Below are 144179 nucleotides of genomic sequence, written 5' to 3' on the forward strand. Positions count from 1 at the left end.
AGAGGGAAAGAAAGGGAGACACAAGATGAAACCCTGTCAAAAAATTGAAGAAAAACCAGAAAATGAGAATGAACCAAAACTTGAAGAAGTACCAAAGCCTGAGGAAAAGCAAGAGGAGGAGGAAAAAACAGAAGAAACTTTTAGAGAAAGACTGATTCAGTCTCTCCAGGAATTTAAAGAAGATATACACAACAGGCATTTAAGCAAGGAAGATATGTTTAGAAATGTGAATGAAATTGATGAGATAAGAAGAGTCAGAAACAAACTTACAGTGATACGTTGGAAGGTTAATCGAAACCATCCTTACCCCTATTTAATGTAGTTTACCTTGATTTCTATTTTTTCTGATGTTGACATTACTTTCTTTTTTGTTGTCCTGTATATCTCTGTCCATCTGTCTGCTTTTAACTTGTTGCTATTAGTGGTTTTAGATGCATCTCATTGTTTATTTCAAACCAGTCTACAAGTCTTTGCCTTTTAATAGGACAGCTTTACTCATTTGTACAAAAAGAGATTCCTGACAGGATATAAAATGTAAAAAAGTTACTAAGCAATATGTGAATATCATATTTTTGAAAGGGAAAGGTACATTTGTATATTCCATATATACACAGAAGAATATGTGAAGGATGAAAGACAAAAAATATAGTCAGTGGTAGGATTATGAGTGATTTTTTTAATTCAGCTTATTTGTATTTTTCCTTATGCCTAGAATGTACACACATTATTGTTAAAAATAATAAAAGTTTTATAACAAAAAAAGGAGTAACCAACAGTAGTTAGTATATTTCTAAAGGCATTAGACATAATATTTATTAGCAGAATTTTAGAAGTAAATGTGAACTCCAAATTACCACCAGACCTCTTAGCTAGAAAAATAAATTTTATATCTTTTCTCATTTGCAGTATAGAGATAATAATGATCTTTCTGGGATCTCATGAGGACCAAATAAGGTACTAACTGTGAGCTATATTTGACAAGCTATTATTCCCATATGCCCATGTAGGATGCCAAATCCTAAGAGATTTGTTTTAGGTATTTTGGAGGGAGAAGATTAGTCCTCACCTGTGCTGAAGAAAAAATCCAGACAGCTGTTAGTTGGGTACCACCTTTGTTTTTCTCTCCTCCTGTGCCTGCCCAACCTTCTATGCCCCTCCCCTTGATACTACCACATGTACTGGATATTTCTGCCCCTTCATTCAGATTCTGTACCTCTCAGCCCCCTAACACTGCTAATGTGCTAGAAATCTCAAATAGTGAAGCCCAATATATTTCTTTGGAATCCGCTTGATTCTCCAGTCTGAGCTCTACAGAAGTGGGGAAAATGCCCATCTCTTCAGTTTAGATAGATGTTTATGCAGGGCCACTTGGGCTGTGATATCTTACTGATACCTTGGCAACTTAGGGATTTTAATCAAAGAACCCCTCTTCCCTATAAGACTCAGACACAATGGGTCTGCTTAGGGGTGGGACCAGAAAATAAGTCTGAATAAGAGACATTATGCTTTAGTCAGGGTTGCTTCTGAGTCTAAAGATTGGTTTATCTTCCTGAGTTTCATTTCCTTAGGGTGAGTGATCTCTCCCAAAAAACTGGTGGCAGGCCTCCTCACCAACTCAAAAGATACCCTTAGACTTGTGTAAGTTTTAAAGGGAGGCTCAAGTCAGATTTTGCTATATTCCCATTCTTTATTGGAAATGTATGAAAGTGCTGGGTAAGACTTACTGTGTATTTATATCTGCATCCAGATTTTCATAACTATATGTGTATCTGTGGATCACACTTGTACCAACAGTGTATTATTTTTCCTCTGTGATGCTCATTTTGGGGGCAGTTAATCACTTCAGACCATTCTTCAAGGTTACAGCAGCTTGATGGATGAAGGTGAAGGTCCAGGAACTCACTTGCCAGCATTATAAGACTGGTTGAATCCAGCCCCTTGGTACTGAGGAGTGGCACTGTGGCAGGACATGGAAGGACTCCCCCAAGGCACACCCCTCTCCAAGATGATCTGACATTGGTTTCTCTGCTCCAGCCTGCAGCAGGCACCAACTCTCCAGGCTGTCCTGGACATGCATACCTGGAAGACAACTGTCCCATTGCAGGTCAGAGCACTAGACTTCCTTTATTCCTTTTTTTTCCCTCACAAAAGGGCTTGATGGGAACTTTTTAAAGGAAAAATTTTTAATTTCAAAAGTCACTAACTAAAAACATTGGTTGTGATAGTCTTTGTCCCAGCAATGACTACTCTGGAGGTAATCAGATAACTTGGGATTAAGGTAGAAGGGCCTATTGGAGATGATTTCAGATAATAACACAATTATTTTAAGTTGTAATATCCATGTATTTGGGGCTTCCCAGGTGGCACTAGTGGTAAAGAACCTGCTTGCCAATGCAGGAGACATAAGAGATGTGGGTTCAATTCCTGGGTTGGGAAGATCCTGGAGAAGGGAATGGCAACCCAGTCCAGTATTCTTGCCTGGAAAATGCCATGGACAGAGGAGCCTGGTGGGCTACAGTCCATGGAGTCACAAAGAGTCAGACACTACTGAAGCAACTTAGCATGCACACACATATTCATGTATTTATTTGAGTGTATATTAATAAATCTTTAAGGCAAGTGATGATAGTTTAGATTAAGGCAGTGCTATAAAGTTTCCTTTTCAAAAAAGTACCCAAATTTCCTTTGCAAAAAATATTCAAATTAAATAAGTGAGTCAGCTTGAAGACAAACATGAAGTAGAATACTATGTTAATAGCAAAGATGGTACATAGATATGGCAAAAGTTATCCTAGTGGGAAATGTTGTTGTCACTCTTTTGCAACCCCATGGACTGTAGCCTGCCAGGCTCCTCTGTCCATGGAATTCTCCAGGCAAGAATACTGGAGTGGGTAGCCATTCCCTTCTCCAGGAGATCTTCCCAACCCAGGGATTGAACCCAGGTCTCCTGCATTGGCAGGTGGATTCTTTACCACTGAGCCACCTGAGAAGACTGGAAATATTGCCCCAGTATAATTGATTTAGAGAATAATATTTGGAAACACCTGTCAAGAGGGGTGCAATCTGAGATTTTACATTATCTACAAATTAACAAGTTAATATTAACCTGCTACTGTTTAACCTGCTTTTGCTATGGCAAATGGCACTAGAATCCCAGTCCTAAGGACATTATTACCCATGGTAAAAGCAGTAGCCTTGGCTTCATTTTGGTTTGTATTAGTTCCCCATGATCCTCAAGTCCCACGAGCTGACACAGCCCATCATGGATGATGGCACATGCAATGCACAGTGTTCTAGGAAAGATGCCCACAGTTTGGAGAATTCACTGCTTTCATAGTAAGCAAAAGCAAGCCTTCTGTGTCCACAGAAAGGGAAACACATTACTTCATGCCTCAAATTGCTTGCTGCAAATAAACTCTGAGAAATGACCTGCCTGCATAAAGAGTGGTCAGGGCCTTAAGAACATACAAGGATGCTCAGGACTCAAGGCAGATTGCCTCTCCTAGTAACACTTTTCTCTGTACAACAAATCTTAATGTGAATGGCAAGCCTTTCCTAACATCACAAATTTTGATTTATAATTCCAAGTTAAAGCAGATAATGCATTATAATACTATATACTATAAACAGGAAATTTGTAATTCTAATTTTTACTTAAATACATAGGACTTTGAATGAATCCTAATTAACTGAATGAAAAGAACATCACCTAAGAAACCACAAGTAAATAATCTATGAGGAACTTTAAAGTTACAGTAAGACATAACTACTGTGACACACAAAATTAAAGAAATAGAGGAGCAAAAACCATGGATTTATCAAGATGCTAATGACAGGAAAAATATTCTGCAAAACTTTTCACTGAGAAATTGACAGGAGTGTGTGCGTGTGTGTTTGTAAGTCAGCCCCAGATCCTTTACATATATAATTGTTACTGTCTCTATAAAAGGAAAAGCCAAAAGTTAGGAGAAAAGCTGGTCTGTTCCCTCTATAGGGAAAGTTTTGAGGGAGAGGGAAACTTTTGCACATAATGGTATCCCAAATCAATCATTTGATATTTTGACACCAGTGTTTTGCAAGAGCTTCAGAAAAAAACAGCTGCATCATTTGCTAGATAATTTACTTGAGTATGGAACATCTTTTCATGTACTATTGGTCATTTAAACATCCTACTTTGAGAAATGTCCATTCAAATATTTTGCTTAAATGCCCCCTTAATATTTTCAGCACACTATAGTTTAAGAATCCATTTGCAAGGATGAGGTAGCTCCATATGTACTACATGTTCACCATGCATTATTTTTTTTTTTTTTTTTGCTTTTTTTTTTTTATTAGTTGGAGGCTAATTACTTTACATCATTACAGTAGTTTTTGTTATACATTGAAATGAATTAGCCATGGATTTACATGTATTCCCCATCCCAGTCCCCCCTCCCACCTCCCTCTCCACCCGATCCCTCTGGGTCTTCCCAGTGCACCAGGCCCGAGCACTTGTCTCATGTACCCAACCTGAGCTGGTTATCTGTTTCACCCTAGATAATATACATGTTTCAATGCTGTTCTTTTGAAACATCCCACCCTCGCCTTCTCCCAGAGTCCACAAGTCTGTTCTATACATCTGAGTCTCTTTTTCTGTTTTGCATATAGCGTTATCGTTATTATCTTTCTAAAGTCCATATATATGTGTTAGTATACTGTAATGGTCTTTATCTTTCTGGCTTACTTCGCTCTGTATAATGGGTTCCAGTTTCATCCATCTCATTAGAACTGATTCAAATGAATTCTTTTTAATGGCTGAGTAATATTCCATGGTGTATATGTACCACAGCTTCCTCATCCATTCGTCTGCTGATGGGCATCTGGGTTGCTTCCATGTCCTGGCTATTATAAACAGTGCTGCGATGAACATTGGGCTGCACGTGTCTCTTTCAGATCTGGTTTCCTTGGTGTGTATGCCCAGAAGTGGGATTGCTGGGTCATATGGCAGTTCTATTTCCAGCTTTTTAAGAAATCTCCACACTGTTTTCCATAGTGGCCGTACTAATTTGCATTCCCACCAACAGTGTAAGAGGGTCCCCTTTTCTCCACACCCTCTCCAGCATTTATTGCTTGTAGACTTTTGGATAGCAGCCATCCTGACTGGCGTATAATGGTACCTCATTGTGGTTTTGATTTGCATTTCTCTGATAATGAGTGATGTTGAGCATCTTTTCATGTGTTTGTTAGCCATCTGTATGTCTTCCTTGGAGAAATGTCTGTTGAGTTCTTTGGCCCATTTTTTGATTGGGTCATTTATTTTTCTGGAGTTGAGCTGGAGGAGTTGCTTGTATATTTTTGAGATTAATCCTTTGTCTGTTGCTTCGTTTGCTATTATTTTCTCCCTATCTGAGGGCTGTCTTTTCACCTTGCTTATAGTTTCCTTTGTTGTGCAAAAGCTTTTAAGTTTCATTAGGTCCCATTTGTTTATTTTTGCTTTTATTTCTGAAATTCTGGGAGGTGGGTCATAGAGGATCTTGCTGTGATTTATGTCGGAGAGTATTTTGCCTATGTTCTCCTCTAGGAGTTTGATAGTTTCTGGTCTTACATTTAGATCTTTAATCCATTTTGAGTTTATTTTTGTGTATGGTGTTAGAAAGTGTTCTAGTTTCATTCTTTTACAGGTGGTTGACCAGTTTTCCCAGCACCACTTGTTAAAGAGGTTATCTTTTTTCCATTGTATATCCTTGCCTCCTTTGTCGAAGATAAGGTGACCATAGGTTCGTGGATTTATCTCTGGGCTTTCTATTCTGTTCCATTGATCTATATTTCTGCCTTTGTGCCAGTACCATACTGTCTTGATGACTGTGGCTTTGTAGTAGAGTCTGAAGTCAGGCAGATTGATTCCTCCAGTTCCATTCTTCTTTCTCAGGATTACTTTGGCTATTCGAGGTTTTTTGTATTTCCATACAAATTGTGAAATTATTTGTTCTAGTTCTGTGAAAAATACTGTTGGTAGTTTGATAGGGATTGCATTGAATCTATAGATTACTTTGGGTAGTATAGCCATTTTGACAATATTGATTCTTCCAATCCATGAACACGATATATTTCTCCATCTGCTTGTGTCCTCTTTGATTTCTTTCATCAGTGTTTTATAGTTTTCTATGTATAGGTCTTTTGTTTCTTTAGGTAGATATACTCCTAAGTATTTTATTCTTTTTGTTGCAATGGTGAATGGTATTGTTTCCTTAATTTCTCTTTCTGTTTTCTCATTGTTAGTGTAGAGGAATGCAAGAGATTTCTGTGTGTTAATTTTATATCCTGCAACTTGACTGTATTCGTTGATTAGCTCTAGTAATTTTCTGGTAGAGTCTTTAGGGTTTTCTATGTAGAGGATCATGTCATCTGCAAACAGCGAGAGTTTCACTTCTTTTCCTATCTGGATTCCTTTTACTTCTTTTTCTGCCCTGATTGCTATGGCCAAAACTTCCAAAACTATGTTGAATAGTAGTGGTGAGAGTGGGCACCCTTGTCTTGTTCCTGATTTCAGGGGAAATGCTTTCAATTTTTCACCATTGAGGGTGATGCTTGCTGTGGGTTTGTCATATATAGCTTTTATTATGTTGAGGTATGTTCCTTCTATTCCTGCTTTCTGGAGAGTTTTAATCATAAATGGATGTTGAATTTTGTCAAAGGCTTTCTCTGCATCTATTGAGATAATCATATGGTTTTTATTTTTCAATTTGTTAATGTGGTGTATTTACATTGATTGATTTGCGGATATTGAAGAATCCTTGCATCCCTGGGATAAAGCCCACTTGGTCATGATGTATGATCTTTTTAATATGTTGTTGGATTCTGTTTGCTAGAATTTTGTTAAGGATTTTTGCATCTATGTTCATCAGTGATATTGACCTGTGGTTTTCTTTTTTTGTGGCATCTTTGCAGGTTTTTGGTATTAGGGTGATGGTGGCCTCATAGAATGAGTTTGGAAGTTTACCTTCCTCTGCAATTTTCTGGAAGAGTTTGAGTAGGATAGGTGTTAGTTCTCTAAATTTTTGGTAGAATTCAGCTGTGAAGCCATCTGGTCCTGGGCTTTTGTTTGTTGGAAGATTTCTGATTACAGTTTCAATTTCCCTGCTTGTGATGGGTCTGTTAAGATTTTCTATTTCTTCCTGGTTCATTTTTGGAAAGTTGTACTTATCTAAGAATTTATCCATTTCTTCCAAGTTGTCCATTTTATTTGCATATCGTGCTATATATATATATATATATATATATATATATATATATATATGATAGTTTCTTATGATCCTTTGTATTTCTGTGTTGTCTGTTGTGATCTCTCCATTTTCATTTCTAATTTTGTTGATTTGATTTTTCTCCCTTTATTTCTTGGTGAGTCTGGCTGTAAGAGTTTTTATATACTCTGAATAGAAATCCCATGGATACATGATTTGTACATATTTTTCCCATTCTGTGGGTTATCTTTTTACTTTCCTGATGGTATACTTTTAGAAAATTATTTATTTTATGTATTTAGTTTTGGCTGAGCTGGGTCTTTGTTGCTTTGGGTGGACTTTATCTAGTTGTAGTGAGTGGGGGCCACTCTCGGTTGCAGTGCACAGGCTTCTCACTGCAGTGGTTTCTTTTATTATGGAGCACAGGCTCTATGTGCACAGGCTTCAGTAGTTGCAGGAAGCAGGCTCAAAACTTGTAGCTTGCAGGCTCTAGAGCATGGGCTCAGTAGTCCTGGTGCCAGGCCTAGTTTCTCTGTGGCATGTAGAATCTTCCCAGAGGAGGGATTGAACCTGTGTCCTCTGATTGGCAGGCAGATTTTTATCCACTGTGCCACCAGGGAAGTCCTCATGGTATACTTTGATGCCCTCCAAATTTTAGTTTAGATTAAGTTTAATATATATTTTTTGTTTTTCTGCTCATTCTATTGGTGTCAAGATCGTAAAGATTTGTCCCTATATATTTTTCCCCTAAGAGTTGTATCATTTTAAATCTTACATTTAGGTCTCTAATCTATTTCTAGTTAATTTTTTTGTGTATGGTATGAGATAAGGGTCTCATTTCATTAGTTTGCAAATGGCTGTCTAGTTGGTCCAGGACTATTTGTGAAAGGACTATTTTTTCCCATTGAATGGTCTTGGCATCCTTGTCAAAAATCAGCTGAAACATAATTTTGTTTCTGGACTCTCAATTCAGTCCTATTGACCTATATGTCTATCATGTGACAGGATGACACTGCTTTGATTACCATTGCTTTGAAGCAATTCTGCAACCAGGAAACATGAGTCCTCCTATTTTATTCATTTCCAAGGTTGTTTTGGCTATTTAGGGTCCCTTGCAATGCATATGAATTTTAGAATAAGCTTGTCAATTTCTACAAAGAAATCAGCTGGGATTATGAAAGGGATTGCATTGAATCTATAGATCAATTTGGGAAGCTTTACCATTTTAACACTATTAAAATTTTCAATTCATGAACATGGGATTTTTTTCCCATTTAATTGCATCTTCTTTAATTTCTTAATGGCATCATTTAATTTTCTTCTTTAATTTAAATAATAGTTTGCAGTTTTCAGAGTATTGATTTTGTTCTTCCCTTATTAAATGTATTTCTAAATATCTCAGTCTTTTTGATACTTTCATAAGTAGAATTGTTTTCTTAATTTTCTTGTTCTGATTGCTCATTATAAGTGTATAGAAATATGGTTGTATTGAAATATCTTTGTATATTCATCTTACATCTTGCAACCTTGCTGAAGTTGTTTGTTTTGTTAGTTTATCAGTGGATTCCATAAGACTTTCTATACATCAGATTATGTCATCTGGAAATATAGTTCTAATTCTTATTTTTCGATCTGGATGCCTTTTATTTCTTTTTCTTGCCTAACTGTCTTGGCTAGAACCTCCAGTTGTAATGTTGGATAGAAATGGTGACAGCACATATCTTTGTTTTTGCTCCTAATAATAGGAAAAGATATTCATTGTTTTAGCATTAAGTGTAATGTCAGTGGGGGGCTTCCCTGGTAGCTCAGCTGGTAAAGAATCCACCTGCAATGCAGGAGACCCTGGTTCGATTCCTGGGTCAGGAAGATCCCCTGGAGAAGGGATAGGCTGCCCACTCCAGTATTCTTGGACTTCCCTGGTGGCTCAGATGGTAAAGAATCTGCCTGCAGTGTGGGAGACCTGAGTTCGATCCCTGGGTTGGGAAGATCCCCTGGAGGAAGGCATGACAACCTACTCCAGTATTCTTGCCTGGAGAATCCCCATGGACAGAGGAGCCTGGCAGGCTACAGTCCATGCAGTTGCAAAGAGTCAGACATGACTGAGAAGCTAAGCACAGCACAGCACATAATGTCCATGGAGGGTTCTTGTAATAACTTTCATTGTGCTTAGGGAATTCCTGGTTTGGGGATGTTAAATCATGCTTGCATTTTGGGATAAATCTCTTTTGGTCATAATGTATAATTGTTTTCATATGTTTCTAGATTTGTTTTCCTAGTATCTTGTTGGAGGATTTTTGCATCCATATTCATAAGCAATACTGGTTTGTAGTTTTTTCTTGTCATATCTTTGTCTGGATTTTGTATCAGGATAATACTGGTCTCACAAAATAAGAGGAGAAGTGTTTCCTTTTCTGTTTTGTTTGTTTGTTTATTTTGAAGAATTTGTGAAGGATTCTTCCTTAAATATTTGATAGAATTCAACAGTGAAGCCATGTGGCCTAGAATTTTATTCGTGGGTAGTTTTTAAAAATGTATTACTAATTCAATCTCTTCACTTGTTATAGGTCTATTCAGATGGTTTTTTTATTCTTGAGATAGTTTTGGTACTTTGTGTTTTTCTAGGAATTTGTCCATTTCTTCTGTTATCTAATATAAGAGCATGTAATATTTCATATTATTCATTTATAATCTTTTTTAATATCTATAAGGTCAGTAATACCAACCCCTTTTTCATTTCCAATTCTAGTAACTTGACACACATTTCTCTCTTTCCCTCTCACCCTCTGTCTCATCAGTCTAACTGAAGATTTGTCAACATTGTTGATCTTTTCAAGGAATCTGCTTTGGTTTCATTAGTTTTCTCTATTCTCTATTTTCCATTACATTAATTTCTGCTCTAATTTTATTATTTCCTTCCTTCTGCTTGCTTTGGGCTTAGTTTGCTCTTCTTTCCCAGTATCTTAAGGTGGAAAGTTAGGATGGTGATTTGACATCTTTCTTCTTTTTTAAATACAGGCATTTAAAGCTATATACATTTAAAGCTATATATTTCCCTTTATACAAGTTTAGCTTTATCCCATCATTTTGAGTACATTGTGTTTCTAAATACCAAAGTTCCACACCATAAGTTCTGGTATACTGTATTCTATGTTTCATTTTTCTTTAATTTCAAAGCATTTTCTGATATCCAAAGAACAAATGTTCTTTGATGCATTGGCTATTTAGGAGTGTTTTGCTTAATTTCCAGATATTTGTGAATTTCCTGAATTTTTTTCTGTTGTTGATATGAAATTTTATTTCAGTGTGGTCAGAGAACATATCTTCTATAACTAACTTCTAATCATTTAAATTTATTGAGGGTTGTTTTATGGCCTATTACATGGTCTACCATGAAGAATGTTCAATGTGCACTTGAGAAAAATATGTATTTTGCTGTTGTTGGGTGGCATATTCTATATGTCTATTAGGTCTAGTTGGTGCATGGTGTTCTCACATCTTCTATTTCCTGGTTGATCTTCTGCCCAGTTGATCTATTTATTATGAAAAGTGGGTTATTACAGTCTCCAACTATTACTATTGAATTATCTATTTCTCCCTTTTTTATTGTCAGTTTCTGCTTCATTCATTTTGGTCCTCTGTTATTAGGGGCATATATATATTTATAATTGTCATATATTACTTATATGTTAACTCTTTTATCATTAAATTCCCTCTTGCTTCCAGTTTTTGGTTTGGCATGGAAAAAACTTAGAAGTAGTTACTCTATTGTAACAATAAGTAAAAAGTTGAATAAACTGAAAATCAAGAACTCTTCTTAGATCCATTAAATGATTGAAGTCACAAAGCAAATCCCTGCTCCAGACAGGTGACAGACAGGCAGATACAGAGAATCACAATTTGCTAGAGTAAAATCTATAAACAGAAACTTCCCCAGGGACCAGTACTGATATAGGAAAACCTAAACTATAGTTTACGGATTGCTAGAAGCTCAATGTGGACAAATCTGAGATTTAAAACTCCAGAGAGGCCAAATTTAAGGGGTGCGCTCACACTTTTAGAGACCTATGAGGTTTTCACAGTGAATATTAGAGAAAACCTCTTTGTCTTTCTGGAAGGGGAAGGGAAAAGTAGGCATTTTTAAGTGTACCCAGAGTGTTCTATTCTTCTTAATAGTCAAGAAGAACTATTTTTTACCAGGACCTAATTAGAATTTTCTCCTTTGCCTTTCACTTCTTTTCTTTTCACAGCTATTTGTAAGGCCTCCTCAGACAACCATTTTGCCTTTTTGCATTTCTTTTCCATGGGGATGGTCTTGATCCCTTGTCTCCTGTACAATGTCACGAACCTCCGTTCATAGTTCATCAGGCACTCTGCCTATCAGATCTAGTCCCTTAAATCTATTTCTCACTTCCACTGTATAGTCATAAGGGATTTGATTTAGGTCATACCTGAATGGTCTAGTGGTTTTCCCCACTTTCTTCAATTTAAGTCTGAATTTGGCAATAAGGAGTTCATGATCTGAGCCACAGTCAGTTCCCAGTCAAAATTCTCCAAGCCAGGCTTCAGCAATACATGAACCGTGAACTTCCAGATGTTCAAGCTGGTTTTAGAAAAGGCAGAGGAACCAGAGATCAAATTGCCAACATCTGCTGGATCATCAAAAAAGCAAGAAAGTTCCAGAAAAACATCTATTTCTGCTTTATTGACTATGTCAAAGCCTTTGACTGTGTGGATCACAATAAGCTGTGGAAAATTCTGAAAGAGATGGGAATACCAGACCACCTGACCTGCCTCTTGAGAAACATATATGCAGGTCAGGAAGCAACAGTTAGAACTGGACATGGAAAAACAGACTAGTTCCAAATAGGAAAAGGAGTATGTCAAGGCTGTATATTGCCACCCTGCTTGTTTAACTTATATGCAGAGTACATCATGAGAAACGCTGGGCTGGAAGAAGCACAAGCTGGAATCAAGATTGTGGGGAGAAATATCAATAACTTCAGATATGCAGATGACACCATCCCCTTATGGCAGAAAGTGAAGAAGAACTAAAGAGCCTCTTGATGAAAGTGAAAGAGGAGAGTGAAAAAGTTGGCTTAAAGCTCAACATCCAGAAAACTGAGTTAGGTCCTCTTACTCAGTGCTGTAATCTCCCCTTCAGTACTTATCACACTCTCCTTGTTTCCTCTCACTAAACTATGTGCTACATAGCAATATGAAGGTTGTATCTGTCTTATTGCTTTTTATATCTCCAGGGCCTGGAACATAGTAGATGCTTAATAAATTATGATTGAATGAAAAGTATATTTCTGATATTTTAATTAAATGGAAAGAACTGTGCCCTAGAAATCAGAAATGTAAATACAGTACTGAGATTGAGATGTGAAATGGGCAGGCATTGCCTGCCACAGAAAAGGGCTCAAATAATAGATGGATAAAAGAAAGAATGAGAAATAGATTTGGGACTTTTAAAAAATATTTATTTAATTTATTATGTTTTGGCTGCATTGGGTCTTTGTTGCTGCACGTGGGCTTTCTCTAGCTGCAGTGAGCAGGGGCTACTCTTCATTGTGGTGCATGAGCTTCTAATTACAGTGGCTTCTCTTACTGCAGAGCACAAGCTCTAGGTGCATGAGCCTCAATAGTTGCAGCATGCAGGTTCAGTAGTTGTGGTACATGGGCTTAACTGCTTCATGGTGTGTGAGATCTTCCTGGATCAGGGATCAAACCTCTGTCCCTGGCACTGGCTGGCAGATTCTCAACTACTAGACCACCAGGGAAGTCTGGGACTTATTAATAAATGAAACTGAGTAGAGGGCAAGAGCATGGAGTTAAGAACTAAACTGTATGTGTTTGAATTCCTGCTCTACCACTTCTTATCTGTTGCATAGCCTTGCTGTCCTACAATACTATTATTTGTAAAATAGGGGATGATATTAGCACCTACCTCATAGAATTTAGGGGAGAATAAAATGCAATAATGAATATACATATACAACACTTTTTGATATATACCAGCATTTATGTAAGTGCTGTTTTATTTCATTTTCATCACTATGTATTTTTAAGGAAACTAGGATAATTCTGTATATACTATTTCATAGCCTGAATTTAAAAGAAAAATAATTAATGATTTTTCCCTTCTACTTACAAAAAGAATACCTTGTCCTCTGAGATAATTTAGAAGATAGAGGTAATCACCACTTGATGTCCAGCATTAGAAAAACATTTTTAATCTCAAATATGAGGACAAGTACAATAAATGGGAAGGGATGAGGGAGGAGTGGGAGTGCATCAAGTCACCAGACATAAGTCTCTAAGTGTAAAATATGGCTCAAGATACTGTCATGCTACAATGCCTAAGTCTTAGATTCATGGTGGGAAAAGTAGCCCCTGACTCAGGAACTGGGGCAGTGGTGTAACACGGAGAGGAGGAACGGAGGAAGGGAGGAGTGTGTGAGTGTGTGTGTGTGAGAGAGACAGAGTATGTGTTAGCTTACTGTTTAGTTATAGATAAACTTGGGATTTCCCTCATGGTTCAGTGGTAAAGAATCCACTTGCCAAGCAGGAGATGTGGGTTTGATCCCTGGATCAGGGAGATGCCCTCGGAGAAGGAGATAGCAACCCACTCTAGTATTCTTGACTGGGAAATCCCATGGATCTCTAATAGATAGTGAGGTCCTGAATATTTGTTGATTTCACACTCAGATGTCTTAGCCTTATGGCTTTGTAATTATTTAATACAAGATCTCTTGAATGAAATATTGACTACATTATCTTTCAAATGTTCCAAATTCTTAAAGTAACATCTTTAAAATTTTATCACGTCTATTCTCAGTTCTTCAAAGTTCTTGGCATCAAAATTATAATGGCCATAGCTTATTCCAAAGCTAAAGTAGGCATAATTTCCTAGATTTTTAATATCTGGCTTCAATTTGTTAATATGTGCTTACATTTAGGAAAAAAGAGAGAAGCACAATAAGACTGCAGCACTGAAGCATTGGAATGACCCATAGAGAACCATTCTAGGCTGGAACAGAGATATCCACACCCACAGAGCCCACCATGTGCCAGACTATCTGCTTTCAATTCTTGCACTCACCCATTAGAGTATAATGAGAGGAAAACAGGTCAATAACTACAATCCAACTGGGTACCTTTCCAACCAAATACATGTGAGCTATATATCATGGCAATATGCAAAAAGATCTCAGCAAAATGAGTTGCCTCTGATAGAACATTAACCTGATATCACCACAGTTTGATTGAAGGGTACCTAGTTGAGGTAAAATCACAGAAGAGTCTTATTTTTCCAATAGCTCCTCAACAGTGCTCTATCATCCCCACCCTCCACCTTCTACTGGATAATAAGCTTCTTTAGTTGTATCTCAGTCCTGTTCCCCAACTTTTCAGTTACTTCTGCTTATTAAAATAATTCAGTTAAACTGTTAAAGGTTTGGTTCTATGTCTTTCTAAAGTTTATTTTTTATTGAAATATAGTTGAATTACAATGTTGTGTTAATGTATATATACATTCTTTTTCATATTCTTTTCCATTGTGGTTTATCACAGGATATTGAATATAGCTCCCTGTGCTATACAGCAGGGCCTTATTGCTCATCCATTTTATATATACCAATTTGCATCTTGGTTCTATGTATTTTAAAACACTGATCTCACTTTTAATTCAGAATCCTCCTCATCCCTCTAGGAGATCTATCTTTCTATCTAGAGTCTATCTATCTATCACTTACCGATTATAAGGTCTATAGACTGACTGTAAGTCTATAAGCTTACATGATTATGTAGCCTGGGAAGTTCCATGATGTGCGGTCTACAAGCTGGAGAGCCAAGAAAGCCAGTGGTGTACTTTAAAAGCCTGAGTGTTGGAGAGCTAACATGTAGGTGCCAGTCTGAATTAGAAGTCCTGAGAACAAGAAACACCAAAGGCAGGAGAAGATCAAAGTACCAGCTCAAGCAATCAGACAGAGAATGAATTCGACCTTCTGCTTTTCTGTTTTATTTAGGCCCTCAGTGGTATTATATGATGTATACCTGCATTGGGTAAGGCCATCTGCTTTACTCAGTTTACCAATTCAAATGCTAAACTTTTCTAGAAACATCCTCACAGACACACTCAGAAATACTATTCAGTCAGATATATGGGCATCCGATGGCCTGTTGGATACATAAAATTAACAATCACACCCTTTTCCCTGGTTTACACAAATGACTTGACAGTTTGAAGAAGAGGGATATAAAGACAACTCTTTATGTGAATACCGAGGGTAAGATTGCTATCCCACATGATTAATCATCATTGAAGCTCAAGCTTGATTTCTAGAGAACTTGCTGCTAAGGACTCACATCCAAGCATCTCCCTTTCAAGTGTTTCCTTGGAAGACTGGGCCATATCTTGTATGTGACTCCTACCTCATAACCCTCACATAGAATTCCTATAATTCATAGGTCTCTTTGTCCTAGTCTGTAATCAGTTTCTGGTAAATCTGTATCTCAATAACTCCCCTCTTCCCAACTCTAGAACTTGTAAGCATGGTAGGATTTATTTTTCATGCTTATCCAGAATTGGGAAATTTGGTAGGGGATTAATCTTAGCCCTTTCTCTATCTGGCCACACCACAACATCATCTTTCAAAAATGTCCTTTCCAGGCTCCCATAGCATCTAGGTAGCTCAAAATCCCAATGGTAATGCAGATATCTGGCAGAGGAATAAGTGAACCTTAACAAGTGATGTGAAGAATTGACTCATTGGAAAAGACCCTGATGCTAGGAAAGATTGAAGGCAGGAGAAGGGGACAACAGAAGATGAGATGGTTGGATGGCATCATTGACTCAATGGACATGAGTTTGAGCAAGCTCTGGGAACTGGTGATGGACAGGGAAGCCTGGTGTGCTACAGTCCATGGAGTTGCAAAGAGTTGGACATGACTGAGGGACTGAACTGAACTGAACATCTTGTAGATATCCCTAAACTTTATGTACTATTCTTTTGGGGTCCCATCTCCTTGGCTTTCGTGAAGAAAACCGATCAAGTGGCTGGTTCCACTATAATTATAGGAGATAAGGAAAGGAAATAGGTTCTTTTCACAAATACTGCACTTTCCCAAACATGAACACAGGTTCCTCCTTCCCAGTACTACACTACTTTTCACTCTCTCTGTCCTTCAGGGCACATGAGTCCCAAACTAAGACTCTTACATCCTTACAACTCAGCCTTAGAAATTTAAAAAATTTTGTTCTCAACAGGTTGTAATCTACTTTCAACTCCTCAGAAAACACCAAGGACAAGAAAAGATCTCAATCAACACCTCAACACTTAAGTGAAGACATCATTACAAGGACAAATTTCACCTATCTTTATTATTTTTAATTAATTTATTTTTTAATTGAAGGATAATTGTTTTACAGAATTTTGTTGTTTTCTGTCAAACATCAACATGAATCAGCCATAGTTCACCTATCTGTAAAACATCACTTCATTACAACCAACTTCCCATGTAGCATAACCTCTAATCTTGAAAAATACACAAAAGCATGTTTTCATACAAGAAAATTTGGTGGTTTCAAGCAAAAGACTAACCCAAGATGGATCAAAAAGATAATAGCAAAGAATTGAGCCACTGAGAGAACCAAAAATCTACTTTTCAAATTTTGTATTCAATGGTTGCATGTGTGCTCAGTCTCTCAGTCATGTCTGACTCTTTGCGACCCCATAAACTGCAGCCCACCAGGATCCTCTGTCCATGGGATTCTCCAGGCAAGGATACTGGGTTGGGTTGCCATGCCCTCCTCCAGGGATCTTCCAACCCAGGGGTTGAACCTGCATCTCTTATATCTCCTGCATTGGCAGGCAGGTTCTTTACCACAAGCATCATCTGGGGAGGCCATTCAATGGTTATGTTATAGCAATTTGCCTACTTTCAGGGGATTCTCTCTAGGTAATTTCTAATTTTCATAAAAGTTTTTCTATATTGCTCTAAATATCATCCCCTGAATGAAAAGCAACCTATTAGCCTCAGTATGCATGCTGCACGCTAAGTTGCTTCAGTTGTGTTGAACTCCTTGTGACCCTTATGGACTGTAACCCGCCAAGCTCCTCAGTCCATGGGATTCCTCTGTCCATGGGAGTGGGTTGCCATTTCCTTCTCCAGGGGATCTTCCTGACCCAGGGACCTGTCTCATGTTTCCTGCACTGGCAGGCGGATTCTTTACCACTAGTGCCACCTGGGAAGCCCCATTAACTCAATAGTGGATATATCAGTCAACAAATATTCACCAATCACCTACTTGGTACAAAGAATTCTGTAAGTCACTGACTTTGCAAAGTAGAAGACAGCAGATGTGTTTGGGACCCTCACAGATTTTAAAGACAAGTGTATCTAGCTAAGAACAGAACTATGCTTTGCCCACTCTTTAAACCTTCTTAGAAACCATCTAATAATAGTAAAAAAAAAAAAGTAAGAATATATATGTGTGTATATATATATATATATATATATATATATATAAAACACACATATATGTCAGATAGATAGATAGGTAGATAGATACATGGGCTTCCCCAGTGGTTCAGCAGTAAAGAATCCACCTGCAATGCAGGAGATATGGGTTCTATCCCTAGGTCAAGAAGATCCCCTGGAGGAAGGAGGGCAAGGCAACCCACTCCAGTATTCTTGCCTGGAAAATCCCATGGACTGAGGAGCCTGGCAGGCTCCATCAGGAGTCCATGAGGTTGTCATGGTTTTGACATGTCCATGAGGTCAAAAAGAGTCAGACATGCATGCATGCATGCATATATACATAATTTTATATATTTCAAACTACATATGCAGTAGGCATATACTCTTCCTTTATTCAGTGTCCCAGCTAGTTTAACAGGGTGGGAGATTACATAGGCTTTTGGAGCCAAAGGGCTTCCCAGATGGCATAGTGGTAAAGAATCCACTTGCCAATGTAGGTGACACAAGAGAGACAGGTTCAGTCCCTGGGTTGAGAAGATTCCCTGGAGGAGGAAATAGCAACACACTCCAGTATTCTTGCCTGGAGAATCCCATGGACAGAGGAGTCTGGCAGGCTACAGTTCAGGAGGTCTCGAAGAGTCAGACACAACTGAAGCCCCTGAGCAAAACTAGAGGCAGTTAGCATTTGCCTGGCCTGTCTGGCCTCAGTACATATAACTCTTTTGGTTCCTTGGACACAACCAACCCTTACTATTTTTGAATAATAATGCCATTTTCCTAAAGGCATCTCTATTTTGTAACCATGATTTTTAAAAGTAGTTTTCAGTTATTTCAAGTTGAAAAAATGAACAGTTATATTCAAAATGAGTTTCAAGTTTAATTGCTTCACATACCCCATGCCTATTTCTAATATTTTTTGGAAACATTCACATTACAAAAAACATGTCTTTGGAACTAACTTTTACCAGTTGTATACTTAATTTCTCAGATCACTCTAAGGAAGTATGTGTAGGAGTGCCTTCCCAAGTTTGGAAAGGAAAGCAGAAAATAAACAGGCTCCTTTTTTTTTAAAGGCTCCTTTCCTCCAAAGACTATGGTATCAAAAACATCACATAAATTTACATAAAATGGTCAAGGTCTGACAACTGGACTTCAACCTCAAGATTTATGTTACAGATCATTTTGAAAACACCAACTGTATTCAGGAAGATACTTGTATTTTTTCAAAAGAAGATTTCAAAGTAAAATGTTTCCAAAATGTTGTTGATGTTGTGTGGTAGAGTCCAAAGAAAATATTTTCTGAGTGGTACCAGTGAACAAACAAAATCAAACAATTAGGCTTTTTCTTTCCGCAGGATGGAGCATTTCTTTAAAAAATGAAACCTTGCAATTTTTAATTTTTTGATGGTATGCTGACTTTTTTAAAAAAAGAAATAAAGAGAAATTATTAGGAAGGATATATACAACCCACTCTACCTTCTCGCCTCTCTGTCTGACAAGTTTCTTGCTCCCTCCCCACCCTAACCTTCAACCTAAATGTCCTAGAAGAGTATGAATTCAGGGCACTTGGTGGGCAATGGTGGGGCGGGGTGGGGAAAGACTTTGGTTAATGAGAAGAGGAAAGAGAGCAAAAAAACCAACGCCAAGGCCTAGGGGCGGAGAGCGGGTAGAGGGTGTTGTAGACCCTCCCTTATAACCAGAGAAGTGCAAACTCCAACAGCAGGGAAGTGATGCCACTCGTGGGCAGTCAGATTGGAGAAGAACGAGATGATTGATTGACAGGGAGGTGCGCGCTGTGACCCAGTGCACAAACAGGCGGAGGTGGTTGTCCGTGCCTGTGCAAGAAGCGGAAGTGGGGCGCTCCTGCTGCACTGGCCGCCAGAGTTGGGGGTGAGCTCGGCGGTGACGTGGGGTGCTCACGTGATCTCGAGCTGCAGGGCGACGCAGCCTTCGGTGCAGTCGTCACTTCTGTCTGGGTACCAGCTTCCCGCTCCCCCGCGCACGGCGGGTTGGCATTGGGCCCGCGGCAAGCGGAGCAGGTAAGGGCCCCTGGGCCGCGCGCTGACGCCAGGGAGGCAGCTGCCAGCCAACCCCAGAGGCCAGCACAGGGGTTCAGCGTGACGAGTCCAGGCAAGCCTTCTCCACACCCCGGCTTTCCTGGGAACAGAAATAGTGGCCCCCTGGGGTGGGGGGTGCAGGGGGGCAGGGTTCCAGGGAAGGCAGGAAAGCAACTCAGAGCGATGGGAAATCATCCCTGAGTTCCTGCAAGGCAATAGTGAACCTGGGAGCGGGGCGGGGATGGGGGCACCTGAGGGTGGGGGCGGGGGGTCGAGGCGGCCAGGCGCGGAAAGGGGGGTTGGTGGGAGTGGGGGACGCGGGGTCGGGAAGGCGCCAAGCGCCCGGCTGCAGCAGCCTCCTGCCCCAACCCTGGCCCTTTGCAGGTCTGCCGAACTAAGTGTGGCGGCTGCGCACTCGTGGCCAGGATCGGAAGGAGCAGGAGACAGCGAGGATAGGCCCAGGTCAGTGCCGGGAACTGTGCAGGGGAGGAAGGGGACTGGTGCATAGCCCAGCCTGAGATCCCTTGCTAACTCCCCCAGACCCCATGCCCCGTCCTCCATTTTGGTGCCTGCTACGCTCTGGGAAAGAGTCCTGGGAAAAGAAAAATGGTGGGCTTTGGGTGTGAGGGAGGGAGGAAAAAGGAGAGAGCTGGGAAAGAGGTCAAAGTGAAGGCTCCCCAGAAGGCGCACGAAGCGCCTGTGGTGGGAAAAAAAATTTTTTTTTAAATCTTTGCTATCAGGACTGAATCCTGCTGGTCAGTGCACCAAGCATTCAGTCTCTCACCTTGCCTTTGTCTTACTTGTTCAAAGAAAAATAACCGGGGGAAAAAAAATCTCATCATGGCTAATATCCACCAGGAAAACGAAGAAATGGAGCAACCCGTGCAGAACGGAGAGGAAGACCGCCCTTTGGGAGGGGGCGAAGGCCACCAGCCAGAAAGAAATCATAGACAGGGACAGGCTCGCCGACTTGCCCCTAATTTCCGATGGGTCATACCCAATAGGCAGGTCAATGATGGGATGGGTGGAGAGGGAGACGATATGGAAATATTCATGGAGGAGATGAGAGAAATCAGGAGAAAACTTAGGGAGCTGCAGTTGAGGAATTGTCTGCATATCCTTATGGGGGAGCTCTCTAATCACCATGACCATCATGACGAATTTTGCCTTATGCCTTGACTCCTGCCATTTCCTTGAGACTAATACTGTGATTTCCACTGTTGTTCTGTTTTTCCTTGCATTTTCCTGATAATGCCTTTACTGATCCGTTTGCTGTGAACCTTATGTAATTTCAATGCGTCAGGTGGGTTCTGTGTTACCAGCTTCTAATTGCAGATTGCCTTGGCACCCAGTCTAAGTTTCTGTCAACAGTGAAGTTTCACCCATTTGCATGGAAAAATGTAAAGTTAATAAAGTAATTAAAAAGCAATTTACACATTTATCATTGTCTCATTAAAGAAAAAAAAATACATGAACCCTTCAAAAATCTGAAATCACATATCCCAGGATGGTAATTGGAGCACATTTCTCTGGGTTGGATAATACGTGACTTCTTTTCATTTATTATCTGGGATTTTTAGAAGAATTGAGAACAGTTTTTCAATGAATCTGTGAATGAACATAATTACTGGTTCAGCAAACTTAAAGAAAAGTAAACTTTAAGTATCTTCCAGTCTTAACTGAAAGTAAACCCTCCCTTTATTACAGATACATTCCTGTAAAGAGTCAGTCTTCTCTTCTGTGAAATGGGATAAATAATGTCTGCCTTAGAGGGCTGCCAAATGAAATACATGAGGTGTGGAACTGTTGGCCTGCCTCCTATGCAACTCCTCAGCATTTAACAGGACTCTGACTCTCATCAGATCCTTGGGCAGTACTAAGGGGAGTTTTCACCCAGGCTCACAAGAGGAAAAGTAGGTGGGTTCCACTCTGTCATTCCAGTCATATTTGCAGTACCCCTACCTCCCTGATTACTGGCATGTCAGTTGGGCATTTTTCCCCTTCTGCTGGCTCCTATTTCAGTTCATGTTGCTGATGTGCTGGAGTCCACAAGCTAACAAAAGCCCACTGATCTCTCTGTAGTCCCTGGTGAGATAAATCCCCCCTTTGACTTCTATAAAAGTTGTGGGAGAAGGCCTTCATCACTTTGGAGTTACATTTACCAGTGAGTACCATTCCCATGGTTCTTGTTCTTAACGTTGGTTCTGAACAAGACCCATTTGGTTTTACTCTGTCCATGGGTTTCTCCAGGCAAGAATACTGGAGTGGGTTGCCATGCCCTTCTTCAGGGAATCTTCCTGACCCAGGGATCGAACCCACATCTCTTATGTCTTTTGCATTGGCAGGCAGGTTCTTTACCACTAGCGCCACATGGAAAGCTCCAACAGATATTTAATTATTTTAACTGATACATTAATAGAGTTCAGAAACTGGCTCAACACTGTTCCTAAGTGACTGTCCTTAATTAAGTGGCCCAGTGAAAAGTGAAAGTGGCTCAGTCATGTCCAACTCTCTGTGACCCCATGGACTACACAGTCCATGGAATTCTCCAGGCCAGAATACTGGAGTGGGTAGCCTTTCCCTTCAGGGGATCTCCCAACCCAGGGATCAAACCCAAGTCTCCCACATTGCAGGCAGATTCTTTACCAGCTGAGCCACAAGGGAAGCCCAAGAATACTGGAGTGGGTAGCCTATCCCTTCTCCAGCAGATCTTCCCAACCCAGGAATCGAACCAGGGTCTCCTGCATTGCAGGCGGATTCTTTACCAACTGAGCTATCAGGGAAGCTCAATCACCTGAAGGAAATGTGAAAAAATGCTTTCACTTGGGTGCCTTCCCACTCCCAACCCCTTGTCATTCCTTGAATCACCTGATCATTAACTACTATTTTGACAGTTCCTCAGGTGATTCTGCTTCCCTGGTGGCTCAATATAAAAGAACCCACCTGCTAATGGAGGAGCTGTGGGATTGATCCCTGGGTTGGGAAGATTCCCTGGAGAAGGAAATAGCAACCCACTCCAGTATTCTTGCCTGGAGAATTCCATGGACAGAGGATCCTGGTGGGCTATAGTCCATGGGGTCGCAAAGAGTTGGACACGACTGAGCACACATGCAGGTGATTCTGATGCATCTGAGTTTTGCCAGCATAGGCATGGAGAAACACTGACAGTGATGACACCATTTTACAAACATTGTGATCTGATTTGCTTATTTAATTTCACAAGGAATGTACCTTTCCAAATTTTAATCTTTCCAAAATTGGAATTGCATCAAATAATGTATGTCTGTATTTAAACCCGTACTTTTTTTACATTCTTTTTTCATATTCTTTTCCATTATGGTTTATCACAGGATATTGAATATAGTTCCCTGTGCTGTACAGTAGGACCTTGTTGCTAAACCAGTATTGTTTTTTCACCTTTCCAAATATCCTGTTAAGTTAATGGACTATTATAGTTTATTATTAATAATAATTATATAACTATTAAATAAATTAGGCATTATCTTTTCTGTGCAAGCCTGTGCCCTTTTGTAACAATGCTTTTGTCTTAATTACCCTGGACCTCAATTTCCAGCAGTGTCTGATGTAGATATTTAATAACATAATAATGCACTTAATTATTATTAAAGCTTTTAGCAATTTTTTTATAACAGCAATTAACATTGGGTCTTTGCGAGTTGTTTATTTCTTTACACTCATTTTAAAAGTTTCTATGAGAAACATTTGAAGATGAAATACTTTTTATAATTATTTGTGTAATACAAGGTGATTATACATATTTGGATTATGCAGAAATATAAAGAAAAATATAAACAAAGCCATAATCCAACTATCCAAAGAAAGTACAATTTACAAAAATTGTAAAATTTTTTATTATCATCCTATACTGGTCGATTAAACCAGGTTTAGTCATGATTAAACCACTCATGATTAAACTTAGTCACGATTAGATCTCTTAAGAGAAATATTGCCTCTTTCACAGCCCCTGCCAAGGAGACACGTTTAACTTGTTATGTTTATTTTTTATGTCTTCTCACCACTCTTCAAATCTAATTGGATCATATTTGACCTACTTTCAGTTGTTGTTCAGTCACTCAGTCATGTCTGACTCTGCAAAACCATGGACTACAGCACTCCAGCATGCTAGGCTTCCCTGTCCTTCACTATCTCCCAGAGTTTGCTCAAACTCATGTCCATAAATTGATGATGCCATCCAACCACCTCATGCCTGTCACTCCCTTTTCCTCCTGCCTTCAATCTTTCCCAGCATCAGGGTCTTTTCCAATGAGTTGGCTCTTTGCATCAGGTGGCCAAAGTATTGGAGCTTCAGCATCAGTCCTTCCAATGAATATTCAGGTTGATTTCCTTTAGGATTGACTGGTTTGATCTCCTTGCTGTCCAAGGGACTCTCAAGAGTCTTCTTCAGCACCACAGTTTGAAAGCATCAATTCTTTGGTGCTCAGCCTTCTTTATGGTCCAACTCTCACATCTGTACATGACTACTGGAAAAATCATGCCTTTGATTATATGGACCTTTGCCAGCAAAGTGATATCTCCACTTTTTAATACACTGTCTAGGTTTATCATAGTTTTCTTCCAAGGAGCAAGCATCTTTTAATTTCATGGCTGCAGTCACCATCTGCAGTGATTTTGGAGCCCAAGAAAATAAAAACTTTCAATTAGCTCCTGTTTTTCAAAACTGAAAATAACAGTCATGTTTCAGCAGGTCCACTCTCAGTGGGCAAATTTGGAAACATTACATGAATACATTTATTTAATAGAACAAATTTATTTCTATATGAAATTTAAAAGTTGTGAGTAGAAGAAGGACTGATTACAGGAATGAAATGGACAAAATCCTGTGTCTATTCCTGTCTCCTTCCCTAATATCACGTATTTCATATAATAAATGTGCTGATTTTGTTTAGAATGATCTCATTTTAAAATTTTCATGCACATAGCATGAAATGTAGCTGCTGTCTTGTGTAACCAGTCAAAATGCTTTCTAAGTAATATAAACATACATAACCAAATAAATAAGGTATCTCTATAAATTTGAAAATCTTAACATTTATTTGTATTTTTAAATTTTTGCTCATTGTTTTAAAAGTTATGATTAGCCTGTTTAGAAATTTACTCTTTCCCATGTAGCCAATGGAAAATATTTTCCATTTAGTTCCCACAAATGGAATGAGTATTATTGTGTTTCTGATTGTAAAATATGCCTCCTAAAGTGGTTTTGTTGTTGTTGCTTTGGAACAGAAAATAAACTATATTAAGAAGACAAATTTTAAATCTTGCTTTCAACACCATGTTTCCTTTACTGAAGTTACATGCGTAAAGCTTTTATCTAGTTTTCCTAAATTAGCAAGTATTATTTAATCTCTCATTAAAGTTTGATTTTTAAAAGAGAAAGCAGGAATTCCTGGGTTGCCTAATGGTTAAGATTCTGCACTTCCACCACAGAGGTCACAGGTTTGATCTCTGATCAGGGAACTAAGATCTCACATGCTGCATGGCCAAAAAAAGAAAAAACAAGAGGAAGCAAACTAAATGTATCAGTCAACTTAAAGACAGTGAAAAACTTGATGAAAACTTATTGAAAAAGCATCAACAAACAAGAATAATGAATTTCAAAATACTTTTGAATCATTTAGCTAGCAATATGTTGTTTAGTCACTAAGTTGTGTCCAGCTCTTTTGGGACCCCATGGACTGTAGCATACCAGGCTCCTCTGTCCATGGGATTCCCCAGGCAAGAAATCTGGAGTGGGTTGCCATTTCCTTCTCAAGGGATTTTCCTGAGCCAGGGATTGAACCTGTGTATCCTGTGCAAGAGGCACCTCCTGCACTGCAAGCAGATTCTTTACCCCTGAGCCACGTGGGAAGAAGCTAGCAATATAAACAGTGGTTTTTACTATGACAATGCCTCAGTTATTTCACGCTATTTATTAGTAAAATGGAGATAACAATTTCCATGGCTGCTGTCAGAACCAAAATGGGTAAAGAGCATGTGAGCTGGCACAGGCAGAATCCAAGTCCCTCAGATTCCGCTCCATTGCTGGAAGTAGCATCCAAACTGAGTGTCACAAGCCCACTCCATTCCTCTGCTGTGGTGAGCCACCTCCACCCTCCATCATTACAGATTTCTCTGGACACCTCAGTGTCCCAGTTTGTCTCTTACAGAGTTGTGCATAAAGATCCTCTACCTGACTTAGAATTGTACTAGCTTAAGTAAGTACTATCTTAATGATGCTTGGACCATGGTATGTTGTATATTTTTAGAAAAAAAAAGTTCTTTTTCTCAGTATGTGTCTATGGTTTGCTGTGTGTGCAACAAGCCCTCTCTTCTCCATAACATTCAGATATTAAAGGTTCAGTCTTGCTTTTTATTCACTCTGACGATCTCTATCATGTCATTAGAGAGCTTAGACAATTTTCATTTAAAGTGATTATCAATATAGTTGTCCCACAACTCAGTAATGCTTGTTCATTTCTTAAATTGAAGTACAATTTGTGCCTCAGCTGGTAAAGAATCTGCCTGCAATGCAGGGGACCTGGGTTTGATCCCTGGGTTGGGAAGATCCCCTGGAGAAGGGAACAGCTACCCACTCCAGTATTCTGGCCCAGAGAATTCCATGGACTGTATAGTCCATGGGGTTGCAAAGAGTCAGACACAACTGAGCGACTTTCATTTCACAACTGATTTATAATATTATGTTAGCTTCAGGTGCACAGCATAGTGATTCAGTAATTTTACAGGTTATATTCCATTCAAAGTTATTATAAGGTAATGGCTATAATTCTTTGTGCTGTAAAAATAGGGGTATGGAATTGAGATCTATTCATTTTTAAAGTCTTTTCTCTCTGCATTTCATTTTGAATTGTTTTTATTCCTATGTCTTCAAACTCACTAATCTTTTCTTCTGTAACATCTAATCTGCCATTAACCCCATCTAACATATTTTTCATTTCAGACATTGTTTTTATCTCTAGAGGTCCAATTTGGGTCTTTTCCTTTTTAACATTTTTTGTATTCCATGTCTCTACTAAACACCTTCAGTCTTTCCTCCAGCTTCTTGAACATAGATAGTGCAGTTATATCTATTTTAATGTCTTTGTCTGCTGTAACATCTTTATCTTTTCTTGGTCAGTTTTGATCGATTGATTTCTTTTCTCCTCATGATAGGTTAGATTTTCCTGACTCTTTGCTGACCTGGCAATTGTTGACTGGATACCAGGTATTGTGAGTTTTACCTCTTGAGTGCTACATAGTTTTGTATCCCTGTAAATATGACGGTTTTTATTCTGGAACACAGCTAAGTTACTTGTGAACAGTTTGATCTTCTTAGGTTTTTATTTTAACTTTTGTAAGATGAGAACGAAGTAGTGTTTAGTTTAGGATTAATTGTACCCCATTAATGAGGAAAAACTCTTCCAAACACTCTTTCTGATGTCCTGTGAATTATGAGATCTTCAAATCTGACTGGTAGGCGCAGGCATTATGTCCAAACTTGTGTGTGCTTAAGAAATTATTCTCTTTAATCCTTTTGGGTGATTCTTTTCCTGATCTGGGATCATTTGCTCACAGGTGTGTAATCAGTACTCAAGGGCTTCTGCTGCTTCTAAGTTGCTTCAGTTGTGTCTGACTCTGTGCTACCCCATAGATGGCAGCCCACCAGGCTCCCCTGTCCCTGGGATTCTCCAGGCAAGAACAGTAGTGTGGGTTGCCATTTCCTTCTCCAATGCACCAAAGTGAAAAGTGAAAGTGAAGTCACTCAGCTGTGTCCAACTCTTAGCGACCCCATGGATTGCAGCCCACCAGGCTCCTCCTTCCACGGGATTTTTCCCGGCAAGAGTACTGGAGTGGGGTGCCATTGCCTTCTCTGTAGTCAAGGGAGACCCTCTGTAAATCTCCAAAACTTTTTCTCTGTGGGCTCTTTCCTTTTTGGTACTCTGTCTTGCAATCTCTAGCCGCCTTGGCCTCCCCAGATTCCCTTCTTATCCTAATCTATAGGATACCACCAGGCTCTCCATGGATTCTCACTTTCTACACTGTGGCCTGAAAACTCTCTTCAGGACGTAGGCTGGGGCAATCATAAGAATAATCTCATTTGTTCCCAGTATTTTAGGGATCACTTACTTCTGTTGCTTAAAGTCCTGTGTCTTGAACAGGACAGTTCTTAGAATGTCTTGAACAGTTCGTTCATAGAATGAAAGGCAATTTGTTTGTTTCAGAATGAAACACTCTAAGTTACTTTATCCTGGTCAGGAGCAGAAATTCTGATATATCTTGAATAAATGTTTAAAGCAGCCATTATGACTGTGTGGGTTCTTAAGTCCTTAGCCTAATTCTACCCATGACTAAAGAATAACAGGCAAGTCACTTCATTTCTCTAGAGTCAAAGACTTGACTTTCCCAAGGAGCCTAGCAGGGGTAGTATGACACAGCAAATTAAAACATGAACAAAAATTTTATGTTATATTGTAAAAGAAAACTTCCTTTTACCTATTAAAAACAGCAAGAAATACTTTACTCAAGATTATTGCAATAAGGATCAAAACTATTGCAATAGGGGAGAGAAATTAAAATCAACTGTAAATACGACAGGGACAGGTAGGGATTTATGGTCAATGGGAAAGGTTCAGGAAAGGATGAAAAATTATGAAAAGGAACTTGGTTATGTATCAAGCTTGATTAGATATCAAGGTTGGGAGAATTCTTGATAAATTGCCTAACCAGAATTTCTTGCTAAAACTGGACTTAGCAGGCCAAAACCAGAACCAAGGACAAGGCCTCATTGAAAACAAAGCCAGAGAAGCCCGAGTAAAATTTTGGTCCAAGAGGGAGTCCTTGTCAGTGTGTATCAGTGATTTTTTGAAGCATTTCTCAAAGACTACTTGCTTCAGAATCTTGCTAATAATACAGACTTTGATACTCCTCTCCAGATTTCATGAGTCAAATCCACTTCCAACTGGGCCCCAAAACATATATTTTTATCATGCTCCCCTGAGAGATTTTAATGCACACTAACACATGAGAACCACCAGAAGTATGGTGGAAATACAATTATATTGAATACAAACGTGCCTGAAGAAAGGCTACAAGGAAATACATCAAAATGCCAGAGATCCTAACTGCATATATCATATGACCTAAATTGTCTTATTCTATGTTAGGATCAATTTTTTTTTAATTTCAACATTTCTCACATTGGGATACATCATAAAATATATGCTATGTGATCAGTTTATTTTTCTCAAAAAAGTATTTCTGAATAAATGGTGTATGTTGCAGATACTCTAATAATAAAAAAAACTAAGGTATAAAATATATATGGGAATGTGCATATAAAAGTAGAAAAAGTCATAAAGGAATTCATCACTAATGACATATGGAAATGGATGTGTGATAAAATGTAATTTTTCTGATATTTATTTCAGTGTCAGGCTTTTAGATTTTAATTTTCTTGTACAGTTATGATATTATTGCCATTAAAGCAATTCTGAATAGGTCATCATGTTAATTTGGACTACACAGAAAATTATGATACTAATCCAATATTCATAACATAGCACTACTTTTAGTGTGTACCATATTTGAGACAGTGTCTTCAGCTATTTACAGATACTAATCAATCCATTCCTCAGAAGAAATCTGTGAGGGCTGTACTATCAATGTAGCTATTTTACATAGGAAGAAGTTGAGACACATAGTGATTAAGCAAATTACCTAAAATTGTACAACTAGTCAGTTGTAAAGCCAAGATATAGCTCAAAATGTTGGGTCCAGAACCAGTGCTCTCAGCGTCTCATAAAAGAAATAATAAATCCATTAAAGCAGTGATTGAAATGGCCAGCTATTTTCTTAAATATAATTTAAAAACAATGTCATTTTTAAAGATATTTTAATAGTGGTGAATTCCAATCCTATTGTTTCTTCTAAAGAGAGACATGTTTTCCCTCACACTGAATGAAATTGGGTATGAGGTGAAGTGAAGTGAAGCTGAAAGTGGTTCAGTCGTGTCTGACTCTTTGCAACCCCATGGGCTATACAGTCCATGGAATTCTCCAGATCAGAATACTGGAGTGGGTAGCCTTTCCCTTCTTCAGGAGATTTTCCCAACCCAGGTCTCCCACATTGCAGGCGGATTCTTTACCAGCTGAGCCACAAGGGAAGCCCAAGAGTACTGGAGTGGGTAGCCTATCCCTTCTCTAGAGGATCTTCCTGACCCAGGAATGGAACCTGGGTCTCCTGTATTGCAGGTGGATTCTTTACCAACTGAGCTATTAGGGAAGCCCAAGGGTAGGTATAGTGGAGATAATCAGGCTATTGATGTTGGGAACCAAAAAGGGAAATAAGCAAAAGGGAAAAATCAAAGTCCTTAATGTTGAAGACTTGAGAGGTAATCATGGTGAGTCCAACTTGTGAGGAAGATCATATTAGGGGGAACAGAAACTATGCAGAAGTAAAAACTCTCCAGAAAGCAGGAATAGAAGGAACATACCTCAACATAATAAAAGCTATATATGACAAACCCAGAGCAAGCATTACCCTCAATGGTGAGAAATAGAAAGCATTTGTGCCCACACTCACCACTACTATTCAACATAGTTTTGGAAGTTTTGGCTACAGCAATCAGACCAGAAAAAGAAGTAAAAGGAATCCAGATAGGAAAAGAAGAAGTGAAACTCTCACTGTTTGCAGATGACATGATCCTCTATATAGAAAACCCTAAATACTCTACCAGAAAATTACTAGAGATAATCAATGAATATAGTAAAGTTGCAGGATACAAAATTAACACACAGAAATCCCTTGCATTCCTATACACTAACAATGAGAAAAGAGAAAGAGAAATTAAGGAAACAATACCATTCACCATTGCAACAAAAAGAATAAAATACTTAGGAGTATATCTACCTAAAGAAACAAAAGACCTATACATAGAAAACTATAAATCACTGATGAAAGAAATCAAAGAGGACACAGATGGAGAAATATACCATGTTCATGGATTGGAAGAATCAATATTGTCAAAATGGCTATACTACCCAAAGCAATCTATAGATTCAATGCAATCCCTATCAAGCTACCAACGGTATTTTTCACAGATCTAGAACAAATAGTTTTAAAATTTGTATGGAAATACAAAAAACCTTGAATAGCCAAAGTAATCTTGAGAAAGAAGAATGGAATTGGAGGAATCAATCTGCCTGACTTCAGACTATACTACAAAGCCACAGTCATCAAGACAGTATGGTACTGGCACAAAGACAGAAATATAGATCAATGGAACAGAATAGAAAGCCCAGAGATAAATCCATGAACCTATGGACACCTTATCTTCGACAAAGGAGGCAAGGATATACAATGGAAAAAAGACAACCTCTTTAACAAGTGGTGCTGGGAAACTGGTCAACCACCTGTAAAAGAATGAAACTAGAACACTTTCTAACACCATACACAAAAATAAACTCAAAATGGATTAAAGATCTAAACGTAAGACCAGAAACTATAAAACTCCTAGAGGAGAACATAGGCAAAACACTCTCTGACATAAATCACAGGCAAGATCCCCTATGACCCACCTCCCAGAATATTGGAAATAAAAGCAAAAATAAACAAATGGGACCTAATGAAACTTAAAAGCTTTTGCACAACAAAGGAAACTATAAGCAAGGTGAAAAGACAGCCCTCAGATTGGGAGAAAATAATAGCAAAGGAAACAACAGACAAAGGATTAATCTCAAAAATATACAAGCAACTCCTCCAGCTCAACTCCAGAAAAATAAATGACCGAATCAAAAAATGGGCCAAAGAACTAAACAGGCATTTCTCCAAAGAAGACATACAGATGGTTAACAAACCCATGAAAAGATGCTCAACATCACTTACTATCAGAGAAATGCAAATCAAAACCACAATGAGGTATCATTACATGCCAGTCAGGATGGCTGCTATCTAAAAGTCTACAAGCAATAAATGCTGGAGAGGGTGTGGAGAAAAGGGAACCCTCTTACACTGTTGGTGGGAATGCAAACTAGTACAGCCACTATGGAAAAGAGTGTATGGAGATTTCTTTAAAAACTGGAAATAGAACTGCCATATGACCCAGCAATCCCACTTCTGGGTATACACACCGAGGAAACCAGATCTGAAAGAGACACGTGCACCCCAATGTTCATCGCAGCACTGTTTATAATAGCCAGGACATGGAAGCAACCCAGATGCCCATCAGCAGACGAATGGATGAGGAAGCCGTGGTACATATACACCATGGAATATTACTCAGCCATTAAAAAGAATTCATTTGAGTCAGTTCTAATGAGATGGATGAAACTGGAGCCCATTATACAGAGCAAAGTAAGCCAGAAAGATAAAGACCATTACAGTATACTAACACATATATATGGAATTTAGAAAGATGGTAACGATAACCCTATATGCAAAACAGAAAAAGAGACTCAGATGTATAGAACAGACTTGTGGACTCTGGGAGAAGGCGAGGGTGGGATGTTTCAAGAGAACAGCATTGAAACATGTATGTTATCTAGGGTGAAACAGATCACCAGCCCAGGTTGGGTACATGAGACAAGTGCTCGGGCCTGGTGCACTGGGAAGACCCAGAGGGATCGGGTGGAGAGGGAGGTGGGAGGGGGGATCGGGATGGGGAATACATGTAAATCCATGGCTGATTCATGTCAATGTATGACAAAAACCACTACAATATTTTAAAGTAATTAGCCTCCAACTAATAAAAATAAATTAAAAAAAATAAAGAAAGTCTTCTGTTTGTTTTTTTTTTTTTCTTCTGTCCTGTAGAGCCCTGTCCCTTTCCTGAAGGGCTCAGGCAAAGTTTGATTTCGTGAATTATCAGGATTTTATCTCAATGTATGGCTGAGAGTGTTGTACTTTACAGGCTCTTATGTCCTACACAATAGGAAATAATTACAACTGTAGGTGTAAAGAATACTTTGTAACAATTGAGAATGACAGACTATCTTTTCCCTCACAGAGGGAAGAAGAAATAAAATACTAAAATGAAATTACTGAACATTCACAGAATTGTGAAAATGACTGTGGTGGGGCCACCTTGTTTCTCATAAGTGGTCATCAGTGGTCTCTTAATGAGATGGAAGAGGCAGGAGATATGCCTATAATTAGTTCAAAATGCATATCTCCTATGGGTTGATTTTGTGCCTCTAAAATTAATGTATCTATGCCATAAACACTCATATGTGTTCATATGTGATCATATTTGGAGATAGAGTATTTAGCAAGTAATCAAGTTAAAATACGTTCATTAGAGTAGGTCTTAATCCAAATGAGTCATAGCCACATAAAAAGGGAAAATAAGACATAGATACATACATATAGGAAAGAAAATGTGGGGAGGTATAGGGAGATTTCAGATATCTACAAGTCAAGGAAAGTGGCCAGTAATGGAGGCCCCTTATGCATTCACACCTTGCATAAGATCCAACTCAGATGAAACCTTGATTTGGACTTAGAGCCTCCACAAGTATGAGACAATAAATAAATGTGTTTAATTGGCCCAATCACTAGCATTTTGTACAGGAGCTCTAGAATACTTGAAAGTGTTGAAAGTGTTAGTCTCTCAGTCGTGTCTGACTCTTTGTGACTCCATGGAATGTAGCCTGCCTCGCTCTTCTGTCCATGCAATTTTCCAGGCAAGAACACTGGAGTGGGTTGCCATTTCCTACTCCAGGGGATCTTCCGGACCCAGGGATTGAACCTGAGTCTCCTGCATTGCAAGTGGATTCTTTACTATTTGGCCATTTTCTAATACTTATATAATATTTAAATGATCTTAATTAGGTTTATAAAATGAACAATAAAGTAGATAAATAATCATAATTCTTACTCTACTGTTACCAGACCTGAACACCCCAGGAAGACCATTATTGGTTTAGTCAGGATAACCTCGCTGTAGGGTGGCTCAGTGACTGTGGCTACCAGTTTTGAGTCCTTCCTTGGCTGACATGGAGTCAATGTGAACTTTTTCGCTTCTCTGACTGAATGCCCTCGCCATCCCTATGATGTTAAGCTGAAAATAATGAAGGTTTTCCACTTCAAAAACAAGAGAATAGGGGCCGAAAAAGAATGACATTAGATCATCTGAATGAATTAGGGTAGAAACTTCTGATTCTAGGCAGTGTGAAATGAGTTTTTTTCCCTGAATTTTTTGTTGCACTTAACTTCTATGCTGTGTTGGGGTCCTCTTTATAAGTGAATCCATAAGCAATGGTAATGTTGAAAAGATTTCTGAATGGAGTATGCCTATCGAATCAACACCATCATCTGTGAGTTGAGACTTGCAATTGTTAACTCAGTCGTGAAGCCATTTGCCTTATTTTGCCTTTACAGTGAACCACAACATTGCAAGGTGATTGCTCACTAGGCTCTCTTATTTCCTCAATCACCAACTGAAGTGAATAATTACTAGTGTTACTCCCCCTTCCAGTCTTCAACATCAAACTGCTTTTCCTTTCTCCATCCTAGATTTCCTGTGTATCAGAGACCTTTGAGGTCCCAGTTATCTCTTCAAAACCCAATTGTTTTGTATTTTTAGTGTTTTTTTTTAATAACTAATGTGTTCATTTAATTTCTGAATTTACAAATGTGAAAGAAACACAGGTCATTAATATATCTAATGGATTCTTTCTTAAAATGACTTCCTACATAATATATGTATTACATTTAAGTCTTTAGTCCATTTTGAGTTTATTTTTGTATATGCTGTTAGAGGATGTTCTAATTTTACTTTATTGTATGTAGCTATCCAATTATCCCAGCCCCACTTATTGAATAGACTATCTTCTCTCCACTGTATATTCTTTTCTTTTTTATTATAGATTAATTGACCATCAGCACATGGGTTCATTTCTGGGCTCTCTCTTCTGTTCCACATGTCTGTTTTTGTGCCAATACTATACTGATTGGATTAATGTAGTTTGCTAATATAGTTCAAAGTCAGGGAACCTGATTCCTCCAGTTCTGATCTTCTTCCTTAAGATGGTTTTGGCAATTCAGGGTCTTTCATCTTTCCATACAAAATTTAAAATTGTCTCTTCTAGTTTTGTGGAAAATGCCCTGGTATTTTCATAGCAGTTGCATTGAGTATGTGGATTGCCTTGGATAGCATGTTTATTTATTTATTTATTTATTTTTTGGGCTTTATTTTTTTTTTTCATTTATTTTTATTAGTTGGAGGCTAATTACTTTATATCATTACAGTAGTTTTTGCCATACATTGAAATGAATTAGCCATGGATTTACATGTATTCCCCATCCCAGTCTCAATTCTTCTAATCCATAATCAAGGTAAACCTTTCCCTCTGTTTGTATTATCTTCACTTTCTTTGATCAGGGTATTATTTTTTTTAAGTACAGGTCTTTCACCACCTTAGGTACGTTTATTCCTAGGTGTTTTATTTCTCTTTTTTTATTTATTTTCTCTCATCCTGGAGGCTTTTCAGCAATAAGAGTGATCAGAGAAATAACCACTATAAATCATTAATAAATTCCAATATGTGTGGTACTTGGGGGACCTAAATAATGTTTGAGAAAACAATTTAAAATTTGCAAAATGTTAAATATTTTTAGTATGTAGGTGTAAGCATTCCTATTTCTGTTTGTGTTCTGTATTTGGAGAGTGGGATTCTGTCATTCTCTTCATACTGATCACTGGTTTTGATAAATTTTGGAGATAATAGCTGGTCAATTAATTCCTATGATTTTCAGGAGCACTCTGCTGAGGAAGCCAGGACATTCTGCTCCTGCTTCAATCAGGAGAAGGTTCTGTGTTGGAGTAAAATGTCCACCAAGTGACCTGAGTCACTCTGGTGCCTGAAAGAGTTTGAGTTATGAAGGTCAGTCATACTCTCTCAGGAAGCTCTAACTGATTATTTCATTTTTCAACTTAGGTGACTTTCACTGAGTTTGGCTGACTGGGGGTTAAATGTGGGGAAGGGGCACGGCAGGAGTTGGGAGGTAGGACATCCAGCGAGAAGTTACATGGGCTGCCATAGTAACAGGCTTGCCTTGGCATTTTATCCAATCAGATATAGACAGTGTCTGTGACGTCAGAGAAAGCAGGGCTTATAAACTCGGCCAACGGCCTTCAACCGCCTCCTTGTTCTTCCCTCTGAGCTACGGGGAACGGTGGCTCTGCCATGGCTGAACCATCCTCTGACAACTCTGAAGAAGGCCTGCTCACTGAAGAACCCTGCAGCTCCCTAATGGAGATCTCAGAGTTCTCCAAACCAGAGCCCTGTGATGACGAGCCAAGAAAGGAAAAGAAGACAGCTAAGGGCTGCCGTCGCCGTCGCCGTCGCCGTCGGCACTCCTGCCGTATGAACAACTTTGCAAGCTTCGCCACCTATTTCCCTAGAGTGCTGAGGCAAGTACACACAGGACTGAGTCTTTCGCACGAAACTTTAAACATCATGGATTCATTTGTGAAGGATATGTTCGAGCGGATTGCCGAAGAGGCCGGGCGCCTGACCCGCTCCTGCAAGCGCTGTACCATCATGAGTGAGGACATCCAGACAGCTGTGCGTCTTCTGTTGCCTGGGGAGATCGGCAAGTATGCCATGTACGAGGCCACCAAGTCAGTCATCAGGTACAACAGCCGTAGATGAACTGCCTCACAACTATCTGACTATCGCAAACCAGACTTAAGGGTTCTCCCCTTAGGCCCTATATTGAATCTTCCAAACATTTCTACCCCCAAATGAAATATTAAAATCCTCATTAACTTTGCTTCAATATGTGTCGGTTGTGCCATTTGTTCAATGGAAAATCATGTACTTTTTTCTTAACATATTGCAACTCGTCACTTTCCTAAATGGTTATTCCTATTCATGGTTTCTCAGCGATTTTAGGGATCTTTATGGTCAAAATTCTTCCCCTAAAAGTTTCATTGGCCGTTTTCATTTTCATTCTCCCATCTAGATTTAGGTGTCATCCAGAGATTTTTATATGGGGTATAGCAACCGATAAAAAATGGTGTGGTCTTCCCGGCTGGCCCAGCAGTAAAGAATCCGCCTGCAGTGCAGGAGTCACAGGAGAGGCAGGTTCTATCCCTGGCTCAAAAAGATCCCTGGGAGGAGGGCATGGCAACCCTCTCCAGTATTCTTTCCTGGAGAATCCCATGGACAGAGGAGCCTGGTGGGCTACAGTCCATAGGGTCTGCAAAGAGTCGGGCACCACTAAAGCAAGGTAGCATGCATGCACACAAAGAGCAGTGTATGCATGTATGTGTGCTCAGTCACTCAGTCATGTCCGACTCTTTCTGATCCCATGGACAGGAGTCCGCCAGGCTCCTCTCTCCATGAAATGTTCCAAGCAAGAATACTGAACTGGGTTGCTCTTCCCTACTCCAGGGCTTCTTTCTGACCAAGGGATAGAAGCCCTATCTCTTTCATCTCCTGCACTGGCAGTCTGATTCTTTATCACTGTACCAGCAGTAGCAGATATAAAAATCACACTTACCCATTCTATTCCTTCAATCCCAATTCACCTCCATGTGTAAAATAGGACTCAAACACAGTGTAAAATTCTTATTTTCTTAAATTCTAAAGTTCTGAAATCAAGCACCATATCTTCTGAAATTACCTTATCCAGATTTCTCTGATCCTGTTTTTTGTTTGCAACGTAGAACATTTTGTTTTGTTTTTTTTTTTTTTTCACCAGCCCAGGTTGGGTGCATGAGACAAGTGCTCGGGCCTGGTGCACTGGGAAGACCCAGAGGGATCGGGTGGAGAGGGAGGTGGGAGGGGGGACTGGGATGGGGAATACTTGTAAATCCATGGCTAATTCATTTCAATGTATGACAAAAACTACTGTAATGATGTAAAGTAATTAGCCTCCAACTAATAAAAATAAATGGAAAAAAAATAAAATAAAAAAATCTTGAAAAAAAAATCAGTTCTCCATATATGTTTGCATCTATTTCTGAATACTTTATTATTTTCCTTCAATCTGTTTGTCTACATTGATTCTAATACCACACTTCCTTGATTACTGTAGGTTTATAGTGAGTCTTCAGAAATCTTGGAGTCTTCATCCTTCAACCTTACTCTTCTTTTCTCAAAGTTGTTTTTCATAGTCCACGACCTCTGTATTTCCAAATTAACTTCAGAATTTGCCCATAAATTTCTTTTAAAAAATATTTTCTAGGATTTTTATTGGGATTACACTGAATATATAGACCAATTTGGGAGAAGTACCATCTTAACAATACTACATCTTTTGATCCATAAAGACAGTTGTCTCTCCATTTATTTAAGTTTTCTTTAATTTTTCTGAGAAATGTTTTATAGTGTTCAGTGAACAGATCTTGCACATTTTTGAACAAGTTATTCATAAGTATTTCAGACTTTTTGATGCTATTGTAAAGAACACTACTTTGTAAATAAAATTTCCAGTTATTGTATTTTCACTGAACTGTCTGCAGCCAAATGTCTCATAATAGCCATTGCAGGAACTTTTTGGTTGAAAGAACAGGCTACTCTAGGATATAAAAACTACCTGATGTGTAACATGCTTTTGACTGTGTTTCTTTATCAGCTTTTAGATGTTATTGGCAATGTGCTGAAACTAAGGAAGAAGATGTCAGAGATAATTCTACAGGACATCTCCAGAAAAATCAGCGACTGAAATAAAATAATTATGGCAGCTTTCAATTTTCATGCATGTGGTTAAAACTGAACCAGTCTATTTGTGGGTTTTTTCTTTTTTGTGGCCCAGCAAGTCTTCCTCAGTGAATTCCTGGGTTCTCCAGTAGTGAAACAGACAGGAGAAAGCACATATGTATATGAGCATGTATGTTTGTATGTATATGTATATTGGAGAAGCTAAGAGGAATTTTTATTGGAAGGAAAACTCGAGGTTAATGCTGTGGTCATGTCAGTCCTTTTAACTTCCTGTCACATATTTGGAACAAAATTGGTTGCTGTTTGTTTGCTGGCTTCACTTGGCGAGCATTGTTACCATGGTGACTTAGTGACTGCTGTGGGATTTGATGCAGATTGAACATCATTTTATAATTCTAACCTGAATTATTTATTACTATTATAGTTGTCAAGTGTTGCTTTTCTGATTACCTCATTCCTTTCAGATTTGTTCACTGAAATTTGACTGGAGGTAGAGATTTCTCTTTTCTCTATTTTTTTATTTATATAAGTATGACTCATAGATTATCCTATTTTGCTCAAAGGTCTACCATTTGGTGCTGTAATTATTTATTTTGATGCTCAAATTGTCCCAGAATTGGCCAGCAGAGGCCCCTTTAAGTTGGCTTCTGTGTCCATTTGATGCCTCCTTAGAATTCTTTGAACATGTATTTTTCTCTCTGAGCCTGAGTATCTCCTAATCTGTAGAAAGAAAATTATGATTCTCCACCTCAGAGCATCCCTTTGTAGAACTGAGAAGTCTGATTATTACAACCTTCAGCATGTGGCATCTATTAGGCCCTCACCAAATTGCATTTCTCCACTCCAACATTACCTCCTTCATTCTGTTTAGTGTGATGCCTTTGACATTTCCATAATAGCATGTCTACTGGAGAGAATACTTGGACATGTAACGTAGACAGGGATAAGGGCACATGTCCATGATGTGAGAGCCTCAGTGTCACTGCTGTGTATGGAGGAAAAGCATCACTGCACAGCTTCCAGGGGAATGAGAGGGGTCAGCAGGCAAACACATCCTGAGCTCCTTCCCCTGCATTTCATGTGCTTTCCCTTCTTCTCACTTTCCACTCTATTCCATGCACTGTCTTATCTCCTTATTCTTCCTTAAAGTAGGACATCACAGAAGGATGTGAACACTGAGCCCCAGAAACAAGATGCAGTAGAAAGAACCAGTTGTGATGCTGAGTCTGCTAGACAGGTTCCTGGAGCAAGAGTGAAGAGATTGGATCCCATCATTGGGACACTTTAGGTAAGTCACCAGTCTTCCCTCCATTGTCTTCTATACAACAGGATAACAGTACCCAATGCTTCCGACCACCCAGGAGTATTGTGGAGTTTAGGTATGAACCCATGTGGGAGAGCAATCTGTGATTGTAGGTGGGAGGGAAGGACCAGTGTACTATATTAACAGATACACCCCATATATATTAGAATTTTTCATGGTAGTCATTAAATTATCTTTTTTAAGCCATACAGCACATGGGATCTTAGTTCCTCAACTGGATATTGAACCCACATCCCCTGCATTGGAAGCACCGAGGCTTTACTGCTGGACTGCCATGGAAGTCCCATGTTGGGCATTAAATTAATGCTACACAGATATTAGCTGTTTGGGTCAGGAATTATCCAAATGGGATCCTCAAAACACTTCATTAAACTCACTTGGGGTTACTTATTAAAATTCCAGATTCCTGTACTCCACCCTAGGTCTACTGAATTAAAACTAGGGAGGTAGAATGGGAGGTGCCTACATTTTGAAGAATATTTCCAGTGTTTCTGTATTCATCCAGGTTTAAACAGCTCTGCTGCAGATTTGCAACAAACACTTCTTAAAATTCTGCATCATTTAATGTCTTATGCCCTTGCCAACTTGTCCTGTACCTCAGTCTTAAGTATCTGTCCCTGCTCCTGTATCTCAAATAGGTAACAATTCCTTCATGCAAGTAACATTTATGCAGAGATTTATATGTGAAGCACTGAAATAGGCACTGGGGACACAGCAAAAAGAATAAGACAGGCAAGGTCCCTAGAGTTTTATTCTAGTTTGGGGAAACTGGCAGTAAGCGGGTAAACCAGTAAATGGGATAATTCCATATGGGGATGAGTGCTTTGAAGAAAATAAACACATAAATAGAGTAAAAAATGAGTGGCACGGGGATTATAATGGAGGGGTTTTTAGTGAATCTCTTTCTCAGGAAGTGACATTTGAGTTGAGTCCTGAACAACAAGAGGAAACCAGGCCTGGGCAGGCCTTTGGGTCACTCACCCCGTCGAGTGCGTGGCACTGCTGGTTCCAGGAGCAGAGGACAATGTCCAGTGGGTGGAGCCTGGCAGACAAGTGCAGATGGTAGGAGATGAGATCAAGGGCAGACAGCAGCCACATGGTGTGGAACATGTAAAGAGTTTGGAGTTCATCCTGAGGGTGAAGGGCTAGAGGGAGGGAGTGACAAGCTGTGATTCTTGTACTCACAAGGTGACTCTGGCTTCTGTGTGGGGAATGGACTGGATGGGTATGGAAGAGCTGAAGGGAATAACCACTAGGAGAATCTTGCAGGGTCCAGGGCAGAGGCGAGGGTGGATTGGCCCTGAGCTGCAGTGGTATGCAGAGGACAGGTGGCCTGGACAGGGTGTGCTGGAGGTAGGGTAGGAGGGACCTGCAGTGGCTGTGTGTTGGGGTGGTGGGATATGTGAGGATAACACAGGATCCTGAATGAGGCCTCGGATTTATGTTTAGTCATGTACGAAAATGGTGATGGTGTTTCCTGAGATCAGTTATTCCAAGTAATTGAAGACATTCTTATGGTAATTAGGTATCCACCATTGGTGACAGTGAAAATTAATGATATACAAAATCTCTTTTGATGGATGGAATTCAGTTGTAAGACTATTAAACTTTATTAAATATACACATAAATGATAAAACTATAAAAAGATCAGTATTGTATTTGTTTAAATAAGCTTGCATTTATTGAGCTGTTATTGTGTGCCTAGCATTGTTTTAAGGATTTTTAAATATTAATTCAGTTCTCAAAGCAGCAACCTTTGATGTAGGGATGACTGTTTTACCCATTTTATAGAATGAGGAAAACAACTGACGTGCTGAGTGGTTCTTTCAATCTACTAAGATCACAGAAAGTCAGATATCCCAATATCTCTGCAGTAGAATTTTTGTTTTTGTTCTTGTTGTTTAGTTGCTAAGTCATGTCTGACTCTTTTGCAACCCATAGACTGTAGCCCACCAGGCTCCTCTGTCCATGGGATTTCCAGGCAAGAATACTGGAGTGGGTTGCCATTTCCTTCTCCAGGTGATCTTCCTGACCCAGGGATTGAACCCGCATCTCCTGCACTGGCAGGCAGATTCTTTACTGCTGAGCCATCTGGGAAGCCCAGTAGAATTTTTTTTTAATATTGGTATTAGGGACCATTTATGCTTGTAGAAACCAAAACACAAAGCAATATTGTTTAGAAACATTTTGTCTTCTACAGTAAGTACTGCACAATCCCAGTTTTTATACATGAGGCGATTAAGTGACTATAAGGTGAAGTAAAAGTATTCAAATTCACAGTGGCAGAATAGCAGTTTGGACCTAGCCTGTCTCCAAAGCCCATACTCCTAGCTAATACTCTTAGGGAGAAGAAAAATATTTGTTGAACCATGTCAGCCCATAATGGATGATGTTAGGTTAGAGCCATCCATATCTCTTTGGGTAGAAACTATGCTTCATTAGGCATTTTGCTATGTACCAGATGGTATTTATTTAACGAAAAGGTAATGACTATATGAAAAAAAGCATGCAAAGATAAACAAAACGAGACCCTAGTTAAAGTGGTAAGGACATATTTTAATCAGTAATATATTACTATGACAGGGAAAAGAGTCCAGTATGAGCTGACTCCAACTTCAATTTGTACAGAGGTGACTAGGCTTTTCAAAGGGAATATGAGGGAAAAGGGAGAGGGGTGAATAGGGGCCAGTATAGCCAGGGAACTAAAAATTTACAAAAAAGCAGGAAGGGAGGTGTTCATGTGAAACCCATCTGGGTTTCTAAGGCATACTTATTCAAGTTAGATTTCTACCCTCCCACAAAGGCTGGGAGACAAGGTCCTCTCCTCAGGCATTGGCTGGAACAAAGAATAAATTGTTCTGAAAGACTTGAGTGTTCTTAGGCAATCACTTTACGGGAATTTAAGGTCATCTTAGGAATGCAGCCTTTAGTTAGAAACTATGTCAGTTTTCTGTTTGCAACTATTGTCCAGGTTCAGGCCTGGTTCAGAAGAGAGCTCAGAGGAATCTGACTAGAGTTTGGTCAAGGAGAGAATGTTTTACAGGAACCATCATTATTTATTTATATTTTTATTGAAGTATAGTTGATTTACAATGTTGTGTTAGTTTCTGATGTACAGCAAAGTGATTGTGTGTGTGTATATATATATATATATATATATATACACACACACACATATATATGTATACTTTTCATATTCTTTTCCATTATGGTTTATTATAAGATATTGAATATGGTTCCCTGTGCTATATAGTAGGACCTTATTGTTTGTTTTATATACAGTAGTTTGTATCTGCTAATCACAAACTCTTAATTTATTTTTCTCCCCCCCCATCCCCTTTGGTAATCATAAGTTTGTTTTCTGTGTCTGTGAGTCTGTTTCTGTTTTGTAAATAAGTTCATTTATATCATATTTTAGATTCCACATATAAGTGATATCATATGGTATTTGTCTTTCTCTGACTTACTTCACTTAGTATGATAATCTCTAGGTTCATCCATGTTGCTGCAAATGGCATTATTTCATTCTTTTTTATGGCTGAGTAGTATTCCATTGTAGTATGTACCACATCTTCTTTATCCATTCATTTGTCTATGGACATTTAGGTTGCTTCTATGACTTGGCTATTGTAAATAGAGCTACAATGAACATTGGGGTGCCTGTATCTTTTTGAATTATGGTTTTCTCTGGATATATGCCCAGGAGTGGGAGAGAAAGATCAGATAGTGGCTTTTTTTCTAGTTTCTTAAGGAACCTCCAAATTGGCTGTACCAATTTACATTTCCCCCAACAGTGTAGAAGGATTCCCTTTTCTCCATACCCTTTGCAGCGTTTATTGTTTACTTTTTGATGATGGCCATTCTGACAAGAATGAGATGATACCTCATTGATGTTTTGATTTGAGTGAGTGAGTGAAGTCACTCAGCCGTGTCCAACTCTTTGCGACTGGTGGACTGTAGCCCACCAGACTCCTCTGTCCATGGGATTCTCCAGGCAAGAATACTGGAGTGGGTTGCCATTTCCTTCTCCAGGGGATCCTCCCAACCCAGGAATCAAAACCCAGGTCTCCCGCATTGCAGGCAGACGCTTTAACCTCTGAGCCACATTTCTCTAATAATTAACAATGTTGAACATCTTTTCATGTGCTTTTTGACCCTCTCTATGTCTTTGGAGAAATGCATATTTATGTCTTCTGTCAAGGGCAATAATTATAACAACAAGTTAAAAGGGAATAATCACTGTAGTTCCTTTGCATTAGATAGCTTGAATGTTAAAATAATTACTTGGACATCCAAGATAAATTATTTCCCCTTTTATGAACTTAAGGTGCTTTTTAGATGAGAATCACATTGTTCTGTGCTCTGGGTTTTACTGGTTAGGAAGCAGGGATGGTCTGACAGGTGAGGCCAGAGAAAAAATTTTTGGAAACCTGCAGCATGTACTCTTGAGTATGGCTCCTTTTAATCAACATAATATACATGTGTGTGATTTACATTATTGTTGTATACAGTTTTAGATCATTCATTCTCATTACTGTATAGTATTATATCATGTGGATATTTTACAATATATGTATCTAGGGGATTTACATATTTTTAATTATTATGAATAATAGTACTATGAATGTTCATTTACACATCTTTTTATTAACATTTGTTAATATTTTCACTTCTGAACATATACCAAAGAGTGACATTTTTAAGTCATAGAGTAAGAATACTTTGAGTTCAGTAGAACTCAAGCAGTTTTTCAAAGTGGTTGTTCAGATCTATACCCCTTGTAAAGTGTAAGAATTCTACTTACTGCAAATCCTTGTTGACACATGGTATTTTTCATCTTTTTTCGTTTTGTTGTCTTGGAGGGCACTTAGTGGTATCTTGTTGTGGTTTTAATTTTAATTTCTCTGTTTTAATTTCTCTTTAACTCTCTCTGAAGTATTAAGTTTTTTAATCTAAAGAAGGTCCATCCCCATTTTTTCAACCTTCTAATTTATGTGCTGAATAAACTGTATCTTTTGTCCTATAGAGTGTGGATTTTGGATTTTGCTAATTATATCTTTATGGTATTGCTTATTTTGTTCCTCTGACCTCTGTTGTCCTTAAGTTGATAATTAGGTTTAGAGGCTTGTTCAGAGTAGGCTTTTTGGCAAAAGTTCCTTAGATGTGCTATTGTTTATTCCTATAGTATTCCACCATGAGATTCATTGTGTCTGGTCATCTCTCCTCTTGTGACATTAAAATTGATCACTGTGAATTGGAGTACTGTCAGCCTGATTGATCCATTATAAAATTTCCCATGTGCTCTTCACCTCATGTTTTATGCAGTCTCTGAAGATCATTGCCTAATTCTGCATTTCAGTAAAGGTTGAAAAATTGTTGTTCAGTCACTAAGTCATTTCTTCAGAAAAGTCTGGTTTATTTGAGTGGGAAATGATATTAGATTCAGTCATGAATTCAGGATTCAGTCATGGTAGTAGAGGTACATACTGATACTAGGTTGGTCACTGTTTCTTGATCTTTTCAATGCATGGAACCAGCGAAAAAGTATTATATTTTTAAAATTTATTGTTTTCAATAAAGTTTATTTCATAGAGTGGTTTTGAGTACATAGCAAAAACTGACAGAGAAATACAGAGAATTCTCATATACCCAGTGCCCCTACATGTTTGTAGCCCCATTATCAACATCACCCACCAGAGTGGTACATTTGTTATAATTGATGAACCTATATTTAACATATCATTATTACACAAATCCCATAGTTTACATCAGAGTTCATTCTTGTATATTTTATGGATTTGGAGAAATGTGTAATGACATGTCTCCACTATTCTGGTATCATGCAGAGGAGTAGGCCCTAAAATTACTCTGAAAAAGTGTTAGTTGCTCAGTCGTGTCAACTCTTTGCGACCCCATGGACTGTAGCCTGCCAGACTCCTCTGTCCATGGAATTCTCCAGGCAAGAATACTGGAGTGGGTAGTCATTCCTTTCTCCAGGGGATCTTCCCAACCCAGAGATCAAACCTGGGTCTCCTGCATTGCAGTCAGATTCTTTACCATCTGAGCCACCACATAAGTGCCCCCACAGATGCTCCACTGGTTATTCCCTCTCCCCATTCTAGCCCCTGGCAAGCAGTGATCTTTTTATTGTCTCCATAGTTTTATTGTTTCTAAGATGTCATATAGTTAGAATCACACAGTATGTAGCTTTTTCAAATTGGCTTCCTTCACTTAGTGGTATGAATTTAAGCTTCTTCCATGTTTTTTTTTTTCATTTATTTTTATTAGTTGGAGGCGAATTACAATATTGTAGTGGTTTTTGTCATACATTGACATGAATTAACCATGGATTTACATGTATTCCCCATCCCGATTCCCCCTCCCTCCTCCCTCTCGACCGGATCCCTTTGGCTCTTCCCAGTGCACCAGGTCCGAGCACTTGTCTCATGCATCCAGTCTGGGCTGGTGATCTGTTTCACCCTAGATAATATACATGTTTTGATGCTGTTCTCTCGAAACATCCCACCCTCGCCTTCTCCCACAGAGTACAAAAGTCTGTTCTATACATCTGTGTCTCTTTTCTGTTTTGCATATAGAGTTATCATTACCATCGTTCTAAATTCCATATATATGTGTTAGTATATTGTAATGGTCTTTATCTTTCTGGCTTACTTCACTCTGTATAATGGGCTCCAGTTTCATCCATCTCATTAGAACTGACTCAAATGAATTCTTTTTAGTGGCTGAGTAATATTCCATGGTGTATATGTACCACGGCTTCCTTATCCATTCGTCTCCTGATGGGCATCTAGGTTGCCTCCATGTCCTGGCTATTATAAACAGTGCTGCAATGAACATTGGGCTGCACGTGTCTCTTTCAGATCTGGTTTCCTTGGTGTGTATTCCCAGAAGTGGGATTGCTATGTCATATGGCAGTTCTATTTCCAGTTTTTTAAGAAATCTCTACACTGTTTTCCATAGCGGCTGTACTAGTTTGCATTCCCACCAACAGTGTAAGAGGGTTCCCTTTTCTCCACACCCTCTCCAGCATTTATTGCTTGTAGACTTTTGGATAGCAGCCATCCTGACTGGCGTGTAATGGAACCTCACTGTGGTTTTGATTTGCATTTCTCTGATAATGAGTGATGTTTAGCATCTTTTCATGTGTTTTTTAGCCATCTGTATGTCTTCTTTGGAGAAATGTCTGTTTAGTTCTTTGGCCTATTTTTTGATTGGGTTATTTATTTTTCTGGAGTTGAGCTGCAGGAGTTGCTTGTATATTTTTGAGATTAATCCTTTGTCTGTTGCTTCATTTGCTATTATTTTCTCCCAATCTGAGGGCTGTCTTTTCACCTTGCCTATAGTTTCCTTTGTTGGGCAAAAGCTTTTAAGTTTCATTAGGTCCCATTTGTTTATTTTTGCTTTTGTTTCTAATATTCTGGGATGTGGGTCATAGAGGATCTTGCTGTGATTTATGTCGGAGAGTATTTTGCCTACGTTCTCCTCTAGGAGTTTTATAGTTTCTGGTCTTACGTTTAGATCTTTAACCATTTTGAGTTTATTTTTCTGTATGGTGTTAGAAAGTGTTCCAGTTTCATTCTTTTACAGGTGGTTGACCAGTTTTCCCAGCACCACTTGTTAAAGAGGTTGTCTTTTTTCCATTGTATATCCTTGCCTCCTTTCTCAAAGATAAGGTGACCATAGGTTCGTGGATTTATCTCTGGGCTTTCTATTCTGTTCCATTGATCTATATTTCTGTCTTTGTGCCAGTACGATACTGTCTTGATGACTGTGGCTTTGTAGTATAGTCTGAAGTCAGGCAGGTTGATTCCTCCAGTTCCATTCTTCTTTCTCAAGGTTACTTTGGCTATTCGAGGTATTTTGTATTTCCATACAAATTGTGAAATTATTTGTTCTAGTTCTGTGAAAAATACCGTTGGTAGCTTGATAGGGATTGCATTGAATCTATAGATTGCTTTGGGTAGAATAGCCATTTTGACAATATTGATTCTTCCAATCCATGAACACAGTATGTTTCTCCATCTGTTTGTGTCCTCTTTGATTTCTTTCATCAGTGATTTATAGTTTTATATGTATAAGTCTTTTGTTTCTTTAGGTAGATATACTCCTAAGTATTTTATTCTTTTTGTTGCAGTGGTGAATGGCATTGTTTCCTTAATTTCTCTTTCTGTTTTCTCATTGTTAGTGTAGAGGAATGCAAGAGATTTCTGTGTGTTAATTTTATATCCTGCACCTTTGCTATATTCGTTGATTAGCTCTAGTAATTTTCTGGTAGAGTCTTTAGGGTTTTCTATGTAGAGGATCATGTCATCTGCAAACAGTGAGAGTTTCACTTCTTCTTTTCCTATCTGGATTCCTTTTACTTCTTTTTCTTCTCTGATTGCTGTGGCCAAAACTTCCAAAACTATGTTGAATAGTAGTGGTGAGAGTGGGCACCCTTGTCTTGTTCCTGATTTCAGGGGAAATGCTTTCAATTTTTCACCATTGAGGGTAATGCTTGCTGTGTGTTTGTCATATATAGCTTTTATTATGTTGAGGTATGTTCCTTCTATTCCTGCTTTCTGGAGAGTTTTAATCATAAATGGATGTTGAATTTTGTCAAAGGCTTTTTCTGCATCTATTGAGATAATCATATGGTTTTTATCTTTCAATTTGTTAATGTGGTGTATTACATTGATAGATTTGCAGACATTAAAGAATCCTTGCATTCCTGGGATAAAGCCCACTTGGTCATGGTGTATGACTTTTTTAATATGTTGTTGGATTCTGTTTGCTAGAATTTTCTTAAGGATATTTGCACCTATGTTCATCAGTGATATTGGCCTGTAGTTTTCTTTTTGGGGGGGGCATCTTTGTCTGGTTTTGGAATTAGGGTGATGGTGGCCTCATAGAATGAGTTTGGAAGTTTCCCTTCTTCTGCAATTTTCTGGAAGAGTTTGAGGAAGATAGGTGTTAGCTCTTCTCTAAATTTTTGGTAGAATTCCGCTATGAAGCCATCTGGTCCTCACTTTTGTTTGCTGGAAGATTTCTGATTACAGTTTCTATTTCCTTGCTTGTGATGGGTCTGTTAAGGTCTTCTATTTCTTCCTGGTTCAGCTTTGGAAAGTTATACTTCTCTAAGAATTTGTCCATTTCTTCCAAGTTGTCCATTTTATTGGCATAGAGCTGCTGGTAGTAGTCTCTTATGATCCTTAGTATTTCAGTGTTGTCTGTTGTGATCTCTCCATTTTCGTGTCTGATTTTGTTAATTTGGTTCTTCTCCCTTTGTTTCTTAATGAGTCTTGCTAATGGTTTGTCAATTTTGTTTATTTTTTCAAAAAACCAGCTTTTAGCTTTGCTGATTTTTGCTATGGTCTCTTTAGTTTCTTTTGCATTTATTTCTGCCCTAATTTTTAAGATTTCTTTCCTTATACTAGTCCTGGGGTTCTTCATTTCTTCCTTCTCTAGTTGCTTTAGGTGTAGAGTTAGGTTATTTATTTGACTTTTTTCTTGTTTCTTGAGGTAGGCCTGTAATGCTATGAATCTTCCCCTTAGCACTGCTTTTACAGTGTCCCATAGGTTTTGGGTTGTTGTGTTTTCATTTTCATTCATTTCTATGCATATTTTGATTTCTTTTTTGATTTCTTTTATGATTTTTTGGTTATTCAGGAGCGTGTTGTTTAGCCTCCATATGTTTGAATTTTTAATAATTTTTTTCCTGTAATTGAGATCTAATCTTACTGCACTGTGGTCAGAAAAGATGACTGGAATGATTTCAATTTTTTTGAATTTACCAAGACTAGATTTATGGCCCAGGATGTGATCTATTCTGGAGAAGGTTCCGTGTGCACTTGAAAAAAGGTGAAGTTGATTGCTTTGGGGTGAAACGTCCTATAGATGTCAATTAGGTCTAGCTGGTCCATTGTGTCCTTTAAAGTTTGTGTTTCCTTGTTAATTTTCTGTTTAGTTGATCTATCCATAGTTGTGAGTGGGGTATTAAAGTCTCCTACTATTATTGTGTTACTATTAATTTCCTCTTTCACACTCGTTAGCGTTTGCCTTACATATTGCGGTGCTCCTATGTTGGGTGCATATATATTTATAATTGTTATATCTTCTTCTTGGATTGATCCTTTGATCATTATGTAGTGTCCTTCTTTGTCTCTTTTCACAGCCTTTATTTGAAACTCTATTTTATCTGATATGTGTATTGCGACTCCTGCTTTCTTTTGGTCTCCGTTTGCGTGAAATATTTTTTTCCAGCCCTTCACTTTTAGTCTGTATGTGTCCCTTGTTTTGAGGTGGGTCTCTTGTAGACAGCATATATAGGGGTCTTGTTTTTGTATCCATTCAGCCAGCCTTTGTCTTTTGGTTGGGGCATTCAACCCATTTACATTTAAGGTAATTATTGATAGGTATGGTCCCGTTGCCATTTACTTTGTTGTTTGGGGTTCACGTTTATACAACCTTTCTGTGTTTCCTGTCTAGAGAAGATCCTTTAGCATTTGTTGAAGAGCTGGTTTGGTGGTGCTGAATTCTCTCAGCTTTTGCTTGTCTGTAAAGCTTTTGAGTTTTCCTTCATATCTGAATGAGATCCTTGCTGGGTACAGTAATCTAGGTTGTAGGTTATTCTCTTTCATTACTTTAAGTATGTCCTGCCATTCCCTTCTGGCCTGGAGGGTTTCTATTGATAGATCAGCTGTTATCCTTATGGGAATCCCTTTGTGTGTTATTTGTTGTTTCTCCCTTGCTGCTTTTAATATTTGTTGTGTTTGATCTTTGTTAATTTGATTAATATGTGTCTTGGGGTGTTTCGCCTTGGGTTTATCCTGTTTGGGACTCTCTGGGTTTCTTGGACTTGGGTGGCTATTTCCTTCCCCATTTTAGGGAAGTTTTCAGCTATTATCTCCTCGATTAACTTCTCATGGCCTTTCTTTTTGTCTTCTTCTTCTGGGACTCCTATGATTCGAATGTTGGGGCGTTTCACATTGTCCCAGAGATCCCTGAGGTTGTCCTCATTTCTTTTGATTCTTTTTTCTTTTTTCCTCTCTGCTTCATTTATTTCCACCATTTTATCTTCTACCTCACTTATCCTATCTTCTCTCTCCGTTATTCTACTCTTGGTTCCCTCCAGAGTGTTTTTGATCTCATTTATTGCATTATTCATTTTTAATTGACTCTTTTTTATTTCTTCTAGGTCCTTATTAAACATTTCTTGCATCTTCTCAGTCTTTGTCTCCAGGCTATTTATCTGTAACTTCATTTTTTTTCAAGATTTTGGATCATTTTTATTATCATTATTCTAAATTCTTTTTCAGGTAGATTCCCTATCTCCTCCTCTTTTGTTTGACTTGGTGGGCATTTTTCATGTTCCTTACCTGTTGGGTATTTCTCTGCCTTTTCATCTTGTTTAGATTGCTGTGTCTGGAGTGGGCTTTCTGTATTCTGGTGGTCTGTGGTTCCTTTTTATTGTGGAGGTTTTACCCAGTGGGTGGGGTTGGACGATTGGTTTGTCAAGGTTTCCTGGTTAGGGAAGCTTGTGTCAGCGTTCTGGTGCATGGAATTGGATTTCTTCTCTCTGGAGTGCAATGGAGTGTCCAGTAATGAGTTTTGTGATGGGTCTATGTGTTAGGTGTGACTTTGGGCAGCCTGTATGTTGACACTCAAGCGAACAGCATTGAAACATGTATATTATCTAGGGTGAAACAGATCACCAGCCCAGGTTGGGTACATGAGACAAGTGCTCGGGCCTGGTGCACTGGGAAGACCCAGAGGGATCGGGTGGAGAGGGAGGTGGGAGGGGGGACTGGGATGGGGAATACATGTAAATCCATGGCTAATTCATTTCAATGTATGACAAAAACTACTGTAATGATGTAAAGTAATTAGCCTCCAACTAATAAAAATAAATGGAAAAAAAAAGAATTTGCATGGTATGTCTTGTTCTGGAACTTATTGGCTCTTGGGTGGTGGTTGGTTTTGGTGTAGGTATGGAGGCTTTTGGATGGTCTCTTATTCCTTAATATTCCATGTAGTCAGGAGTTTTCTGGTGTTCTCAGGTTTTGGGCTTAAGTCTCCTGTCTCTGGATTTCAGTTTTATTCTTCCAATAGTCTCAAGACTTCTCCAACTATACAGCACTGATAATAAAACTTCTATGTTAATGGTGAAAAGATTTTCCACCGTGAGAGACAACCAGAGAGGTTCACAGAGTTACATGAAGAATATGAGAAGGAGGAAGGAGATAGAGGTGAGCAGGAGGAGAAAAGGGGGGACTCAAGAGTAGAGAGACAGATCTACACAGTTATCTGTTCCCAAAGTGTTCTCCGTAGCTGAGACATCCACAAAGATTCACAGAATTGGATTGGGAAGAGAAGAGGAAAGGAGGAAATAGAGGTGTTCTGAGGTAGAAAACAGAGAGTCAAAAGTGGGAGAGAGTAATCAACACACTCCTGAATAGAAATGGGAACTGAATATTGGATTCTTAAATGTCCAAAATTTATATCACATACTGAAAAACAAAGATTAAAAATCTAGCATAGAGGTTAGACTCTTTGAAATACAATATTTAAAAACAAAAACACAAAAAAATTTAGAAATATATATGAAGTTCAGTTTAAAAAATAGGGCTTCTCTCTCTCTTTTTTTTTTTGCAATGAAATGAAAATGAAAATTAAGGAATAATAGAGGAGTATTAGAGGACTTTAAAAGGAAATAGAGAAAAACAAGAAAAAGAAAAAAAAAGAAAAAAAATTTTTGTTTTTCCCTAATTAAAAAATCGTAAAAATATAAGAAAATGGAGGTTGAGGAGTAATGGGGGAGTAATAGGGAATTTTAAAAGAAAATAAAAGAGAAAAAATTTTTAAAAAGGAAAGAAAAAAAAATTTTTTAATTAAAAAAATATATACATATATATCTAGGAATTTCTCTGGAGCTGTTGCGGTCAGTGTAGGTTCAGTTCAATTTCAGATAGCTCCTCTTTCCAGCTTACACTTCTCGATATCTATAGGCCCCTTCTGGTGTAGTCGGTGTTACCTTCAGGGATTTTAATCTGTTGCACCGGTCCTTTCTGAAGCGGTTCCCTTTGTTTATTTGGCTTCTGTTTGCCGTCTCTTCGGTGTCTAATTTCCGCCCTGACACAGGCAGGCGGAGGTGATCTCTTATTTAGGTTCTCTAGTTCAGTTCAGTCCTGCTACGGGGAGGGCGGGGCGCTGCAGACAGATACCACTCTGTGTGGATAGCACTCACCGTGTTCCAGCCACACTGGGTTTGCCCCGCTCACGGGTGTCTGTGCTTTCCCTGTCTACACTGCTCAGGCTCCTGGCTGCTCTATATGGAGCGGGCCCTGCGTTGAGTGCGGTTCCAGTTTTCGGGTACTCCACAAAAGCGCAGATTCGGTTGTGCCTGCGTTTTGTGCCTTCCCCGGCCTGAGCAGCTCTGGCAGCCAGGGGCTTGGGCGCACTCTCCCCGGGTACAGCGCGCCTTTTCCCTCCGCGGCCCCAGCGCGCCTTTTCCCTCCGCGGCCCCAGCGCGCGCAGGTCGGGTGCCTGCGGCTTGTGTTTGTTCTCAGGAGCTGGCCTCTAGCCGCGACCCTCCCAGCAGCGGATGTCGACCATCCAGAATCTCAGGAAGTCTTTAGATAGAAACCGGAGGCCTGTTTGCCATGTGGGAGGGGGTGGCTTCTCTGGGGCTGAGTTTGCCCCTTTCCCCTCCCCCCTGCCTCCTACCTCCAGCGGGGATGGGCCGGCTCTTCTCTGGAGTTTCTCAGTCCCTTTGTTTTGCGAACGGCCGGCAGTGTGTTCGGGCCGGTTAATTTTCTCCCTTGCTATCCCACAGTTTAAAAGAGCTCCCTCTGATTGCTCTCAGGGCCTTCAGGCCCGGTCCTTACCCTAAGCAATGCCGCCCGCTCCTCTCCGTTCCGCCCCCACTTGTTGGTGGCGGGTGCGGGCGTCTGGGGTACTTTTCTGCTGGGAGTTGCTTTTAGGCACATAATCTGTGGGCCTTATTTAATTTTTCCTCCCAGTTAGATTGCCGAAAACTTCCCCCAGTCCCGCCAGTGCGAGGGTTTCCTGGTGATTGGAAACTTCCTCTATTAAGACTCCCTTCCCGGGATGGGTCTCCATCCCTAGCTCTTTTGTCTCTCTTTTTATCTTTTATATTTTGTCCTACCTCCCTTCGAAGACAATGGGTTGCTTTTCTGGGCGCCTGATGTCCTCTGCTAGCAATCAGAAGTTGTTTTGTGAAATTTGCTCAGCGTTCAATTGTTCTTTCGATGAATTTATAGGGGAGAAAGTGGTCTCCCCGTCCTATTTCTCCACCATCTTGGCTCCTCTCCAAGAGGGTTCCCTTTTCTCCACACCCTCTCCAGCTCCTCCCTTCTTCCACGTTTTTATAGCTTGATAGCTCATTCCTTTTTAGTTACAAATAATATTTCATTGTCTGGATGTGCCACAGTTTATTTATCCATTCACCTAGTAAAGGTCATCTTAGTTGCTTCCAGGTTTTGGCCATTATGAATAAAGCTGCAGTGTGTGCAGGTTTTTGTGTGAAAGTAAGTTTTCAACTCCCATGAGTACATACCAAGGAGCAAGATTGCTGGATCATATGGTAAGAGGAGGTTTCGTTTTTTAAGAAACCACCAAACTGTCTTCTAAAGTGGTTCCATTTTTCAGTCCCACCAGCAGTGAATGAGTTCCTGTTGCTTCACATCCTTGTGAGTATTTGGTATTGTCAGAGTTCTGGTGTTTGGTCATTCTAATAGATGTGTAGTGGCATCTCATTGTTTTAATTTGCACTTCCTTGATGACATATGATGGAGAGTGTCTTTTCATTTGGAGTCCACCCTGACTGGAGTGAAGAATGGAGGCTCAGAGGTAACTGATGGGGCACTCCAGGGATCTGAGGCCATCCGGGTGTAGGACTGATTGGGGAAGGACCATATTTGCTTCCATGGGACACTACACACCCCCTTTATACACTGATATGGTGTACAACATTGGTAAGGAGTAAGTGCCCCATGCTTCTGTCACTGGCCTACAGGGCAGAGAAGGACCAGGTCCACTGAGAGTAGGGAAGTTGAGCTGATACTCAGTTCCCTAAACCTCCTTTAAAGTAGGAAGCAGACATAAAGGAGAAAGATTCATGACTAAGGGATTCCCCCACACTTTCTGGAGACCATACACCCTCTTTAGTTTCTCTGACCCCAGGTCCCATGGACTTCATCTGCCAGTGAGGTCCTACCTGCCTCCTGGTGTCACATTCCTAACCAGAACACTCTTTCCACCTGTTAGCTCTCCCCACACTCTGGTTTGTTCCATCTCTACATCATCCCTGAGATCACTCAGGCTTTTCTCATCCTTTGTTGTCTCAATGCCTTTTATCAGCTCAGTGAGGTGTATCACAGCACTGTCATGACAAGCTAACCCAAAATTTAGCATTCACCTACACTATCTTTTATGTATTGTTTTTGTACACTTTCCATTTCTGCAGAGCTAAAATCTGATGCAGCCACAACCTGGTCAAAAAAGGCAGTGATACAGGGAGAGTTTTCCTGTGTCCATACCAACACCCAAACCTTTTGTTGACTTTATGGATGTCTCATATCATGAATGTGATCTAATTTTGTATTACAAGTGTTGGGCATGTGTATATTTTCCTTTCCTTTGGTTATTTTTAGTTGCCCAAGGAAGGTACTTCAAAGGTGTTTTCATTTACCTGTGTGGACTGTGTCTGGGGGCTTTGTCTGAATGATCCTGGGACTAAAATTTCCCCTGAAACCTGCCCTTTGAATATTTTCCCCTCTGGATGCTGTGGAGCTGGGCGATTTCATGGAGACTCTCAATCTTTCCTTTCTCCATGGTGGTAGTTGTTTGGCTAACTGAGTGGTTAAACCCATGAGCTTGCCTTCATTTCAAAAGTTTATTTGGGAAGGACAGAGAGATGCATGTTGTGAAACTACTTTCAACTCAAGACCTTAGTTAAAATCCTGGAAAGTGGAGACATTTCCTACCTGTTGAATAGAACATTTGTTTAGAGACAGATTCCCTTCTGTTACCCATGTGATTTCCCAGAAGCTGCTCAATTGGGATGGTCATATGGTGGATTCATAAATGACTCCTTGGTCCACCCTATTACCTAAGTCCCTTAGGTTAGAGGTGTCCCTATTCTGATGCTGAGTCACTTTTCTATGGAAAGGACTGGGGATGTATATTTATTCATTAAGGTGATTTTCACTTACAAATCTAAGACACATTCATTGTAGAAAAATTGAAAAATCCATTTAGAAAAACATCATTAAAAACCCATAAAAGCCCATTACTTATGGAGAAGGGTTCTTAACAGTTCAGTATCTATAATATTTATTTTTGAGCTGTTTTACTGTATAAACATAACTGTTTATATGTAAGAATAGCAGTGAAGTAATAGCCTATTTATAGCTTCATAAAACTTCTTTCTATGGAGAAATATCAATATAGGCCAACTTATTAATAAAAATGAGAGTAGAAACACTAATGGCCAACTTTAAGTACCTCATGCTCCAGAATCTGTCAGTCAGTTAGTTCATCCAGTTGGGCATTTCCCATCATGTACTCTGCATATAAGTTAAATAAGCAAGGTGACAATATACAGCCTTGATGTACTCCTTTCCCAATTTGGAACCAGTGTGTTGTTCCATGTCCAGTTCTAACTGTTGCTTCTTGACCTGCATACAGATTTCTCAGGAGGCAGGTAAGGTGGTCTGGTATTCCCATCTCTTGAAGAATTTTCCAGTTTGTTGTGATCCACACAGTCAAAGGCTTTAGTGTAGTCAATGAAGCAGAAGTAGATGTTTTTCTGGAATTCTCTTGCTTTTTCTATGATCCATGGATGTTGGCAATTTGATCTCTGGTTCCTCTGCCTTTTCTAAATCCAGCTTGAACATCTGGAAGTTCTCAATTCGCGTAGTGTTAAAGCCTAGCATGGAGAATTTTCAGCTTTACTTTGGTAGCGTGTGAGATGAGTGCAATTGTGCGTTAGTTTGAACATTCCATGGCATTGCCTTTCTTAGGGATTGGAATGAAAACTGACCTTTTCTAGTCCTGTGGCCACTGCTGTTTTCCAAATTTGCTGGCATATTGAGTGCAGCACTTTCACAGCATCATCTTTTAGGATTTGAAATAACTCAGCTGGAATTCCATCACTTCCACTAGCTTTGTTCATAGTGATGCTTCCTAAGGCCCACTTGACTTTGCATTCCAGGATGTCTGGCTCTAGGTGAGTGATCACACCATCATGGTTATCTGGGTCATGAAGATCTTTTTTGTATAGTTCTTCTGTGTATTCTTGCCACCTCTTCTTAATATCTTCTGCTTCTATTAGGTCCATACTGTTTCTGTCCTTTATTGTGCACATCTTTGCAAGAAATATTCCCTTGGTATCTCTAATTTTTCTTGAAGAGATCTCTAATCTTTCCCATTCTATTGTTTTCCTCTATTTCTTCACATTGATCACTTAGGAAGGCTTTCTTATCTCTTCTTGCTATTCTTTGGAAATCTGCATTCAGAGTTCTTTCCTTTTCTCCTTTGCCTTTTGCTTCCAGAGTCTGGGAAACTGCCAAAGATTAGCTGTTAATTGACAGGAGTAGTCTGCTCAAACATGCTTGTCAGGTGGTCATTAAAAGTAATATTATGGACAGGGAGAACAAGATGGCAGAGGAGTAGGCGGATGTGGAGTACATCTCTCTCTATCAGGAATACACTTAGACACAGAAGTGCATGCAGAACACCAGCTGAGAGCAGACAGGAGTACCTGACCAGTGGAAAAGAATATATAGAACCATGCAAAATTCGGTAGGATGAAGGAACTAGGGGAAAAAACAGGAGTGTTACTAGGACTGGACCTGCCCTTGGTGGGTGGGGGAACTGAAGCACAATGGGGCAATTGTCTGAGTCAGAGGAGAAAGATTTAAGGCTGAGAGTGAAACAGCTGATCTGTGGCAGCCTAAATGGAATAAGAATCAGACAGTCCAAGCTCCAACCATTACATACTCTGGGCAGGAATGCTGGTCTCCTGGAAGGGGCAGTGGCTGGGAGCTGGAGTTTAGGGATTGTGGAGCAATCCCAGGGTGAGGGCTGCTGTTGACTGCAGAGAGATGGATTGAGGGGATGTGAGGGAGGAGATGTGGTGGGAAATGCCTGTGGAGGAAAGCCAGGCAGCCATGGAAGCAAGGCAATACTGCTGAGTCATGTGTAGGGGGTGGAGCCATCACCATAGCCTCTCTCTCCCCACATGCCAGCATTGGCAGCTGAACAGTAGAGAGGCTGGCCCATCAAATGCCTGACGCACTGAACTACAGAGTAGGACCCCAGCCAGGGTGCCCCTTTAAGTGCCTGATGTGCCAATCTACAGAGTAGGACCCCAGTCAAGGGAGCCCTCTAAGTGCCTGAATGGGCAGAGCTACAGAGAAAGACTGGCCAAAGAGGCCTTCTGATTGCCAGCTACAAGAGGCTTGAAAAAAGACTCTGATAGGGCCATAACTCCTGCAGCAGAGGCAGTCCATGTCCCTGCACACTTGGCACCACCAGGGTCCCTGCAAGCCAAGCAGCTGCACCACCTTCATGCTCAACTCTCACTGGGGCAGAGCTGCCACAGGCAAAAAAAAAAAGTCTTGTGTTTATGCGTGCAGGGTCGCTTCAGTTGTGTCCGACTCTTTGCGACCCTGTAGACTGTGGCCTGCCAGGCTTCTCTGTCAGAGAGGGGGTTCTCCAGGCAAGAATACTGGAGCATATTGGCCAATACTGGTTGCCATACCCTTCTAGAGCACTATATTTCCTGCTGCCCTAGCCGCCAACCCCCCTGAGTACCTGGTGCTGCCAGAACCCCTGTGACCCAAGCAGCTGCACCACCTCCACACCTGGCCCTCACAGGGGCAAACCCAAGCCCTCCAGGGCAGCCTCAGGAGCTAAACCCCAGTGGACAACCCACATGTAGAGGTGGAAATAAAACCACAATTGAAACCCAGGGGCAGTGTGGCTAAGGAAGAAGACCCAAAACCTTCCCACCAGCTGTACAAGCTGCAGATTAAATCCACATGATCAACTAAGCAGACTCTGTGTCTATGGAATATATAAAAGGCCACTGAGAGCTCCCACAAAAGAAAATGCACTAGCTCTGATAGCTGTGGACATTGGAGGCAAGAACACACAGGAGTAGGACCAGATTAGAATCTGAGCTGCCCCCACAGCAGGTCCAGAGATCAGCACAGTGTTGGAGGGCATCCTAGGGAGGTGAGGTGGACTGTGACTCCCAGCGAGGGAAAGGACTCTGACAGCAGTGACTCAAGAAAAACATTTATTATTCTTATGTTTTGACTTGTTCTGTAGATTCTTTTGGATTTTTTTCTTTTTTCTTTTTTTCCCCCCTCTGTTGTAGTTGTCAATTTTATTGGCACTAAGAAATCCAATTAAGCTTTTGAGCTTTTTTTTCCCCTCAGTCACATTTTTTATTGTTGTCATAAACCTCTGCCTCTACGTTGGGCTTTTGCAGTTCTGTGGAGTTTTCCTCTTTTTTTTTTCTTTTTTTTAAATTTTAATTTTAATTTTTTAAACCTATTATTATTTTTCTACATTTATTCCTTTGTTTTTCCTACTGTTCTTTTCCCCTTGCAGTTAATCTTTAATGTATATAAATCTTTATCTACCTCTATTTAACTTTGCATATCTATTCTTTCTTTCTTTTCTTTCTCTCCTTTCCTCTCAACATATTTGTTAGTTTTATTTTCATTGCTTTATTCCCCAATTGGCACCTTGCTTTAGTTTTGTTTTCCAGTTTGTGCTTTAGTTAGTTTTGTTCTGGTAGATATAATTTTTGGTTTCCTTTGTTTGCTGGGTCAATCTATTGTACTTTATTTTTGTTGGACTGTTTTGATTTTGCTTATGGGTGTATATGTATATGTGTATATTCAGTCACACTTTCTATTGTTGTTATAAACCTCTGCCTCTACATTGGGCTTTTGCAGTTCTGTGGAGTTTTCTTTTTTCCCCCCCTTTTTTCTTTCTTCTTCCATTCTTTTCTCTATTTTTATAATTTTAATTTTTAATTTTTTTAAACCTATTATATTTTTCTACATTTATTCCTTTGTTTGCCTTTCCTACTGTTCTTTTCCCCTTGCAGTTAATCTTTAATGTATATAAATCTCTTCATCTACTTCTACTTAACTTTGCATATCTATTCTTTCTTTCTTTCCTTTCCTCTCAACATATTTGTTAGTTTTGTTTTCATTGCTTTATTCCCCACTTGGCACTTTGCTTTAGTTTTGTTTTCCAGTTTGTGCTTTAGTTAGTTTTGTTCTTAACTGGTAAATATAATTTTTGATTTCCTTTGTTTGCCAGATCAATCTACTGTACTTTATTTTTGTTGGACTGTTTTCACTTTGCTCATGGGTGTATATGTATATGTGTATATTCCATTATTTTAATTATTATTTGCCTGATTTTGTAACTGCCATTTGTCTGGGGTTCATCTTTGGTTTCTCATTTTTGGATATTTGTTTTAATCTCACTTAATGCCATAACAAACCACTTGTGGAATCTTCATTCCTGACCAGAGATCAAGCCCTGAGCCTTTGGAGTGGGAGCACTGACTCCAAGACCCTAGACTACCAGAGAACTAACCCTAGGGAGTATCAAATAGTGAGAACTCACACAAAGGAAACCACTTGAATACAAGACCCAGCATCACCCAACCACCAGTAGCACCCTGTGCAGGACACCTCATCTAAACAACAAAAAACAAAAAAAACAAAAATACAAACCCAATCATCAGCAGACAGGATTACCACCTCACTCAGCCTTGCCCATCAGAGGAAAAACAAACAAAAACTCAGCACAAATCTCACCCTATACAAAGCTCACACAAACCACTGGACCAATCTTAGGAGGGCAGAAACCAAAAGGAAGAAAGAATTCAACCTTCTTCAAGGAAAGAATTCAACTTTCCTTGAAGCCTGGGAAAAGGAGACCTCAAACACAATAAGTTCAAAAAAAGAAAAGGCAGAGAAATACTACACAAATGAAGGAACAAACTAGAAACACAGAAGTCCAAATAAATGAAGAGGAAATAGGCAAACTACCTGAAAAAGAATTCAGAATAATGATAGTAAAGATGATCAAAAACCTTGAAAACAAAATGGAGAAAATGCAAGAATCAATTAACAAAGACCTAGAAGAATTAAAGAATAAACATACAGAGACAAACAACACAATTACTGAAATTAAAAATACTCTGGAAGGAATCAATAGCAGAATATCTGAAGCAGAAGAACGAATCAGTGAGCTGGAAGATAAAATGGTGGAAATAACTTCTGAAGAGCAGAGTAAAGTAAAAAGAATGAAAACTGAGGACAGTCTCAGAGACCTCTGGGACCATATCAAATGCACCAACATTCAAATTATAGGGGTCCCAGAAGAAGAAGAAGAGAAAAAGAAAGGGTATGAGAAAATTTTTGAAGAGATTATAGTTGAAAATTTCCCCAACATGAAAAAGGAAATAGTCAATCAAGTCCAAGAGGCACAAGAGAGTCCCATACAGGATAAACCCAAGGAGAAACATGCCAAGACACATACTAACAAAGACTAAACACAAAGAAAGAATATTAAAAGCAGCAAGGGAGAAGCAACAAGTAAACACACAAGGGAAACCCCATATGCTTAACAGCTGATCTTTCAGCAGAAACTCTGCAGGCCAGAAGGGAATGGCAGGATATATTTAAAGTACTGAAAGGGAAAAATCTACAACCAAGATTACTGTACCCAGCAAGGATCTCATTCAAAATTGATGGAGAAATAAAAAGCTTTTCAGACAAGCAAAAGTTAAGAGAATTCAGCACCACCAAACCAGCTTTACAACAAATGTTAAACAGACTTATACAGTCAAGAAATACAAGAGAAGAAAAAAGATCTACAAAATCAACCCCAAACAATTAAGAAAATGGCAATAGGAACATATATATCAATAATTGCTTTAAATGTAAATGGATTAAATGCTCCAACCAAAAGACACAAACTGGCTGAATGGATACAAAAACAAGACCCATATATATGCTGTCTACAAGAAACCCACTTCAGACCTCAAGACACATATAGACTGAAAGTGAGAGGATGGAAAAATATATTCCATGCAAATGGGAAGCAAAAGAAAGCTGGAGTAGCAATCCTCATATCAGACAAAATAGACCTTAAAATAAAGAATATTACAAGAGATAAGGAAAGACACTACATAATGATCAAGGGATCAATCCAAGAGGAAGACATAACAATTGTAAATATCTATGCACCCAACATAGGAGCACCTCAATACATAAGACAAACACTAACAGACATAAAAGGAGAAACTGACAGTAACACAATAATAGTAGGAGACTTTAACACCCCACTCACACCAATGGACAGATCATCAAAACAGAAAATTAATAAGGAAACACAAGTCTTAAATGATACATTAGATGAGATGGATCTCATTGATATTTTCAGGACATTCCATCCAAATGCGGAAGAATACACCTTCTTCCCAAATGCACATGGAACATTCTCAGGATAGACCACATCTTGGATCACAAATCAAACCTCAGTAAATTTAAGAAAACTGAAATCATATCAAAATCGTATCAAGCATCTTCTCTGACCACAATGCTATGAGACTAGATATCAATTATAAGAAAAAAAAACTGTAAGAAACACAAACACATGGAGATTAAACAATACGTTTCTAAATAACCAACAGGTTACTGAAGAAATCAAAAGGGAAATAAAAAATTTCTAGAAACAAATGACAAAAGCATCACAACCAAAACTTATGGGATGCAGCAAAAGCAGTCCTAAGAGGGAAGTTTATAGCAATACAATCCTACCTCAAGAAACAAGAAAAACATCAAATAGACAGCCTAACGTTACACCTAAAACAATTGGAAAAAGAAGAACAAAAAACCCAAAAAATTAGAAGGAAAGAAATCATAAAGATCTGAGCAGAAATAAATGAAAAAGAAATGAAAGAAACAATAGTAAAAGTTAATAAAACTAAAAGCTGGTTCTTTGAGAAGATAAACAAAATTGACAAGCCCTTAGCCAGACTCATCAAGAAAAAAAGAGAGAAGAATCAAATCAACAAAATTAGAAATGAAAAAGAAGAGGTTACAACAGACAATGCAGAAATACAAAGGATTATAAGAGACTATTATGAACAACTATATGGCAATAAAATAGATAACCTGGAAGAAATGGACAGATTCTTAGAAAAGTTCAATCTTCCAAAACTGAACCAGGAAGAAATAGAAATTATGAACAACCCAATTACAAGCACTGAAATTGAAGCTGTGATCAAAAATCTCCCAAAAAAACAAAAGCCCAGGACCAGATGGCTTCACAGGAAAATTGTATTAGAGAAAAGCTAAAGTCTATACTTCTAAAACTCTTTCAAAAAATTGCAGAAGGAACACTTCCAAACTCATTCTATGAGGCCACCATCACCCTGATACCAAAACCAGACAAAGACAACACAAAAAAGAAAACTACAGGCCAATATCACTGATGAACATAGATGCAAAAATCCTCAACAAAATTTTAGCAAACAGAATTCAGCAACACATCAAAAAGCTCATACACCATGATCAAGTTGGGTTTATTCCAGGGATGCAAAGATTCTTCAATATATGCAAATCAATCAATGTGATACACCATATTAACAAACTGAAAGATAAAAACCATATGATCATCTCAATAGATGCAGAAAAAGCCTTTGACAAAATTCAGCACCCATTTATGATTAAAACTCTTCAAAAAATGGGCATAGAAGGAACCTACCTCAACATAGTAAAGGCCATATATGATAAGCCTACAGCAAACATTATTCTCAATGGTGAAAAACTGAAAGCATTCTCCCTAAGATCAGGAACAAGACAAGGGTGTCCACTTTTGTCACTGTTATTCAACATAGTTCTGGAAGTCCTAGCTACAGCAATCAGAGAAGAAAAAGAAATAAAATGAATCAAGACTGGAAAAGAAGTAAAGCTCTCACTGTTTGCAGATGACATGATACTGTACATAGAAAGCCTAAAGATAGTATCAGAAAATTACTAGAGCTAATCAGTGAATTTAGCAAAGTTGCAGGATACAAAATCAATACACAGAAATCACTTGCATTTCTATATACTAACAATGAAAAATCAGAAAGAGAAATTAAGGAATCAATCCCATTCACCATTGCAACAAAAAGAATTAAATATCTAGGAATAAACTTACCTAAGGAGACAAAAGAACTGTACACAGAAAATTATAAGACACTAATGAAAGAAATCAAAGATGACATAAACAGATGGAGAGATAGTCCATGTTCCTGGGTAGGAAGAATCAATATTGTGAAAATGACTATACTACCAAATGCAATCTACAGATTCAACACGATCCCTATCAAATTACCAATGGCATTTTTCACAGAACTAGAACAAAAAATTTCACAGTTCATATGGAAACACAAAAGACCCCGAATAGCCAAAGCAGTCTTGAGAAAGAAGAATGGAGCTGGTAAGGAATCAACCTTCCTGACTTCAGATTATACTACAAAGCTACAGTCATCAAGACAGTATGGTACTGGCACAAAAACAGAAATATAGACCAATGGAACAAGATAGAAAGCCCAGAAATAAACCCATGCACCTATGGGTACCTTATTTTTGACAAAGGAGGCAAGAATATACAATGGGGCAAAGACAGCCTCTTCAATAAATGGTGCTGGGAAAACTGGACAGCTACATGTAAAAGAATGAAATTAGAACACTTCCTAACACCATACACAAAGATAAACTCAAAATGGATCAAAGACCTAAATGTAAGACCAGAAACTATAAAACTCTTAGAGGAAAACATAAGGAGAACATTGTATGACATAAATCAAAGCAAGATCCTCTATGACCCACCTCCTAGAATAATGAAAATAAAAACAAAAGTAAACAAGTGGGACCTGATTAAACTTAAAAGCTTTTGCACAGCAAAGGAAACTATAAGCAAGGTGAAAAGACAACCCTCAGAATGGGAGAAAATAATAGCAAATGAAAAAACTGACAAAGGATTAATTTCCAAAATATACAAACAGCTCATACAACTCAATACCAGAAAAACAAACAACCCAATTAAAAAGTGGGGAAAAGACCTAAACAGACATTTATTCAAATAAGACATATAGATAGCTAACAAACACACGAAAAGATGCTCAACATCGCTCATTATTAAAGAAATGCAAATCAAAACTACAATGAGATATCACCTCACACTGGTCAGAATGGCCATCATCAAAAAGTCTACAAACAATAAATGCTGGAGAGGGTGTGGAGAAAAGGGAACACTCTTGCACTGTTGGTGGGAATGTAAATTGATACAGCCACTATGGAAGATGGTATGGAGATTCCTTAAAAAACTAGGAATAAAACCACCATATGACCCAGCAATCCCACTCCTAGGCATATACCCTGAGGAAACCAAAATTGAAAGAGACACATGTATCCCATTGTTCATTGCAGCACTATTTACAATAGCTAGAACATGAAAGCAACCTAGATGCCCATCGACAGATGAATGGATAAAGAAGTTGTGGTACATATACACAATGAAATATTACTCAGTCATAAAAAGAACACATTTGAGTCAGTTCTAATGAGTTGGAACCTAGAACCTATTATACAGAGTGAAGTGAGTCAGAAAGAGAAAGATAAATACCATATTCTAACACATATATATGGAATCTAGAAAAATGGTACTGAAGAATTTATTTACAGGGCAACAATGGAGAAACAGACATAGAGAATAACTTATGGACATGGGGAGAGGGAAGGAGAGGGTGAGATGTATGGAAACAGTAACAAGGAAACTTACACTACCATATGTAAAATTGATAGCCAATGGGAATTTGCTGTATGGCTCAGGAAACTCAAACAGGGGCTCTGCCTGAGGGGTGGGATGGGGAGGGAGATGGGAGGGAGGTTCAAAAGGGACGGAATATATGTATACCTATGGCTGATTCATGTTGTGGTTTGACAGAAAACAGCAAAATTCTGTAAAGCAAGTATCCTTCAATAAAAAATAAATAAATTTTTTAAGTAATAATATGTAAATACTTTTACAAAATATCTGGACCTATGGACAAATGGGTGGCTTGTGACCTTGGTGAGAGCAAATTCTTTGAAATAATGGGGTTATAACTGACAGTTCAGTGAGATAAGGGGTTGGTGAGAATGAGGAATGTTTACTGGGAATGCTGAAAACTTTCTGATGTTAATAGGGCATGTAGAAAATTCTCTGGGGAAGTTATATTTTGAAGGCAAAGAGGGAGAGAGAGGAAAGGAAAGAGAGCCCCCTGTGCCTGCATAGGTATTAGAAGCCCTGAGAGGGTTTTTTTTTTTTTTAATCTTCAATTCCAAAACTTCTCAGATGGCCCAGTGACTAAGACTCAATGCTGGAGGCCCGGGTTTGAACCCTGGTCTGAGAAATAGATCCCTTGTGCCATAGCTAAGACTTTGCATGCCACAACTAAGAGTTCACATGCCCCAACTATGACCCAGCAGAGCCAAATAGATAAATAAATATTTCTAAAAATCCTCAATGCCATGAAGTTTGAACAAGTTTAAAAATTAATATGAAGGAGCCATCTCATGTCAGGTTTTACCCATGAATTTTCCTATATGTTCAATTCCCTCCTTATCTTCTTTTTCTTTCACAAAAGAATTAATGAAACACTTTCACTGCACAGGATGGGTTCTAATAGATATTTTAAATTATTAGTAAGAATGGACAATTAAGTATTGGAAAATGGTAGTAATTCTTGGACTTGTGCCTCTCAGGGAGGCAGCACATGGCTGAAAAGCTGGTGTGACTTAATCTGAGGACTCATCCACTTATGACTATTTTCCCATTTGGGACTATTGTCCTAAATTTTCCTATAGACATATTAACATATGGAGCAATCCAGGAGCAGCAATTAGGCAAACACCACAACTTGGTACCCTGGAGGCATCTCTTACTGAGCTCACCAAGTGAGTCAAAGTGAGGTCGCTCTTCCCAGTGTGGGAAACTGGATTAGTACCAGCACACAGGTATGATGTGGAGCACGTTTGAGGAGCTTTGAGTCTCCCAAGACTAGAGATCCTTCCATATTTAAAACGTTGAAGTCAAGGCATATCAGAGAAATATTTGCTTCCTGCATAAAGATATTTATCTTCTCATTAGGGGAAACAACATCAACAACAAAAAACATCTGTCTGCAATACTCCCTTAGCCATCTCAGCCAGACCCTACTACTGAGTTTTGGCTTTTAAGGTGCTCTTAAAGTCCCATTATATGTCATATACTTTGGGCATGTTTTCTCAATTTATCCTTGGGATAGCTGTGTGACAAAAGTATCTTGAATCCCATTTGATAGACAATAAAGCTCAGGCTCATAGCAACAAGAGTATATCACCAGATAAATGGCAGGACTGGAATGAAGTTACACACCTCACATTAAGCAGGTATACAATCGCACTATACTATACAATTGCATTCATTCACACACTAGCAAGTTAGTGTGCTCAAAATCCTTCAAGTTAGGCTTCAGCAGTACATGAACAGAAAACTTCCGGATGTACAAGCTGGATTTAGAAAAGACAGAGGAACCAGAGATCAAATTGCCAACATTCATTGGATCATAGAGAAAGCAAGGGAATTGAAAAACAAATCTCTTTAGGCTTCACTGACTAAGTTAAAATCTTTGACTGTGAGCATCCCAAGAAACTGTGGAAAATTTTTGAAGTGACAGGAATACAGACCTGGATAGCTGTCTCCTGAGAAACCCGAATGCATTACAAGAAGCAACAGTTAGAACTGGATGTGGAACAATGGACTGGTTCAAAATTGGGAAAGGAGTATGTCAAGGCTGTATATTGTCACCCTGCTTATTTAACTTATATGCAGAGTACATCATGCAAAATGCCAGGCTGGATGAATCACAAGCTGGAATCAAGATTGCTGGGAGAAATATCAACAACCTCAGATATGCAGATGATACCACTCTAATGGCAGAAAGCAAAGAGGAACTAAAGAGCCTTTTGATGAGGGTGAAAAAGAAGAGTGAAAAAGCCAATTTAAAACTCAACATTAAAGAAAAAAAAAAAAAAAACAAAGATCATGACATCCCGTCCCATCACTTCATGGCAAATAGATGGGGGAAAAGTGGAAAAAGTAACAGATTTTATTTTCTTCAGCTCCAAAATCACTGCATGTGGTGACTGCAGCCATGAAATTAAAAGATGCTTGCTCCTTGGAAGAAAAGCTATGACAAACCTAGACAGGTGCATTAAAAAGCAGAGACATCATTTTGCTGACAAAGTTTTGTATAGTCAAAATGATGATGTTTTCAGTAGTCATGCACAGATGTGGAAGTTGGACCATAAAGAAGGCTGAGTGACAAAAAAATTGATGCTCTTTAACTGTGTTGCTAGAGAAGACTCTTGAGAGTTCCTTGGACAGCAAGGAGATCAAAACAATCAATCCTAAAGGAAATCAAGCCTGAATATTCATTGGAAGGACTGATGCTGAAGCTGAGCTCTAGGACTCTGGCCATTTGATTTTAAGACCTGACTCACTGGAAATAACTCTTATGCTGGGAAAGATTGAGGGCAAGAGTAGAAGGGCATAGCAGAGATTGAGATGTTTAGATACCATCACTGACTCAATGGACGTAAGTATGAATAAACTCAGGGAGATAGTGAGGGACAGAGAAACCTGGCCTGCTGCAGTTCATGGGGTAGCAAAGAGTCAGAGACCACTTAACAATTGAACGTCAAAATAGCTTATAAATACCACCTTAACAAATCTAGCTTTCTCTTCAGGTCTGACTAGAGATTGATTCTGATCTCAGATTTAGATATGCCAAAAAAAAATGGCAGATATGGAAAAAATGCTCCCAGTAAGTGAAAAATTCTGGAAAACCCTGGCTAAAACCATTTACCCACATCTCTAACTTCCTCCTCACTCCCCTTTGCAAGCCCCCTGTTCCGAGTCACAGAACTGCAATCATGTCTCTGACCACAAGGTGGCTCCCATCTCCATTTTTCTTTTACAAAGAAAATGAGCACCCTGTGCTAAGCAGATGATCCTGGAAAGTTTTATTTACTAAGGGACTGATTATGTTTGTAAAGTTTATATATATTGGTAAAGCAGTCCCACCTGCTGTTTTCCCAAAAAGAGCATCGAAGTCATTGAGGTATCTCCTTCCTTCGTAAGTGTAGGTTGAAGTGTCCACACTTCAAGATGGGGGTCACTCTCAGACAGCAGGATGTTCACCCTCCAACACCACCCACCCCGTAGTCTTCCCAGACCTTCTCCACTCCCTGTATGTCATACCCTGCCCACGACACTGGACAGAGCCAGCAAGACCCCACTCTGGATCCCCTTCTCTCGTGCACCTCCCACCAGTCTTACCAAACCCTTCAACAGCTGGCCACAGCCACCAGGCTATTGCGACCTGATGTTTTGTCTTCATGTGCAAGTGCTGAGTATTTTCTTTTACACTCTTCTCTTACCTCTAACAAGTTTTTAGACAAAATTAGAGTCATCATGTACATAAGTATATAGGCTGGGTTTTGAAGAAGTGAAAGTGAAATTGAAGTCATGAAGTCGTGTCTGACTCTTTGCCACCTCATGGACTGTAGCCTACCAGGCTCCTCCGTCCATTTGAAGAAGAGGATGGCAGTTTTGAATTGAAGTCTTCATAGAGAAATGGGACTGTGGCGGTAGGATGGTGCCACCTTGTGACAGTACACTGAACTGCAGCTTGAACATCACAGAAAGTGGGAGGGAAGGGCTGTGGCCTAAACCCAGAGAACTTTCAGTAAGTCTGTGTAGAAAAGGGATGCAGACTTGATGCAGGGATACTGAAGTATCTAGACAGAAAGTGCAGCCTCTTTCTATGTTGAGTGGAAAGCTCTATGTGATTTCAACAACAGGACCATTTTTATGTTTTAACAAAAAGTGTTTTTTGTTTTTTTTTAAAAAAAGCTCTCTGGATAAAGAGGTATACCCCTCTATAAGCAAAAATAGATTCTTGTCATTTCTAAATATAATCTACTCTAATGGTAGAAAGCGAAGAGGAACTAAGGAGTCTCTTGATAAGGGTGAAGAAGAGTGAAACAGCCAGCTTAAGACTTAAAAAAAAAAAACCAACTAAGATCATGGCATCTGGCCCCATTACTTCATGGCAAATAGAAAGGGAAAAGGTGGAAGCAGTGACAGATTTCCTCTTCTTGGGCTCTAAAATCACTGCAGATGGTGACTGCAGCCATGAAATCAGGAGATTTTGCTTCTTGGCAGGAAAAGCAAGTGACAAACCTAGACAGTGTGTTGAAAAGCAGAGACATTACTCTGCCAACAAAGGTCTGTATAGTCAAGGCTATGGTCTTCCCAGTGGTCACGTATGGTTGTGAGAGCTGGACTGTAAAGAAGGCAGAATGCCAAAGAATTGATGCCTTCGAACTGTGGTGCTGGAGAAGACTCCTGAAAAGTCCCTTGGACAGCAAGATCAAACCAGTCAATCTTAAGGGAAATCAACCCTGAATACTCATTGGAAGGACTGATGCTGAAGCTGAAACTCCAGTATTTTGGTCATCTGATGCAAACAGCTGACTCATTGGAAAAGCCCCTGATGCTGGGAAAGATTGAGGGCAGAAGGAGAAGAGGGTGTCAGAGGATGAGATGGCTGGATGGCATCACCAATGCAATGAACATGAACTTGGGCAAACTCCAGGAGATGGTGAGGGACAGGGAGGCCTGGCATGCTGCAGTCCATGGGGTCACAAAGAGTTGGACATGACTGGGCAACTGAACAACAACAGCAATAAATATTTTAACCTGCTTTATCACTTATTGTGAACATATTTCCGTGGGAATTAATATCTACAATAATATTTTAGTTTCTTGAAAACTAAATGTCACTTTTTCTTTTTCTATTTTTTTCATATATTTTTATTAGTTGGAGGCTAATTACTTTACAATATTGTAGTGGGTTTTGTCATACATTGACAGGAATCAGCCATGGATTTACATGTATTCCCCATCCCGATCCCCCCTCCCACCTCTCTCTCTACCCGATCCCTCTGGGTCTTCCCAGTGTACCAGGTCCGAGCACTTGTCTCATGCATCCAACCTGGGATGGTGATCTGTTTCACCCTAGATAATATACATGTTTCGATGCTGTTCTCTCGAAACATCCCACCCTCGCCTTCTCCCACAGAGTCCAAAATTCTTTTCTGTACATTTGTGTCTTTTTTTCTGTTTTGCATATAGGGTTATCACTACCATCTTTCTAAATTCCATATATATGTGTTAGTATACTGTAATGGTCTTTATCTTTCTGGCTTACTTCACTCTGTATAATGGGCTCCAATTTCATCCATCTCATTAGAACTGATTCGAATGAATTCTTTCTAATGGCTGAGTAATATTCCATGGTGTATATGTACCACAGCTTCCTTATCCATTCGTCTGCTGATGGGCATCTAGGTTGCTTCCATGTCCTGGCTATTATAAACAGTGCTGCGATGAACATTGGGGTGCACGTGTCTTTTTCAGATCTGGTTTCCTCAGTGTGTATGCCCAGAAGTGGGATTGCTGGGTCATACGGCAGCTCCATTTCCAGTTTTTTAAGAAATCGCCACACTGTTTTCCATAGCAGCTGTACTAGTTTGCATTCCCACCAACAGTGTAAGAGGGTTCCCTTTTCTCCACACCCTCTCCAGCATTTATTGCTTGTAGACTTTTGGATAGCAGCCATCCTGACTGGCGTGTAATGGTACCTCACTGTGGTTTTGATCTGCATTTCTCTGATGATGAGTGATGTTGAGCATCTTTTCATGTGTTTTTTTGCCATCTGTATGTCTTCCTTGGAGAAATGTCTGTTTAGTTCTTTGGCCCATTTTTTGATTGGGTCATTTATTTTTCTGGAATTGAGCTGCAGGAGTTGCTTGTATATTTTTGAGATTAATCCTTTGTCTGTTGCTTCGTTTGCTATTATTTTCTCCCAATCTGAGGGCTGTCTTTTCACCTTGCTTATAGTTTCCTTTGTTGTGCAAAACCTTTTAAGTTTCATTAGGTCCCATTTGTTTATTTTTGCTTTTGTTTCTAATATTCTGGGAGGTGGGTCATAGAGGATCCTGCTGTGATTTATGTCAGAGAGTGTTTTGCCTATGTTCTCCTCTAGGAGTTTTATAGTTTCTGGTCTTACATTTAGATCTTTAATCCATTTTGAGTTTATTTTTGTGTATGGTGTTCGAAAGTGTTCTAGTTTCATTCTTTTACAGGTGGTTGACCAGTTTTCCCAGCACCACTTGTTAAAGAGGTTGTCTTTTTTCCATTGTATATCCTTGCCTCCTTTGTCAAAGATAAGGTGACCATAGGTTCGTGGATTTATCTCTGGGCTTTCTATTCTGTTCCATTGATCTATATTTCTGTCTTTGTGCCAGTACCATACTGTCTTGATGACTGTGGCTTTGTAGTAGAGTCTGAAGTCAGGCAGGTTGATTCCTCCAGTTCCATTCTTCTTTCTCAAGGTTACTTTGGCTATTCGAGGTTTTTTGTATTTCCATACAAATTGTGAAATTATTTCTTCTAGTTCTGTGAAAAATACTGTTGGTAGCTTGATAGGGATTGCATTGAATCTATAGATTGCTTTGGGTAGAATAGCCATTTTGACAATATTGATTCTTCCAATCCATGAACACAGTATGTTTCTCCATCTGTTTGTGTCCTCTTTGATTTCTTTCATCAGTGTTTTATAGTTTTCTATGTATAGGTCTTTTGTTTCTTTAGGTAGATATACTCCTAAGTATTTTATTTTTTTGTTGCAATGGTGAATGGTATTGTTTCCTTAATTTCTCTTTCTGTTTTCTCATTGTTAGTGTATAGGAATGCAAGAGATTTCTGTGTGTTAATTTTATATCCTGCAACTTTACTGTGTTCGTTGATGAGCTCTATTAATTTTCTGGTAGAGTCTTTAGGGTTTTCTATGTAGAGGATCATGTCATCTGCAAACAGAGAGAGTTTCACTTCTTCTTTTCCTATCTGGATTCCTTTTACTTCTTTTTCTGCCCTGATTGCTGTGGCCAACACTTCCAAAACTATGTTGAATACTAGTGGTGAGAGTGGGCACCCTTGTCTTGTTCCTGATTTCAGGGGAAATGCTTTCAATTTTTCACCATTGAGGGTAATGCTTGCTGTGTGTTTGTCATATATAGCTTTTATTATGTTGAGGTATGTTCCTTCTATTCCTGCTTTCTGGAGAGTTTTAATCATAAATGGATGTTGGATGTTGTCAAAGGCTTTTTCTGCATCTATTGAGATAATCATATGGTTTTTATCTTTCAATTTGTTAATGTGGTGTATTACATTGATAGATTTGCAGACATTAAAGAATCCTTGCATTCCTGGGATAAAGCCCACTTGGTCATGGTGTGTGACTTTTTTAATATGTTGTTGGATTCTGTTTGCTATAATTTTGTTAAGTATTTTTGCATCTATGTTCATCAGTGATATTGGCCTGTGGTTTTCCTTTTTTGTGGCATCTTAGCTTTTGGAATTAGGGTGGTGGTTGCCTCATAGAATGAGTTTGGAAGTTTCCCTTCTTCTTTCTGCAATTTTCTGGAAGAGTTTGAGGAAGATAGGTGTTAGCTCTTCTCTAAATTTTTGGTAGAATTCTGCTGTGAAGCCATCTGGTCCTGGGCTTTTGTTTGCTGGAAGATTTCTGATTACAGTTTCGATTTCCTTGCTTGTGATGGCTCTGTTAAGATCTTCTATTTCTTCCTGGTTCAGTTTTGGAAAGTTATACTTTTCTAAGAATTTGTCCATTTCATCCAAGTTGTCTGTTTTATTGGCTCTGAGCTGCTGGTAGTAGTCTCTTATGATCCTTTGTATTTCAGTGTTGTCTGTTGTGATCTCTCCATTTTCATTTCTAATTTTGTTAATTTGGTTCTTCTCTCTTTGTTTCTTAATGAGTCTCGCTAATGGTTTGTCAATTTTAATTTTTTCAAAAAACCAGCTTTTAGCTTTGTTGATTTTTGCTATGGTCTCTTTAGTTTCTTTTGCATTTATTTCTGCCCTAATTTTTAAGATTTCTTTCCTTCTACTAACCCTGGGGTTCTTCATTTCTTCCTTCTCTAATTGCTTTAGGTGTAGAGTTAGGTTATTTATTTGGCTTTTTTCTTGTTTCTTGATGTAAGCCTGTAATGCTATGAACCTTCCCCTTAGCACTGCTTTTACAGTGTCCCATAGGTTTTGGGTTGTTGTGTTTTCATTTTCATTCATTTCTATGCATATTTTGATTTCTTTTTTTATTTCTTCTATGATTTGTTGGTTATTCAGAAGCGTGTTATTTAGCCTCCATATGTTTGAATTTTTAACAATTTTTTTCCTGTAATTGAGATCTAATCTTACTGCACTGTGGTCAGAAAAGATGACTGGAATGATTTCAATTTTTTTGAATTTTCCAAGACCAGATTTATGGCCCAGGATGTGATCTATTCTGGAGAAGGTTCCATGTGCACTTGAGAAAAAGGTGAAGTTGATTGTTTTGGGGTGAAATGTCCTATAGATATCAATTAGGTCTAGCTGGTCCATTGTTCATTTAAGGTTTGTGTTTCCTTGTTAATTTTCTGTTTAGTTGATCTATCCATAGTTGTGAGTGGGATGTTAAAGTCTCCCACTATTATTGTGTTACTATTAATTTCCTCTTTCATACTCGTTAGTGTTTGCTGTACATATTGCGGTGCTCCTATGTTGGGTGCATATATATTTATAATTGTTATATCTTCTTCTTGGATTGATCCTTTGATCATTATGTAGTGTCCTTCTTTGTCTCTTTTCACATCCTTTATTTGAAAGTCTATTTTATCTGATATGAGTATTGCGACTCCTGCTTTCTTTTGGTCTCCGTTTGCGTGAAATATTTTTTCCAGCCCTTCACTTTTAGTCTGTATGTGTCTCTTGTTTTGAGGTGGGTCTCTTGTAGACAGCATATATAGGGGTCTTGTTTTTTTATCCATTCAGCCAATCTTTGTCTTTTGGTTGGGGCATTCAACCCATTTACATTTAAGGTAATTATTGATAGGTATGGTCCCATTGCCATTTACTTTGTTGTTTTGGGTTCACATTTATACAACCTTTCTGTGTTTCCTGTCTAGAGAAGATCCTTTAGCATTTGTTGAAGAGCTGGTTTGGTGGTGCTGAATTCTCTCAGCTTTTGCTTGTCTGTAAAGCTTTTGAGTTCTCCTTCATATCTGAATGAGATCCTTGCTGGGTAGAGTAATCTAGGTTGTAGGTTATTCTCTTTCATTACTCTAAGTATGTCCTGCCATTCCCTTCTGGCCTGGAGGGTTTCTATTGATAGATCAGCTGTTATCCTTATGGGAATCCCTTTGTGTGTTATTTGTTGTTTCTCCCTTGCTGCTTTTAATATTTGTTCTTTGTGTTTGATCTTTGTTAATTTGATTAATATGTGTCTTGGGGTGTTTCGCCTTGTGTTTATCCTGTTTGGGACTCTCTGGGTTTCTTGGACTTGGGTGGCTATTTCCTTCTCCATTTTAGGGAAGTTTTCAGCAGGGGCTCTGGGTGCAGCAGACCTGGGTATGGCATAAGCCTTCTTGGAGGAGGTTGCCATTAACCCCACCATAGAGCTGCCAGAACTTACACAGGACTGGGGAAACAGACTCTTGGAGGGCACAAACAAAACCTTGTGCACACCAGGACCCAGGAGAAAGGAGCAGTGACCCCACAAGAGACTGACCCAGACTTGCCCATGAGTGTCCAGGAGTCTCCAGCAGAGGTGTGGGTCAGTGGTGGCCTGCTGCAGGGTCAGGGGCACTGAGTGCAATGGTGCATGCATGGGATTTTTGAAGGAGGTCACCATTATCTTCATTACCTCCACCATAGTTTGGCCTCAGGTCAAACAACAGGGAGGGAACACAGCCCTGCCCATCAACAGAAAATTGGATTAAAGATTTACTGAGCATGGCCCTGCCCATCAGAATAAGACCCAGTTTCCCCCTCTCTTATCCTTATCCATCAGAGAGCGGACAGAATGAAAACCACAATCACAGAAACTAACCAAACTGATTACATGGACCACAGCCTTGTCTTACTCAATGAAACTATGAGCCATGCCATGTAGGGCCACCCAAGACAGATGGTCATGGTGGAGAGTTCTGACAAAATGTGGTCCACTGGAGAAGGGAATGGAAAACCACTTCAGTATTCTTGCCTTGAGGACTCCATGAACACTATGAAAAGGCAAAAAGGTAGAAAACTGAAAGATGAACTCCACAGGTTCGTAGGTGTCTAATATGCTACTGGAGATCAGTGGAGAAATAACTCCAGAAAGAATGAAGAGATGGAGCCAAAGCAAAAACAACACCCAGTTGTGGATGTGACTGGTGATGGAAGTAAAGTCTGATGCTATAAAGAGCAATATTGCATAGGAACCTGGAATGTTAGGTCCATGAATCAAGGCAAGTTGGAAGTGGTCAAACAGGAGATGGCAAGAGTGAACATCGACATTTTAGGAATCAGCGAACTAAAATGGGTGAATTTAACTCAAATGACCATTATATCTACTACTGTGGGCAAGAATTCCTTAGAAGAAATGGAGTAGCCATCATAGTCAACAAAAGAGTCCAAAATGCAATACTTGGATGCAATCTCAAAAATGACAGAATGATCTCTGTTCATTTCCAAGGCAAACCATTCAATATCACAGTAATCCAAGTCTATGCCCCAACCAGTAATGCTGAAGAAGCTGAAGTCAAACAGTTCTATGAAGAACTACAAGACCTTCTAGAACTAACACCCAAAAAAGATGTCCTTTTCATTATAGGGGACTGGAATGCAAAAGTAGGAAGTCAAGAGATACCTGGAGTAATAGGCAAATTTGGCCTTGGAGTACAGAATGAAGCAGGGCAAAGGCTAACAGAGTTTTGTCAAGAGAACACACTGGTCATAGCAAACACCTTCTTCCAACAACACAAGAGAAGACACTACACATGGACATCACCAGATGGTCAATACCAAAATCAGATTGATTGTATTCTTTGCAGCCAAAGATGGAGAAGCTCTACACAGTCAGCAAAAACAAGACCAGGAGCTGACTGTGGCTCAGATCATGAACTCCTTATTGCCAAATTCAGACTTAAATTGAAGAAAGTAGGGGAAACCACTAGACCATTCAGGTATGACCTAAATCAAATCCCTTATGATTATACAGTGGAAGTGACAAATAGATTCAAGGGATTAGATCTGATAGACAGAGTGCCTGAAGAACTATGGACAGAGGTTTGTGACATTGTACAGGAGGCAGTGATCAAGACCATCCCCAAGAAAAAGAAAGGCAAAATGGTTGTCTGAGGAGGCCTTACAAATAGCTGAGAAAAGAAGAGAAGTGAAAGGCAAAGGAGAAAAGGAAAGATATACCCATCTGAATGCAGAGTTCCAAAGAATAGCAAGGAGAGATAAGAAAGCCTTCCTCAGTGATCAATGCAAAGAAATAGAGGAAAACAATAGAATGGGAAAGACTAGAGATCTCTTCGAGAAAATTAGAGACACCAAGGGAACATTTCATGCAAATATGGGCACAATAAAGGACAGAAATGGTATGGACCTAACAGAAGCAGAAGATATTAAGAAGAGGTGGCAAGAATACACAGAAGAACTGTATGAAAAAGATCTTCATGACCCAGATAGCCATGATGGTGTGATCACTCACCTGGAGCCAGACATCCTGGAGTGCGAGGTCAGGTGGGCCTTGGGAAGCATCACTATGAACAAAGCTAGTGGAGGTGATGGAATTCCAGCTGAGCTATTTCAAATCCTAAAAGATGATGCTGTGAAAGTGCTGCACTCAGTATGCTGGCAAATTTGCAAAACTCAGCAGTGGCCATGAAAAGATCAGTTTTCATTCCAATCCCAAAGAAAGGCAATGCCAAAGAATGTTCAAACTACCACACAATTGCACTCATCTCACATGCTAGCAAAAGTAATGCTCAAAATTCTCCAAGCCAGGCTTCAACAGTACACAAATGTGAACTTCCAGATGTTCAAGCTGGATTTAGAAAAGGCAGAAAAACCAGAGATCAAATTGCCAACATCCGTTGGATCACAGAAAAAGCGAGAGTTCCAGAAAAACATCTACTTCCACTTTATTGACAATGCCAAAGTCTTTTTCTGTGTGGATCACAACGAACTGTGGAAAATTCTTTAAGAGGTGGGAATACCAGACTACCTTACCTGCCTCCTGAGAAATCTGTATGCAGGTCAAGAAGCAACAGTTAGAACAGGACATGGAACAACAGACTGGTTCCAAATTGGGGAAGGATGCATGTTGTCACCCAGCTTATTTAACTTATATGCAGAGTACCTCATAGGAAATGCTGGACTGGATGAAGCACAAGCTGAAAAAAAATTGCCAGGTAAAATATCAATAACCTCAGATATGCATATGATACCACCCTTACAGCAGAAAGCAAAGAGTAACTAAAGATCCTCTTGATGAAAGTGAAAGAGGAGAGTGAAAAACCTGGCTTAAAATTCAACATTCAGAAAATGAGGATCATGGCATCCAGTCCTATCACTTCATGCAAATAGATGGAGAAACAATGGAATCAGTGATAGACTTTATTTTGGGGGGGCACCAAAATCACTGCAGGTGGTGACTGCAGCCATGAAATTAAAAGGCGCCTGCTCCTTGGAAGAAAAGCTATCACCAACCTAGACAGCATATTAAAAAGCAGAGACATTACATTACCAACAAAGGTCCATCTAGTCAAGGTTATGTTTTTCCAGTAGTCATGTATGGATGTGAGAGTTGGACCATAAAGAAAGCTGAGAGCTGAAGAATTGATGCTTTTGAACTGTGGTGTTGGAGAAGACTCTTGAGAGTCCCTTGGACTGCAAGGAGATCCAACCAGTCCATCCTAAAGGAAATCAGTCCTGAATATTCATTGGAAGGACTGATACTGAAGCTGAAACTCCAATACTTTGGCTACCTGATGTGAAGAACTGACTTATTGGAAAAGACCCTGATGCTAGGAAAGATTGAAGGCAGGAGGAGAAGGGGATGACAGAGGATAAGATGGTTGGATGACATCACCGACTCAATGGACATGAGTTTGAGCACAGTCTGGGAGTTTGTGATGGACAGAGAAGCCTGGGTGCTGCAGTCCATGGAGTCGCAAAGAGTTGGACACGACTGAGTGACTGAACTGAATATTATTGAAATATAGTTGATTTACAATGTTGTGTTAATTTCTGCTGTACAGCAAAGTGATTCAGTTGTACATATATATACATTTTTATATTATTTTCCATTATGGTTTATCACAGGATATTGAATATAGTTACCTGTGCTATACAGTAGGACCTTGTTGTTTATCCATTCTACATATAATAGTTTGCATCTGCTAGTCCCAAACTCCCAATCCATCCCTCCCCACACCACACCTTGGTAATCACAAGTCTGCTCTCTGTCTGTCAGATTGTTTCTGTTTCACAGATAAGTTCATCTGAGTACACACATTATTCTTATGAAATTGACAGACCATTAAAAGTGGTATGGGAAAGTATATGAAATAATGTGAAATGGACCAATGGTTTTCCTTTACAGACCCAATGCAAATGCTACAGTCAGTTTTCCATTTTTTTGAAATTATCTGAAAAATGACTCTAGCACAGAAAAATGACACTAAAGTGAATACATAGTGAAAATATATGCATTTCTCTTCCATGTAATATTTTCACATATTGTCTCCTGATCCAAATAGTAATTTGGATCATACAAGGGAATCTCCTTTGAAGGAAGGTCAGGTATGAAATAAGACTATTAATACTTATTTAGCACTATATGTATCCTTTAGCAGATGCACTTGAGATATTTGCTCCTTACAATAATTGTCTAATATGGATACAATTATTTCCAGTTTGCAAGTGAGGAAAGGCAAATTATAAGATACTGTGATGCAGTCATTATAAAATTTCCCATCTAAATCTCACATCATTTTTGCAGCCTCTAAAGATCATTGCTTAGAACTACATTTCACAAAAGGTTGAAAAACATGATGTACAAATTCTTTAATTTCTTCTGCATGTATTAACTATAATTCTTTCATAAAGGAATCCATCCCTTGTCAACTATGCATAGGTGTAATATGCACAGGAAAGGCCAGGTGAATATACAATTCATTGACAATATTTCCACTTTCAAAAATGACTTTTTTCCATACAACTCTCAAAGGTGAGCAGCGTGTTGGTTTTTCTGGATTTTTGAAAGAGTGTGATACATGTTAGAGCTCATAGATATTCCTATATTTAAGGTGTTTTAGTGCATTGCAATTATTAATGTTTTTGATGTTCAAATTTTTCTATCTTTGGCCAACGGGAGCCCCACAGTTATGATTCTTTTTGATATAATTTCTGTTATGAGAGTTCAGTCCATACTCACCTTGTAAAATCCTTACCTAGGCCAAAAATCAGGCATTTCTCTAGTAAGCCTTGTTCCTTTTAGTAGGAAATGTGTTTAGAGAATTCAGTGCAGAGACTACCATTGCTGATTGCTATTGGATTGGTCAGTGTTTCTTGCCCTTTTCAGTGAATAGAGCCAGTAAACTTACGTCTCATATTTAGAGACTCTACATCATTGTCATGCATCCTGAGCTGCTCTTCTGTCCTCTTATAGGTACACATTTTTATCATCATTTGTATAACTGTACAGTTTAGAGAATATAAGAAAAGAGAACACACATTTGTTTTCACCCCCTTTCGTATGTAAAAGTTGTTATATTTTACTTCAAAGCTATTCAATAGAGATTTCTGTGGATATGGGAACATTCTGTATTCTGCTTTTCAACACGGCAACCATTAACTAACAGAGGCTTATTCAGGAACTGAACATTTAGCTACTAAAACGTGGCAACTGTAACTGATTCTTAATGTCATGTAATTTTAATTTAATTTACTGTAAGTAGTTACTTGAGGCTAGTGGCTACCTTATTGGACAGCAGCAGCTCTGCACACTTTTTTGCACCTGATTTTTTATATCACTGAATATTATATCCTGGCGATGACTCCACAGCAATACAGAAAGAGAGTCTTAATTGGTTTTTATAGCTATATAGGTCTTTTGGATGTAGATGGACCACAGTTTATTCAACCAGCTCCCTGTTGGTGTATATATCTTGTTTCTTATCTTAAAATCTTATGGATTGTTCTGGAAGTAAAGACTTTGAGCTTGTGTCTTTTTTTCTTTTTACATTGTTACTTTAGGGTAGATTCTTGGAAAGACACTGCTGATTCCAAGGGTAAGTACCCTGGTAATTTCCTTACATCATAACAAATGCCCTGGTTAGGAATTGTATCATGTCACATTACCACCAGCAAAAATGTACATGTCTCCCTATTTCTTCACAGACTATGTAAATGATTAGAAGAGGTATCCTGATTTTTTTCTCTTTGCATCTCTTAAGAGATAGGTTGAACAGTTTTTAACATGTTTAAGGAGCATTTTTTCAGGAAGTACTTCTTTGTACCTAGTGTGCTTTCTCCTTCAGAATGTTCTGATTTGCCTTTTCTTTTTCATAATCTTTCTACTACAAGTAGATAAACTTTGTTAGTTACATAAGTTGTATATTTTCCCCAATGTGTAACTTTTCACTTTACTTTGCCTATGAGATTTTTCACCATGCAATTTTTAATGGAATCAAGTGTTACTAGGGTTTTCTCTTACTGCCTCTGGATTTGAAGTCAACTTTGGAAAACTTTCCCCAAGTATTAGCTTATAGAGGAATTTACTGTGGGTGTACATTTGTGGCCAGGAGAGAGAGAAAGGGACCATATTAGAGTGTCAGGTATAAGAGGAACCCAGAAAACAAGTGACCATCATGTGAGAAATCTGGGAAAACCACTTCACTAAGTCAAGAGAGTTGGGCATTTGGACCAGAGTCTTCATCCTGTGTTTCTCTTCATAGCTCAGTCTCTATTCTTTTCCATCCCTTGTGGGTACATACCAGGCTCCCCCTGACTGGCAGAGAACATCTTCATGAAGCAGAAATTCCGTGTCATCTCAAATGGACTTGTCAGATGACTAAATGGATAGAACCACCCTCTTATCTACTTAAAGATAATAAATTCAAGACCAATTCCAAAGTGTACCATTTTGACAGAACAAAGGAAAGGGAAACATCCAGCTGGATCTGGTGAGAAGAAGCAAAACTGAAACCAACACTGATCACCTCATCCTTGACTCCCTAAGCAATGCCCAGTCAGAAAAGGTAATAAATAGCCTATTAGTCCTATGCAAAAGGACAGAGATTTGAGTTAGAAGGTGCCACAATCTCCTGCATTACAAGCTCTCCCACTCAGCTACATCATTTCTTGTTTCCATGATGGTTTCTGGGACTCAAAGTCAAGCTCAGACTCATCTTGCTTAGAATGAAGCCTGAAGTCAAAGAGATGAGGGACGTATCCCCATCCCCAAGGGATGGCCACTAACGTCCATCATGTTTCCTATAGGCATTTCCAGTTATGCAGGTCTGCGGATGAAGAGAGAGAGGCTGAGATGCAGATAAGGAATTTGACTGACAGTTCCTGGCACATAGTACACACACAGTACACATAATACCTCAGTGAGAAGCAGGATAGAAACTACACACCTATCCTTTTAGTCTTTTTATGCACATCTGAATTTTCAAAGAAAGTTAAGGTCCCCTTGTACCTACTTCTGTCTTTTAGGAAACTTTTTACTTTGAAAAAAAATGATGTCTTTTCATTGAGGGAGAGGAAGGAAAATGTGTAGAAAATGGAGAGTGCTGCCTCCTGGTGAACAGAGTCAGAACTGCAGGTATGAGTGTCTGAACTGGGGGTTTGGCAAAGGATGGGGGATGGAAAGAGCTGTGGTATTGGTGTGGAATTGAACGGAGTCCCTCCTACAGACCAAGATTTCTAGACTTCACACTGGCAGCAATCCTTCTGTGTTTAAGCCCAAGCTGGGATCTTCAAGCCCTGGGACTGGAAATCCAGCCTCTTAGTGAACTGAGTAGAAAGCTGCATGAGCTAATGTATGAATAATTGGTATAAACAGTTTGAGACAAGAAACAGATATAAATACACACACAAACAGAAAACTGTCAAATACATTGTTTTCATCTCCTTCTGAAACAATGAATATATGAATATTATATTTGCTATCAGGGTGCAATTTTTTTGCATTTTCAGCATTTTATTCAGTGGTTTACATGTTGAAAATATCTTTGACAATACACATTCAGTGAATTATTATTAAAGAGATCTGTTTATCTAAGTCAGTGAATGTATTTCTACAGTATTATTTTGTGACTCAGCTGTTCATCAACCCATTTTATAAAACTTTCTCTTAATATGTTCTTAAGTCACCAATAATACTTCTCTTTAACTCACATGAAAAAATAGAGACATAAGTGTCTCTTAACTTCTTGGTGCCTACTTTCCAGATATTTTTCTGCATGTAATGCACTAACATATATCACACACATACTTATACATCCATGCTGATAGATATTCTTTGCAAAAAAATGGGGCCATATTGTTGGTACATTATGACAACCCTGTTCACTTGATATGATTTGTTTCTTATTTATATAGTTATTTTCTTTTCAAGTGTTTTTAAGTGCATTTGCTCTTGATATCATTGACCTAACTCTATCATTTAAGAATATTACCTACATTGGTGAAATAAACCTATACGTGAATATAATATCCTCCAGGTATTCACACATCTTTTAGTGTTGTTATGCAGAGGGTATCTAATCCTTTGTAATGAGTTTTAGTGTTTTGCATGTACTTCAATGTGTTTTAAAAAGAACAACTGAATAATGGTGCTTTCTGAGATGTTGAATGTCAGTTGAAGGATAAAATGGGGAATGTGAATCATATGCATAACTCCAGCTTGAGAATCCTGAAGTAGTAGTTAATAAGGCTGTTTCCTAGGTCATGTTACTTAACTTTTACATTCTGTTCCCTGAAATGAACTGAGCATGGTAGCAGGATATATATCAAGATTAATATATAAGAATCTATTGCATTCCATTACACTAATAATGAAATATCAGAAAGAGAAAGTAAAAAACAACAATCCCATTTAAAATGCCATCAAAAATAAAACATCAAAATAAAATAAAAAATCTAAGAATAAACTGAACCAGGAGGTAAAACTTCTAAAACATTGACAAAATAAATGGATTCAAATTCAAAGAAATCAAAAGTTATCCCATGCTCTTAGATTGAAAGTCTTAATATTGTTAACATGGCCATACTACCCAAAGGGATCATCTGAGTTAATGCAATCCTAATCAAAAAAGATGCTACACTTTCATAGAACTAGAACAAATAATTCAAATATTTATATGAAACCTCAGAAGACCCATAATTGCCATAGCAATCCTGACGAAAAGCACAAAGCTGGAGGCATAACCCTCTCAGACTTCAGGCTATACTATAAAACTACACTCATTGAATGTAAGACCAGAAACTATAAGACTCCTAGAGGAGAACATAGGCAAAACACTCTCCGACATAAATCACAGCAGGATCCTCTATGACCCACATCCCAGAATTTCAGAAATAAAAGCAAAAATAAACAAATGGGACCTAATGAAACTTAAAAGCTTTTGCACAACAAAGGAAACTATAAGCAAGGTGAAAAGACAGCCCTCAGATTGGGAGAAAATAATAGCAAATGAAGCAACAGACAAAGGATTAATCTCAAAAATATACAAGCAACTCCTCCAGCTCAACTCCAGAAAAATAAATGACCCAATCAAAAAATGGGCCAAAGAACTCAACAGACATTTCTCCAAGGAAGACATACAGATGGCTAACAAACACATGAAAAGATGCTCAACATCACTCATTATCAGAGAAATGCAAATCAAAACCACAATGAGGTACCATTACAAGCCAGTCAGGATGGCTGCTATCCAAAAGTCTACAAGCAATAAATGCTGGAGAGGGTGTGGAGAAAAGGGAACCCTCTTACACTGTTGGTGGGAATGCAAATTAGTACAGCCACTATGGAAAACAGTGTGGAGATTTCTTAAAAAGCTGGAAATAGAACTGCCATATGACCCAGCAATCCCACTTCTGGGCATACACACCAAGGAAACCAGATCTGAAAGAGACACGTGCACCCCAATGTTCATCGCAGCACTGTTTATAATAGCCAGGACATGGAAGCAACCCAGATGCCCATCAGCAAACGAATGGATGAGGAAGCTGTGGTACATATACACCATGGAATACTACTCAGCCATTAAAAAGAATTCATTTGAATCAGTTCTAATGAGATGGATGAAACTGGAGCCCATTATACAGAGCGAAGTAAGCCAGAAAGATAAAGACCATTACAATATACTAACACATATATATGGACTTTAGAAAGATGGTAATGATAACCCTATATGCAAAACAGAAAAAGAGACTCAGATGTATGGAACAGACTTGTGGACTCTGGGAGAAGGAGAGGGTGGGATGTTTCAGGAGAACAGCATTGAAACATGTATATTATCTAGGGTGAAACGGATAACCAGCTCAGGTTGGGTACATGAGACAAGTGCTCAGGCCTGGTGCACTGGGAAGACCCAGAGGGATCGGGTGGAGAGGGAGGTGGGAGGGGGGACTGGGATGGGGAATACATGTAAATCCAGGGCTAATTCATATCAATGTATAACAAAAACTACTGTAATGATGTAAAGTAATTAGCCTCCAACTAATAAAAATTTAAAAAAAAAAAAAAACTACACTCATTGAAGAAGCAAATGGTACTGGCACAAAAACAGGCATATATTTATCAATGGACAGAATAGAGAGAGCAGAGATAAATCCTCCCACCTATGGTCAATTCATCTTCAACAATGGAGGCAAGAATATACAATGGAGAAAAGGCACTCTCTCCAAGTGGTGTTGGGAAAACTGGATGGCTACATGTAAATCAATGAAATTAGCACACTCTCTCACACCATTTACAAAATAAACTTATAATGGTTTAAAGACCCAAATATAAACATGACACCATGAACTCTCAGAATTCTGAGAAGTTAAGCAAAACACTCTCTGACAAAAAATCATACCAATATCTACTTAGATCAGTCTCCCAAGGCAAAGCAATTTAAAACAAAGATAATCAAATGGGACCTAACCTTAGAACAGTAAAGGAAGCCAGGAACAATGAAATGACAGCTTGTGGAGTGGGAGAAAAGTATTTGAAACGTCATGACTGTCAAGGAGTTAATATCCAAAATATACAGCTTCCCAGGTGATGCCAGTGGTAAGTAACTTGCCTGCCAATGCAGGTAGGCATAAGAGATGCAGGTTCAATCCTTGGGTAGGGAAGACACCCTGGAGAAGGAAATGGCAATCCACTCCAGTATTCTTGTCTGGAGAATCCCATGGACAGAGGAACCTGGTGGGCTATAGTCCATAGGGTTGCAAAGAGTAGGACACAACTGAAGTGACTTAGCACACACACAGTATGCATAACAAAAGATAAACAACACAATGAAAAAAGGGGAGAAGATCTAAATATTTTTCCAAAGACAAACAGATGGCCAAGATGCATAGGAAAAGATGCTCAACATCACTAAATATATGGGAAATGCAAGTCAAAATCACAATGAGGTTATGCCTCACATGGGTCTGAATGGCTATCATCAAAAAGTCTACAAATAATAAATTCTGGAGAGGGTATAGAGAAAAGGGACCCTGATACACTGTGGGTTGTGGTGTAAACTGGTGGAGCCACTATAGAGAATGGTTTGGAAGCTCCTGAAAAAGGTATAAATAAAGCTATGATATGATCCAGAAATCCCAATTCTGGGTATATAACCAGAAAAAAATGAAAAGTGTAATTCAAAGATACATGTACCCCCCCTGCAAAGATACGTGTACCCAGATGTTCATAGCAGCACCATTTACAATAACCAAGACACATAAACAACACAAGAACCCATCAACAGATGACATGCTTAACATGATATAATACACACACACAGAGGACAATTAGTCATAAAAGAATGACAATTTGCATTCTTATTACAATTTGCAGCAACATAGATGGACCTAAAAATATTATAATTAGTCAAGTAAGTTAAAAAGAGAAATTAAATATTATACAATATCATTTACATGTTGAATCTTAAAAATAATACAAATGAATCTATATTCAACACAGAAACAGACTCACAAGACAGAAACTGAGCTTATGATTACCAAAGGGGACAGGGAGTGGACAAAGACAAAATATTAATAGAAATTTGGGGTTAACAGATACAAAGTACTATGCACAAAAAGGATAAGCAATAAAGAATTACAGTAAAGTACAGAAAATTATATTCAATAATTTATAAAATGCATGGATAATAATCTAATACATACATATATATATATATCCAAATTGCTTTACTGTACACCTGAAACTAACACAATATTGTATATCAGTTGTATTTCAATTTTTAAAATTCACACAAAAAACTCTCTTTCTCACTGTTTGTAAGTGCATATTAGCTTTGAATAGAGATTGGGGTTGAATGAGATAAAATGTAAAACATATTTCATATAGTAGTTGTGAAAATGTTAATATCCTACAACTCAGGTCCTCTTTCCAAAGAGTAACAGCTTGTGCTGCTTCCTGGGTTCAGTTCAGCACCTCAAGAATCAGCTTATCATTGTAGCCCCCACACCCATTCCTCCTGGCCCAGGATGTAAGCCTTCATTCCCATTATCATCTTCATGTCTAATAGGGAGCATGACACAACCTTGATTACACATCAGGTGAGTTTTCCACTATCAGTCTTTAAGCCCCTAGAAATCCATCATCTAAAATGGAGCTGCTGGTTGGCCTGTGCAGAGGGCAAAGGGTAGACATCTGACCCTGGAAATTTTACATTCTCCATCAGTCTGAGGTTGACCATCTGTACAACAGGACTATAGCTGCCTACTTCTAGACTTGTTAGAAGAAAAGGAGAAAGCCTCAAAGAACAGCTCATATACAATGGGACTTTCAGATGTATTACTTCTGGCCCACCTTACACCTTGTGCATGCGTGCTAAGTCACTTCAGTTGTGTCTGACTCTGTGCAACCCTATGGACTGCAGCCCACCAGGCTCCTTTGTCCATGGGATTCTCCAGGCAAGAATACTGGAGTGGGTTGCCATTTCCTTCTCCAGGGGATCTTCTCCACCCAGGGATCAAACCCGAGTTTCTTTTTTTTTTAAACCCAAGTTTCTTATGTCTACCTGCACTGAGAGGTGGGTTCTTTACCACTTTTGCCACCTGGGAACCTTGTCTCCTATGTGCTATTAAATAGGAAATTTGAAAAACTATCTGGAAATGAGGCATCAGGAAGTAAACTTTGGTTCCATCTCATCACTTCCTATTTCCTCACACTTTCTGGTGTCCTTTTTCAAATTCTAGTTTGACCAGAAGTAACTTCTTATTGAACCCCCAAGGAAGGATTAGTACAGGAGAGCAGAGAATAGGCACAGGTCAGCTAGACAGAAGTCATCAAACAAATGTCCAGTTCCAGAGTCATCAACTGACCACAGGACCTGGGCTTAGTCCCTTACCTCTGTTGGCCTCAGTCCTAACACAGAAGTACACTCACCTTAGAAACAGAGGTTTTTCAGTCAGAAGACCAGGATTTGATGCTGTGAACTATTATGTACTGGTTGATTTACCTTGATAAATTAGTAATTTATTTAATGTGTGTGCTTGGTATCTTTGATTACTGTTGTGCTTTTTTCAGTATTATGAATATTTTCACTTTTCTTACTACTCAGCCAAAATATGAATGGTGGAGGTCGTGATTTGCCTGAAGTTAGGGATGAACCCAACTGAAGGTGGAGAATATAGGAAGTGAGGACAGAATGGAGGTGAGAGATGCAGACAAGCATTGGACTCTCCCTGGGTGCCTGGCCCTGTGCCCATCCTCTCATGACTCGGGGAAGATTCTTACCCAATAGCATTCCTGGTTCTCAGCTGCAGAAAGTGGTGACTTGCAGGCTACCAGGGAGGTGCCTAGCTGAAGTACTCTGCCCTGATCAGCCCCTGCTCCACTGAAGACCACCATAGCTACCCTTCCATTGCCATCTTCCTGTTCTTTCCTTCTGGGTATCTGAAAAGGTCCCCCTGTGGAAGCTTCCAGACTTGATTCTTAAAGGGCTTCCACATGCAAATGATACTCTATTATCCCCAGTCCTCAAAAGTTGTCCTGCACACTAGGGAAGGGGGACTCGGAGGTAAAGAAGCAAATGTCTTTCTCTCAGAGGTATGTCATCTCCACATATTTACCTGACATATTGTGCTTTTTTAAGTAATGATCTTATACATTTCCTATATACAGCCTAATGATACACACACACACACACACACACACACACACACACACACACACGGAGATATGCTGGCAATTCATTTTTAATTCTAATTCATCTCTTCATGAAACTGAATACTGAATTCTTTTCTTAGGTAATGAATGCATGTGCACATGTATGTGCAGTACTATATTCATCAATAGGGGCTTTTGAAGGAGTACCCCTTGAGCCTGTTGTATCACAGGAGAGCAAAGTGACCATTTCTCCAGCCCATTGTCTAAAATGGAGGCTGCTCCATTGTCCTCCAGAGAGGGCAAGGGATGTAACCTCACCCCAGGTTCCCACTTATCTGGATAGGCGACAGAAGCTATAAGAGGAGGAGCTGTGTCATCTGTGAAATGGGACTCATCTCTAACACAGAGCTATCCTAAGGGGTGAATGAGAAAGTCTGGGGTTAAGGCAGGCACTATGTAAAGTCATTTCTCACAGTTCTCTTTAATGATATGGTAGATGTCATTAGAAAGGAAGCAAATGACTCTCTGATATGGCTGGAGTTCAAACTTCTAAAGAGAGAAGAATCTCTAGTCTCTTAGGAGACTAAGAAGCTCCTAAGAGCTGCCCAACATCATGCCCCTGAGCAGACCGTAATCCAGTCTCCACACTAGGAAGACAGGCTTGCCTTTGTGATTTCAGTGAGAGATGGCAACAGAGCAGCAAGCTGTGGTGTTGCCTAACTGCTGCTCCTGGGCTGTTCCTTATATTAATACATTGATAGGAAAATTCTGGACCTGTCTCCCATTCAACACTGCAGGGAGTATCAGATCATGCAACAGCCAGCCATGTCACACCAGAATTTCCAATATCTGCTGTCTCCATGTGGGACAAAAAACTAAAAAGTACTACCATTTTACTGAAATACAATGCTCCATTCTTTCCTTCGCTAATAACTCAATATTTATTGGGCTCACAACTTATACTATTCCATTTGAGATGTCTCTTTAACTCAGCAGTAGAAATAAGAGGTTATGAAGGAAAATAAGTGTACGGGCAAATTTAAAGGTAAAAAATGAGATGGGATGGCTCCTTCACATTAACTTTTAATCTTGCTCAAGTTTCAGATCCCCAGTCAGCCACAAGCCTCTCTTTGTCTTCGTATCATCTGTGGTTTCCTTTTTTCTCTTTCATAATGAGATTTCATTTTCTGTAGATAAATATACAAATATATATATATACACATATATATATATATGCATGCACAAATATGTATATGCCTACATAAGCAAACTTTCAGGAAGATATAATGACAATAAAAACAAAGGGGTTATCTTAAGGTGTTATGTTGTGGAGCAATTATTTTTCTCTTCCACATATACTGTATATTATACACTGAAATGAACCTCATGCAGAGTGTATCATGATAAAAACACCTGAACACCCAACTGTCCATTAACATAGGGAGAAGTTTCATTAAACTCATAAAAATGATTCAAATCTGCTCAAAACAACTAGTAGCTTCCTATGTACTAAAAATGAAATGTTCAGGATAAAAATAACTGAAATAAACAAGGAAAACAATTTACCTTCAGGTTCCCATTAATAACTCCTCCACTCTTCCCAGCTCCCTCCTATCTCCATGCAAACCCAGCACTCACTTCTGAGACCACTGGAGGTGGTTAAACACTGGATGGAAAAAGCCTGCACCATTACCTGCTACTCAGGGGAGAGGATGACCATGAAGGTTGCTGACACTGGGATGGAGAATGCAGACTCTGAGCCTCACTGAGACGCTTCCCTCACAAACAGCTCGTCATTCACTATACAAAGACTGGAGGAAAAATGCACATGTGGACAATTTATGGATGGACCACCTGCACCCCAATCCTGACTGCTAACACTAACACTCAGCAACCGGATCCCTTCCATACCCTCCTGTGTCTGTACCCAGGCTCCTTGACTGGTTCCTCTGCCACTCGCAGAGAGCGCACCTTCAGAGAGATTTTCTATCAGCTTCACTCAATGAATAAGCTGATCCCCAACCCAGGGACAGCTTCACATTTACCCTGAACAGTAACCCAGTACAGGGTGTACAGTCTGATCCCCATTTTCAGAAGAAGACAGAGTCACAGACAGATCATGTGACTTGACCAAGGTCACACAGAGAGTGAGCATTGGGTCAAGGAGAGAACCCACGTGCTGATTCCAGAGCCCATGCTCTTCCTAACCACTAGGCTAGACTGGTCCTTGGATCTCCCTGCCGGCTTTCCACAATATTGAGTCAGCCTAAGATCTGCATCACCACATGCCCAGGGCCCTGAGTTGAGCCCAGGCTGGATGGGCCATCCTGCCCACAACATGGCTCTCACCTGGAAGAGCTGATGGGAGTAGTGATGAAGGTCCAGGTGAAGGCACGCACACAGCCCTGAGAACTTCCTTCCACTTCAACAACAAACAATAAGCAAGAATACCCCTTAGAGCCCCATGTGTTTACAGGCTCCCACATTATTCCCGAGTCAGGGTCTGACTTGACACTCATGCTGAGGGGACAGCTGTTCACTTGGGGAGCCTGGGTGTCAGGAATGGGGAGGGCAACTGTAGGAGATGTCTGCTCCCAGTGAATGTCCCCATGACAACCACTTCACAAACTCATGGTATGCATTTTTCTCCGTTGCTGAAGAGATGGATATTATGAGGAAACTGTGAGGTTAAGTAGTAGCCCAGGTTCTCAGTGTAAGGATCTGGTATGGCAGCCACCAAACTCCACAGCCTGTGTCCCTAATGCCCAGGGTGGGCAGGGCAGACATGGACGCAGTTAAGACCTGGGTTGTCTGTGGGAAGACTAAGGGCTGGCGGGGGGTGGGGAGGGGATGGGGGGAATCTGGAAGGAAGAGTTCTGGTGGGAGGGAGCCTGACCAAGTGAGAGAGCAGTGCAGCATCTGGGGGAAGCGGGCTACACATACTCACCTTCCTTGAACACCCCACTGACAGAGAAGCAGAACATCGTTTCCTGATAGGAAAGAGACCAGGTACTCAGTCACCCCTCATCCTCTTTCCCACCTGCGCCTTCCTGCCCCTCACCACCAAGGGAGGAGCAGGTGCTCACCGTCTGGAAACACATGTCCACCATGAAGGAGCTGAAGTTATGCTGAGTTTTGGGCAACACACAGAGGGCGCACACAACGTCATGTTTTGTGTGTTTCAGCAGCTGGACATGCAGGTCTGTGGGGGAGGGGAAGAAAGGGAAGGTCAGGGCAGCCATGACCTGGACCCTATGATTGGCCCCCTCACTGCCCTTACCACCTAGCTTTCCCACCACACACTCACTGGGGTCCTTGAGCTTCTCTGTATTCTTGTTCTTGAAGTACGGGCACACGCTGCTTCTAGGAGATACAGAGAAAACTTGGGTGGTGCATAGGTGTACAGCCAGCAGAGGTGTCAGCAGGAACTGGCCTGCATCTGCTGGGGAACCATATGGCTTTGGGGAAGGGTCTGGGCTGTGATACTCACAGGTCTGGGTCCTTAGGGTGGGATGGTATGATCAGGAAGAAGCAGGCCTCCTCGTGATAAAAATCCAGCAGTCCCTGGCGATCTCCATAGTCATGAATCAAGAAATAACTGAGGGAAGCAGTGAGGAGAGTCTCTCTCTGTGGTCTGAAGCTCAAAGAAGACTTGAAAACTCCCATGATCAGACCTGAGCTTGGGTGGCCTCCCCTGTCCTGGCCCTCCCCTTGTTCAGATTCCCGCAGGAATTGCAGGATTTGACTGTTCACCTGATCAGATCCAAAGAAACTTCTCTGGAATTAAAACAGTCCTCAGGACAAGGGCTGACACACCCTCTTGTACCACCTAGAACACTGCTGGATCCTCTGTGCTCACCTTGCACATTGGTAAGCACTTGGGTACTTCAATAGCACACTTAGATCCTGAGAGTGTCTCCTGGCCATCCTAGGGAAGGGAAGAGGAAGTCAGTGGTGCAGTCCAGGATGTGGTGCTGGATGATCAAGGAAAAGGATGGGCCCAGGATGGGGTGGGGGTCAGAGGTCAGGGAAGAAAGTGTCCCTGGAAATGCCAGAGGCAGGACTACATGTTCTGTCATCACCATGGGCCCCCGAAGCCTGTGGAGAACATGGCTGAAGATCCAGAGCCTTTTCAGGTTCCCTCAGAGAATGGTACACCCTCCTCCCCCAGGACATTTAAGGGTCAGGCTAAAAAATGGAACTTGGACAGGTCCTAATGGGTTTCCAAGTAGTTTGAGGGCACTGTCAGTGCTAGTTAGAGGAGTCTGATCAAGGAATGCACTTGCCAAGCTTAGTAACCTGGGGAACAACTCCATGAGGGTGCTGCCAAAATCAAAACAAAAGAAAAATGTCAGTAAAACTATGGATGTGACCCTCCTCATAGTAACAAGTCACTTACAGTAATCACAGCACCCTCAAACCCCAGTATCCTAGCGTTCAAGGGCCCTGGTCACCACGCTGTGGACTGACCAAGAGGGAGACTGTCCTCTCCACCCCTTCCTTGAACCCCCTCCTCCATCTCCTTTCCCCTGGGTAGCTCCCAGCCAGACTGTTCGGACTCCCTTCTGCAGTGCCACAGGAAACAGCACTTCAAATCCAGTCTGCAGGCCTTATTCCCCTCCATCCCTTCCTTCCTCCAGGGCCCAGTGAAGGCTGTAGAGAAAAGAAGATATGGGAAGATGGGAGCCTGGGGCTTTGCTACCTCACTTGGAGTCCAGCATGCTGTCAAGTCAAGACACACCTCAGGGATGAACAGGTGCTATGGCAGGGAGGTGACTGAGGTGGGGCTCAGGAGATAGGGAGGGGAATAAAGACAGAAAAGGAGTGGAGGGAGGAGGGGAGAGATGAGAGAGACAGGGGTGTAGACACAAGGCAGAGGAAGACCTCATGTTGGTTGACTTATCATGGAAGGTGGTGCACACAGCATTTCTGTCTGCACACATCCCTTCTGGTTCCAGCTGATGACCCTTGTCCATCTCCCCTGCAATCTTCACCTGGAATTATAGGGAACACCCACATGGACCAGATAGCTCTGCACCCACACCCTTCATTCCCCTACAAATCCACTTCCGTCCATCTGTCACCCCATGAGCCCTCACATGTTTCTTCAAAGGAGGATCTGGGTGCCCCACCTCACCTCAGTGTCAGAGGGATTCAAGTTCTTGGTGGTGGAAGCAATCTCCATAATGGTGGACAGGCTATGCACCAAGTAGGGTTTCTTGTTGCTCAAGTACAAAGATGAAAGCTATGATGAGGAAAGATAGTGAGGACCCCAAAGGGAATACCTGAGACATATCTGCCTCTTCTACCCGATGTCTCCCAACATTGGGCCTAGGTTCTCACCATGGGCCTGATCCCTGGGTGGATGTGCAGGGAAGCAGCCATGCTATTTCTACGGTTCCATGTCGTTCCAATATCACACATCATCAAGTCTCCAGGAAACCAGAAGGAGGGAAACACAGGCTGAGAGGGTCCCAGCTGGAACACCTCCAGCACCAACCCCTCCCCATGATATCATCTCCGAGTGCTCTACCCAGACAGACCCTCTACCCTCACCTGCTCTACAATTACTACTGTAGCCATACCAGGACCAAAACGGAGTCTCTGGATGTCAAGAGATTGCTGGCAGGCATTGTATGGTTCGTTCATGGTGAGCTTCAGAGTTAGGGATGGGGTTCAGTGGCTCTGTGTCTGAGGGTGAGTGGGGGGAAGAGGTGGGTTTGGGTATCAGTGCACAGCTTGTGTTGAGTCTGCATTACCTTCATCTGCTCAACCTTTTCAGACGTCAGTGCCTTCTGCACTGACTGGGGTGCGTCACAGGGCTCAACCAAGTTAAGTATCTGTAGAGAACACAAGAGGGGCTGGGTAAGCTCCAGGAAATCTGTGCATGGGATCAAGCAAGACCATGCCCCTCCCCTGCCCTCTTGTTCCTATTCAGGCCTGATCACGCCCCTGACACACACCTTTTCATTAACCTCGAAAATCTTGCCATTGATATTCTTCAATGCACAGGCAATGTTGACATTCTCTACAAAGAACTGGGCCTGCATTTTCTCATAGTGAAACTGTAGGGAGAGTGACAGGAGAAACAGAATATGAGACCAGTGCCATTTCTCTGGGCCTGCAATCTACCCCATTTCGTCTCATCATCTCCATGTCCTGTCTTACTTCGACTGCAGTGAAGGGGACACTGCACTTCTTCTGAATCAAATTCAACAGCCACATCTCATCATATTTTATACCAAAGGGAATCTAGGAATCAGAGAACAAATGGGAAAGAGAATGGATACAATGGAATCCAAGATTAAGGTAAGACCCAACTGTGTCTTGCTTTAGAGACATTTTTCAGGTTTTAAATAATTTCTTAAGATAAGACAGTATCTGTTATTACTAACTTTGGTATGAGACAAGGATTTTCTATATATACTTTCTTTGCATTCAAATACTCTTCCTGAAAAAAACTGATTTAATATGTTTCACATGTACTTCCTTTTATAAAGTTCCAGGAGATCCACATGAGGTACACCTGCCCTATCACTCTGACACGGACCCCAGAGACTCAACCTCCTCCCACATACAGCTCAAGCCAAACTACGTGATCTGTTGTGAAGTGCTCCATCTCCATGGCAGTAGGTTTCCTCCTTTGCTTTTAGTCAACCTCTCCCATGCTCCTCCTTGCAGTCAGTTTCTTTCCTTCATACTGCTTCTCTGAACCTGCCCTTAGATGATCTAAGAAGATACCTCCTAGTAATAACAAGACAGATTACCAACTCCACTGCCCCAGAAAAATTCTCAGCATCTCTACACAAATCCAACATGACTCTGTCATCTTCTACATATTAGGTTCATTTGGCCAGGATACTCACAATAATCTTGAACCAGCTCCCCAAGGTCTCATCCTGACTATTTGTTTTCATTCTTCTCTCCAGAGGCTTTTGCTTGGTCTCCATGTTAACATGCATTTGGTCTCTTCCTGAAAACTACTTCTCCAGTGATGGGATGGAATGGCATAGGGAGCACTGTGGGGAAGTGGAGAGAAAAAAAGTGGTCCATATAGGCTTGGAAAGTCTTCTCTACATTTTCCCAAATGATACCGGAGTTAAAATAAATATTGCTCAAACATTAACATAATCATTTTTCACTCTGGCAAGCTGGGGAGAAAAATGACATATTTAACTGCAAGGCTTTGTTGTTCAATTGTTGGTACATGTCAGCCATGGTGACTGGTCACTTACTATCTTGCTTGGATGTCCATATGAGCATCACTTTCTTTTGAATCTCTGTCTTCCTGCTGCTGGGAAGTGACCTGTTCAGACCAATAGGTGTATTGCCTTCGGTAAATACTCCAGCTTCGTGCTCTTCTTTGTAAAGAGTTCACTTTATCAGTGTGCTCTAAAATTGACAACAATATATCAGTGGTCCCAGTATCAGAAGTAGTCCTGAGTAAATATCATGACTAATGAAGAAACATCATTCTTTATAATCTAAACATAAATGTATCATAGAGCTAAAAAAATGGCTGAAAGACTTCACCATGGCTCCACTTTTCGGGAAATGAGAGGTAGGGAGTAGTCACAGACAAGAAAACAGGCACCAAGGAAAGGGTCTGGAACTAGAGTGTAGTCTGTGATGTTAGACTCTGTTCTACTTGGTTCAAGTTAGGTGACCTGGAACAAGTGGCTTTTTATCCCCAAGTTTCACGTCTCTGCTCTGCTCTATGAGTACAATAAACCCTACCCTGACATCTACCCTGGTGTGATGGTTCAAGGGTCAAAGGTGATCTGCCTCCCTAAAGGAAGAATTAAAAAAATGAAAGGTAAGTCTTATGAAAAGATCCAAGATGGAACCTGGAGAGATATAATATGGAGAATACTCTCCCCCCAAAAAAGAGATAATTAAAGGTGATAAAATGAGTATACCTAACACATGGTTAATGTGAGCCCCATAGAGAAGGAAAGTGAACAGTGGTTAAGTAGTATTTGAAGAGAACTTGGTTGATAAGTTTCCAAATGTATCAAGCTATCAACTTAGGATGACAATATTAATAGGAGGACTTCCTTTGTGGTTCAATGATTAAGAATCCACCTTCCAATGCAGGGGACGCACATTCAATCCCTGATCTGGGAAGATTCCACATGCCTCAAGACAACTTAGCTCTTATGCCACAGAAATTGAACCTGTGTTTTAGAGCCTATGAGCCAAAACTACTGAAGCACATGTGCCCTAGAACCCGTGCTCTGCAACAAGAGTGCAACAAGAGAAGCCACGGTAATGAGAATCCTCTGCATTGCAACTAGATAGTAGTCCCTGCTCATTGCAACTAGAGAAATCCCTCTCCCAACAACAAGTCCCAGCACAGCCAAAAATAAATAAATAAATCTATTTTTTTTTATTTTTTATTTTTTTCATTTATTTTTATTAGTTGGAGGCTAATTACTTTACAACATTGCAGTGGCTTTTGTCATACATTGAAATGAATTAGCCATGGATTTACATGTATTCCCCATCCCAGTCCCCCCTCCCACCTCCCTCTCCACCCGGTCCCTCTCGGTCTTCCCATTTTATTTTTTATTTTTTATTTTTATTTATTTTTTTAAACAAATTTTATTTATTTATTTATTTTCAGCTGCATTGGGTCTTAGTTGCATCTATTTTTTTATCCATTTATTTTTATTAGTTGGAGGCTAATTACTTTACAACATTGCAGAGGTTTTTGTCATATATTGAAATGAATTAGCCATGGATTTACATGTATTCCCCATCCCGGTCCCCCCTCCCACCTCCCTCTCCACCCAATCCCTCTGGGTCTTCCCAGTGCACCAGGCCCGAGCACTTGTCTCATGCATCCAACCTGGGCAGGTGATCTGTTTCACCCTAGATATACATGTTTTGATGCTGTTCTCTTGAAACATCCCACCCTCGCCTTCTCCCACAGAGTCCACAAGTCTGTTCTATACATCTGAGTCTCTTTTTCTGTTTTGCATATAGGGTTATCGTTACCATCTTTCTAAATTCCATATATATGTGTTAGTGTACTGTAATGGTCTTTATCTTTCTGGCTTACTTCGCTCTGTATAATGGGTTCCAGTTTCATCCATCTCATTAGAACTGATTCAAATGAATTCTTTTCTAATGGCTGAGTAATATTCCATGGTGTATATGTACCACAGCTTCCTCATCCATTCGTCTGCTGATGGGCATCTAGGTTGCTTCCATGTCCTGGCTATTATAAACAGTGCTGCGATGAACATTGGGGTGCACGTGTCTCTTTCAGATCTGGTTTCCTCAGTGTGTATGCCTAGAAGTGGTATTGCTGGGTCATATGGCAGTTCTATTTCCAGCTTTTTAAGGAATCTCCACACTGTTTTCCATAGTGGCTGTACTAATTTGCATTCCCACCAACAGTGTAAGAGGGTTCCCTTTTCTCCACACCCTCTCCAGCATTTATTGCTTGTAGACTTTTGGATAGCAGCCATCCTGACTGGCGTGTAATGGTACCTCATTGTGGTTTTGATCTGCATTTCTCTGATGATGAGTGATGTTGAGCATCTTTTCATGTGTTTTTTTGCCATCTGTATGTCTTCCTTGGAGAAATGTCTGTTTAGTTCTTTGGCCCATTTTTTGAGTGGGTCATTTATTTTTCTGGAATTGAGCTGCAGGAGTTGCTTGTATATTTTTGAGATTAATCCTTTGTCTGTTGCTTCGTTTGCTATTATTTTCTCCCAATCTGAGGGCTGTCTTTTCACCTTGCTTATAGTTTCCTTTGTTGTGCAAAAGCTTTTAAGTTTCATTAGGTCCCATTTGTTTATTTTTGCTTTTGTTTCTAATATTCTGGGAGGTGGGTCATAGAGGATCCTGCTGTGATTTATGTCGGAGAGTGTTTTGCCTATGTTCTCCTCTAGGAGTTTTATAGTTTCTGGTCTTACATTTAGATCTTTAATCCATTTTGAGTTTATTTTTGTGTATGGTGTTAGGAAGTGTTCTAGTTTCATTCTTTTACAGGTGGTTGACCAGTTTTCCCAGCACCACTTGTTAAAGAGGTTGTCTTTTTTCCATTGTATATCCTTGCCTCCTTTGTCGAAGATAAGGTGACCATAGTTTCATGGATTTATCTCTGGGCTTTCTATTCTGTTCCATTGATCTATATTTCTGTCTTTGTGTCAGTACCATACTGTCTTGATGACTGTGGCTTTGTAGTAGGGTCTGAAGTCAGGCAGGTTGATTCCTCCAGTTCCATTCTTCTTTCTCAAGATTTCTTTGGCTATTCGAGGTTTTTTGTATTTCCATACAAATTGTGAAATTATTTCTTCTAGTTCTGTGAAAAATACCGTTGGTAGCTTGATAGGGATTGCATTGAATCTATAGATTCCTTTGGGTAGAATAGCCATTTTGACAATATTGAGTCTTCCAATCCATGAACACAGTATGTTTCTCCATCTGTTTGTGTCCTCTTTGATTTCTTTCATCAGTGTTTTATAGTTTTCTATGTATAGGTCTTTTGTTTCTTTAGGTAGATATACTCCTAAGTATTTTATTTTTTGTTGCAATGGTGAATGGTATTGTTTCCTTAATTTCTCTTTCTGTTTTCTCATTGTTAGTGTATAGGAATGCAAGAGATTTCTGTGTGTTAATTTTATATCCTGCAAATTTACTGTATTCGTTGATGAGCTCTATTAATTTTCTGGTAGAGTCTTTAGGGTTTTCTATGTAGAGGATCATGTCATCTGCAAACAGAGAGAGTTTCACTTCTTCTTTTCCTATCTGGATTCCTTTTACTTCTTTTTCTGCCCTGATTGCTGTGGCCAACACTTCCAAAACTATGTTGAATAGTAGTGGTGAGAGTGGGCACCCTTGTCTTGTTCCTGATTTCAGGGGAAATGCTTTCAATTTTTCACCATTGAGGGTAATGCTTGCTGTGTGTTTGTCATATATAGCTTTTATTATGTTGAGGTATGTTCCTTCTATTCCTGCTTTCTGGAGAGTTTTAATCATAAATGGATGTTGGATTTTGTCAAAGGCTTTTTCTGCATCTATTGAGATAATCATATGGTTTTTATTTTTCAATTTGTTAATGTGGTGTATTACATTGATAGATTTGCAGACATTAAAGAATCCTTGCATTCCTGGGATAAAGCCCACTTGGTCATGGTGTATGACTTTTTTAATATGTTGTTGGATTCTGTTTGCTATAATTTTGTTAAGTATTTTTGCATCTATGTTCATCAGTGATATTGGCCTGTAGTTTTCCTTTTTTGTGGCATCTTTGTTTTTGGAATTAGGGTGGTGGTTGCCTCATAGAATGAGTTTGGAAGTTTCCCTTCTTCTTTCTGCAATTTTCTGGAAGAGTTTGAGGAAGATAGGTGTTAGCTCTTCTCTAAATTTTTGGTAGAATTCTGCTGTGAAGCCACCTGGTCCTGGGCTTTTGTTTGCTGGAAGATTTCTGATTACAGTTTCGATTTCCTTGCTTGTGATGGCTCTGTTAAGATCTTCTATTTCTTCCTGGTTCAGTTTTGGAAAGTTATACTTTTCTAAGAATTTGTCCATTTCATCCAAGTTGTCTGTTTTATTGGCACTGAGCTGCTGGTAGTAGTCTCTTATGATCCTTTGTATTTCAGTGTTGTCTGTTGTGATCTCTCCATTTTCATTTCTAATTTTGTTAATTTGGTTCTTCTCTCTTTGTTTCTTAATGAGTCTTGCTAATGGTTTGTCAATTTTATTTTTTCAAAAAACCAGCTTTTAGCTTTGTTGATTTTTGCTATGGTCTCTTTAGTTTCTTTTGCATTTATTTCTGCCCTAATTTTTAAGATTTCTTTCCTTCTACTAACCCTGGGGTTCTTCATTTCTTCCTTCTCTAGTTGCTTTACGTGTAGAGTTAGGTTATTTATTTGACTTTTTTCTTGTTTCTTGAGGTAGGCCTGTAATGCTATGAATCTTCCTCTTAGCACTGCTTTTACAGTGTCCCATAGGTTTTGGGTTGTTGTGTTTTCATTTTCATTCATTTCTATGCATATTTTGACTTCTTTTTTTATTTCTTCTATGATTTGTTGGTTATTCAGAAGCGTGTTGTTTAGCCTCCATATGTTTGAATTTTTAATAATTTTTTTCCTGTAATTGAGATCTAATCTTACTGCACTGTGGTCAGAAAAGATGACTGGAATGATTTCAATTTTTTTGAATTTACCAAGACTAGATTTATGGCCCAGGATGTGATCTATTCTGGAGAAGTTTCCGTGTGCACTTGAGAAAAAGGTGAAGTTGATTGTTTTGGGGTGAAACGTCCTATAGATGTCAATTAGGTTTAGCTGGTCCATTGTGTCCTTTAAAGTTTGTTTCCTTGTTAATTTTCTGTTTAGTTGATCTATCCATAGTTGTGAGTGGGGTATTAAAGTCTCCTACTATTATTGTGTTACTATTAATTTCCTCTTTCATACTCATTAGTGTTTGCCTTACATATTGCGGTGCTCCTATGTTGGGTGCATATATATTTATAATTGTTATATCTTCTTCTTGGATTGATCCTTTGATCATTATGTAGTGTCCATCTCTGTCTCCTTTCACAGCCTTTATTTGAAAGTCTATTTTATCTGATATGAGTTTTGCGACTCCTGCTTTCTTTTGGTCTCCGTTTGCGTGGAATATTTTTTTCCAGCCCTTCACTTTTAGTCTGTATGCGTCTCTTGTTTTGACGTGGGTCTCTTGTAGACAACATATATAGGGGTCTTGCTTTTGTATCCATTCAGCCAGCCTTTGTCTTTTGGTTGGGGCATTCAACCCATTTACATTTAAGGTAATTATTGATAGGTATGGTCCCGTTGCCATTTACTTTGTTGTTTTGGGTTCTGTGTTTCCTGTCTAGAGAAGATCCTTTAGTATTTGTTGAAGAGCTGGTTTGGTGGTGCCGAATTATCTCAGCGTTTGCTTGTCTGTAAAGCTTTTGAGTTCTCCTTCATATCTGAATGAGATCCTTGCTGGGTAGAGTAATCTAGGTTGTAGGTTATTCTCTTTCATTACTTGAAGTATGTCCTGCCATTCCCTTCTGGCCTGAAGGGTTTCTATTGAGAGATCAGCTGTTATCCTTATGGGAATCCCTTTGTGTGTTATTTGTTGTTTCTCCCTTGCTGCTTTTAATATTTGTTCTTTGTGTTTGATCTTTGTTAATTTGATTAATATGTGTCTTGGGGTGTTTCGCCTTGGGTTTATCCTGTTTGGGACTCTCTGGGTTTCTTGGACTTGGGTGGCTACTTCATTTCCCATTTTAGGGAAGTTTTCAGCTATTATCTCCTCGAGTAACTTCTCATGGCCTTTCTTTTTGTCTTCTTCTTCTGGGACTCCTATGATTGGAATGTTGGGGCGTTTCACATTGTCCCAGAGGTCCCTGACGTTGTCCTCATTTCTTTTGATTCTTTTTTCTTTTTTCCTCTCTGCTTCATTTATTTCCACCATTTTATCTTCTAACTCACTTATCCTATCTTCTGTCTCTGTTATTCTACTCATGGTTCCCTCCAGAGTGTTTTTGATCTCATTTATTTCATTATTAATTTTTAATTGACTCTTTTTTATTTCTTCTAGGTCCTTGTTAAACCTTTCTTGCATCTTCTCAATCTTTGTCTCCAGGCTATTTATTTGTAACTCCATTTTGTTTTCAAGATTTTGGATCATTTTTATTATCATTATTCTAAATTCTTTTTCAGGTAGATTCCCTATTTCCTCCTCTTTTGTTTGACTTGGTGGGCTTTTTTCATGTTCCTTTACCTGTTGGATATTTCTCTGCCTTTTCATCTTGTTTAGATTGCTGTGTCTGGAGTGGGCTTTCTGTATTCTCATGGTCTGTGGTTCCTTTTTATTGTGGAGGTTTCACCCAGTGGGTGGGGTTGGACGATTGGTTTGTCAAGGTTTCCTGGTTAGGGAAGCTTGTGTCAGTGTTCTGGTGCGTGGAATTGGATTTCTTCTCTCTGGAGTGCAATGGAGTGTCCAGTAATGAGTTTTGCAATGGGTCTATGTGTTAGGTGTGACTTTGGGCAGCCTGTATGTTGACACTCAGGTCTATGTTCCTGCGTTGCTAAAGAATTTGTGTGGTATGTCTTGTACTGGAGCTTATTGGCTCTTGGGTGGTGGTTGGTTTTGGTGTAGGTATGGAGGCTTTTGGATGGTCTCTTATTCCTTAATGTTCCATGTAGTCAGGAGTTTTCTGGTTTTCTCAGGTTTTGGGCTTAAGTCTCCTGCCTCTGGATTTCAGTTTTATTCTTCCAATAGTCTCAAGACTTCTCCAACTATACAGCACTGATAATAAAACTTCTAGGTTAATGGTGAAAAGATTCTCCACTGTGAGAGACAACCAGAGAGGTTCACAGAGTTACATGAAGAATAGGAGAGGGAGGAAGGAGATAGAGGTGAGCAGGAGGAGAAAAGGGGGACTCAAGAGGAGAGAGACAGATCTATGCAGTTATCTGTTCCCAAAGTGTTCTCTGTAGCCCAGACACCCACAAAGATTCACAGAATTGGATTGGGAAGAGAAGGGGAAAGGATGAAATAGAGGTATTCTGAGGTAGAAAACAGAGAGTCAAAAGTGGGAGAGTAATCACCACACTCCTGAATAGAAATGGGAACTGAATATTGGATTCTTAAATGTCCAAAATTTATATCACATACTGAAAAACAAAGATTAAAAATCTAGTGTAGAGGTTAGACTCTTTGAAATACAATATTTAAAAACAAAAACAAAAACACAAAAAAAATTTAGAAATGTATATGAAGTTTGGTTTAAAAATAGGGTTTCTCTCTCTCTCTCTTTTTTTTTTTTTGGCAAGGTTATAGTGAAATGAAAATGAAAATTAAGGAATAATAGAGGAGTATTAGAGGACTTTAAAAGGAAATAGAAGAGAAAAACAAGAAAAAAAAGAAAAAAAAATTTTTTTCCCTAATTAAAAAAATCATAAAAATATATGAAAATGAAAGTTGAGGAGTAATGGGGGAGTAATAGGGAATTTTAAAAGAAAATAAAAGAGAAAAAAAAAAAAAAAAAAAAAAGGAAAGAAAAAAAATTTTTTTAATTAAAAAAAAATACATATATATCTAGGAATTTCTCTGGAGTTGTTGCGGTCAGTGTAGGTTCAGTTCAATTTCAGATAGCTCCTCTTTCCAGCTTACACTTCTAGATATCTATAGGCCCCTTCCGGTGTAGTCGGTGTTACCTTCAGGGATTTTAATCTGTTGCACCGGTCGTTTCTGAAGCGGTTCCCTTTGTTTATTTTGGCTTCTCTTCGGTGTCTAATTTCCGCCCTGACACAGGCGGGCGGAGGTGATCTCTTATTTAGGTTCGCTAGTTCAGTTTAGTCCTGCTACAGGGAGGGCGGGGCGCTGCAGACAGATACCGCTCCGTGTGGCTAGCACTCACCGGCCACACTGGGTTTGCCCCACTCACGGGTGTCAGTGCTTTCCCCGTCTACACTGCTCAGGCTCCCGGCTGCTCTATATGGAGCGGGCCCTGCATTGACTGTGGTTCCAGTTTTCGGGGTACTCCACAAAAGTGCGGATTCGGTTGCGCCTGCATTTTGTGCCTTTCCTGGCCTGAGCGGTTCAGGCAGCCAGGGGCTTGGGCGTACTCTCCCTGGGTGCAGCGCGCCTTTTCCCTCCGCGTCGAGCGGCCCAGGCAGCCAGAGGCTTGGGCGCACTCTCCCCGGGTACGGCGCGCTTTTCCCCTCCGCGGCCCCAGCGCGCGCCGCCAGTCGGGTCTCAGGAAGTCTTTAGATAGGAACCGGGGGCCTGTTTGCAGTGTGGGAGGGGGTGGCTTCTCAGGGGCTGAGTTTGCCCTTTTCCCCTTCCCCCTGCCTCCTACCTCCAGCGGGGATGGGCCGGCTCTTCTCTGGACTTTCTCAGTCCCTTTGTTTTGCGAACCGCAGGCAGTGTGTTCCGGCCGGTTAATTTTGTCCCACCATTTAAAAAAAGCTCCCTCCGATTGCTCTCAGGGTCTTCGGGCCGGTCCTTACCCTAAGCAATGCCGCCCGCTCCTCTCCGTTCCGCCCCCGCTTGTTGCTGGCGGGTGCGGGCGTCTGGGGTACTTTTCTGCTGGGAGTTGCTTTTAGGCACGTAATCTGTGGGCCTTATTTAATTTTTCCTCCCAGTTAGATTGCCGAAAACTTCCCCCAGTCCCGCCAGTGCGAGGGTTTCCTGGTGATTGGAAACTTCCTCTATTAAGACTCCCTTCCCGGGACGGGTCTCTGTCCGTAGCTCTTTTGTCTCCCTTTTTATCTTTTATATTTTGTCCTACCTCCCTTCGAAGGCAATGGGCTGCTTTTCTAGGCGCCTGATGTCCTCTGCTAGCGATCAGAAGTTGTTTTGTGAAATTTGCTCAGTGTTCAAATGTTCTTTCGATGAATTTGTAGGAGAGAAAGTGGTCTCTCCATCCTATTCCTCTGCCATCTTGGCTACTCCTCCAATAAATCTATTTTTAAAAGGTCAATATTATTTAAAAAAATTTTTTAAGGCCAATATTAATAGGACAAAAAGTATGCTTTAAAGAAAAACATCCTTAAAAGAAAAGACATTCATCATCATGTAACAAAAACTCAGAAAAATTGTGACCTAAAGATCCAAACTAAAAGAAATATTATAGGTTATTCTTTGGGCAGAAGAAATATCATCCTAGGTGGAGCCACACAAATACAGGAAAGAAAGACGAATGACATTTGTGAATATGGAGGCAAATTTAAATGAGTATTTGCTATGTAACACAATGATAATAATTTCCTTCGGAGATTTAAATATATAGAGAATGAAAATGCATGACAATAAACGTGGAAAGAGTTTGTGGAATCAAAGTGTCTTAAAGTCCCAAAACTGACTGAGCAGTTTTAGGGAACTAATTAACTAATATTAGATTGTGAAAGGCAAAAATGTACATTGTAATCTGAAGGGTGAACACTACAAGAATAGCAAAAGAATGTTTAACTAGATAACCATGCAAAGTAATTATTTGATAGTTAAAAAATATTGACCATATCAAAAGAAAGGAAAGGAAAAGGAACTTAGAAGCAAAAATAAATATACAGTAATATGATATACATAAATCAAATTATATCTACTTTTTTTAAAAGATTCAGGGGAAATACTACAAATAGGAAGACAGATTTTATCAGACTGGACAAGAAACCTTTCATCAAATACTCCTGAAAAAAAAAAGACATAAGCAAATTTAATCATCAGGAAAACTAGAAAATAAAAAAAATTGCAAAATGTACACCTTTTCACATTAACTTCAGAAAACTCATATAACCATATCGGTAGAAGAAAAGGTACACTTTAAAAGGGAAATTCTTTTATCATAGCAGGTTCAGTGCAATAAGAAGATAGTAATACAAATTCTAAATTTGTATGCCTCTTAAAGCCAGCATACAAAGCAAAAACTGACAAAAATAATGGACAAATCCACAGTCACAGTGGGAAATTTTAATACATCTCACTGAGTGACACATAAAATGGAAGACAAAATCTCAGCTAGAGCGGAGAAGATTTTAAAATATGACTTAAACAAACGTATTTAATTGACGTATAACAATGCACATGACTACTCATCAAACATTCCAGAATATATCACATGCCCTGCAATAAAGCCTCAAGAAGCTTCTAGGGGCTAATACAATTTACCTTAACTGTTAATGTAATATCCAGTAGTAATGGTGGGTTTTCTGCCCCTCCCCCACCTCTAGCATCAATCCAAAGAACATTAGTTTATATAATCCTACCCTCTACCTCGGTGACCCTCGCCACTCCCCAAACCCTAGACGTGAGAAGATAACATGACTCATGCCTTTTCCTTAGCCAGGGAAAAATTCAAGTCAGCAACGGCCATTTTCATTGGAGGGGAGGTTTACCACGTGAAATCGAGATGGGTGTGTCAGAGCCCACTTGGCCCATTTCCTCAAGAGACTGGAAAATAGTGTCTGGACTCTCTCCCCTCTTTCCCTGAAGGACAGTCAACTGGTTGGGGGTTTGAGGACAGTCCTGTGGTTTGGAGTGGGCGAGGGAACCCAGAACCTTCCTGCTTTGGGGGGGATCTAAAGAGGTCTCATGCAGACCACTCACCCATAGGGTGGCCTGAAGGCAGAGATCTGTCACCACCGTCCTCACAGGCTGCCCTGGAAGAGAATCTGTGGGTCTGGAGCTGGAAGTTTGTAGAATATCAAGGAAGGCTGCTGAGGTAGGAGAATGCAAGCCCCAGACCACTTCGTCACAGCCACACAAACAAGATGGCATCCTAACAGGAAGTCCTTTCCCCAAGGTGATAGAGGAGGGGAGTCTTGGGGGCCAGAAGAGACTTAACTTCCTGTAATCACTGCCCTCTGAGTTTGCTACCAGCCAAACATCCAAGGAACTCTTTCCAACGGTACCACCCCTGCAGAGGAGGCCAGTTAGAATCAGGAGGTTTAGCAATCTTGATACTTGTAGCTACAAACACAGAGAACTCTCTGTGCCAGACTCTGCATCAGCTACATTACACTGTGTTCCTTCATTCTGCAGACCCAGAGAACTGGGAGGGCCAGCAGTAGGAAACGCTCTGTCCTTGCTACATTGCATCTGTTCTTCCCTGTATTCCTCATAAGGGGACTTTGATACCAGAATCATCAACTTTCCAAGGTTTCTGAGGCTTATTGAGGTGCTGCACTTGTTTAGGGTCATTAAGATGCTACTGGGAGAAACAGACCGGAATTGAGCTCCATGGAATGGAAGGTGACTTCTTGAAGCATAGCTTTACTAAACACTTGGTGCAATATAGGGGTTTTTCTGAAGTTTATGCAAAGTACCTGACTATTCTAAAAATAATCAGGTGGCTAGAATTAACTCTAACCTATTCCAGAAAGATCATACCAAAACAACAATTTAAAAAATCCTTGAAAATAAAAAGGAAGTACCAAACAGAACTTGGTGGGTCACTGCAATGACAGTAGAAAAAAAAATTAGTCTTTCCTTTTAAAAAAACGTAGTCAATGTAGGTAGATATCCCCTAGTGCAGGGGTCCCTGGCTCCTGTTGGGAACTGGGTTGCCCAGCAGAGGGTGAGCCTAGGGAGAGTGAGCAAGGGAAGCTTCATCTGCTGTGCCTGACAGCTCCCCATTGCTCACTTTACTCTCTGAAACACTGCCTCCCTTAGAGCCAGAACTGTAGATCTGAAAGTCTCAAATCAGAGGGTTTCTAAAGAAGGAAGGAAGGAAAAGCCTGGGCTCTAGTTCATGAGCTAGAAGTTTCTGGAATTTTTAATATCTTCCTTTCCAGTTCTCTGTGCCCTGAAAGAAGTACAACACCTGAGAGAGATGAAGAAAATCTACACATGAGTGTGTGAACATCTGAGGTGAGGGAAATGTAAGACACAAATGAATACAAATACACAGATACATTGTCAAGTCAAAAGTTGAAAAAGTTGACTTTTTATTAAACAACCACATGTGAACATTTCTATAACATGTAAATATATTGGACCTTTTTGTCAATTGGTTGTTGTTTTCAAGTGTTCTTCTGAACAAATTAGCCTAATCAGAAATTCTCAAACATTGAAAATGTATACTTAGAAAATAAAATTATTTTCAACCTTCCATCTACATGATCACCTTATCATGACCCACAGGTACCCAAGGTATCCAGTGTAAAACAATTAGTGCACATTTTCCAGATGTGTTTCTCTTTTGGTAATGCATATACCTATCTTAAAAGATTTGTGTAGGTATGTAGTTATAGATATAATATTGTTTATAATTTCCAATTACAGGGACTTCTCTGATTGTCCAGTGGTTAAGATTTTGCACTCCCAAGCCAGGGGCACTGGTTTGATCCCTGGTTGGGGAACTAAGATCACACATGCCAAAAGGTGCAAAAATAAACAAATAAAATAAAAATTTAACTTACATAAGTAAATATGTGCAAATTAATTTTTAATTTACTATGATATCTTCAGATTTTCATTTCTTCAGTTAATGGTGTGGCACATTTCTAGATATTTACTGAAAAAGCATCTTGTTTTCTAAATGAATTGAATTATTTGTGGTTATTTTTTGTCTTTTCTCTATTGATTATCAGAAATCCTGTTTGCTCTTGCACATGAAAACAAAATCTGTAATACTGTTTAAAATATTATCTCCCAACTTTTCAATCTTTTACATTTTTTTCTTTTGACAGTAAAGAAATTCCTTTAATTTTCGTGGATCTTTTTAAACATAAAAATAAAAGGCTTCTCAGATGGCGCAAGTGGTAAAGAACCTGCCTGTTAATGCAGGAGACACAAGAGACACGGTTTCAACCCCTGGGTCATGGGAAGATCCCCTGGAGGAGGGCATGGCAACCCACTCCAGTATTCTTGCCTGGAGAATCCCATGGAAAGAGAAGACCTGGCAGGCTATAGTCCATAAGGTCGCAAAGAATCAGACACAACTGAAGCAATTTAGTGTGCATGACTGAAAAAATGAGTAATGCATAGGGTTGCATCAAGTACTAATCCACTGGGAATTCTAGATTCAAAGACTTGAGGGCCCCAGACAAAATGGAAAAGAGCTTTAGACCAAAGTCTACATTGATTAATAATGGGGAAAATATTTGAATCTGTGTTTGCTTAAACAAGATACTATGTAAAGTGTATCTGGCCTAATATAACTCCATAAATGATCGTTTCCTTCCCTCCATGGAGTCTAATTTCCTCTGCTTCAACCTGAGCCTCACACAAATCCTTCAGGACACTTCAATCCCTGGGACCCTATATCCAGGGAGTGGATTTCACCTATGTCATCTTCAAGACCAAGATATGGGGAAGAAGGTTGTTTGAAGACCCTGTCAACATGGCGTTGACACCAAGACAACCAAAATTAGATATGATACACAAGAAAAGCTTAGAACTCTGTTACAAAATTAATTAGAGCAATTGAAGTTATAAAAAGCCCACGTCTCTCCCAAACAAAAATGTCACATGTAAAGTATATCAAATTATTGGCAAAATATTTGGAACATATTTTAGAGCACATGTTTTATATCATATAATATAAATAAATCTGATCAATAAAGAGGGTCATTTAAAGTCTCTTAAAAACTTGAATGAGAACTATGATTCACAAACATATAAAGATCAAACAAATATAAAAACAATTATATATGGAAGTATATATGAATGTACATATACTTACATATGTATATATACATAAACATATATATATATATCAACATACATATATACATCAACACACATATATACATACAGAACATAGTATGTATATATACTGTGAGCAAAATTTGGAAGGATAGATATGCTTATGTAAATTTACTTATTTAATATTGTACAAAGAGAGAAATATATCTGGGGAACAAAGTAAATTACCAAGGATATATTTCTTGTTATGGAAAAAGATTAATAGAACATAAAAATATACTTTCCCTATTATATACACATCCCTGCATTTCATTAGTTTTGAAAAGAAAGATATGCATTTGAAGTCAGAAAAGTAAATAATGTAAATTTTTATAACATTATAGTATATAACTAGTTGTGAATTTCATTTCAAAAAATAATTTATGTGGCTTAACTGTGTTTATATATGAATTGGTAAATATTTTTTCACATTACACTTGTCTTTTAATCTTTTAATCACATGTATATCGGTTTCCTGTCACAACGGAGAGGGAGAGGCAGAAGAAAAGTTCTTGTCACTAGATTTAATGTACATGGGCTCTGACTCACCCTTACTGCTTCATTTGCTGTAAAACCCTACCAGATATTTCCTGGTGATGGGCACCTTGCTCCTTTCCTCCTTCCAAGGCTTTTATTCCAGATATGTTCACCAGGTGGCACAGATCTCCAGTTTTTGAATTTTATCCAGTGCTATTTGGGAAAAGGATTGAAAAATGTTTTAAAAGTTGCTTTGCATTGTGAGTAGTTGGAGAATATGTAAAATAAATTCATGCTCAAGTTGCTTTGCCTAACAATTTTCTTTTCCTCTGTGGTTTCCCAGATAGAAATCATAGTAATAATATGACTCTTAGAGAACTACTGGTTAGTATATGCCTAAGGTGGGAGCAAGGAAGGCAGAAGGGGTTAATGTACATCTTTCTACAGCTGTCCTGTTAAGGTTCACAAGGTTTTTCCCTGAGTGATAGGGTAATGGATAAGGGATTTCCACTCTGGATTTTCCAAAGGGATGAACCAGGTTACAGGGTATTTCCTTCCTGTTATATTTGGCTCCTCTCCACCCTTTCCTCTTTTGCCGTCTAAAGCCTCCTTAACCTCAAATCTCACCTTAAAGATCACTTCGTGTGAGAAGTCCCAGACACACCCTACTGGTTTGATTACCAGTAGGCATATAAAGACTCCACCACATTTGCCATCTCCAGGCACACTTTGCAGGTGAAAGGGGACCGAAGGCTGTGAGCTCACAAGTTTTCAAAGGCTGTAGCATCACATAATGGACTTCAGATGCTGAAGTTTTCAAATATCTTGTCTGAAGATTCACATAAAATTCACTCTTCCGCTTTGAAAGGGAATGCTGGGGACACAGGTCACTTCAGCAAAGGAACTGCAGCTTTGTTCCTCAGACAAGAATCAGACTCTGTATGTCTGAGAACCTGTGGCAGCTGGGGATTGTTGCTCCTTCTCTAAAAGAGCCCATGGCAGCAATGCATTGACAGTCTGTCATTTTTAGTGGATTGGTTTTGCATGGCTAAGACCAAATGAATCTTCCAGAGGTAGAGTTGCAAGTCTTAAAATTTTTGAATAATTTGTTTTGTGGAAAACTCTTAAATATATTTCAAAATATTTAAATGAGCTTTGAAAATAATAATTAAAAAAAAACTAAAGGAAGAAAAATGTTCCATTAACCTCTGATGAGATTTCACCATTTTTACATCCTCTTTAATTATGTGCATAAAATGACACTGGCTTATCTTTAATCTACATATAACATTTAATCCTTTTGACATAACTACACACTCCACATTGTGATTCATTCCTTATAGGTGACGAAGCTGAGCCTCAGCCAGACCTGACTGAGACTAAAGCCTCTGGGTGACCTTTACTGTCTTGTGATTTCAATAAATCCTGACAAGGACCATATGAAGGAGAGAGTGGTCACTCCCTGGACGGGGAACCTGAGGTTTGGGACCTACTTTAATGGCCTACACTGCTGCACGTCATGCTTCTACTCATTGGCTGGTTCCAGACTGGGACCCATGTCTTCTGAACCTAAACTTTATTCTTCCTACTGATTCACTCAACCTTGCCTCAATTATAGATACAAGTATATGTTGGAAATATTGTGAGTTGGTTGAACACCATTGCAAGAAAGCCCTTATAGAAACAAAGTGAATAACATAAATTTTTTGGTTCTCCATGTCTTATAAAAATTATGTTTATACTGTACTGTAGACTGTTAAGTGTACAATAGCATTGTCTAAAAAACAAAGTATATATCTTAGTTAAAAATACTTGATTGCTGAAACTTGCTAACAAATATTTGAAAGTTTAGAGAACCATAATCTTTTGGCTGGTGGGGGGCCACTCACAGGCATATTTTTTGATGGCTGCTGACTGATGAGGGTGGTGGCTGTTGAAGGTTAGGGTGGCCATGGTAATTTCTTTAAATGAAACAACAATAAAGTTTGCTGTATCAATTGACTCTTCTTTCTCAGAAATGATTAGCATGCAATGTTGTTTGTTAGCTTTTTTTTTCTTTTCCATTTATTTTTATTAGTTGGAGGCTAATTACCTTACAATATTGTAGTGGTTTTTGTCATACATTGACATAGAAAAATGGTAACAATAACCCTATATGCAAAACAGAAAAAGAGACACAGAAGTACAGAACAGACTTTGGACTCTGTGGGAAAAGGCGAGGGTGGGATGTTTCGAGAGAACAGCATTGAAACATATATATTATCTAGGGTGAAACAGATCACCAGCCCAGGTTGGATGCATGAGACAAGTGCTCGGGCCTGGTGCACTGGGAAGACCCAGAGGGATTGGGTGGAGAGGGAGGTGGGAGGGGGGATCGGGATGGGGAATACATGTTTGTTAGCTTTTAACCCACAGAAGAATTTCTTTCAAAATTGGAGTCAATCCTCTCAAAACCTGCCACTGTTTTATCAACTAAGTTTATGTAATATTCTAAATCCTTTGTTGTCATTTCAACAATCTTCATAGCATCTCTGCCAAGGGTAGATTCCTTTCAAGAAACCACTTTTTTCACTCCCATAAGAAACAGCTCCTCGGGGTTAAAGTTTTATCATGAGATTGTAACAATTCAGTCACATCTTCAGGCCCACTTCTATTTCTAGTTCTCTTGCTATTTCCTGAGACCATAAAACTCCCAGGTGAAAATATAAGAAAAAGCTCCTTGGCATTGGCTGTGGCAATGATTTTTAGATATATTATAAATGTACAAGTAACAAAAGCAAAAATCAACAAGTGGGACCACAAACAAAATATCTTGCACAACAAAAGAAACAGTCAACCAAATAAAAAGGTAATCTGTGGAATTGGAGAAAATCTTTGTAAACTGTATATATAATATGGAATTAATTTTCAAAATATGTAAGGAAATCATACAACTCAATATGGAAAAGTCTGATTAAAATTTGGCAAATGACCTAAAAAGACATTTTCCCAAAGATTATATATAAATGGTCAATATCTATATGAAAAGGTGCTCAATATCATTACAATTGCATAAAGAAGAATAAAATACCTAGAAACAGATTTAACAAACAAGGTGAAACACCTCTATAGTGCAAACAGTAAGACACTAGTGAAAGAAAATGAAAAAGACACAAATAAATGGAAAGATATTCCATCTTATGGATTGAAAATCTTAACGTTGTTAAAATGACCATAATACCAAACAATCTACAAATTCAAATCAACCTCTATCAAAATGACAATGATATTTTTCATAGAACCAAATCAAATAATTCTAAAATTGGCAGGGAACAAAAGATCCTGAATAGACAACAATCTTGAACAATCTTGATGTTCACTGGAGTCATCAGAGATTCCTGAAAGAGGAACTAGGCCTGGGACAGTGGGCAAGACTTTAAGGAGGGGTGGATGGAAGAGAGGAGATGGGGAGTCCACTCTGGAGTGAAGAGTGGGGGCTCCCAGGTGAGCAGATAAGGCCCATAGGGACACTCCTGGGGACTGAGGCCATCTGGGTGTAGGACTGATTGGGGAAGGACCATATTTGCTTCCATGGGCTCTACACAGCCCCTCCATACACTGAAATGGTACAACGATGGTAAGGAGTAAAGTGCCCCACATGTCTGTCACTGGTCCACGGAGCAGAGAAGGACCAGGTCCACTGAGAGTAGGGAAACTGTGCTGATACTCAGTTCCCTGAACCTCCTTTAAAGTAAGAAGCAGACATAAAGGGGAAGAATTAATGACTAAGAGATGCCCCATGCCATCTGGAAAATATACACCCTCTTTAATTTCTCTCTGACCCCAGGTCCCACTGACTCCATCTGCCTGTGAGGTCCTACCTGCCTCCTGGAATCATTCCTAGCCAGAACACTCTGTCCACCCGTTAGCTCTCCCCACACTCTGGTTTGTTCCATCTCTGCATCGTCACTGAGATCACTCAGGCTTTTATCCTCCTTTGCTGTCTCAACTCCTTTCATCAGCTCAGTGAGGTGTATCACAACACAGCACTGCTGTGACAGTTCAATTCAGTTCAGTTCAGTCGCTCAGTCGTGTCCAACTCTGTGACCCCATGAACCACAGCACACCAGGCCTCCCTGTCCATCACCAACTCCCAGAGTCTATGCAAACTCATGTCCATTGAGTCAGTGATGCCATCCAACCATCTCATCTTCTGTCATCCCCTTCTCCTCCTGCCCTCAATCTTTTCCAGCATCAGGGTCTTTTCAAATGAGTCAGCTTTTCGCATCAGGTAGCCAAAGTATTGGCATTTCAGCTTCAACATCAGTCCCTCCAAAGAACACCCAGGACTGATCTCCTTTAGGATGGACTGGTTGGATCTCCTTGCAGTCCAAGGGACTCTTCAAGAGTCTTCTCCAACACCAAGATAACCCAAAATTGAATACTCACCTTCACTATAATTTACATATTGGTTTTTTTTTGTTTGTTTGTTTGTTTTTTTTTTTGCAGTCCTCATTTCTGCCTAACTAAAATCTGACAGCCAAAACCTGGTTGAAGAAGACAGTAACTGAAAGGAATGTGTTTTCCTGTATCCAGACTAACACAAAGACTTTTGGTCACTTTATGGATGCCTCATTTTTTAATGTGACCCAATTTTGTATTACTAGTGTTGAGCATGTGTATATTTTCCTTTCCTGGTATTATTTTAGGTGGCCCAAAGAAGGTGTCTGCTGTACAAAAAAGATCTTAATGACCAGATAACTGTGATAATGTCAACCCTCACCTACAGCCAGACATTTTGAAGTGTGAAGTCAAGTGGGCCTTAGGAAGCGTTACTACAAACAAAGCTAGTGGAAGTGATGGAATTTCAGCTGAGCTATTTAAAATCCTAAAAGATGATGCTGTTAAAGTCCTGCCCTTAATATGCCATCAAATTTGGAAAACTCAACAACTGCCACAGGACTGGAAAAGGTCAGTTTTCATTCCAATCTCAAAGAAAGGCAATGCCAAAGAATGTTCAAACTACTGCACAATTGCACTCATTTCACATGCTAGCAAGGTAATGCTCAAAATCCTTCAAGCTAGGCTTCAACAGTATGTGAACCAAGAATGTCCAGATGTACAAGCTGGACTGGCAAAGGAACAAGAGATCAAATTGCAAACATCTGTTGGATCATAGAAAAAATATGGGAATTCCAGAAAAGCATCTACTTCTGCTTCATAGGTACGCTAAAGCCTTTGACTGTATGGATCACAACAAACTGTGGAAAATTTTTAAAGAGACAGGAATACAAGAGCACCTTACTTGCATCTTGGGAAACATGTATGCAGTCAAGAAGAAACAGAACCAGACATGGAACAAAGGACTGGTTCCAACGTGGGAAAGGAGCATGTCAAGGCTATCTATTATCACCCTGTTTATTTAACTTATCTGCGGAGTACATCATGTGAAATGCTGGGCTGGATGGACCACAGACTGAAATTAGATTTCAGGGAGAAATATCAATAACCTCAGATATGCAGATGATACCACTCTAATGGCAGAAAGCAAAGAAAACTAAAGAGCCTCTTGATGAAGGTGAAAGAGGAGAGTGAAAAAGCTGGCTTAAAACTCAACATTCAAAACAATGAAGATAATGACATCTGGTCCCATCACTTTATTGCAAATATTTGGGGAAAAATGGAAACAGTGTTAGATTTTATAGTCTTGGGCTACAAAATTAGTGCTGATGGTGACAGCAGTCATGAAGTTAAAAGACATTTACTCCTTGAAAGAAAAACTATGACAAACCTAGACAGTGTATTAAAAAGCAGAGACATCAGTTTGCCGACAAAGTCCGCATAATACTATGGCTTTTCCAGTAGTCATGTAATGATGTAACAGTTGGACCACGAAGAAGGCTGAATGCCAAAGAATTGATGCTTTTGAATTGTGGTGCTATAGAAGACTCATGAGAGTCCCTTGGACAGCAGGAGATCAAGCCAGTCAATCCTAAAGGAAATCAACCCTGAATATTCACTGGAAGGACTGATGCTGAAGCTGAAGCTCCAATATTTTGGCCACCTGATGTGAAGAGCCAACTCATTGGAAAAGACCCTGATGCTGGGAAAGATTGAAGTGGGAGGAGAAGGGGATGACAGAGGATGAGATGGTTGGATGGCATCACTGACTGGATGAACATGAGTTTGAGCAAACTCCAGGAGATAGTGAAGGACAGGGAAGCCTGGTGTGCTGCAGTCCATAGGGTTGCAAAGAGCTGGACATGAGCAATTACTGAACAACAACAAGGAAGGTACTTCAAAGGTGCTTTCATTTACCTCTGTTGACTGTTCATGGGGACTTTGAATGATCCTGGGACTAAATTTTCCCCTGAAACCTGCCCTTTGAACATTTTCCCCTCTGGATGTTCATGAAGGCTCTCAACTTTTCCCGTCTCTGTGGTGTTCACTGCTTTGCTAACTGGCTGGTTAAACCCACGAGCTTGCCTTCATTTCAAGAGTTTACTTGGGAAAGACAGAGTGATGCATGTTGTGACACTACTGTCAACTCAAGACCTTAGTTAAAATCCTGGGACTTGGAGACACTTCCTAACTGTTCAATGTAACATTTGTTTAGAGACATTCCCTTCTCTTACCTATGTGATTTCCCTGAAGCTGCTCAATTGGGATGATCATATGGCAGACTCATAAATGATTCCTGGGTCCACAACTATTACCTATCTGTGTGAGCATGTATACCTCATCTTTGACCTCTGGTGTCCCCTTTCCTTGGGGCACCTCCTACATGCTTGGTCCTCCTGGAAATTGCTGGCAGGGAGTGTGCTGGGCTGAATGTACCCACATGCAGCATGTGGTCATCTTGTGGTCTGGGGGCCAGAGGGGATGTGTGAACAAATTGTGGCATCAGGTGTTCAGGGGGTTACTTGGGTGTGTGAAGGTGAGGCTCAAACTGGGGGGGCTGTTGACAGCATTCCTTGGCAAAGCCACCTGTGCTAGAGGAGCCAGCTGTGGCCTGCTGAAGGCTTTAAAGACCCCCACAGCTCCCCCACTAGGCAGTGAGCCCCCTAGGCCTGCTTGCTGGCTTCAGTTTCATGATCCACCCTATCTGGAGCCAGCTGGGATATTTTAAACCTTCACACCCTTGATCTTTGGCCTTATTTAAGCTTCTAGATATTGGGGAGGGGTGCACTGAAATGTACCTTCAATGTCTGAGTGCAAAGGACAGACCCCAGAACTTCCTCTGCACCCCAAGTCTCTGCAAGGCCCCCCAGGCTGCCCTTCAAGACCCATTCCCTGAAGCTGGGCCTGGCCCACCTCACACAGGCTGCACATGGCCAGGCTTGTGCAGGGAAGCTGGGAGTGGGAACAGCAGATGACTCCCATGTTGGGAGCTTGAGAATTTCCTACATCAGTTCAGTTCAGTCACTCAGTCGTGTCCGACTCTTTGTGACCCCATGGACTGCAGCATGCCAGGCTTCCCTATCATCACCAACTCCCAGAGCTTACTCAAATTCATGTCCATCACATTGGTGATGCCATCCAACCATCTCATCCTCTGTCGTCCCCTTCTCCTGCCGCCTTCAATCTTTCCCAGCATCAGGGTCTTTTCCAATGAGTCGGTTCTTCCCATCAGGTGGCCAAAGTATTGGAGCTTCTGCTTCAGCATCAGTCCTTCCAATGAACATTCAGCACTGATTTCCTTAGGATGGACTAGTTGGATCTCCTTGCAGTCCAAAGGACTCTCAAGAGTCTTCTCCAACACCACAATTCAAAAGCATCAATTCTTCAGTGCTCAGCTTTCTTTATAGTCCAGCTCTCACATCCATACATGACTACTGGAAAAACCATAGCTTTGACTAGACGGACCTTTGTTGGCAAAGTAATGTCTCTGCTTTTTAATATGTTGTCTAGGTTGGTCATAGCTTTTCTTCCAAGGAGCAAGCATCTTTTAATTTCATGGCTGCAGTCACCATTATAATCATGAATGTTTTCGATGTTCAAATTGTTCTATCTTTGGTCAGTGGGAGCCCCTCAGGTTATTATTCTTTTTGATATAATTTCTGTTATGAGAGTTCAGTCCAAACCCACCTTGTACAATCCTTACCTAGACCAGAAATCAGGCATTTCTCCAGGAAGCCTGGTGCCTTTTAGTGGGAAATGTGTTTAGAAAATTCAGTGCAGGGACTACAGTTGCTGATTGCTACTAGATTTGTCAATGTTTCTTGCCCCTTTCAGGGAATAGAGCTAGTAAACATAGATCTCACAGTCAGAAAATCTACATCATTGTCATGCTTCCTGGGTTGCTCTTCTGTCCCCTTATAAGTACACATTTTTATCATCAATTGTATTTACTGCAGTTTAGAGAGTATAAGAAAAGATAACATACATTTGTTTCTCCTTTCAGATATAAAAGTTGTCATAGTTTACACCAGTGCTATCCAATAGAAATTTCCATGGAGCTGGGAAAATATTCTGTATCTGTGCTGTTCAACATGGCAGACATTAACTAACATTTTATTCAGGAATTGAACATTTAGCTACTAAAACATGGCAACTGTGATTGATTCTTAATGCCATGTAGTTTTAATTTAACTTACTGTAAGTAGTTACTTGAGGCTAGTGGCTATCCTATTAGACAGCAGCAGCTCTACACACTTTTCTGCACCTGTTTTTTAATATCGCTGAACATAGTATCCTGGCGATGACTCCATAGCAATAAAGAAAGAGTCTTATTGGTTTTTATAGCTGCATAGTCCTTTTGGATGTAGATGGACCACAGTTTAGTCAACCAGCCCCGTGTTGGTGTATATGTCTTGTTTCTTATCTTCTGTTGTATGAATTATTCTGGCAGGAATGACTTTGTACTTAAGTCTTTTTTTCTTTTTACATTGCTACTTTAGGGTAATTTCTTAGAAGAGACTGCTGATTCCAATGGTAAGTGTCCTGGTAATTTTATAACATCATAACAAATCCCCTGATTAGGAGTTGTACCATGTCATATTACAACCAGCAATGTATATGTCTCCATATTACTTCACAGACTATGTAAATGATGAGAAGAGGCATCTTTGTATTTTTCCTCTTTGCATCTCTTAATCAAGAGTTAGGTTAAATAGTTTTTAACATGTTTAAGGAACATATTTTCTGGAAATATTTCTTTGCATGTAGTACACTATCTCATTCAGAATGTTCTAATTTGCCTTTATTTTCATAAGCTTTCTGTACAAGTAGATAAACTTTGTTGGTTATAGATAAGTTGTATATTTTCCCCAATGTGTAATTTTTTCATTTTACTTTGCTTATGTGATTTTTGCCATGTAATTTTTAATGGAATCGAGTGTTACCATGGTTTTCCCTTCCTGCTTCTGGATTTGAAGTCATCTTTGGAAAACTTTTCTCAACTACTAGCTTCTAGACGAATTTACTAGGGTGTACATTTGTGGAGAGGAGAAAGAGAGAAAAGGACAATATTAAAGTGTCAGGTGTAAGAGGAGCCCAGAAAATAAGTGATCACCATGTGAGAAATCTGGGAAAACCATTTCTTTCAGTCAAGAGAATTGCACATTTGGACCAGAGATTCTGTCCTGTGTTTCTCTTGATAGCTCAGTCTCTATTCTTTTCCATCTCTTGTGGATACATACCAAGCTCCCCCTGACTGGCAGAGAACATCTTCATAAAGCAGGAATTCCATGTCATCTCAAATGGACCTGTCAGATGACTAAATGGATAGAACCACCCTATTATCTCTTCAGTTCAGTTCAGTTCAGTTCAGTCACTCAGTCGTGTCTGACTCTTTGCAACCCCATGAATCGCAGCATGCCAGGCCTCCCTGTCCATCACCAACTCCTGGAGTTTACTCAAACTCATGTCCATCGAGTCGGTGATGCCATCCAGCCATCTCATCCTCTGTTGTCCCCTTCTCCTCCTGCCCCCAATCCCTCCCAGCATCAGGGTCTTTTCCAATGAGTCAACTCTTCACATGAGGTGGCCAAAGTATTGGAGTTTTAGCTTCAGCATCAGTCCTTCCAATGAACACCCAGGACTGATCTCCTTTAGGATGGACTGGTTGGATCTCCTTGCAGTCCAAGGGACTCTCAAGAGTCTTCTCCAACACCACAGTTCAAAAGCATCAATTTTTCGGCGCTCAGCTTTCTTCACAGTCCAGCTCTCACATCCATACATGACCACTGGAAAAACCATAGCCTTGACCAGACGGACCTTTGTTGGCAAAGTAATGTCTCTGCTTTTTAATATGCTATCTAGGTTGGTCATAACTTTCCTTCCAAGGAGTAAGCATCTTTTAATTTCATGGCTGCAGTCACCATCCACAGTGATTTTGGAGCCCCCAAAAATAAAGTCTGACACTGTTTCCACTGTCTCCCCATCTATTTCCCATGAGGTGATGGGACCAGATGCCATGATCTTAGTTTTCTGAATGTTAAGCTTTAAGCCAACATTTTCACTCTCCTCTTTCACTTTTATCAAGAGACTCTTTAATTCTTCTTCACTTTCTGCCATAAGGGTGGTATCATCTGCATATCTGAGGTTATTGATATTTCTCCCGGCAATCTTGATTCCAGCTTGTGCTTCATCCAGCCCAGCATTTCTCATGATGTACTCTGCATAGAAGTTAAATAAGCAGAGTGACAATATACAGCCTTGACATACTCCTTTTCCTATTTGAAACCAGTCTGTTGTTCCATGTCCAGTTCTAACTGTTGCTTCCTGACCTGCATACAGGTTTCTCAAGAGGCAGGTCAGGTGGTCTGGTATTCCCATCTCTTTCAGAATTTTCCACAGTTTATTGTGATCCACACAGTCGAAGGCTTTGGCATAGTCAATAAAGCAGAAATAGATGTTTTTTCTGGAACTCTCTTGCTTTTTCAATGATCCAGCAGATATTGGCAATTTGATCTCTGGTTCCTCTGCCTTTTCTAAAACCAGCTTGAACATCTGGAAGTTCTCGGTTCATGTATTGCTGAAGCCTTGGCTTGGAGAATTTTGAGCATTACTTTACTAGCGTGTGAGATGAGTGCAACTGTGCGGTAGTTTGAGCATTCTTTGGGATTGCCTTGGTTAGGGATTGGAATGAAAACGGACCTTTTCCAGTCCTGTGGCCCCTGCTGAGTTTTCCAAATTTCCTGGCATATTGAGTGCAGCACTTTCACAGCATCATCTTTCAGGATTTGAAATAGCTCATCTGGAATTCCATCACATCCACTAGCTTTGTTCGTAGTGATGCTTTCTAAGGCCCACTTGACTTCACATTCCAGGATGTCTGGCTCTAGGTCAGTGATCACACCATTGTGATTATCTGGGTTGTGAAGATCTTTTTTGTACAGTTCTTCTGTGTATTCTTGCCACCTCTTCTTAATATCTTCTGCTTCTGTTACGTCCATACCATTTCTTATCTCCTTAGAGATAATAAATTGAAAACCAATTCCGAAGTGTACCATCTTGACAGAACAAAAGAAAGGGAAACCTCTAGCTGGATCTGGTGAGAAGAAGCAAAACTGAAACCAACATGATCACCTCATCCTTGACTCTCTAAGCAATGCCCAGTCAGAAAAGGTAATAAATACCCTATTAGTCCTATGCAAAAGGACAGAGATTTGAGTTAGAAGGTGCCACAGTCTCCTGCATTACAAGCTCTCCCACTCAGCTACATCATTTCTTGTTTCCATGATGGTTTCTGGGACTCAAAGTCAAGCTCAGACTCATCTTGCTTAGAATGAAGCCTGAAGTCAAAGAGATGAGGGATGTATCCCCATCCCCAAGGGATGGCCACTAACGTCCATCATGTTTCCTATAGGCATTTCCAGTTATGCAGGTCTGCGGATGAAGAGAGAGAGGCTGAGATGCAGATAAGGAATTTGACTGACAGTTCCTGGCACATAGTACACACACAGTACACATAATACCTCAGTGAGAAGCAGGATAGAAACTACACACCTATCCTTTTAGTCTTTTTATGCACATCTGAATTTTCAAAGAAAGTTAAGGTCCCCTTGTACCTACTTCTGTCTTTTAGGAAACTTTTTACTTTGAAAAAAAATGATGTCTTTTCATTGAGGGAGAGGAAGGAAAATGTGTAGAAAATGGAGAGTGCTGCCTCCTGGTGAACAGAGTCAGAACTGCAGGTATGAGTGTCTGAACTGGGGGTTTGGCAAAGGATGGGGGATGGAAAGAGCTGTGGTATTGGTGTGGAATTGAACGGAGTCCCTCCTACAGACCAAGATTTCTAGACTTCACACTGGCAGCAATCCTTCTGTGTTTAAGCCCAAGCTGGGATCTTCAAGCCCTGGGACTGGAAATCCAGCCTCTTAGTGAACTGAGTAGAAAGCTGCATGAGCTAATGTATGAATAATTGGTATAAACAGTTTGAGACAAGAAACAGATATAAATACACACACAAACAGAAAACTGTCAAATACATTGTTTTCATCTCCTTCTGAAACAATGAATATATGAATATTATATTTGCTATCAGGGTGCAATTTTTTGTATTTTCAACATTTTATTCAGTAAATTATATATTGAAAACACCCTAGAAATGTAACGTTATAAAATAAAAACATCCTCTATCTTTGACAATGCATATTCACTGAATAATCATTAAAGAGATCTGTTTAATCCCTAAGTCAGTGAATGTATTTCTACACTATTATTTTGTGATTCAGCTGTTGATAAACCTGTTTTACAAAACTTTCTCTTAATGCATTGATAAGTCACCAATTAATACTTTTCTTTGTTTAACACATTTAAAAAAAATAGAGACACGAGTTTCTCTTAACTTCTTTGTGCCTACTTTCCAGATTTTTCTCTGCAAGTAATACAGTAACATATTTAATCACACTCATACAGCCATGCTGATATATATTCTTTGCAGAAAAAAAGCATCATATTTTTGGTATATCATGACAATCCTGTTCACTTAATATGATTTAGTTCTTACTTAGTTACATGGGTTTTTTTTTTTTTTGTTTTCAAGTGTTTTTATGTGCTCTTGATATCTTTGACCTACTCTATAGGTCCTACTCTACTATAGGACCTACTCTAGGTCCTACAGTGACCTACTCTATTTAAGAAATAAACCTATATGTGAATATAATATCTTCCAGGTGTTTACACATCTTTTAATATTGTTATGCAGAGGATATCTAATCCTTTGTAATGAGTTTTAGTGTTTTGCATGTACTTCACATTGTTTTGAAAAGAACAACTGGATAATGATGCTTCCTGGGATGTCGAATGTCAGTTAAAGTATAAAATGGGGAATGCTGAATCATTTTTGTAACTCCAGTTTATGAGTCCTGAAGTAGTAGTTAATAATGCTGTTTCCTAGGTCATGTTACTTAACTTTTACATTCTCTTCCCTGAAATGAACTGAGCAAGGTAGCAGGATAGAAGATTATTATATAGGAATCTATTGCATTCTATTACACTAATAAAGAATTATCAGAAAGAGAAGGCAAAAAAAAACCCAACAATTCCATTTAAAATGCCATCAAAAATACCTAAGAATAAACTTAACCAAGATATAAAAACTCTAAACCTTGATAAAATAAATGGAAGAAAATTCGAAGAATTTAAAAGATATCCCATGATCTTAGATCAGAACACTTAATATTATGAACATGTCTATACCTCCCAAAGATATCAACAGATTTAACGCAATCTTTATCAAAAAACCTGTTACATTTTCACAGAACTAGAACAAATATTTCAAAAATGTATATAGGACTACAAAAAGACTCAGAATTACCAAAGCAATCCTGAGTTAAGGAACAAACCTTGAGACATAACCTTCCCAGACTTCAGGCTATACTAGGAAACTACAGTCATCAAAGCAACTCGATACTGGAAAAAAAGCAGACATATGTATCAATGAACAAAGTAGAGAGTCCAGAAATAATCCCACGAGTGTATGCCTGCGTGCGAAGTTGCTTTAGTCATGTCCGACTCTTTACAACCCCATGGACTGTAGCCCACCAGGCTCCTCTGCCCATGGATTCTCCAGGCAAGAATACTGGAGTGGGTTGCCATGCCCTCTTCCAGGGCATCTTCCTGACCCAGGGATTGAACCCACGGATTCTTCACCTCTAGTGACACCTGGGAAGCCCAAACCCATGCACCTATGGTCTTCAACAAAGAGGCAAGAATATACAATGGAGAAAAGACAGTCTCTTCAATAAGTGGTGCTGGGAAAACTGGACAGCTACATGTAAATCAGTGAAATTAGAACACACCCTCACACCACATACAAAAATAAACTCAAAATGATTTAAAGACAGCATAAACTCTTAGAATTCTGAGAACAGAAGCCAAACACTCTGACAAAAAATCATAGGAATATTTTCTTAGATCAGTCTCCCAAGGCAAAATAAATAAAAACAAAATAAACAAATGGAACCTAATTAAACTTAAAAGGTTTGCACAGCAAAGGAAGCCATCAACAAAATGAAATGACAACTTATGGGATGAGAGAAAAATATTTGAAATGTCGTGACTGTCAAGGATTTAATATCCAAAATACACAACTCTGTAACAAAAGGTAAACAACAAAATGAAAAAATGGGGAGAAGATCTAAATATTTTTCCAAAGAGATGCAGAGGTCCAAGAGGAACTGGAAAAGAGGCTCAACATAAGTAAATATTGAGTAAGTAAGTAAGTAAGTGTTAGTCACTCAGTCGTGCCTGACTCTTTGCGACCCCATGGACTGCAGCCCACCAGGCTCCTCTGTCCATGAGATTTTCCAGGCAAGGATACTGGAGTGGGTTGCCATTTCCTTCTCCAGGGAATCTTCCCAACCCAGGGATTGAACCTGGGTCTCCTGCACTGCAGGCAGATTCTTTACCAACTGAGCTACAAGGGAACCCCAAGTATCGTGCCCAACTCTCTGCAAACCCATGGACCCACCAGGCTCCTCCGTCCATGGGATTCTCCAGGCAAGAATACTGGAGTGTGTTGCCATTTCCTTCTCCAGGGGATCTTCCAGACCCAGGGATCGAACCCAGGTCTCCCACATTGCAGGCAGATGCTTCAACCTCTGAGCCACCAGGGAAACCCAAGTAAATATTAGGGAAATGCAAATCAAAACCACAATGGGGTTATGCCTCACATGGGTCAGACTGGCTATCATAAAAATTCTACAAATAATGAATTCTGGAGAGGGTGTGGAGAAAAGGGGCCTTGATACACTGTGGGTGGGAATTAAATTGGTGCAGCCACTATGGAGAATGGTATGGAAGAATCGGAAAAAGCTACAAATATAGCTACCATAGGATCCAGAATTTCCACTTCTGAGTACATAACCAGAAAAAAAAAGAAAACTGTCATTCATAGCAGCACCATTTACAGTAACCAAGACACTCAAACAACACAAGTACCCATCAACAGATGACTAGCTTAAGAAGATGTGATATGATACACACACACACACACACACACACAGTGGACCATCACTCAGCCATAAAAGAATGAAATATTACCATTTGCAGCAGCATAGACAGACCTAGAGAATACTATAGTCAAGTAAGTCAGAAAGAGAAAGTAAATATATATTATTTATATGTTGAATCTTAAAAATAATACAAATGAATCTATATTCAATACAGAAACAGACTCACAGAGAGACAAACTGAGCTTATGATTACCAAAGGGGATAGGGAGTGGAGAGGGACAGGAATTAATTAATAGGAATTTGGGGTTAACAGATACAAACTTTTATACACAAAAACAAAAACTAATAAGGAATTGCAGTAAGGTACAGACATTATATTGATTAATTTATAACAATATATGGACAATAATCTAAAATACATATATATATGTATCCAAATTGCTTTACTGTATACCTGAAAATAATGCTTTACATCAGCTGTATCTCAGTTTAAAAAATTCACACACAAAAAAACTCTTTCTCACTGTTTGTTAAGTGCACATTGGCGTTGAAAAGAGATTAGGGCTGAATGAGATAAAATGTAAAACAGATTTCATATACTAGTTGTGAACATGTTACTATCCTACAATTCAGGTCCTCTTTACAAAGAGTAATAGCTTGTGCTGCCTCCTGGGTTCAGTTCAGCACCTCAGGAATCAGCTTATCATTGTGGCTGCCACAGCCATTCCTTCTGGCCCAGGGAGTAGGACTTCGTCCCCATTATCATCTTCATGTCCAGTGGGGAGCATGATACAACCTAGATTCTACATCAGGTGAGTTTTCCACTATCAGTCTTTAAGCCCTGGAAATCCATCATCTAAAATGGAGCTGCTGGTTGGCCTGTGCAGAGGGCAAAGGGTAGACATCTGACCCTGGAAATTTTACATTCTCCATCAGCCTGAGGTTGACCATCTGTACAACAGGACTACAGCTGCCTACTTCTAGACTTGTTAGAAGAAAAGGAGAAAACCTCAAAGAACAGCTCATACACAACGGGACTTTGAGATGTATTATTTCTGGCCCACCTTGCATCTTGTGTGTGCATGCTAAGTCGCTTCACTTGTGTCTATCTCTGTGCAACCCTATGGACTGCAGCCCACCAGGTTCCTTTGTCCATGGGATTCTCCAGGCAAGAATACTGGAGTGGGTTGCCATTTCCTTCTCCAGGGGATCTTCGTGACCCAGGGATCGAACCCAGTCTCTTATGTCTATCTGCATTGGGAAGTAGGTTTTTTACCACTAGCACCACCTCAGAACGTTTCTGCCTATGTCCTCTTAAATAGAATATTTGAAAAAGTGTCTGGAAATGTAGCATCAAGTAAACGTTGGTTCCATCTCATCAATTCCTATTTCCTCACACTTTCTGGTGTCCTTTTTCAAATTCTAGTTTGACCAGAAGTAACTTCTTATTAAACCCTTAAGGAAGGATTAGTACAGGAGAGCAGAGAATAGGCACAGGTCAGCTAGACAGAAGTCATCAAACAAATGTCCAGTTCCAGAGTCATCAACTGACCACAGGACCTGGGCTTAGTCCCTTACTTGTGTTGGCCTCAGTCCTAACACAGAAGTACACTCACCTTAGAAACAGAGATGATGGGCAGAGCCAGGCAGAACCTGGTCAGAAGACCAGGATTTGATGTTGGGAACCATTATGTGCTGACTGATTTACCTTGATAAATTAGTAATTTATCTAATATGTGTGCTTGGTATCTTTTATCATTTTTGTGGGGTTTTTTTTCAGTTTTATGTGTATTGTTATTTTCCCTACTACTCAGCCAAAATACGAATGATGGAGGTGGTAATTAGCAAGAAGTTAGGGATGAACCCAACTGAGAGTGGAGTATCTAGGAAGTGAACACAGTGTGGAGGTGAGGGATGCAGACAAGCATTGGGCTCTCCCTGGGTGCCGGCCGTGTGCCCATACTCTAATGACCCAAGGAAGATTCTTACCCAATAGCATTCCTGGTTCTCAGCTGCAGACAGTGGGGGCTACCACAATGCGGGCTACCAGGGAGGTGCCTAGCTGAAGCACTCTGCCCTGATCAGCTCCTGCTCCACTGAAGGCCACCATAGCTGCCCTTCCATTGCTATCTCCCAGCTCTTTGCTTCTGGGTATCAGAAAAGGTCCCCCTGTGGAACCTTCCAGACTTGATTCTTAAAGGGCTTCCACATGCAAATGATACTCTATTATCCCCAGTCCTCAAAAGTTGTCCTGCACACTAGGGAAGGGGGACTCTAAGGTAAAGAAGGAAATGTCTTTCTCTCAGAGGTATGTCATCTCCACATATTTACCCAACATACCGTGTTTTTGTAAGCAATGACCTTATACATTTCCTATACACAGCCCGATGATACACACACATGCACACACACAAGTAGATATGCTGGCAATTCAGTTTAATTCTAATTCATCTCCTCATGAAACTGAACATAATGAATTCTTTTCTTAGGTAATGAATGCATGTGCACATGTATGTGTAGTATCATATTCATCAATAGGGGCTTTTGAGGAGTACCCCTTGAGCCTGTTATATCATGGGAGAGCAAAGTAACCATTGCTCCAGCCCACAGTCTAAAAGGGAGGCTGTTCTACTGTCCTCCAGAGAAGGCAAGGGACAGAACCTCACCCCAAGTTCCTGCTTATCTGGACAGGTGATAGAAGCTATAAGAGGAGGACCTCTGTCATCTGTGAAATGGGACTCATCTCTAACACAGAGCTGTCCTGAGGAGTGAGTGAGAAAGCCTGGGGCTAAGGCAGGCACTGGTCATTCCTCATGGTTCTCCTAATGAGAAAGTAGATATCATTAGAAAGGAAGCAATGTCTCTCTGATATGGCTGGAGTTCAAAGTTCTAAAGAGAGAAGGAACTCTAGTCTCTTGGGAGACTCAGAAGATCGTAAGAGGCACCCAACATTATACCTGTGAGCAAATTCTGATCCAGTCCCTACGCTGGGAAGACAGGCTTGCCTTTGACTTACCTGGTGATTTCAGCAAGAGATGGCAACAGGGAAGAAAGCTGTGGTGTTGCCTAACTGCTGCTCCAGGACTGCTCCTTATGTTAATACATTGATAGGAACATTCTGGACCTGTCTCTCATTCAACACTGCAGAGAGGGGATCAGATCATGCAACATCCAGCCATGTCACACCAGAATTTCCAATATCTGCTGCCTCCATGTGGGACAAAAAACTAAAAGTACTACCATTTCATTGAAATACAATGGTCCATTCTTTCATTCACTAATATATATTGGGCTTAAAATTTACACTATTCCATTTGAAATAGCTCTTTACTCCACAGTAGAAATAAGAGGTTAAGAAACAAAATGGGCAAATTTAAGGGTAAAAAAATGAGATGGGATGTCTCCTTCACATTAACTTTTAATCTTGCTCAAGTTTCAAGGCATGAAGATTAAGTAATCAATCCTTGGACTTCATTTCCCCATTCAACCACATGCCTCTCTTTCTCTTCATTTCTGTCTCTGGTTTCCTTTTCTCTCTCGCAATGAGATCTCATTTTCTGTAGATAAATACACAAATAAATACACAAATATACACACACACACACACACACAAATATGTATATACCTACATAAGGAAACTTCAAGGAAGACATAATGAAGATGAAAACATTAAAGAGGTATCTTTGGGTGGCATATAGTGGAACAATGATTTTCCCTGCTCCCCACTGGACATCTACTGTGACATGAAGAGTGGAATGAACCTCAGGCACAGTGTTATCAAGATAAAAGTGCCTGAAAACCCAACTGTCTGTACAGACAAGTGCAGGATTCACCAAACTCACAAAAATGATTCAAGCCTGCTCAAAACAACTAGAAGCTTACTATGTACTAAGAATGAAATGTTCCGGGTTAAAATAACTGAAATAAACAAGGAAAACAATTTACCTTCAAGTTCCCATTAATTATTCGTCCACTCCTCCCAGTTCCCTCCCAACTCCATGCAAACCCAGCAGTCACTTCTGAGACTATTAGAGGTGATTCCACACTGGGAGGAGAAAGCCCACACCATTTCATGCTACTCAGCGGAGAGGTGGAACATGAAAGTGGTCGACAGTGCAGGCACTGGGATGGAGAATGCAGACGCTGAGCTTCACTGGGACTGGCTTCCCTCACAAACAGCTCGTCATTCACTATACAAAGACTGGAGGAAAAATGCACATGTGGACAATTTATGGATGGACCACCTGCACCCCAATCCTGACTGCTAACACTAACACTCAGCAACCGGATCCCTTCCATACCCTCCTGTGTCTGTACCCAGGCTCCTTGACTGGTTCCTCTGCCCCTCACACAGAGCTCACCTTCAAAGAGATTTTCTACTAGCTTCACTCAATGGACAGGCTGATCCCCAACCCAGAGACAACTTCACATTTACCCTGAACAGTAACCCAGTACACAGCAGTACAGGGGTGTACAGTCTGATTCCCATTTTCAGAAGAAGACACTGAGTCACAGACAGATCATGTGACTTGACCAAGGTCACACAGAGAGTGAGCATTGGGTCAAGGAGAGAACCCACGTGCTGATTCCAGAGCCCATGCTCTTCCTAACCACTAGGCTAGGCTGGTCCTTGGAACTCCCTGCTGGCTTTCCACAATACTGAGTCAGCCTAAGGTCTGCACCACCACATGCCCAGGGCCCTGAGCCCAGGCTGGATGGGCCATCCCACCCACAACATGGCTCTCACCTGGAAGAGCTGACGGGAGTAGTGATGAAAGTCCTGGTGAAGGCATGCACACAGCCCTGAGAACTTCCTTCCACTTCAACAACAAACAACAAACAATAAGCAAGAGTACCCCTTAGAGCTCCACGTGTTTACAGGCTCCCACATCATTCCCAAGTCAGGGTCTGACTTGACACTCATGCTGAGGGGACAGCTGTTCACTTGGGGAGCCTGGGTGTCAGGAATGGGGAGGGCAACTGTAGGAGATGTCTGCTCCCAGTAACATGTCCCCATGACAACCACTTCACAAGCTCATGGGATGCATTTTTCTCCATTGCCAAAAAGATGGATATTATGAGGAAACTGTGAGGTTAAATAATAGCCCAGGTTCTGTGTAAGGATCTGGTATGGCAGCCACCAAACTCCACAGCCTGTGTCCCTAATGCCAAGGGTGGGCAGGGCAGACATGGACGCAGTTAAGACCTGGGTTGTCTGTGGGAAGATTGAGGGCTGGCAGGGGTGGGGGGAGGGTGTGGAGGGGAAGGGGAGAATCTGAAAGGAAGAGTTCTGATGGGAGGGAGCCTGACCAGGTGAGAGAGCAGTGTGGCATCTAGAGGGAGCGGGCTGCACATACTCACCTTCCTTGAACACCCCACTGACAGAGAAACAGAGCATGGTTTCCTAATAGGCAAGAGACCAGGTACTCAGTCACCCCTCATCCTCTTCCCCACCAGTGGCTTCCTACCTCCCACTACCAAGGGAGGAGCAGGTACTCACCGTCTGGAAACACATGTCCACCATGAAGGAGCTGAAGTCATGCTGAGTTTTGGGCAATGCACAGAGGGCATGCACAATGTCATGTTTTGTGTGTTTCAGCATCTGGACACGCAGGTCTGTGGGGGAGGGGAAGAAAGGGAAGGTCAGGGCAGCCACACCATGGATGCTATGATTGCCCCCCTCACAGCACTTCCCACCTAGCTTTCCCACCACACACTCACTGGGGTCCTTGAGCTTCTCTGTACTCCTGTTGTCCTTGAAGTACAGGCGCATGCTGCTTCTAGGAGACACAGAGGAAGCTTGGGTGGTAGTCCAGCCATCATAGGTGTCAGCAGGAGCTGGCCTGCATCTGCTGGGGAACCACACAGCCTGGGGGAGGAGTCTAGGCTGTGATACTCACAATCCTGAGTCCTTGGGGTGGAATGGAATCGTCAGGAAGAAGCAGGCCTCCTCGTGATAAAAATCCAGGAGTCCCTGGCGATCTCCATAGTCATGAATCAAGTAATACCTGAGGGAAGCAGTGAGTACAATCTATCTCTCTGGTCTGGAGTTTGGGTCACCCTTTCCTAGACCTCCCCTTGTTCAGATTCCCAGGGGTACTTACTCCTGCAGGAATTGCAGAATTTGACTGTTCACCTGATCAAATCCAAAGAAACTTCCCTGGAATCAAAACAGTCTTCAGGACAAGGGCTGACACACCCTCATGTACCACCTAGGACCCTGCTGGATCCAATGTGCTCACCTTGCACATTGATAAGAACTTAGGAACTTCAATAGCACACTTAGAACCTGAGAGTGTCTCCTGGCCATCCTGAATAAGGGAAGAGGAAGTCAGCGGTGCAGTCCAGGACGTGGTGTTGGATGATCAGGGAAAAGGATGGGCCCAGGATGGGGTGGGGGTCTGAGGTCAGATGAGAAAGGGCCCTGGAAACACCAGTGGCAGGACTACATTTTCAATTATCTTCATGGTTTCCCCAAAGCCTGTGGCGTACAAGGCTGAAGAAGATCCAGAGCTTTTTCAGATTCTCACAGAGAATGGTACACCTCCCTCCCACAGGACATTTAAGGGTCAGGTTCAAAAATAGAATGTGGACAGTTCCTAACATGTTTCAGAGTAGTTTGAGGGCACTGTCAATGCTATTTAGTGGAGTCTGTGATCAAGGAATGCACTTACCAAGCTTAGTAACCTAGGGAACAATTCCAGGATGGTGTTGCCAAAATCAAGACAAAAGAGAAAAGTCAGTGAAACTGTGGAGATGACCCTCCTTATTGGAGCAGTCACTCACAGCAATCACAGCCCTGTGTGCCCACCACAGAACCCAGTATCTTAGCATTCCAGGGCCCTGGTCACCACTCCATGGACTGACCTAGAGGGAGATTGTTCCCTCCACTCCTTTCTACCAGTCCCTCCTCCATCTCCTTTCTCCTGGGTAGCTCCCAGCCAGACTGTCCTGACTCCCTTCTCCAGTGCCACAAGGACCAACACTTCAAATTCAGTCTGCCAGGCCTGCCTTCCCTCCCTTCCTTCCTTCCTCGTGGGCCCACTGAAGGCTATGGAGAGAACAGGGAATGGGGGGAGAGCCCAGTGCTTTGCTATATCACAGGTTGTCCGACACTCTGTCAAGTCAGAACAAACCTCAGGGATGACCAGGTGTTATGTTAGGGAAGTGAGCAAGGTGGGGCTCAGGAGGTAGGGAGAGGGAGTGGAGGGAGGAGGGGAGAGATGAGAGAGAAATAGGGATGCAGAGACAAGGCAGAGAGTGACCTTATGTTGGTTGACTTATCAGGGAAGTTGGTGCACACAGCATTTCTGTCTGCACATATCCCTTCTGGTTCCAGCTGCTGACCCTTGTCCATCTGCCCTTCAGCCTTCACCTGGAATTATCGGTAAAACCCACATCTACCAGATATCTCTTCATCCATATCCTTCCTTTCCCTACAAATCCACTTCCCCTCATCTGTTACCACCCCATGAACCCTCCTATCTTCCTTTCAAGGGAGGATCTGGATGCCCCACCTCACCTCAGTGTTGGAGGTGTTCAAGCTCTGGACATTGGAAGCATTCCCCATAATGGTGGACAGGCCATCCAGCAGGTAGGGTTTCTTGTTGCTCAGGTCCAAGGATGAAAACTATGATGAGGAAAGGGAGTGAGAACCCCAAAGGGAATACCTGAGACATATCTGCCTCTTCTACCTAATATCTCCCTCCCTCACCATCAGTCCCAACATTGGGCCTAGGTCCTCACCATGGGCCTGATCCCTGGAAGGATGTGCAGGGAAATAACCATGCCATTTCTACAGTTCTGTGTCATTCCAATATCACAGGTCATCAAGTCTCCAGGAAGCCAGGACAAGGGATACAAAGGCTGAGAGGGTCCCAGATGGCACACCTCCAGCACCAACCCCTCCCCATGATATCATCTTTGAGTGCTCTACCCAGACAGACCCTCTACCCTCACCTGCCCTACAATTACTACTGTAGCCATACCAGGGCCAAAGCGGAGTCTCTGATGTCAAGAGATTGCTGGCAGGCATCCTATGGTTTGTTCATGGTCAGCTGCAGAGTTAGGGATGGGGTTCAGTGGCTCTGAGTCTGGGGGTGAGCCGAGGGGAGCAGTGGGTCTGGCTGTGAGTGCACAGTTTATGCTTAGTCTGCATTACCTTTATCTGCTCCACCTTTTCAGACGTCAGCACCTTCTGCACAGACTGGGGTGACTCACAGGGTTCAACCAAGATAAATATCTGTAGAGAACACAAGAGGGGCTGGGTAAGCTCCAGGAAATCTGTGCATGGGATCAAGCAAGACCATGCCCCTCCCCTGCCCTCTTGTCCCTAGTCAGGCCTGATAACGCCTTTGACACACACCTTTTCATTAAACTTATTGAAAATCTTGCCATTGATATTCTTCAATTCACAGGCAATGTTGGCATTCTCTACAAAGAACTGGGCCTGCATTTTCTCATAGTGAAACTGTAGGGAGAGTGACAGGGGAAACAGAATATAAGACCAGTGCCATTTCCTTTCTGGGCCTGCCACTAACCCCATTTCGTCTCATCATCTCCATGTCCTGTATTACTTCGAATGCAGTGAAGGGGACACTGCACTTCTTCTGAATCAAATTCAGCAGCCACTTCTCACCATATTTTATACCAAAGGGAATCTAGGAACCAGAGAACAAATGAGAAAGAGAATGGATACAAAGAAATCTATGGTTAACATAAGACTCAATTGTGTCTTGATTATCATTTTTAAAGTTAGGACAATATCTGTTATCTTAACTTTTTTTTTTTTTTTACCAGACATGGATTTTCTATATAACTTTCTTTTCTTTCAAACACTCTTCCTGAATAAGTTGACTTAATATGTTTCACATGTAGTTCCTTTTATTAATTTCCAAGACATCCATATGAGGTAGACTTGGCCTGTCACTCTGACACGGACCCGAGAGACTCAACCTCTTCCCACACCCAGCTTGAGCCAAACACATGATCTGGTGTGAAGTGTTCCATCTCCTTGGCAGTAGGTTTCCTCTTTTGCTTTTAGTCAACCTTTCCCATGCTCCTCCTTGCAGGCAATCTGTTTCCTTTCTATTGCTTCTCTGAACTCACCCTTAGATGATCTAGGAAGACAGCTCCTAGTAAGAACAAGACAGATTGCCAACACCACTGCCCCAGAAAAATTCCCAGCATCTCTACACAAATCCAACCTGACTCTCTCTATCGTCTTCTACATATTAGGTCCATTTAGCCAGAACACTCACTATGATCTTGAACCAGCTCCCCAAGGTCTCATCCTGTCTGTTTCTCTCCATTCTTTTTTCTGGAGGCTTTTGTTTTGTCTCCATGTAAATATGCATTTGGTCTTGTTTCTGAAAACTACTTCTCCAATGATGGGATGGAAGTTCACAGCAAGCACTGTGGGGAAGTGGAGAGAAGAAAGTGGTCCATATAGGCTTGGAAAGTCTTCTCTACATTTTCCCACATCATACCAGAGCTACAATGATTATTGCTCAAGCATTAACCTCATCAAGTATTCCTCAATCTTCCAAGTTGGATAGAAAAATGACTGATTTAACTACAAGACTTTGTTGTTCACTGGTTGGTACATGTCAGCCATGGTGACTGGTCACTTACTATCTTGCTTGGTTGTCCGTACAAGCATCACTTTCTTCTGAATCTCTATATTGCTGCTGCTGGGAAATGACCTGTTCAGACCAATAGGTGTATCGCCTTCGGTAAACACCCCAGCTTGGTGCTCTTCTTTGTAAAGTGTTCACTTTATTGGTGTGCTCTAAAATTGACAACAACATATCAGTGGTCCCAGTACCAGAAGAAGTCCTCAGTAAATATCATGGCTAAAGAAAAATTATCACTGACTTTGTGATAAACAGAAATGCATCTCATGCTAAAAAAAATAAGGTAACAGACTTCACTCTGGCTCCACTTTTCAGGAAATGAGAGGTAGGGAGCAGTCACAGCCAAGAGGAAAACAGGCACTGAGGTCTGGATCTAGAGTAGTCTGTGATGTTAGACTTTGATCTACTTGGTTCAGGCTAAGTGACCTGGGACAAGTGGCATTTCATCCCCAAGTCTCAGTTCTCTGCTCTGCTCTAGGGGGACATTAAAACATACTCTTAAATCTACCATAGTGTGATAGTTCAAAGGTCAAAGGTGATCTGCATCCCTGAAGGAAAAATTAGAGAAATGAATGATAAGTCTGATGAAAAGATCCAGAATGGAGTCTGGAGAGATACAATATGGAGAATATCAAAAGAGAAGTGTAGAGAATTACAGGTGATGAAAGGAGTATACCTAATACACAGTTAATGTGAGTGCCAGAGAGGAGGAGAGGAAGACAGTGGAGAAATGGTAGCTGATGAGAACTTGGTTGAAAAGTTTCCAAAAGTAGCAAGATATCAACAGAAGATAACAATATTAATCAGATTAAAAGTATTTTTTAAGGAAAAATATTTTTAAAAGAAACTGTGTTCATTTCATCATCATGCAACAATAACTCAGAAAATTTGTGGTCAAAAGATTCAAACTAAAAGAAAATGTATATGTTATTTTTCAGGCAGGAGAAATAACTTCCCAGGTGGAGTCACATAGATACAGGAAAGAAAGCCTAATGCCATCTGTGAATGTGTGAGCAACTTTAAATGAGTACTGACTATATAACACAGTGATACTAATTTCTTATGGGAATTTAAATATAGGGAGGATGAAAATGTGTGACAATATGTTTGGAGGCAGTATTCAGAATCAAAGTGTCTCAAGCAAGTGCTCGGGCCTGGTGCACTGGGAAGACCCAGAAGGATTGGGTGGAGAGGGAGGTGGGAGGGGGGACTGGGATGGGGAATACATGTAAATCCATGGCTAATTCATTTCAATGTATGACAAAAACTACTGTAATGATGTAATTAGCCTCCAACTAATAAAAATAAATGAAAAAAAAAAAAAAAAACAAAGTGTCTCAAGGTCCCATAATTCTCCCAGCAGTTTTAAAGAACTAATTAGCTAATATTAGACTATGAAATAGCAAAAATATCCATTGTAATCTGATGGATAACTACTACAAGAATGGCAAAAGAATGTTTAACAATCTAGCCACATGTGGTAATAATTTCATAGTTATAAAATATTAATCATTTCAAAGGAATTTAGAAGAGGAAAATACATATGTACATATACATTAATATGACATATGTAAACCAAATTACATCTTTTTTACATTAAAAGATTCAGACTAAATATTACTTAAAAAAAAAAAAAACCCAAAGCAACAAACAGACAAAAGGCTATTATCAGATGGGAGAAGAAACCTTCCATCAAATACTCTTGAAAAGAGACACATGCAAAATTTAATCATCTAGAAAATTTGAAAATTAAAAATGGCAAAATGTATACCTTTTCCACATGAACCTACAGAAAGATGGTGTAACCATATTATACCAAAAGAAAATGTAGACTTTAAGAAAAAAAGAGACATTACAAGAGAAAGAGATTTTCTTATGCTAACAGAGACAATGCTGTAAGAAGATATTAACACAAAATTCTAAATGCATGCCTTAATTCAAAACCAAAATATTGAAAACTAGTACTGACAGAAATAGAGAATGGACAAAACAAAAGTCACAGTGGGAAACTGTAACACAGCTCACCTAGTGACAAATGAAGTGGCAAATTAAAAAAAAAAAAACTAAGCTAGATGGTGAAGATTTTTAAATATGACAAATATACTACCAAATTAATTTAATTGATATAGAACCACCCACATACATAGGAACTCAGATGGAATGTTGCAGAATCAATCATATACTGGAAAATAAAGCAAGCTTCAAGAAGTGTCTATGGACTAATACAATTTACCCTGGCTAGATAATAGAAGATTCTATTTTTCTAATAGAAGTAGTAATGGTGGATTTTCTTACTCTTCCACCTCTATTATTAATCCAAAGAATGGCAGTTTCTGTGAACCCCACCCCTCACCTAGGTTACCATCCCCCCTCTCCAAGCCCTAAGCTACATGACTCAGGTTTTTTCCTTAAATAGGGGAAAAAATCCATACAATGGGATATTTTCCATGTGGGATGAAGATGGGTGCCCGAGCCCATGTGGCCCATTTCCTCAGAGTAGAAATTAATCAGCCTTGGCCCTCTCCCCGCTTTCTCTATAGGAGGGTCAGCTGGTTGGGGTCCTGTGGGTTGGAGTGGGGTAGGGAACCCAGAACTCTTCCTGCTCTGTGACAATCTGAAGAGAAGGTCTCACACAGACCAACTCACCCATGGGATGGCCTGAAAGCAGCGATCTGTCACCACTGTCCTCACAGGCTGCTCTAGAAGGGACTGTGTGGGTCTGGAGCTGGAGGTTTGGAGAATATCAAGGAATGCTGGCAAGCAAGGAGACAGCAGGTCCCAAACTCTCAGGGTCACGAAAGATGGAGTCCTTACAGGAAGTCCCTTCCCCAAGGGCATAAAGGAGGAGAGCCCTGGGAGTCAGAGGAGACTAAACTTCCTGTAATTACTGCCCTCTGAGTTTGCTACCAGCCTAACATCCAGGGAACTCTTTCCAACAGTACCTCCCCTTCAGAGGAGGTCAACTAGAATCAGGAGGCTTAGGGGATCTTGATACTTACAGCTACAAACACAGAGAACTCTCTATGCCAGATTCTGCATTAGCTACATTACATTGTGTTCCTTCATTCTGCAGACCCAGAGAACTGGGAAGGCCAGCAGTAGGAAACTCTCTGTCCTTGCTACATTGCATCTGTTCTTTCATGTATTCCTCACAAGGGGACTCTGATACCAGGACCATCGGCTTTCCCAGGTTGCTGAGGCTTACTGAGGTGCTGCACTTGTCTAGGGTCATTCAGATGCTACTTGGAGAAACAGGCTGAAACTGAACTCCACGGAATGGAAGATAACTTCTTGAAGCATAGCTTTACTAAATATTTCGTGCAATATAGGGGGTTTTCTGAAGTTTATGCAAAGTACCCGACCATTCTAAAAATAATCAAATGGCTAAAATTAAATATAACACATTCCAGAGGATCATATGAAAACAACAACAACAAACAAACAAACAAAAAAAAAACCTTGAAAGTATAAAGAAAATACCAAACAGAGTTTGATGGGTCACTGTAATGACAGTGGGGAGGGGGGAAGCTAAAGCATATCCTTTCCTTTAAAAATATATAATCAGTGTAGGCAGATATCCCCTAGTGCAGTCATCCCCAACCCCTGGGCCACGGAAACATACCAGTCCCAGGCCTGCTAAGAACAGACTATACTACAAAGCCACAGTCATCAAGACAGTATGGTACTGGCACAAAGACAGAAATATAGATCAATGGAACAGAATAGAAAGCCCAGAGATAAATCCACGAACCTATGGTCACCTTATCTTCGACAAAGGAGGCAAGGATATACAATGGAAAAAAGACAACTTCTTTAACAAGTGGTGCTGGGAAAACTGGTCAACCACCTGTAAAAGAATGAAACTAGAACACTTTCTAACACCATACACAAAAATAAACTCAAAATGGATTAAAGATCTAAATGTAAGACCAGAAACTATAAAACTCCTAGAGGAGAACATAGGCAAAACACTCTCCAACATAAATCACAGCAGGATCCTCTATGACACACATCCCAGAATTTTAGAAACAAAAGCAAAAATAAACAAATGGGACCTAATGAAACTTAAAAGCTTTTGCACAACAAAAGAAACTGTAAGCAAGGTGAAAAGACAGCCCTCAGATTGGGAGAAAATAATAGCAAATGAAGCAACAGACAAAGGATTAATCTCAAAAATATACAAGCAACTCCTGAAGCTCAATTCCAGAAAAATAAATGACCCAATCAAAAACTGGGCCAAAGAACTAAACAGACATTTCTCCAAAGAAGACATACAGATGGCACAAAAACACATGAAAAGATGCTCAACATCACTCATTATCAGAGAAATGCAAATCAAAACCACAATGAGGTACCATTACACGCCAGTCAGGATGGCTGCTATCCAAAAGTCTACAAGCAATACATGCTGGAGAGGGTGTGGAGAAAAGGGAACCCTCTTACACTGTTGGTGGGAATGCAAATTAGTACAGCCACTATAGAAAACAGTGTGGAGATTCCTTAAAAAGCTGGAAATAGAACTGCCATATGACATAGCAATCCCACTTCTGGGCATACACACCAAGGAAACCAGATTTGAAAGAGACACGTGCACCCCAATGTTCATCACAGCACTGTTTATAATAGCCAGGACATGGAAGCAACCTAGATGCCCATCAGCAGACGAATGGATGAGGAAGCTGTGGTACATATACACCACGGAATATTACTCAGCCATTAAAAAGAATTCATTTGAATCAGTTCTAATGAGATGGATGAAACTGGAGCCCATTATACAGAGCGAAGTAAGCCAGAAAGATAAAGACCATTACAGTATACTAACACATATATATGGAATTTAGAAAGATGGTAACGATAACCCTATATGCAAAAAAAGAAAAAGAGACTCAGATGTATAGAACAGACTTGTGGACTCTGTGGGAGAAGGCGAGGGTGGGATGTTTCAAGAGAACAGCATCGAAACATGTATATCTAGGGTGAAACAGATCACCAGCCCAGGTTGGGTGCATGAGACAAGTGCTCGGGCCTGGTGCACTGGGAAGACCCAGAGGGATGGGGTGGAGAGGGAGGTGGGAGGGGGGACCGGGATAGGGAATACATGTAAATCCATGGCTAATTCATTTCAATGTATGACAAAAACCACTGCAATGTTGTAAAGTAATTAGCCTCCAACTAGTAAAAATAAATGGAAAAAAAAAAAGAACAGGATCTCACAGTAGGAGGTGAGCATAGGACTGTCAAGCAAGCAAGAAAAGGTTCATCTGGACCTCCCCACCACTAGATTTACTGTCTGAACCATCCCGCCCTCCCTTAGAGCCAGAACTGTAGCTCTGAAAGCTTCAAGTCAGATGGATTTCTAAAGAGAGAAGGAGGGAGAAGCCTGGGCTTCAATTCATGAGCCAGAACTTTCTGGAATTTGTAATATCTTCTGGAATTTTCCAATATTTTCTATTGGAAAATACGGATCTCTATGCCCTGAAAGAGGAAGTCCAGGGCTGAGAGAGGTGATGAAAACCCGAACAAGATGGTGTGAACATCTGAGGTGAGGGAAAATGTAAGGCAGAAATGCATATGAATACACAGATACAATGTCAAGTCAAAAGATGAAAATTTTGACTTTTTATGAAACATTATCATATGAATATTTTATAACATGTAAATATATGAACTTTTCTGTCAATTAGTTACTAGTTATTTTCAAGTGTTCCTCTTGACAAATTAGCCTAGTTATAAAATTTGAAACATTAAAAATATATTCTTAGAAACTCACATGATTCTGTACTTTACATCTACATGATCATTTCACCATGACTCACAGATACCCTAGACATCAATGTAAAAGGATTGATGCATGTATTCCTGAAGTGTTTCTCTTCTGGTAAGGTGTGTTTTGTGTATGTGTGTTTTCAGAAGGTGGAGTGGGGAGGGGTGGGGGTGTGATAAGTCACTCAGTTCATATTATCATAATCTTCTAAGTTACTTTTCATTCCAATCCCAAAGAAAGGCAATGCCAAAGAATGCTCAAACTACTGCACAATTGCACTCATCTCACATGCTAGTAAAGTGATGCTTAAAATTCTCCAATCCAGGCTTCAGCAATATGTGAACCGTGAACTTCCAGATGTTCAAGCTGGTTTTAGAAAAGGCAGAGGAACCAGAGATCAAATTGCCAACATCCGCTGGATCATCGAGAAAGCAAGAGAGTTCCAGAAAAATATCTACTTCTGCTTTATTGACTATGCCAAAGCCTTTGACTATGTGGATCACAATAAACTGTGGAAAATTCTGAAAGAGATGGGAATACAAGACCACCTGACCTGCCTCTTGAGAAACCTGTATGCAGGTCAGGAAGCAACAGTTATAACTGGCCATGGAACAGCAGACTGGTTCCAAATAGGAAAAGGAGTATGACAAGGTTGTATATCGTCACACTGCTTATTTAACTTATATGCAGAGTACATCATGAGAAACACTGGACTGGAGGAAGCACAGGCTGGAATCAAGATTAACAGGAAAAATATCAGTAAACTCAGATATGCAGATGATACCACCCTTATGGCAGAAAGTGAAGAAGAACTAAAGAGCCTCTTGATGAAAGTGAAAGAGGAGAGTGGAAAAGTTGGCTTAAAGCTCAACATTCAGAAAACTAAGATCATGGCATCTGGTCCCATCACTTCATGGCAAATAGATGGGGAAACAGTGGCTGACTTTATTTTTCTGGGCTCCAAAATCACTGCAGATGGTGATTGCAGCCATGAAATTAAAAGACGCTTACTCCTTGGAAGGAAAGTTATGACCAACCTAGACAGCATATTAAAAAGCAGAGACATTACTTTGCCAACAAAGGTCCATCTAGTCAAAGGCTATGGTTTTTCCAGTGGTCATATATGGATGTGAGAGTTGGACTATAAAGAAAGCTGAGCACCAAAGAATTGATGCTTTTGAACTGTGGTGTTGGAGAAGACTCTTGAGAGTCCCTTGGACTGCAAGGAGATCCACCCAGTCCATCCCAAAGGAGATCAGTCCTGGGTGTTCATTGGAAGGACTGATACTGAAGCTGAAACTCCAATACTTTGGCCACTTGATGCGAAGAGCTGACTCATTTGAAAAGACCCTGATGCTGGGAAAGATTGAGGGCAGGAGGAGAAGGGGACGACAGAGGATGAGATGGTTGGATGGCATCACCGACTCAATGGACATGGGTTTGGGTGGACTCTGGGAGTTGGTGATGGACAGGGAGGCCTGGCATGCTGCGGTTCATGGGGTCGCAAAGAGTCGGACACAACTGAGCGACTGAACTGAACTGAACTGAAGGTGCAAAAAATAAATTAAAATAAAATTTTCATTTATATAAATAATTATATGCAAATTCATTGTTTTGTTTATTATGACATCTTCAGATTTTCATTTCCTCAGTTAAGGGTTTGGTATCCTTCCAGATCTTGATTGAAAAGCACTTGCTTTTTAGCTGAGTTGAATTAGTTGTAGTCATCTTTTGTCCTTTTCTCTGCTGATTAACAGAAATCCTATTTGTTCTTGCATGTAAGCACAAAATCTATAATATCGTTTGAAATGTAGTCTTCCATCTTTTCAATTTTTAAATTATTTTCTCCTGTGCCACCAAAGAAATTGCTGTAATTTTCATGGATTTTCTAAATTTAAATGTAGCACAGCTGTGACTGAAAAAAATAAGTAATACATAGAGTTGCAGCAAATACAGGTCCACTGGGAATTCTAGATTCAAACTTTGAAGGCCTCAGAGTAAAATGGAAAAGAACATTAGATCACATAACATTTGAATACGTGTTTGCTTTTAGGAGAAACCATGTAAAGTGCTTCTGGCCTAAAATAATCTATAAATGATCATTTCTTTCCCTCCGTGGAAGTTAATTTCCTCTGCTTCAACCTAGGCCCCACATAAATCCCTCAGGACACTTCAGTGTCTGGGGCCCTGTATCCAGGGAGTGGATTTCATCTCCATCATCTTCAAGACCAAGACATGGGAGAGAGGGTTGTTTGAGTACCCTATCAGCATATCATTGGCACCAGGACAACCAAAACTAGATATGTGACACAAGAAAAGCTTTGAACTCTGTTACAAACTTTATTAGAGCTATTCAAGAGAAGTTAGAAAAAAAGGCTGAAACTCTTCCAAATGAAAATGTCACATATAAAGAAAATCAAATTATTGGCAAATTATTTACAATATATTTTAGACCAGATATTTTATGTTATATAATATAAATAAACCTCATTAGTAAAAGTGGGTCACTCAAAGTTATGAAAAAAATTTGGATGAGAACCATGAACCACAAAT

At 40.0% G+C, this 144179-nt stretch overlaps 5 protein-coding genes and 1 long non-coding RNA gene across 12 annotated transcripts in view; 4 read left to right on the forward strand and 2 right to left on the reverse strand.

Moving 5' to 3' along the window:
• Positions 1 to 4301, forward strand: part of TCEAL9 (transcription elongation factor A like 9) — a 5277-nt gene extending 976 nt beyond the window's left edge. For both annotated transcript variants that reach the window (XM_020901500.2, XM_070464627.1), the window contains exon 2: positions 1 to 4301. This exon is cut by the window's left edge. In XM_020901500.2, coding sequence (XP_020757159.1) covers positions 26 to 322 — 297 coding nt within the window. In that variant the 5' untranslated portion in view covers positions 1 to 25 and the 3' untranslated portion in view covers positions 323 to 4301.
• A 15307-nt stretch (positions 4302 to 19608) lies between these two features.
• Positions 19609 to 21192, forward strand: BEX3 (brain expressed X-linked 3). Of its 4 annotated transcripts, none has more exons than XM_020901502.2 (3): positions 19609 to 19741; positions 20144 to 20221; positions 20570 to 21192. In XM_020901502.2, the coding sequence occupies exon 3, from the start codon at positions 20600 to 20602 to the stop codon at positions 20936 to 20938; it is 339 nt and encodes a 112-aa protein (XP_020757161.2). In that variant the 5' UTR covers positions 19609 to 19741; positions 20144 to 20221; positions 20570 to 20599; the 3' UTR covers positions 20939 to 21192. The 4 variants fall into 4 exon arrangements, with proteins under 4 accessions (XP_020757161.2, XP_020757162.2, XP_070320732.1 ...); XM_020901503.2 differs by having other exon boundaries at positions 19614 to 19741; positions 20618 to 21192; XM_070464631.1 differs by lacking the exon at positions 19609 to 19741 and adding an exon at positions 19748 to 19832.
• A 5752-nt stretch (positions 21193 to 26944) lies between these two features.
• Positions 26945 to 84472, forward strand: LOC139034192 (uncharacterized). Of its 2 annotated transcripts, none has more exons than XR_011486618.1 (4): positions 26945 to 26999; positions 39592 to 39730; positions 81117 to 81151; positions 82581 to 84472. It is a non-coding gene; the product is annotated as an uncharacterized lncRNA (long non-coding RNA). The 2 variants fall into 2 exon arrangements; XR_011486619.1 differs by lacking the exon at positions 82581 to 84472 and adding an exon at positions 81860 to 82557.
• On the forward strand, positions 35298 to 36553 carry LOC110127625 (histone H2B 1/2). The gene has a single exon (XM_020877944.2). The coding sequence runs from the start codon at positions 35959 to 35961 to the stop codon at positions 36424 to 36426; it is 468 nt and encodes a 155-aa protein (XP_020733603.1). The 5' UTR covers positions 35298 to 35958; the 3' UTR covers positions 36427 to 36553.
• A 6422-nt stretch (positions 84473 to 90894) lies between the features above and the next one.
• LOC110127621 (nuclear RNA export factor 3-like) lies at positions 90895 to 96950 on the reverse strand. Its single transcript, XM_070464630.1, is given in 20 exon segments — positions 90895 to 90973; positions 90975 to 91016; positions 91555 to 91627; positions 92153 to 92195; positions 92292 to 92407; positions 92513 to 92568; positions 92696 to 92803; positions 92933 to 92982; positions 93065 to 93133; positions 93492 to 93528; positions 94090 to 94199; positions 94343 to 94450; positions 94549 to 94668; positions 94965 to 95045; positions 95169 to 95270; positions 95374 to 95457; positions 96072 to 96178; positions 96181 to 96224; positions 96441 to 96644; positions 96943 to 96950. Coding segments are annotated over 20 exon segments (1641 nt in total).
• Positions 96951 to 129627: 32677 nt separating this feature from the next.
• Positions 129628 to 138738, reverse strand: LOC110127626 (nuclear RNA export factor 3-like). Of its 2 annotated transcripts, XM_020877947.2 has the most exons (18): positions 138509 to 138738; positions 135861 to 136017; positions 135488 to 135641; positions 134804 to 134887; positions 134593 to 134697; positions 134389 to 134469; positions 133750 to 133857; positions 133493 to 133602; positions 132902 to 132914; positions 132470 to 132538; positions 132332 to 132387; positions 132128 to 132235; positions 131949 to 132007; positions 131728 to 131843; positions 131589 to 131631; positions 130975 to 131047; positions 130294 to 130428; positions 129628 to 129784 (listed from the first exon to the last, which is right to left on the reverse strand). In XM_020877947.2, coding segments are annotated over exons 1-18 (1476 nt in total). In that variant the 5' UTR covers positions 138513 to 138738; the 3' UTR covers positions 129628 to 129783. The 2 variants fall into 2 exon arrangements, with proteins under 2 accessions (XP_020733606.2, XP_070320730.1); XM_070464629.1 differs by having other exon boundaries at positions 129628 to 130428.
• Between the last annotated feature and the right edge of the window lie 5441 nt (positions 138739 to 144179).

This window comes from Odocoileus virginianus, unplaced genomic scaffold (genome assembly GCF_023699985.2).
Source record: "Odocoileus virginianus isolate 20LAN1187 ecotype Illinois unplaced genomic scaffold, Ovbor_1.2 Unplaced_Contig_37, whole genome shotgun sequence".
NCBI classification, from domain to species: Eukaryota; Metazoa; Chordata; class Mammalia; order Artiodactyla; family Cervidae; genus Odocoileus; species Odocoileus virginianus.

What these genes read in the sequence shown, in the direction of transcription:
- LOC110127625 (XM_020877944.2), top strand. Translation starts at nt 35,959, where the DNA reads ATGGCTGAACCATCCTCTGACAACTCTGAAGAAGGCCTGCTCACTGAA.
- BEX3 (XM_020901502.2), top strand. Translation starts at nt 20,600, where the DNA reads ATGGCTAATATCCACCAGGAAAACGAAGAAATGGAGCAACCCGTGCAG.
- LOC110127626 (XM_070464629.1), bottom strand. An exon ending in TGAACACCTCCAACACTGAG is followed by an intron (nt 133,603 to 133,749) that starts GTGAGGTGGGGC and finishes CGATAATTCCAG; the next exon opens with GTGAAGGCTGAAGGGCAGAT. An exon ending in ATTCTGCAATTCCTGCAGGA is followed by an intron (nt 132,236 to 132,331) that starts GTAAGTACCCCT and finishes TGCTTCCCTCAG; the next exon opens with GTATTACTTGATTCATGACT.